Source organism: Staurois parvus, unplaced genomic scaffold (assembly GCF_062004578.1).
Source record: "Staurois parvus isolate SC_StPar_1 unplaced genomic scaffold, SC_StPar_1.0 ptg000077l, whole genome shotgun sequence".
Lineage (NCBI taxonomy): Eukaryota > Metazoa > Chordata > Amphibia > Anura > Ranidae > Staurois > Staurois parvus.
Window position 1 is genome coordinate 575143 of NW_028317873.1, and position 144179 is coordinate 719321.

The window sequence follows — 144179 nt, forward strand, 5'->3', positions numbered from 1 at the left end:
GGGAAGGAGGAAGGGGTGGGGGTATAGATCTGCTTTCAAAAGTCTCTTGACTAGTACTTCAAAGACATCCCATGGCAAAAGGGACAATACAGAAAGTGCCTGAAAAATGTTTTTCCCCTGGCTTTAGAATACTATCATTATTCAGCCATTTGCTGCATGAAATAATGAATGATATTCCACATGAAATATTTTCTAAATTTGCTCCATATCTCAACAAAATTAAAGCCCAACTTTGGGTAAATAAAGTAAACCCAATATAATGTGTTCTTAGATTAAACCATGTAATAAAAGTAGCTAGCATAGATGAAAGATACACAACCTCAAATTACATAATACAAATGCTCAGCGCTAACTATTGAATAATCAAAAATAATGAAACTCCACTCAAGAAAGTCCATGTTCAAATAAATGTCCACAGTGACCCACCAATCCACAATAATGAATGTGATTCAAACCATCAAAGGAGAAAAGAAAGGACCCACTTTTCCAATGAGGCCGAAGGGAGAGAATGACATGCCAAGATTCAAGTGGCAACTACAAGTCAGTGAGAGCCCTTACTGGAGCTGTTGGGATTTCAACCTAATGAAAAGCCAAGCGTGCTTTAGGGATCAACCCCAAACAAATGGAGATGATGAAACTCCAATCCTGCAGTTCAACCTAGAGTTCCACTCTCTCCCTCCCCCCGGTTCTCCTCACATGCCATGCCCAGTGTCCGCCATCTTCCCCCAGTGTCGGTGTCAAATAAAAAATTATCTCTTGGAGTGAGGCTGTGCAAGGATTCATTGAATGTTTATGCCAAAGGGAAAAATAAAAGAAGATTTACTTACCCATTCCTCCACTCCTCCCTGCATTTAGACTGGTCCCCGTAGATTCTACACCTCTGCGCTCCACCAGTCTAGGGTCCTGAAATCATCAAGACTAGAGCAGGGTCCATAGCACTGCACTGGACATGAGGATACCAAGGCAGAGTCCATCACTGGATCATGAGGGAGCATCACCTGTTGGGGGAGGGGAGGATCAGGTGGGTTAAACTGTTTCTCCTTTCCTCTGGACAAAACAAGCAATTAACACTTGCAGTTCAGGCACAGCCCCACTTCAAGGGATTTTTTTTTATTTGCCTGGAGACGAGCTTTAAAGCTAAACTCCACCCAAAAAGGTTTTTGTATATTAATTACCTGTATCAGATTTCAAATAAAATTTTATGAAGCTGTTTATGACCTCATTCAAGAGAATTCACTTTTTTACCTGTCCCTCTGACAGCAGGACAATAAATTAGATGAATGTTCATTACCAGGACTGAAAATCACTGACTAATTTGTGTCTTACAGAAATTCTAACCCTTCCACACTTTAATAAAACAAATGTGTTCTGATGCAGTCTGTATCCACACTGGAGAGATTTTTCCCTTACCTCCTGTCCTGGCAGAAAGGAGAAATCTCCCCAGTGAGGACACAGAACACCATAAAAACCTGGCATGAATGATAGGCCTTCTGTACTCTGTCCAAAACTTAAAAAAAAGATTGAGTATGAACTCCAGGCAAAAAAAGTTTTCCCTTGCCGTGGGTCTGTGCCTGCACTGCAAGGGTTAAAGAGTATGTAAACCCAACATTTCATATTCCTGATATGTGCCTGCTGTACCATGTACTTGTATGAAAAAGTATCCTATTTTTCTTTTACTTTCTTTGTGTGAAATCTCTGGTGTTCCTGCCAGTCCCTCTGATTTCCTAATAAAAACTGACCACACTAGGCATGAGAAAACACCATGGTCAGCTCAGCCTTGTCCTGGCACACCCCCCTGCACACTCATTCACTGGGAAGATCGGTATTCTGCTGTTTCTCCTCCCTCAGCTCTTTTGCAGCTGAGAACAGAGGGAAGGTGTTTATATTATTTTTTATAACTATACAAAATGTTTTGCCTTTCACTTCTATTTTAAACTGAATGGGTTGTTTTACAAGATGAGGGTTTACATATACTTTAAGGGCTGATTTTGTCCCGGGGAGAGGTGAAAGCCTTATTCTCACCTGATCCTCCACTCCACTGCCAAACGGCACTCCCAGGGGCGGACTGCCCATTTGGAAACGTGGGCACTGCCCAAGGGCCTGGGGTCAGTAGGGGGCCCCATGAGATGCCCCTGGTACCTTTTTCATAGGCTTTTTTGAGTTTGGGCAAGGACACAGGGGCCCCATGATCCCCTATTGCCCGGGGCCCCATGAGTTGTCAGTCCACCCCTGGGCACTCCCCCAAGATCTAGCAGTAAGTAGACTGTTCCTGAGGTCCTCATGTCCAGAGCAGGTCTATGGAGCCTGCTCTGGGCTTGATGATGTCAGGAACAGTCCACCGCTCAAGACCGCTGGAGTGTGGGGGTGCAGGAGGCGCAGAGACTGGTCTTGTGCAGAGAGCAGGGTCAGACTTACAACTCATGGGGCCCCCGGGCAATAGGGGATCATGGGGCCCCTGTGTCCTTGCCCAAACTCAAAAAAGCCTATGATAAAGGTACCAGGGGCATCTCATGGGGCCCTCTACTGACCCTGGGCCCTCGGGCAATGTCCGAGTTTCCAAATGGGCAGTCCTCCCCTGGCAGAGAGGATCAGGTAAGTACAGTATATTTCCCAGTTGCAACCCCACTGCAAGGGAAAACTTATTTTGCCTGGAGTTCAGCTTTAATTCTAGAGGTGGACCTTACACTCCATGAGCGCCATTATTAGCGAAGTAGCTGCTCTGGACAGATTGGGCTATTCAAAATGTTTTTTTTGTTCATCTGAAATCTTTCAGAATTGTATCTACAGCACACTGGATAATATAGATATATAAAGCTTTGAACTAAATAGAAATCCTTTTTTGTTCATAATATCAGAAGTAGAAGTAATTGTATCTCTCTGCAGTTTTCAGAGCACTTCTAAAAGGGAGTAGTCTGTTGTGTCTTAATAACAGTTAGTAACAGATGGCCAGTCTACTTGCCCTCAGCAAAATTTTTCTGCTTTGTCAAAATTTGTTCTGCTTATCTCTAGATCTAATAATAAAATAATGTAGCGCATCTGCCAAATATTATGTGTTTGCTTGCTGGGATAAGATATATAATCATCAGCAGATTAAACTGCATTCATCAAGTCCCTTTCCCATTTCTGTGTATCGGACTTAATGATACTAAATTCTTCTACAAGTAGTCCCCTGCGGTAAAGTAAACTGTTCATTCTTTCAGCTGTTATTTAAAAGTGTCATGAGAAGCATCATCAAAAGTGTTTCCAATATAATTGAAGATACTTTTGTTTATCTTAACTATATCTCTCATGATGTTGCTTTTCACAGCTCTATCTTGGAACAGCATGCGAGAAAAAGCCATAAAAATTCTTGTGGCTGGAGATCGTTGCAGCATTTAAACTCTCGAAAAGCAGACTATACACTTGTAGAATTTTGTTCGAAATGTTTCATTTTACAACATTTTTTTTCAGTTTTATCATTATTAGTGGGGTCATATCAGCACTAGTTTTTGCTGCAGTAAGAAGAAAAGAGGCAGGAAGGAACTAATTTCTAGCATTGTATGTGTTAAAAGCAAACAAAATTTGGAAGTACCTTTGAAAGTTTTTGGCCAAGTCATTAAATGTTCTGAGACTTTTCATATCAATGTAAATTAAACAAGATGAATGAGCGCGACTAAGTATACGTTAGGCAAACTGGATAAGAAGCCGCTAGCATAAAAAGGTATACCTCAGCACCTCAGTAACAAAATTCAAGTAATTGGGTATGCAGCGCTAAATATAGTGATATCATAAAGCACCATCTTGCCTCCCTGGCTCGTTATTTTGCGAGCCCCTTTAAGGTGGAGTGACTTCTGGTGTCTGAACGACGTTGGACCCACTGGTGAGTCTGAGGTGGACCCTGAGTGTGATTGACATCATCTTTGAGAGTCCGCCACTGTACCCGATGACACCATACCTGTGACCAGACCCTGACGTTTTCACAGATTATATACATACAACGCGCAGTTTGTCTGTACCTCTGGTAAGCACATCATTGTACTATTACTTCACGGAATATTTAGTATCAAACTATATGGCCTGGCTTTAACAGCCATTGGTAGACTATCTTATTTGGGACTGATTCATTGCTGATGAACATCTATATGAACGCACATTAATCCTTGTCCTTTATGATATCACTATATTTAGCGCTGCATACCCAATTACTTGAATTTTCATATCAATGTTATTGTGCATATCTGTACAAATGTTCATTCAAAAGTCTACTAGTGTATGGTCAGCTTTATGCCAGTGTATGTCATTTATCAAGTGTGAGAACTTGCTTCAAATGATAGAGCTTTTAAGGACACGGACACTCACTTCTTTTTTAGGGCTTTTCTTACCCAGTTTTATTAAAAGAAAGATTCAACATAGTTCCAGACATCGAAATCAAAGAGTTTCCATTTTTAGCATTTCTCTCTTGCAAAGAAATATATACTCAGCCTCCTGGCTTACATCTGCAATGCTGCTGCTCTGGCCTTACCCTTTATGCCCCGTATACACTATAAGAAAATCGTGCAAAAATTTTCGTCCGATAACACTGTTCAACAGGTAAAAAGTTTTGGGCATAAAATTAGCTAATCATACATAATTTTGGGGTGCTGAAAACGAAAATGACCCTAAAAAATGTTGATTGGCTCTAGTTTCCATGATATATTCACCCATCTAATGACGTAAGCCATTCAAAATTATGATGCAACTTCAGCTGCATATTGCGCAATTGATACTGGTGACCAATAGAATATTGCATGTATACTGAGATGATGCAATATTAGCCTTTAATTCCATCACTTCACTGCATTAAAGCTGCAGTATCTGTAGCTGATTGTAGTTCGACAGCGTCTTTACATTTCGTTTTATGCTTATATAGGCTACTCAGTAATGCCTCGAACTTGTGTGAATAAAGCAGATAATTTCTGCTATATCTGCGGTGAAATAACTTTTATCTCACAAAAAAGGAGGATAACAGGAATGATTAAGAAAGCCTACAACTTGTATTTTGGCTGCAAGATAGGAGACCAGGACAAGAGCTGGGCACCACATATATGCTGCAATTCTTGTGGGACGGCACTGGAGCAATGGTTGAATGGAAAAAAGGCATCTATGCCTTTCGCTGTGCCAATGATTTAGTGCTGCAAAATTAGTGCTGCAAAAACAAATGAAGGAGTCTTTGTTGGGCCACAGATTCGTAAACTTATTCATGATGATGAGTTTCTTTCTCTGTTGCGTGGAAAGGAAAAGGCTGCCTGGACAACATTTGTATCAGTGACATCAAATTTTCTTGGAAACAATAAAACACCAGACTACAAGAAAGTGGTAGAAAAACTCATCCAGACTTACAGAAATCTGGGTTGCAACATGTCTCTAAAAATTCATTTTCTACATTCGCATCTGGATTTTTTCCCACCAAACTGTGGAGCAGTGAGTGATGAACACGGAGAGCGCTTCCATCAAGACATTGCAGCTATGGAAAGAAGATATCAAGGTAAATGGAGCCCATCAATGCTTGCTGACTATTGCTGGACAGTTGTAAGAGATAGCCCTTTCCTCGAATACAAGAGAAAAGCCAAGAGAAGCAAAACCGACACAAACTGAAGACAAAACTAGTGAGAATCCTAAGTATTAAAATGATTCAACTTAGCTTATGGCTATAATTTTTCTTGGTAATCCTATGCAATATATTATGCCATTTAGGCTTTGTTATGTAGTCAATATCACTTGCTTTATATTTGTGGAAAGACATCTATCTATATAATTATTGTGCATTATGTAGTCATTACGCCTATAGTAGAAAACTTTCCGTTTACAGAAAAACTAGAGCCAATTGACAAATTTCATTGTTATATTTGAACTCAGAATGTGAAATTCATTAAGAAATGGATCCTTTTGTTTCCAAAACTGGCAAAAAATAAAAATTTGTTGAACAGTGTAATCGGATCGTTAGTACACAGCTTTTGAGAGCCAATCACAACAATTCATACGACAATATCCGTAGGGACAAGAGCAAAAATATTTCTCATACGATACCAGATTGTACAATTATCGTTTAATCAGTACAGTAGTCGTCTGAAAATACAATACAAATACAACGCAATACATGACATCACTTTCGAAATTCTTTTTTTATTTCATAGGAGAATTTTTGTATCTTTAGTAACCTTTTCACTTTCAAAGTAAGACTAGCAGGCGAAAAAAAACGGCCGATCGTTCGTCCAATATTCTTATCGTGTGTACGGGGCATTAGGCCCTTATCTCATACAGACAGTCTTCAGGCTTGGGTCATACACCTGGCAGCCCCTTGCTACTAGGTGGAAACCTCCTGACTCCTGGCAGAGACCTCCTCTGTCCAGTGGGGTGGAGCCCAGAACCATGGTCAGGTCTCTAAAAAAATCCCAGCACACACTTGCACAATTAGTGTGCTGGTGGTTCCACCCAGGATTGGAGATTTCATCCCTTGGAGATCACTAGGAAATCTCCAGGTTCCAAAACTGATCACTGTATTGGTGTCACTGGGGATGTCAGTGACCCCAAGTCAGTACCCCCCAATGTCAGAATGTCCGCCGCAGTCCCGCCATAAGTCGCTGATCGCCGCCATTATTAGTATAAAAAAAACCTAAAAATCCCAGTATCTTTCCCGCCATTTGTAAACGCTATAACTTTCACGTAAACCAATTGGGGTTTTTTTTTTTTAGCAAAGACATGTTGCAGAATGCCTTTTGGCAGAAATTTATGACTAAATTTGATTTTTAAATTTTTTTTACTGGACATGTTTTATAGCAAAAAGTCCAAAATATTGTTTTTTTTCCTCAAAATTGTCAGACTTTTTTTTTATAGCGCAAAAAATAAAAACCACACAGGCGATCAAATATCACCGAAAGAAAGCTCAATTTGTGGGGAAAAAAAAGATGTAAATTTCATTTATGTACCATATTGCATGACTGCGCAATTGTCTGTTAAACTAGTGCAGCGCTGTATAGCAAAAAAATGGCGTAAATTGCAGTATCTATACCATAGTTTGTAGACGCTATAACTTCCACACAAAGCGATCAATATACACTTATTGGGATTTTTTTTACCAAAAACATGGAGCAGAATACATTTTGGCCTAAATTTATAACCAACTTTGAGTTTACTATATATTTTTTATAGCTGAAAGTAAAAAATATTGTTTTTCTTCACAATTTTTGGCCTTTTTTTGTTTATAGCGTGAAAAATAAAAAGCGCACAGATGATCAAATACCACTGAAAGAAAGCTCTATTTGTGTGAAAAAAAGGACGTAAATTTCATTTGGGTGCAGCATTGCATGACCGCGCAATTATCAGTTGAATTAGTGCAGCGCCGAGTAGCAAAAAGAGGCGTGGTCATTAAGGGGGGTAAATCCTCTGGAGGTCAAGTGGTTAATCCTGAACACATATTATTTACACAGGTTCTGTGGCTAATTTAATGCAGATAAGGCGCTGAGTGTAATTACCACCCTAATCAGCCACAGAACCCATGTAATTAATATGCATTTAATTTTAAAGGGATTAGGTGGCAACCCTACCTGGAGCCCCTCAACCTGCCTGGATGAGAATCCTGGGTCAACAACTCTTTTACATCCTGGTAGGGCACAGCCTGCCAGAGGGTATATAATTGAGTAAGACAGTTTTAGAGCGTATCATCTGCTTTTGACATACTGTTCTGCATATACATTTCTATATTTGTACCTCTACCAAATAATCATGAAAGAGGAATCTTTTTCTATTATCAACCCTTACGCCACCAGCAGGAGATTGTGGATGACTGGGGACCCCAGAGGCAATTTCTACTGGGAATACTAGCCTTAAAGTGATTCTAAAGGCTTTTTTTTTTTTAAATAACAAACATGTCTATACTTATCTGTTGTGTACAGTGGTTTTGCACAGAGCAGCCTGGAGCTCTTCTCCGGTCCCCCACTGGTGCTCCTGGCCCCTCTCTCCTGTCAGGTGCCCCCACAGCAAGCAGCTTGCTATGGAGGCACCTGAGCAATGCACACTCCCCAGCCGCTGCTCTGTGTGTCCATTCACAAGGAGTTGCAGCTTGGCCCCACCCCCCCTTTTCTCTTTGGCTCACTGACTGTGATTGACAGCAGTGGAAGCCAATGGCTCCCGCTGCTGTCTCAGCCAATGAGGAGTGGGAGTCCTAGGACAGCTGATACTCCAGTGCACATCAATGGATCGAGAGGGGGCTTAGGTGAGTTTTAAGGGGGATGGGGGGAATGCTGCACAGATATTTTTTTCCTTCATGTATAGAATGCATGAAGGTAAAAAATCTTGAGCCTTTACAACCACTTTAACCACTTGCCCTCCAGAGGATTTACCCCCCTTCCTGACCAGACCATTTTTTTGCGATACAGCGCTGCGTTACTTTAACTGACAATTGCGCGGTCAGGCAACACTGTACATAAATTAAGTTTATGTCCTTTTCCCCCACAAATAGAGCTTTCTTTCGGTGGTATTTGATCACCTCTGTAATTTTTTTTTTTGCACTATAAACAAAAAAAGAATGACAATTTTGAAAAAAAAAAACTATATTTTTGACTTTTTGCTATTAAACATGTGCAATAAAAGAAATTAAAAAATCTAATTTTTGTCAAATTCATGCCAAAATGTACTCTGCTACATGTCTTTGCTAAAAAAAATCCCAATACGTGTAAATTATTATTATTTTATATTAGTAATGACGTAGATCAGCGACTTATAGCGGGACTGAGGTGGGCATTCTGACACTGGGTGGGAACTGACTAACTGTCACTGACATCTCCAGGCACACTAATACAAGGATCAGTGCTAATAAAAAGCACTGCCACTCTACTAATGACACTGGGCAGGAAGGGGTTAACTTTTGGGCTATCAAAGGGTTAACTGTGTGCGTTTTACTGTATGTGCTGTTATTCCGTGGAGACATGCAGTTTTGTATTTCTCTGCTGTACAGAGAAATTTTTCATGTTTCAGCGCTCTCACATTTTGAATGACAATTGCGCGGTCATACAACATTGTACCCAAACTAAAATTTTATCATTTTCTTCACACAACTAGAGCTTTCTTTTGGTGGTATTTAATCACCACTGGGGTTTTTATTTTTTGCTAAATTAACAAAAAAAAGACCAAAAATTTTGAAAAAAAACACGTTTTTCTTTGTTTCTGTTATAAAAGTTTACAAATAAATAATTGTTCTTCATAATTTAGGCCGAGATGTATTCTGCTACATGTCTTTGGTGAAAATAACCCAAATTAGGATGTATTATTTAGTTTGTAGGAAAGTTATAGAGTTCATAAACTATGGTATAGATCTGAATATTGATCAATCCTGAAGTACTGACGGCCAATCTAATTTCTTGAGGTCCAAGAATGTCAGAATAGTACAGATATCCCCCAAATGAACCCTTTTTGCAGAGTAGACAGTCCGACGTACTTCATAAGAGGCATGGCGAGTTTTTTGAAGTTGTATTTTTTTTGTCATACTTTTTTGGAAAATGAAAAAATTAAAAAAATTATTTTCACTATTTTTTTATACATACTGTCACCAGTGCAGTACAGCATCATCATATACCTGGCATGGCGGTGAACAGGGACACTGACTGGTGACGGTATGAAAAAAAATTATATATATATATATATATATTTTTTTAAATTTTTTATTATTTTAAATTTTTTATTACTTTTTTTTTATTTTTTTTTCATATTTTACTATGACCAAAGTAGTACAATGTTACCATAGTAACATTGTACTACTTTGGGGAAGTGATCAGTATTTTTTTTTTTACACAATTTGCTTATAGCAAAGAATTACTTTGCTATAAGCAAGCATTTACCAGAATGAAATCGATTCATTCAGGGTTTTTTTTTTTTGTGCTTAGCTGTGATTTGGCCACAGCTAATCACATGACATGTGCATGTGATTAGCTGTGACCATTCACAGCTAGGCACTAGTATACAATGGATGGCATGAATGAAGCCATCCTTTGTATACAACTGTCATGTGACCTGCTGTGATTGGTCACAGCAGGTCACATGGTACCAGCAACAGGGGCCGGTACTCAGATCTGTCATCGGCCGTGTCCGAGGTACACGGCCGGTGACAGATCACGCTCTGCAACCGTGCGAACTGCGCATGTGCGGGAGGACGCCAAATGGCGTGCACCCGGAAAGCTAGAGCATTTTTGCGGCCGCCAAATGGCTATAGGCCGGGCGGCTAATGGTTAAACAATGAACAAAATACTCCAAAAACATTGTATTTTATTTCCAAAAAATAATAGTTTATTTTGTTTTATTTGCATAAATAATAACCTCCAGTGATGCAGTTTGCAGATATTAATAAACTTTAATTCAATATGCAGTATTTCTTTGGTAAAATAATAAATAAAATATAAATATAGGTTATCTGTTTTCTGTTAATGCTACAATAAAATAATCTAATAATCTGCATTTCAAGTTGTCTATAATACATATTACATGTCATACATACTGTAAAAAGTACAGTTATATTCATAGCACATTCAATGTGGATTTATAGTGACAAGATGTTTTTACAAAACATCAGCAGAAAAAAACAGAAATAAATCCTGCACTAGTTAGGAGCAGTCATGACAATGAAAAGTGTTTTCTGATTGGTTGCTGTGGGGTCATGGAGTAGCACAACCATGACTGACTGAAACTGATCATTGTCTTTGTAACAAATAGCATAAAAATATAAAAGTAAAGGATTTTCTGACAGACTTAAGCTGGCCAGACATGTATAGATTTTCATTCGAGAATTTTCATTTCAAGAATATTTGTTTCATTTTGTAATCGTTAGTAGAGTCAGATCAATGTTTAAATTTTCCTGTTACTGTTGTGACAGGAAGGAAAACGTTTCTCGATCAAATGAATTTTCAGCCAGTGTATGTGGTTATCGTTCAGAAATTACATTCATTTTAAAGTTGAATGGTAAAAGCAAAAGACAATTTTCAAACGACATTCGTGCATTCATCGAATGTTCAAAGAATTTTCTTATGACTTTTCTTACAAATATTCTCATGCAAAAATCGACATGTATGGCCAAGCCTTATACCCAAAGTATGTTTGCTTTAGACTTGTACTGGTGCAGGGAAAAGGGAAACAGTCCTACAGCTTACTAGAAACTATATTCCCATCTCAGGTAAGCAGTGAGAATTTGCATATACAGAACCAGTCTGGAGCAGGGGCGGACTGACAACTCATGGGGCCCCCGGGCAATAGGGGATCATGGGGCCCCTGTGTCCTTGCCCAAACTCCAAAAAGCCTATGAAAAAGGTACCAGGGGCATCTCATGGGGCCCCCTACTGACCCCGGGCCCTCGGGCAGTGCCCGAGTTTCCAAATGGTCAGTCCGCCCCTGGTCTGGAGCATCTTACATTGCATCAAATGCATTGGTTGGACAAAAGAATGAAACTGACAATATATTTGTAGTGATGACATTAAACAATAAAACAACTAAGCCACTCTTTTCTTGGAAATGTTATCAATCAGTAACAATTGCATACTCTAGTCTAAAACAATACACTTCCTAAAATAATCCTCAAGAGAAAGCAAGGGGAAAGTTCTCCTTTTCCATCGTCTCTTCAGTAGTAAATTACAGTACGTGTGCACAATATATTAATTTAAGATATATTTTATTTATTAGGGGATAAATTAAAACATTTTACACAAGTATGAAACATTTGATAAACTTATATTGCACAGATGAATTACAACTATCAAATGAAGCATAATATACATTTATAGCTGTACAAAGTGACTAAAATATGAATGCATGTATGTACAGTACAATGTACGAAATGCATCTTTACAAATGCTCTGTGATTTAAAGTTTTGTTAAATGTTTTTTTATAAAATATCCAACTAATTTCTGAGGTCTCTGTTGATATTCCACCAGAACATCATGGGAACTAGAGATCTGGTCTCCCTCCAAACGATTCAAAAGTGTAACACAAACCACTGCACCTAAAAAAATAAATGAGATAATCATCATTAAATGAAATCAGCCAAATGTGGGCAGAGTTATTTGACATCTTTTTTTTTATAATTATTTTTATTAAGTTTAACAAATACAGCAACACTTAAATACACAAAAAACAAGGAGCACATTCAACTTACCTGGCCAGTAATAACGAAAACAAAAAATCCCCACCCCCTTCCCCAACAATACAATGCCTCCAATAATACACAGTCAACATGTAAGAGTCCAGGGGCGGAATGACCATTTGGAAACTGGGGCACTGCCCGAGGGCCCGGGGTCAGTAGGGGGCCCCATGAGATGCCCTGGTACCTTTTTCATAGGCTTTTTTGAGTTTGGGCAAGGACACGGGCCCCATGATAGCCTATTGCCCAGGGGCCCCATGAGTTGTCAGTCCACCCCTGTAAGAGCCCCAACATTTTCGGTTTACAAATGCCTCGGTTAATGTAATTTTCGGTTTACGAATGAAAATCCATTGAAAATAATGCCTCTGTTTGCCTTCCTTTACAAATTTGTTTTCGCAATACGAAGTGTATGTCGGTGCTGATTTTTAAATGCAATTGCCGGCTGTTTTTTTTTTCTTCACTATAGCTCACAGAGATGTCACTTTTCCTGGAGTTAAAGGAAGCTTTGTTTATTTTAAGAAACTAAAAGGAAACATTGTTTCTTTTAACTTGGGGAAATAAACTAAAAAGAAACTTTCTCTTTTAGCTGGGAGGAAAGTGACAGCTGAATCTCTGAGATATAGTGAAGAAAAAAATAGAGTTTATTACATTTAAAAACCGGCGTGGGGTCCCCCCTCCCATCCATACCAAGCCCTTTAGGTCTGGTATGGATTTTGAGGGGAACTCTCATGGCAAAATTTTAAAAAAATGGCGTGGGGGTCCCCCCTAAAGTCCATACTAGACCCTTTTCTGAGCATGCAGCCCAGCAGGTCAGGAAAGGGGGGGGATGAGGGAGCGCCTCCCCTCCTGAACCATACCAGGCCACATGCCCTCAATATGGGGGGGTGCTTTGGGGCAATGGGGCTCCCCCCCCAAAGCACCTTGTCCCCATGTTGATGTGGACAAGGGCCTCTTCCCCACAACCCTGGCCAGTGGTTGTGGGGGTCTGCAGGCAGGGGACTTATCAGATCCTGCCCTCCCATGTGAATGAGTATGGGGTACATGGTCCCAATACTCATTCACAAAAAAACAAAAAGTGTGGTGTGAAAAAAGACAGGGACGGTCTATGACAAGTCCTTTTAGAAAAAGAAAAAACTAAAAGAACCCGCAGTAGATCCAACGTCAATCACGGTGTCTGCCGCTGCCGCCGACTCAAAAAAAAAAGAATAGAATAAAAAAAAAAAGAATAGAATAAAATAAAAAAGGCTCCTTTTCCGATGATGGCTTCCAGCAGTCTGCCTGCTCTGGTGGTTTGGCAGTTCTTAAAAAGGTAAGGGACGGGGACTTCACCCGAGTCTGATTGAAGAGAAAAATCACAGTAAAAAATGGTTAGTGTTTTCCATAGCAGAGCTAGGAAAAAAGGTGTCCAACCTCAGGAATTGAAGTTTGGCTTATGCAGTGGCTTACTTAACATTTGTTTGCCACTGATCAAAACCTCTTTCTGTTGCTACTATGAAAATTCTAGTTACCTGGCAATAGCAGGTTTAAATACATCTGGGTGACATCACAGATTTAGAACAAGCATGCGGCAAAGGAAAGTCAGAAAAAAGTCTGAATTCCTGAACCTTTATACATGGCCCAGGTTAATGAATGTTTCGAAGCCTAAGCATCAGTCTGAGAGATAGACACTAAAGCCTGGTACACACAGGCAGTTGTTTTTTCATTCAACACAGCGGGCTGAACGAAAAAAAAGCGTAGGAGCTCGCTGTACTAACTATGCGATGTCAGCACCGCAATCTCCCAGCTGAGCTATTGTGTTCTGAGAGGGGGACTGCACCCCCTCCACAACACACCAGTCAGCGCTAAATGGCTGCGAGCGCTAACTGGATGCCAATCGGCTGCTGTTTTTCCAGCATGCTTGTTCGACAGAAGTTAGATGTTTGGCCGGCTTGTCAGACAGGCTGCTGTACAAATGGGCTGAATTTGGCCAAATTCTGTCGAACTGGGTAACGGCCAATGTACGGCCCATGTGTACCAGGCCTAAAACTTTTAGGAGAGGTCAGCAATAGCAGACCACATGTTTCTATCATCACAGGTTTTTATTAAACACATCATGCTTTTGTGTAGGATATACAGTGAGGAACAGAAGTATTTGAACCCCCTGCGATTTTGCAAGTTCTCCCACTTAGAAATCATGGAGGGGTCTGAAATTCACATTGTAGATGTATTCCCACTCTGAGAGACAGAATTTAAAAACAAAATTCAGGAAATCACATTGTATGATTTTTAAAGAATTTGTCTTGCACTGCTGAACATAAGTATTTGAACACCTAAGAAACAGCAAGAATTCTGGCTCTCAAAGACCTGTTACTGTGCCTTTAAAAAGTCCACCTCTACTCCACTCATTAATCTAACTTAGTAGCACCTGTCTGAGCTCTTTAAAGACACCTGTCCACCCCCACAGTCAGTCAGACGCCAACTACTACCATGGGCAAGACTAAAGAGCTGTCAAAAGACACCAGAGACAAAATTGTGGACCTCCACAAGGCTGGAAAGGGCTACGGGGCAATTGACAAGCAGCTTGGTGAAAATAGATCAACTGTTGGAGCAATTGTAAGAAAATGGAAGAGGCTAAAGACGACTGTCAGTCTCCCTCGGACTGGGGCTCCATGCAAGATCTCACCTCGTGGGGTATCACTGATGATAAGAAAGGTGAGGAATCAGCCCAGAACTACAAGGGAGGAGCTGGTCAATGGCATGAAGAGAGCTGGGACCACAGTTTCAAAGGTCACTGTCGGTAGAACACTACACCGCCATGGTTTCAAATCATGCATTGCACGGAAGGTTCCCCTGCTCAAGTCATCACATGTCCAGGCCCGTCTGACGTTTGCCAATGACCATCTGGATGATCCAGAGGAGGCATGGGAGAAAGTCATGTGGTCAGATGAGACCAAAGTAGAACTTTTTGGTCTAAACTTCACTCGTCGTGTTTGGAGGAAAAAGAAGGATGAGTTGCATCCCAAGAACACCATCCCTACTGTGAAGCATGCGGGTGGTAACATCATGCTTTTGGGGTGCTTTTCTGCGAAGGGGACAGGACGAATGAGGATGAATGGGGCCATTTATTGTGAGATTTTGAGCAACAACCTCCTTCCCTCAGTCACAGCATTGAAGATGGGTCGTGGCTGGGTCTTCCAACATGACAACGACCCGAAGCACACAGCCAGGAGAACCAAGGAGTGGCTCCGTAAGAAGCATATCAAGGTTCTGGAGTGGCCTAGCCAGTCTCCAGACCTAAATCCAATAGAACATCTTTGGAGGGAGCTGAAACTCCGTGTTGCTCAGTGACAGCCCCGAAACCTGACAGATCTAGAGGAGATCTGTGTGGAGGAGTGGGCCAAAATCCCTGTTGCAGTGCAAACCTGGTCAAGAACTACAGGAAATGTTTGACCTCTGTAATTGCAAACAAAGGCTTCTGTACCAAATATTAACATTGATTTTCTCAGGTGTTCAAATACTTATGTTCAGCAGTGCAAGACAAATAAATTCTTTAAAAACCATACAATGTGATTTCCTAAATTTTTTTTTAAAATTCTGTCTCTCAGAGTGGGAATGCACCTACAATGTGAATTTCAGACCCCTCCATGATTTCTGAGTGGGAGAACTTGCAAAATCGCAGGGTGTTCAAATACTTCTGTTCCTCACTGTATGTAGCATATATAGAATTTTCAGATACATATTATTGAACATTATGCAAGGATTAGATATTTTCCTGTGAATAATTTAAATTTGTTTTCCAATAATCCACTATTAAGCAATTTATTGCACATCTTTGTCTTGATGTAGCACTAACATTTCTTCAGTTTTTTAGCAAACAATAGGGAGTGATCAAGACGCAGAACAGAGCGACAGTCAAAAATCCTATTATCCTAATTGTACAGTACAGAACACTGGACTTGTATTCACAGACCATGGAACATAACCAAGCAGTAAAATTGAGGTGTTGGTAACAACATAGTAACTGGAATTGCCAACAGACCCACAAGATAAACAAGGGTTAAAGGAGTCCAAACAAATACTCAGATAATGTGCTTGAAGCACCAAAGCTTGCATCAGCTGAGACTTGAACATCCATACTGTATTCGTTGTGAAGAATCAGGTGCAGTTAGGTAAAGACTAATGTGCAACACATTAATGTGTTCACAGTAGAAAGCATTTGGTGCAAAGTCGTAACTTGTACCTATAAGCTTCAAAAACTATAAAAACAATGTTCTCAACAGCAGGGGCGGACTGACAACTCATAGGGCCCCCTTGCCCAAACTCAAAAAAGCCTATGAAAAAGGTACCAGGGGCATCTCATGGGGCCCCCTACTGACCCCGGGCCCTCGGGCACTGCCTGAGTTTCCAAATGGTCAGTCCGCCCCTGCTCAACACTTTATTCCATATCTTCAAGTAAAGGAGGTTTTACTTCTGATTGCTGAACAGGGTTAGGGGAAAAAGAGGATGTGTATCTTTTTTGGCCTCTGGAAACCAAAGGTTCTAGAAGTGCAAAAAGTTTTCCAAAGAATTAAATTGATAGTAAACCCATTTGTTTAAATAACAAATTACCTGCTGAACCTCCTCTTCTTGGGTCCCCCACTTGTGCTTACGGCTCCTCCTCTTATCGGTGAGCCACCATAGGAAGCTGCTTCCTATTGTAGCACACCTGCGGGCTCGATACCGAGCCAACACTGCCTGTGTCCATAGACAGACATCGCAGCTTGAATCTGCCCCCCACTTACTAGTCACAGGAATTGACTGAGAGCAGCGAAAGCCAAAGACTGTGAGAAAGGAGAAACCCACTGCAGACAGGCACAGTGCTGGATTGAGTGAGGAGAAGTATAAGGGGGATGAGGAGGTGATAAATTTTACCTAAACATTTTTACCCTAAGGCAAGAAATGCATTATAGCAGAACATTTTAGACTTTAGAAACACTTTAGGACATAGTGACAGTGAAATCTGCTTTTTCAGACAGGCTGAATGGCTTGTGCCTGACAGGGAGCCAGAGTAACATGAGGGGAGCAGTGTCAATAGGGTTGCATTGCTCTAGGGCAAGGGAGCACTATGAGCTGTGTTCTGTGTTTCCTGCAGGCCTTGCCACTAAGAGCATTCCCAGTGGGATTCTCACGAACAGAAGAAGTGTTAGTGTTGATAAAAGCCAGGAAGCTGAGTACATGTACAGGGATACCTTGTTTTACTTTATTCACAATGTTGGGCCTATTAAGGTCCAGACTTCATCCATCACAGTGGACCAAGGGGTCTTCAGGGTCTGGGTACCATAAAAATGGACCACAAACCTGGACCTGTATAGCACCCTGCTGTTAACTTCACAAGCTGCATTTTAAGACAAGGTGAGCAGCTAATGCAAGATCCAGTGCCCAAAGCAAACATTGCAGGCTGGGATCATGCAGTGGTATCCAGGTATGGCCCCCAAGGCATGCATCAAGGGTAAATATTCCAGAATCTGCTAGGTAATAAGGCAATAAGAAGTCAAATGTTAATAAAAGACAAAAAAAAAACTTATGGTTGAATAGCTGTGATGGAAAGAGGGGAAAGACCCTTAAGCTGGGAAACATTGAAAGGTAATAACCTTGAATGCAAGAATACAGCAGTAAGAGGATGACTAGAAGCGGTATGTGCATATTCCTTGGGAGCAGGGGCAGACTGACCATTCAAGCACTCGGGCACTGCCCGAGGGCCCAGGATCAGTAGGGGGGCCCCATGAAATGCCCCTGGTACCTTTCATTGGCTTTTTCATAGGCTTTTTTGGGTGTGGGCGAGGACACCGGGGCCCCATGATCCCCTATTGCCCAGGGGCACCATGATTTGTCAGTCCGCCCCTGCTTGTATATTACATTCAGTGTCCCATGCCTTTTTAAGTAATACAGAGCCTTACACCTCTGTATTACATGTTGTGCTAATCACCTCTATATTATGCATACAATGCTGTGTGCCTCTTTGATACACCGTTTGTACTATGCAATGCAAAGTTGGGCCTAAACACCGCTCCATATCTCTATGTATTAACTTCTTTTAAATGCATTTCATTATTTTGGGCTTTGTGCAAAAAAAAAGAACCTATTCACCTTTGGTTTTCTGTGATGGCATGTAGCTTGCAACATTGTTTCATTTACATATTGACTTCATAGGAAAACAAGGTGTGTTGTCCCCCAAGTGCTAAAACCCTTTTTGCATTCTATTGGGAACAGGGGCGGACTGACCATTCGAGCACTCGGCACTGCCCGAGGCAGTAGGGGGCCCCATGAAATGCCCCTGGTACCTTTCTTATAGGCTTTTTTGGTGTGCTTTGAGTGTGGGCAAGGACACAGGGGCCCCATGATCCCCTATTGCCCGGGGGCCCCATGAGTTATCAGTCCACCCCTGATTGGGAAATTTTGATATTAAACAATAAAAAGTTTATATTGGTACATATCCGTCTACCTGATCATGTAATATACTGTAGGGATTGCTTTGCAAACCCAGAAAAGTGAGTGGGTGCTGGAGAAATCCGCAACCAGCTTAATAAGAAGCCTTTCCTAAAGTTAAAGTAATTTTATATTTGTTTTTTTCTCTGTTGTTGGAAACATGCAGAAGCATCAGGGTGGGGGTTAGGGAAATAGTGCTTTCATTAGTTGGAAAAAGTAGCTTAACTGCTTCCACCCCACCGCCCTATAGTAGAACTACTGCTACAGAGCAGCAGGGCTGCGCAAAATCTCGTGTATATATACATAATTTTCATTTCCGGGTAGGGAGCACACTCCGTCCTACCCGTGCCACTGTTGGCGGCTAGGCATGTCAATCACTGTGTCCCGGCCGGAGATTCCCCCGCGGCACCTGGCAATCGCTGCGCAAAGCTAACAGGGGAGAAACCTGTGTGTAAACAACACAGGTCTCTCTCCTGCCAGTGAGGACATGCTGTTTTGTATTTCTCTGTACAGCAGAGAAATACAAAACAGCATGTCTCCAAGGAATAACAGCACACACTTTTATAGGCTTTTTTGGGTGTGCTTTGAGTGTAGGCTCGGAAACAGGGGCCCCATGATCCCCTATTGCCCGGGGGCCCCATGAGTTGTCAGTCCGCCCCTGCTTGGGAGTGCATCCTGGAGCCCCCTCATTGTAGGCTCTGTACTATTATGTTTCCTAAACCACCTATTATACTTAGTGGATATATAATGCAGTCGTGGTTTTAGCGAATCCTTTCAGTAGGCTTACCTCGCAGTCCACTTAGGTTACACATTGCTGCAAACACTGATGATTCCATCTCAATGTTCCTAATGCCGGCCTCATATGCAGCTTTCAGGTACTGCATTTTCTCATCTTCTGTATAGGAGCAGATTGCTCCATCAAGACGTGCTTGGCCTTTGTAGAAAGAAATGTAAAATAAAAAGGTCAGACCACACCATATTGATGACTTAAGCCCCTTTCACACAGGGTAGAATCCAATTTGATCAGCAGGGGATCTGTCTGCTGATTCCCTGCTGATCACAGCACAGCGGGTGGATGACAGGTCCGTGTCCACTCAGTATATGCAGAGTGGACAGGGACATAGCCTAGTCTGCTCTATGGGCGGCCAGACGTAAAGAACTCTGCTGTCTGTTTACACCCAACTGCCCTCCAATCAGATCCGCCCAAATGGAGAGGGATGGATACCCTTCCATATTTTTTTAGTGGACCGAATTGGATTGGAGGCAGGCCATTCACACCCACTGGTCCACAGGAGTGAACTGAGGGTCTGATCAGGTTTGCCTGAAAAACTGACAGGCGGACCTGATCGGACCCTTCGTGTGAAAGGGGCCTTAGTTTTTTAACAAGTCAACACTCCATCTTTAAAAATAGTTTGATTATCTTCAGACAAAACATAAAAAATAAGGTTTAATACGTATTTACATGTTCACTTTCTTTGAAAATTAGTAAACAAGAAATGCTGTCTATATGATTTACAATAACTTAAGTTTGCTACATTAAATGTAAGCTCTTTTGCAAACAGGCAGTGTATACATTTACTGTCTTAATAAAAACATACTAGAATTAAAAATGATCTAAAATAGGACTGCATTATAATAACTTTCTTGGTTAGATTTTACTTTAGATTGAGTTTGATTGAAAAAAAATTTGTATAACCACAAATTTGGTTTAACATACAGCTAGCAGGCAGTTTTCAATGAAACAGGCACATGACTTTTTTTAGTTCAGTGGTGCCTAATTTTTTTAATGAATCATCACTTTCAATGAAAAGTGATGAAACGGTTCAGTGATCACAGCAAAAAATAGACGTTACCACCAGTCAATAGGGTCTGCAACCAAGTAACAGTTATCAGTTCAGTAGAGATCATGATCAAATAGACAGGAGGAATGTCAGGAATGGACTTGCCAATGGTGGTTGGACTCACCTGCCTTGTGGGCTGCAGTACCAGGGCTGGCCAGCGGGTGCTCTCAGCAACCAGAAGCTCACTCCTGCAATCAGCCATCACCTGAGGCTGATTGCAGGAGGTGTATTTAAGGAATGGCCAGACCTGCAGTCAGTGCCTTGTTGTTTGTTTCCCATGTGCCCTGTTTCCTGTATCCTGTCTCCTGCCTGCTCAACTCTCCTGCTTGACTCTGACTCTGATAGAACTCCACCTGCACTGACCCCGGCTATTCCTGACCATTCTTCTGCCTGCTCCCGTTGTACCTTTCTGGCTGATTGTTCCTGACCCGACCTGCCTGACCACTCCACCTCTCCAGCCCTGACTGCACCTGTACCTATTAGTTTAAGGTTTGTTTTGTTTTGTACTGTATTTGTTTATTTTGTGCAGCTCATAATAAATATTATTATTATTTAATCATTTCTGAAGCCTGCTGTTTCCCTGTGCCAGTCCACACATCTCTGGTCATACCTGGATCCCTGACAAGGAATTTGTCTGAATATTTGTATGTTCAATTAGCACATATTATATATATATATTAGAAATAGTTCTAGCATACCTTCATAGAAGTCCAGAGTACACATTGTATTTCCAATAACAGTATTGAACTCACTGATTTCTTGACTGCACTGAGCCAACTCTTGAGCCAATTCTGCATCCAGTTTTGTATTACGGATTATTGTTTTACCAAGAACAACCTGTTCAAACTGAGGCTCAAAACTGGGATTCACAGACTGACTTGTAATCACCACAGAGCCGGGCTCAATACCTAAAGAAATGTTAAATGCAAAATTGGTTATTGAAAAATAATGACTCATGTCAGCAGTTTTACATGCTCAACAGTAAGGCTGAAACAAATAATCAACATAATTGATTATAATCGATTATGAAAATAGTTATCGACTATTTTCATAGATGATTAGTTGGTGAGCTGATTAGTTGGCCTGCATACAGATTGCATTAGTTGTTTACACATCAGAAAATACAGCTCAGCACACATACAACTCAGTATGTACTGTTCTTACATGTCAGTATACACACACACATATTAATTATTGCTTTCACTGTTTCACAGTATAAATGAACCCTTTATAGTGGAACGTATATGCTGTTTTTGTACTATTTTCTGTTTTTTTAACCCCATCATAACAGGTGATAGAAAAAGCGTGCTGCTGCTAAATGTCTTATGCTGCCCACAGGGGCGGACTGACCATTTGGAAACTCGGGCAGTGCCTGAGGGCCCGGGGTCAATAGGGGGCCCCATGAGAAGCCCCTGGTACCTTTTTCATAGGCTTTTTTGAGTTTGGGCAAGGACACAGGGGCCCCATGATCCCCTATTGCCCGGGGACCCATGAGTTGTCAGTCCGCCCCTGCCTGGTACTTTTTTTTATAGGCTTTTTTGAGCTTGGGCAAGGACACAGGGGCCCCTTGATCCCCTATTGCCTGGGGGCCCCTTGATCCCCTATTGCCTGGGGGCCCCATGAGTTGTCAGTCCGCCCCTGCCTGGTACCTTTTTTATAGGCTTTTTTGAGTTTGGGCAAGGACACAGGGGCCCCATGATCCCCTATTGCCAGGGGGCCCCATGAGTTGTACGTCCGCCCCTGCCTGGTACCTTTTTTATAGGCTTTTTTGAGTTTGGGCAAGGACACAGGGGCCCCATGATCCCCTATTGCCCGGGGGCCCCATGAGTTGTCAGTCCGCCCCTGGATGCCCATATTGATTTTCAGGTGAGAATATTCGTACAAATATTTGTATGAAAATTCTTTGTACATCTGATGAATGAACAAATTTTGTTTGAAAATTTCACTTGCTTTTAAAATGAATGTAATTTCTGAACGAAAACCATATACGGTCTGAAAATTTGTTTGATCAAGAAAAGTTTTCTGTTCTACTTCTTCATATTTTCTTATCACTGTGGTCAAAAACAAAAGTTAATTTGACTCCTCTAATGATCAGAAAATATACATTTTCCTAAAATGAAAATTTGCAAAAGAAACATTTGTTTGTGCATTGACATCATAAGTATTAAGCTACCTGTGCATGACAAGGGAGACTGTCATGCATACTATTATATTACAATCTTGTCTGAAATTTCAGGTATTTTCATTTTTTTTTTTATTAAATAAAAACATTGATCTGAGTCTGATGATATGTACCAGATCAGGGGCGGACTGACCATTTCGAAACTCGGGCACTGCCCGAGGGCCCGGGGTCAGTAGGGGGCCCCATGAGATGCCCCTGGTACCTTTTTCATAGGCTTTTTTGAGTTTGGGCAAGGACACAAGGGCCCCATGATCCCCTATTGCCCGGGGGCCCCATGAGTTGTCAGTCCGCCCCTGTACCAGATTCAACCTCTGATAATATATACATCTCTTCTGTCTGTTATTCTCAGAATAGATTAGATATTTTGTTCCCTAACCATTTACCTGGTTATTTATATTACCACTACAGGGCTTGACAAATTTGCTTTGAATCTAGGAGCCAGCTAAAAAAGTTAGGAGCCAGTTTTTTTTAACCACTTGCCTACTGGTTACTTTCGCCCCCTTCCTGCCCAGGCCCCGTATCTCCCCTTTCAAATTCCCACCTCTCTTCTCCTTTAACCCGCCCTCACAGCACCGCTCCCCCATACCCCCCCAGCCTCACACACTTGGCAGTGACACCTGCAGGCTGCCCGGCAATGTTGCGCCTGGCTGCGCTCCCCTATGCTACACCACAAGGGCTGACAACAGCCCGGGGCACCAGGACTTATTTTCTAGTTGTCATTACGACCTGGTGCCTTGGATTTGTTGAGCCCTGCTTCATATAGATATTCGAGGATAAATTGTCTTTTTTTAAACTTTACACATTTACTAAATCATACACCATGCTTTTTTTGAGGTTTTTCTCCGATTAATAGATAAATTTAAACAATACTCAGTCAACTAATTGATTATGAAAATATTTGTTAGTTGCAGCCCTACTTAATAGGTATATCTAAATGCAGAAAAATGTTAAACCTTTACATTTTATACCACTAAAAAATAAATTGAAAATGAAAATACCATCCTTGCTTCCCCTTTATTCCTGTCCACCCAGGGGTTGCATGTGTGTGTTTAAATACATCCATGTGAATGAGGCCTTAAAATTGATAACTGAAACTCCATAGTCTGTATACAGGCACTTAACCCTTTGAGGACCAAGGGACGTATTTGTCCCATGTTTGTAATTGCGTGTATCATCTGGTTAAGAACTTTTTTTTTGGTTTGAGTCAAAATATTAGTTCTTATCAACAAACAACAAATGGATCTAGCTTTTTGCCAATTATTTCATGAAATGGCTTAGTTACAGCAACTGAAGTGTACGAACTTTAAAAAAAAAAATTGATTCTTTTGGCATTCCAAAACCTTACGGTCCTGAAAGGGTTAACCCAAAGTCTTTTTTCTGTTACATACCTACAAATCTGTTTGTTCACTCTGAATATCGTAAAGTAAAGACTATTGGGAGCAGTGCATTGTCCTGTGTGACATAAGGTTTTACATGCCTCTGATATTTTTTGTTTGGGAGATCACATTGGTTTCCCTTGAAATATAACAAATCATTCATCTTTTTTTCAAAACAGGTATGGATTCAATTTGATGTTACATTTTACTTTACAGGTTTTAATTAGGAAAAAATCCAGAACACTACAAGATAATACCCCTTCTGGTATTTTACCTATGTGGACTTTTATGTAACCACACACCTAATGTTCACCCCAAAAGTTATCTGAATATAAGGCCACCCTATAGGTGTGTTTTTATTGAAAGGAAACAGAGGGGAGACAGACTAAGTGCAGCATTAATAGTGGAGCTTATTAAAAACATACAATTGGCAACTCACTGGAAGGTAGACAAAGACAGGCATGTCAGTGTTGTGTTGGGGTGTATCCCCTATGGGTTGTCACTACCGCCTGGTTACATCCGGACACAAATGTCAGTGTTGTGTTGTGGTGTATCCCCTGTGGGTTGTCACTACTGCTTGGACACATCCGGACACAAATGTCAGTGTTGTGTTGGGGTGTATCCCCTGTGGGTTGTCACTACCGCCTGGATACATCCAGACACAAATGTCAGTGTTGTTTTGTGGTGTATCCCCTGTGGGTTGTCACTACCGCCTGGATACATCCGGACACAAATGTCAGTCTTGTGTTGGGGTGTATCCCCTGTGGGTTGTCACTACCGCCTGGATACATCCGGACACAAATGTCAGTCTTGTGTTGTGGTGTATCCCCTGTGGGTTGTCACTACCGCATAGATACATCCGGACACAAATGTCAGTGTTGTGTCCGGATGTATCCCCTGTGGGTTGTCACTACCGCCTGGATACATCCGGACACAAATGTCAGTGTTGTGTTGGGGTGTATCCCCTGTGGGTTGTCACTACCGCCTGGATACATCCGGACACAAATGTCAGTGTTGTGTTGTGGTGTATCCCCTGTGGGTTGTCACTACCGCCTGGATACATCTGGACACAAATGTCAGTGTTGTGTTGGGGTGTATCCCCTGTGGGTTGTCACTACCGCCTGGATACACCCCAACACAAATGTCAGTGTTGTGTTGGGGTGTATCCCCTGTGGGTTGTCACTACTGCATGGATACACCCGGACACAAATGTCAGTGTTGTGTCGGGGTGTGTCCCCTGTGGGTTGTCACTACCGCCTGGATACATCTGGACACAAATGTCAGTGTTGTGGTGTATCCCCTGTGGGTTGTCACTACCGCCTGGATACGTCCGGACATAAATGTCAGTGTTGTGTCGGGGTGTGTCCCCTGTGGGTTGTCACTACCGCCTGGATACATCCGGACACAAATGTTGGTGTTGTGGTGTATCCCCTGTGGGTTGTCACTACCGCCTGGATACGTCCGGACACAAATGTTGGTGTTGTGTCGGGGTGTATCCCCTGTGGGTTGTCACTACCGCCTGGATACATCCGGACACAAATGTTGGTGTTGTGGTGTATCCCCTGTGGGTTGTCACTACCGCCTGGATACGTCCGGACACAAATGTTGGTGTTGTGTCGGGGTGTATCCCCTGTGGGTTGTCACTACCGCCTGGATACATCCGGACACAAATGTCAGTCTTGTGTTGGGGTGTATCCCCTGTGGGTTGTCACTACCGCCTGGATACCTCCGGACACAAATGTCAGTGTTGTGGTGTATCCCCTGTGGGTTGTCACTACCGCCTGGATACATCCGGACACAAATGTTAGTGTTGTGTCCGGATGTATCCCCCGTGGGTTGTCACTACAGCCTAGATACATGTATCTGGATGTATCCAGGCAGTAGTGACAACCCACGGGGGATACATCCGGACACAACACTAACATTTGTGTCCGGATGTATCCAGGCAGTAGTGACAACCCACAGGGGATACATCCGGACACAACACTGACATTCCTGTCTTTGTCTACCTTCCAGTGAGTTGCCAACTGTATATTTTTAATAAACTCCACTAATAATGCTGCACTTAGTCTGGCGCCCCTCTGTTTCCTTCTACTTACAGAGTTTCAGCTTTGCTCCAAGGGTGCTGCCGCTGATGCCACTTATTGTGTTCTCTCTTGGACTTTCATATGGTCTCCTATATGGACTAATACATGGACTCACATTATAACTAACACCTCTCCAGCGCCAATCATTATATTATTTGTGTTTTTACTGAAAGCAGCCCTCTACCAAAGTGGGAGATCTGATGGGGCCATGCCAGTACAGGCAAAAGGAGGCGGGAGGGAATTATCTGTTGCAATGCTTATTAATATACATAGAAGGAGGGATGGAGATGCAAAAGCTTGCTACCTTGCCAGGATTCCATTCTGACTGAATCTGTCTCCTTTACAAGTAATTTCTTGCTGCAGAGAGGCAAATTATAATATGACTACCAGTGATGCGTCATTAAAATGTCATCTTTGTATTTTGCAGTAGCCATTGTACAGAATCATTATAGTTGTACTTTGCTATTCAGCATAATCTAAAGTCAAGGAGTTAAATAGAGGTCTTCACGTCTGTTTCCAGCACTATAACCCGCACTGACCCACTGCAGCTGTATAAACCACAAATCTCATGCAAGCATCCTGTAGAATTAACTGATGTCCTACAGCTGTGGTTCCATTTCATTGGACATATTGGATGTGAAAGGAGCAGAGTTAACAGTACCCTGTGGCTACGCATAAGCATTAGAGTACGGTCAGCTGTGCAGACACAATCTGATCCTTGTAAAGGCTGTATATCTTCTGAAGCAGGCAAAGCCTATCCTTATGCAGGCCGTAGATGGGTCAAAAATCGGCCGATTTTTCAGCCGAAAATAAAATCGGCCGATTTTCAAATCGTTAGTGGGCTAAATGTTCGGACGTTTTTCGGTATTTTGGCAGATTTTTTTTATCGGTAAAGTTGGAAACAAATTGGCCGATTTTGCCGATTGGCCGATTTTCACGGCAATGACGGGCAAATCGGCCGATCTTTTACCGATAAAAAAATCTGCGCATGAGCAGTGACCTGCAAGAGGAAGACAAAAAGAAGAGGAAAAAAGAAGAAGAGGATGAAGAAGAGGAAGAGGATGAAGAAGAGGATCAAGAAGAAGAGGAAGAAGGAAAAGGGGAAGAGAAGAAGAGGATGAAGAAGAAAAAGAGAAGGATGAAGAGGAACAAGAAGAAGAAGAGGATGAAGAAGAAGAGGAAGAAGAGGATGATGAAGAAGAGGAAGAAGAAGAAGAAGAGGATGATGAAGAAGAAGAAGAGGATGAAAAAGAAGAAGAAGAAGAGGATGAAGAAGAAGAAGAGGATGAAGAAGAAGAGGAAGAAGAAAAAGAGGATTAAGAAGAGGATGAAGAAGAAGAAGAGGATGAAGAAGAAGAGGATGAAGAAGAAGAAGAGGATGATGAAGAAGAAGAGGATGAAGAAGAAGAGGATGAAGAAGAAGAGGAATTCCATTCCGGCAAAAAGTGTCCCTGCAGAGAGCTCCGCTATTTCTTTGACAGTTCCTTGACATTTATAGCGGTTGCAACAATGTATCTATTTGTTTCCGAATAAAAACATCTGTATCCTAAATGGATACAAATAGATACATTGTTGCAACCGCTATAAATGTCAAGGAACTGTCAAAGAAATAGCGGAGCTCTCTGCAGGGACACTTTTTGCCGGCTGTAGACGGGATGAAAATCGGCCGATTTTTTTTACCATTGCTGGTAACGTCGGCCGCTTGAACAACCGATTTTTCATTTTTTTTAAAGAAAAATCGGCCGATTTTCGACCCGTCTATGGCCTGCATTAGAGAGGGTGACTGGCCAGTTATAAGGCCCTGGAAGCCAACAGACTGATTAGCAGATGCTGCAGTATTCTCTGTAGAACAAAGGTAGATTCTGTTTAGGGTTATTAAAATGTGCAAAGATAAAACAGATGAGCAAAGGGCAGAAAAGTACAACAAATCAAAGGTTCAATTTAGTGCAATCAGGTCAGCATGTCAGCAGTGTATTTTATTTCAGGTTGCTAGAAGGTATTTTACTTTGCATGTCATTTCTCAACACTGCTATAGTGAATAAATCTGCTTGCTGGTTCTTTAAATGACAGCAAACGTTCAAAAAAGATTAAGCCTAGGTCCACACTATGAATTGCACAGCAATGTGTAGCGCAGTGCTGTGCAATTTACATGCAGTTCAGTGCAGTACAATCTGAGCCCATTCTTTTTGAATGGGTTCTAATCGCATTGCATTGTACCAAAAGTAGTGCATGCCCTAGTGGAAACACACTGCAACCAGATTGCATGGTAGTTTTGTATGCAATCTGGTGAAGGGAAATGCACTACGTTTGCGACCTGTGTTTGGGGTGTAGTTAACATTGCACTGACACCAGCTGCAGATCTCAAGGGCGGTGCGTTTTGAACGCGGTGCAGGAAACACGCACAGATAACAGGTTTCCTGCACTATGCTCTAGTGTGAACTGGATGTAACTCACAAACATGCCCTGTGAGAATTTCAGTGGGGATGGAAATGACATTTTCAGAGACACTGCATTTTTTGAGTTTGCATTTTCTCTTTTTGTTAAACACATAAGCACATGTATTTCTTTTTTTGCTGGTTTAATGAAAGGGACCACTTGGTCTAGGCTATACAGTTCCACACTTAAAATATGATCACCATACACAAGAATAAAGGTTATATAGTGTGTATACATATATATATATATATATATATATACACACAGTACATACACATACATATACACACACGCACACATAGTAATGTGCAAAAGGCAGGTGTGAAGAAATGCTGTAAAGTACAAATAAAAAAAATTTAAATCAAATAAATATTTGGTGTTAATACCCTTCAAACCAGCATCAAATTAGACCCTGCTACCATTCACTTCCAAGCTCCTTGAGTGCCTGGCCTACAATCGCCTAAGCGCCCACCTCACTGATAACAACCTCCGTGATCCTCTACAGTCTGGCTTCTGTCCCCTACACTCCACTGAAACTGCCCTACTTAAAATCACCAACGACCTGCTAACCGCCAAAGCTAATGGCCATTACTCAGTCCTCCTGCTCCTTGACCTCTCTGTGGCCTTTGACACAGTCGACCACCCCCTCCTCCTTACTAAACTGCACTCCCTTGGCATCAGGGACGCTGCTCTCTCCTGGTTCTCCTCCTACCTTTCCCAACACTCCTTTAGCGTCACCTATAACACTGCCACCTCCCCCTCCCTCCCCCTCTCTGTTGGAGTCCCCCAAGGCTCTGTCCTCGGACCCCTCCTCTTCTCCATCTACACCTCCTCCCTTGGCATACTAATACACTCCCACGGCTTCAACTATCACCTCTATGCCGACGACGCACAAATTTACCTCTCCACCCCCCACCTCACCCCCTCACTATCGGCCCGCATTGCCCACCTCCTGAATGACATATCAGACTGGATGTCGCTCCTTTCCTCAAATTAAACCGTCCAAAACCGAGCTCCTGGTATTCCCCCCAGCCCGCGCCCCCCCCATCCTCTCCATCACTACTAACAATGCCACCATCTCTCCCACTCCACATGCCAAGGTCCTGGGTGTCACCCTGGACTCAAACCTTTCCTTCCTACCTCATGTCCAATTACTATCAAGGTCGTGCAGGCTCCACCTCCGCAACATCTCCAAGATACGTACATTCCTCACCCCAGACACTACTAAACAACTCGTACACTCCCTCATCATCTCACGCCTGGACTACTGCAACTCCCTTCTCACTGGCCTACCCAAGCAAACGCTATCCCCACTCCAGTCTATCCTGAACTCAGCGGCGAGACTCATCCACCTTACCAACCGCTCCACATCCACCACCCCCCTCTGCCAATCCCTTCACTGGCTCCCGATTGCCCAACGCATCAAATTCAAGCTGCTAACTCTGACCTACAAAGCCATTCACAATGCCGCCCCAAACTACCTAACCGACCCGATACCCAAATACCACCCTATCCGTGCCCTTCGCTCCTCACAGGACCTCCTACTGTCTAGCTCCCTGGTCTCCTCCTCCCATGCCCGATTGCAGGACTTCTCCAGGACTTCCCTCATCCTCTGGAACTCTCTACCCCCAATCCATCAGACTGTCACCTACCCTCCTCACCTTCAGGCGCACCCTGAAAACCCACCTCTTCAGGGAAGCCTACCCCACCCTCACCTAACAACTGACCTCCTCCACTCCTCCCACCACTCCATCCCCTACAGCCATTTCCTCCTGTACCACTTTCATCTCCCTGCTAGATTGTAAGCTCGAAAGAGCAGGGCCCTCGAACCCCTCGTGTGTTGTATTGTTACTGTCTTGTCTCTTGTTCTGTCCCCCTTGCTATTGTACAGTGCTGAGCAAACCCTTTGGCGATATATAAATACTGTATAATAATACAATAATAATAAAATAATCAATTCTTATGCGTACACACTTTGTACACTTGCACAAACTTAGGGATTTTTTAGGATTAGAGTTAGATGTATGAATATTCAAATTATACCAAGCAGGTGCTAATGATCATCAATGTCATATAGAGGTATAAACACAGTCGTTAAGAGCCAATTCACACATGTGTGGTGTGGATTGAAGCTCAGGTTTTACAGCTAATTGATACAGTAGTTGTTCATTGGTTCATGTGAGGTTTATATCAGGTTCAGGACGGGACTAGCTCAGGAACCTATCCTGTTCACACATATGTGGTTTAGAAACGGTTCCCATAGAAGTCAGTCAATAGCCTGTAATCCGCACCTGAACCTGAAGGCACCGCTCAGAAATGATACATGACTCTTTTTCAAACCACGCTGCCAGTGCACCACACATATGTGAGCAGGCACCATAGGAAGCAATGTTTTTTCACATGTCATTCAGATTGGATGCAGGTTCAATCCGCATATATGTCAACCGGCACTAACTGAAACAAAAACAGCTGTGTAGGAGGCTTAAAACTGGGAGAGGAACAGCCAAACCCTGCTACTAAGATAAGGTTGTGGAAGACAGTTCCATGTAACAGGTCATACACCATGGCAAGACTGAGAACAGCAACAAGATACAAGGTAGGTTTACTACATCAGCTAGGTCTCTCCCAGACAGAAATGTCAAAGCAGACTGTGGTTTCAAGATGTGCTGTTCAAGCTCTTTTGAAGAAGCACAAAGAAACGGGCAACGTTGAAGACTGCAGACACAGTGGTCGGCCAAGGAAACTTAATGCAGAAGATGAAAGACACATCATGCTTATTTCCCTTTGACATCAGAAGATGTCCCGTGCCATCAGCACAAAACTGGTGAAAAACCAGTAGGATCCAAGCAAGCATTGTCCTCCATGGAAGAACTGCAGCCAAAAAGCAATACGTCCAATGTCAGGAATGGGCTCAGCACAGGTGGTGCTGGGGCTCACCTGCCTTGTGGGCTGCAGTACCAGTGCTGGCCAGCGGGTACTCTCAGCAGCCAGAATCTCACTCCTGCAATCAAGCCATCACCTGAGGCTGATTGCAGGAGGTGTATTTAAGCAATGCCCCGCCCTTTTGTCAGTGCCTTGGTGATTGTTTCCCATGAGCCCCTGTACCTGGTATCCTGTGTTCCTGCATATCTGATTTGTTGCTGACCCTGCTTTGATCCTGACCTCTGCTGACTTCTCCTGCCCTGATCCCTGGCCTGTCTGACTTCTCTTGGATATCCTCATTGGATCTGATCTCCTGTTACTGACCCAGCGAGTGACCCGACTATTCTGTGCCTGCTGCCTTGTACCGCGCTGTCCCCACTGTTACCGACCCGGCCTGTCTGACTACGCTTCTGCTCAGCCATCCATCCGTCCTGTACGGACCCATTCACCTCTTCACGTCAGGCTCTCCTCCAGAATATGCCTCTGGCGGATCCCTCTATCACCGGTGGGTGTACTCAGGGGCCGCGACCTGGTCTCTGTCTGCTCCAAGTCCATCCCCACCATCAGTGGCCCTGGTGAACAAGCAGACTGGGACTTAGACTCCGCACTCTAGGGAATCCTATTCCGTGGATTGCTAGAGGAACCGCCAGACGGTGCATTACAGACCCATACGGCCTGCCTGACCATTCCACCTCTCCAGCCCTGACCACGCCTGTGTTCCCACACATTTCTGGTCATACCCGGATCCCTGACATCCAATGTGGAAACAAGACTCAGTGACTCAACTATGCATGAAAATATAGGAGCTGGGGCACAGAAAAATAGCAGCAGGGTTCTGGACTGATGAGTCAAACTTTTAAATGGCTGTAGCAAAAGGTGGTTTGTTCACTGAAGGGCTTAAGAGCAGTACAATAATGAGTATCTACAGACAGCAGTGAAGTAGGGTGGAGGTTCCTTGCAGGTTTGTAGCTCAATGGTGTCCTTAATACTGAGAAATACAGGCAGATACTTATCCATCATGCCATACCATAAGGGAGGTGTATGATTGGCCCAAGATTTATTCTGCAACAGGACAACAACCCCAAACATACAGCCAATATCATTAAAAACCATCTTCAGCATAAAGAAGAACAAGGAGTCTTGGAAGTGATGGTCTTGCCCCAACAGAGCCCTCATCTCAACATCAGAGTCTGTCTGGGATTACAGGAAGAGACAGAAGGATTTGAGGCAGCCTGCAGTCACAGAAAATCTGTGGTTAGTGCTCCAAGATGTTTGGAACATCCTACCTGCTGAGTTCCTTCAAAAACTGTGTGCAAGTGTAACTAGAATTTATGCTCTTTTGAAGGCAAAGGGTAGTCACACCAAATATTGATTTGATTTGGTTGTCTCTTCTGTTCATTTACTTTCCATTTTGTTAATTAATAAACTATTAGCACTTCTATTTGTGAAAGCATTCTTAATTTACAACATGTCACACCTGCCTAAAACATTTACACAGTACTATATATATAACATATGTGGGATTTTCCACATTAAGAAGTTGAGGATAAAGTTGAAGATAAGAAAAAGCATATCGGACAGTACTTTTTTGTTGTTGTGATCAATTCATTTTTCACGTGATAAATGATCACCAGAATAATAGGGCATGTGGTACACAATTTTCTCTACAGAGAAGAAGATGCTTTTCATGTATTTAAAAATCTTTACTCTTCACACACAACACACCTTTTTTATTATTATTATTATTATTACTATACAGTATTTATATAGCGCCAAAGGGTATGCTCAGTGCTGTACAGTAGCAAGGGGGACAGAACATGAGACAAGACAGTAACAATACAATACATGAGGGGTTCGAGGGCCCTGCTCTTTCGAGCTTACAATCTAGGAGGGAGGGGAAGGTGGCACAGGAGGAGATGGCTGTGGGGGATGGAGTGGTGGGTGGAGTGGAGGAGGTTAGTTGTTAGGTGAGGTCGGGTGTTAGGTGAGGTTGGGGTAGGCTTCCCTGAAGAGGAGGGTTTTCAGGGTGCGCCTGAAGATGAGGAGGGTAGGTGACAGTCTGATGGATTGGGGTAGGGAGTTCCAGAGGATGGGGGAAGTCCTGGAGAAGTCCTGCAATCGGGCGTGGGAGGAGGAGACCAGGGAGCTAGAGAGCAGGAGTTCCTGTGAGGAGCGGAGGGCACGGGTAGGGTAGTATCTGGGTATCAGGTCTGTTATGTAGTTTGGGGCAGCATTGTAAGTGGCCTTGTAGGTCAGAGTTAGCAGCTTGAACTTGATGCGTTGGGCAATTGGGAGCCAATGAAGGGATTGGCAGAGGGGGAGGCAGATGTGGAGCGCTTGGTGAGGTGGATGAGTCTGGCCGCTGAGTTTAGGATCGACTGGAGTGGGGATAGCGTTCATTTGGGTAGGCCAGTGAGAAGGGAGTTGCAATAGTCCAGGCATGAGATGATGAGGGAGTGTACGAGTTGTTTGGTGGTGTCTGGGGTGAGGAATGTGCGTATCTTGGAGATGTTGCGGAGGTGGAGCCTGCAAGATCTAGATTGCAGTGGGGTAGGAAGGAGAGGTGGGAGTCCAGGGTGACACCCAGGACTTTGGCGTGTGGGGTGGGAGAGATGGTGGCGTTGTTAGTAGTGATGGAGAGGATGAAGGGGGGGCACGGGGTGGGGGGAAGACCAGGAGCTCGGTTTTGGATAGGTTAAGTTTGAGGAAATGGAGCGACATCCAGTCTGATATGTCCAAAAACATTTCTAAAGGTACAATAGCCATTTTAAACATATCAATATAAGTTAGGTTTTCATTCTACTAATGATCCATGGAATCCAACAAATGAAAAATAATGCCATGAAATATTCTATCCAAACAAGCTCTTGACTTACAGATACATTTAAGCCAGGATTTTTCTAGTGTTCAGTTTAAGTGGCTACTGAAAATTCATAAAATAATCTGCATACTTTACCTATGCCTCCAGATGTACCAATACGAATAACAGTGACATCAGAACATTTGGAATGATACAAAAGTTTGATCAGTTCGTGAAGCATTATTGATATAGATGGAATTCCCATACCATGCTGCAAGAGAAAAATCCATAGTATTGAAATTGGTCAAACCTTTAAGTCATTCCTTCTTAGCACCATAATGAAAGGAACTTGATGGCTGAACACAAGCTACAAGCATAGGACTAGTACGTCAACAAGAGGAATGATTACGGGAACAGGCAAACATCTAATACGGAATCTGTATTTAGAAGCAATTAGGAAAAGATCAATCAGAGAGCCCACAGAAAATAGAGGTGACTACCTCAGCCTTCCACATTTTACCTTTCTCACTTCTACATAACAACTGAAATGTTACTTTCCCCATCAACTTATCCCTCATGGTTATTACCTTTTGTATCAGTTTCCTCTCCATTTAGATTGTACGCTCTAATGAGCAGGACCCTCCTAACCCTCTTGGATTGAATTGTATTGTAACTGCACTGCACTGTCTCCCATTATTTTGTAAAGCATCATGCAAACTCTTGGTGCTATATATAGTCATAATAATATTTCATTTCAGATCTTATTTCTTCTTTCATAAAAATATTCGTAAATAAAAACTGTACACCTGGCCTAGTAGCAAACATTTCTAAATTAATTTAATGAACATGTATTTTTCACGAAGAATGAGGAGCTCATAACCATCAAAAGAGAAGCCGTGACAGATTCTGTTTAGCTACTAAAGCATATTAGCATATAGATTGATGTATTTAGGTACAATGATTAACTTACACTGATGGACAGCACTGGTCCTACTTTATACATGGCATAGCGGTCTGTTCCTGCACAGATGTTCGGAATGTCTTCTTTAGGGTCTCCCATTTTCAGCTCCCCAGTAATGTACTGAGCAAAAGCTTTCATCCTTGATGGACTGCCTCCAACACATACAAACTAAAAACAAGACATACAGTATATTTATTATAAATTGGTAGAAGTAAATATTTTAGCCATAGTTATACCTTTACACCATCTATTGTGAAAATATTAGATGTAAAAGCTGAAGGACTCCTGTCACATTAATATTGGCATTGCATTACATCAATTCAAATCTTCAGAATTCCTAATTGTTAAAGATTTGCCAGCTGTTTGACCTATTAGATGTTGATAATGTATTTTCAGCTAGTGGATATTTGTACTTGCTTATTCTATACCCTGATTATTGTATTGTATATACATATTTGTATTTGCTCCCCATATAGCTGTGATTTAAATATGAAGAAATTAGATTTACAACATTTCTTACAGATAACCTTTGCTGGGATAGGTGGCCATTGCTGTAAATGTGTGTTACCTGGCTATCTTTTGACCCAGTACTTTCTGAGTCGCTCTCCTGGATCTGTTCTGTATACCTAAAGAATAAGCATGACAAACAAGCAAAACTATATAGTATGAGGACCATCCTAAACAATCAATTCAATGTGTATCCAATTGTGTAGACCTTTACAGTGCATAGTTGTTGGTAGATCTCACAAACATTGCACAATTAGATTGTATAGTGTTTGATAGTTTAAAGCTCCTTCAGAACTGTGAAGTGGTAATGCTTGCAAGATCATATGTTACATTGTATTGGGCTCTGCAATGCCATTATTTGTTAATATTGGTGCTGAAGACTGCGCTGGACTGACTGGATCAGTCACTGGTCATAGGTGGGTGGTTAGGGAGATGTCCCTCCAGTGAGTTGTACCCAGGGGCGGACTGACAACTCATCGGGCCCCCGGGCAATAGGGGATCATGGGGCCCCTGTGTCCTTGCCCAAACTCAAAAAAGCCTATGACAAAGGTACCAGGGGCATCTCATGAGGCCCCCTACTGTGCCCGAGTTTCCAAATGGTCAGTCTGCCGCTGGTTGTACCCAATGGTGGATACTGGCGGTAAACCCTCTTAGGGTTTGGGATGCTGCCTTTCTCGTATGCCCTTGAGGTCGTTTCCATACATATTATTATTATACAGTATTTATAAAGCGCCAATAGTTCGCTCAGCGCTGTACATTACAAAGGGGGACAGAACATGTGACAGAACAATACCAATACAATGCAAAACATGAGGGGATCGAGGGCCCTGCTCTTTCGAGCTTACAATCTAGGAGGGAGGGGATGGTGGTACAGGAGGAGATAGCTGTGGGGGATGGAGTGGTAGGAAGAGTGGAGGAGGTCGGCAAGTTAGCAGGGGGTGGGGTAGGCTTCCCTGAAGAGATGGGTTTTCAGGGTGCGCCTAAAGGAGAGGAGAGTAGGTGATAATCTGATGGGTTGGGGCAGGGAGTTCCAGAGGATGGGTGACACCCTGGAGAAGTCCTGGAGGCGGGCATGGGAGGAGGAGACCAGGGAACTAGAGAGAAGGAGGTCTTGTGAGGAGCGGAGTGTGCGTGTTGGGCGGTACTTGGATATTAGGTCAGTGATGTAGTTCGGAGCAGTATGGTGGACAGCTTTGTACATCAGTGTTAGGATTTTGAATTTGATCCATTGCGCAATCGGAAGCCAGTGGAGGGATTGGCAGAGGGGGGTGGCGGAGACAGAGCGGTTGGAAAGGTGAATGAGTCTGGCAGCCGTATTCAGGATGGACTGAAGCGGGGATAGCCAGCGGAGAGGCAGGCCAGTGAGGAGGGAGTTGCAGTAGTCGAGTCGTGATATGATGAGGGAGTGGATGGAATAATAGAAAAGAAGGCATTCCTAATCTCCAAAAGAATGCACTTTTGATGGTAGATTAAGAGGCATTTACTGAGAATAACAAGGGATGGAGAAGTGGCGGGGTTCGAACCTGTGCAAAGTAACTTGGAAAATATATAACCGGCGTGAGAATTTTTCTCATTTAGTAGTGTGCAGCAACAGTCCTGAAGAAGAGAGAGTCTTTTCTCCTGAAACGTATTGGCTTGATGTACTTGTTGTTACTCTCAATAAATGCCTTTTAATCTACCATCTGAAGTGTATTCTTTTGGACATCAGGCGCTCATTCTTTTCTCTCATTCCAATTATTTGTTAATGGCATCTCAATGCACCTAGCCATTTCATGTGCATTGCATTGCACTGCAGTACATGGTGACCTATTACCATGTGTTGTGGTGCAGGTCATGGATTTAGATGGAGTACCTCAGCGGCCAGTAACATGTAAAATCATGCACCAACACACATGCATGGGCATCACACAGAGGAGAACCCAGACAGCTGCCTGCATAGTAAAAGGCGGTGTAAGGTTGTTGTTTATTTTAATTACATTGATAAAAACATTTACACAAATCTAATCACATTTTCACGTATATCTATAAATAAAGGGCAATAATGGGTGGGACAGTGGCTTAGTGGTTAGCACGTCTGCCTTGCAGTAAATGGGTCATGGGTTCAATTCCCGACCATGGTGCCTCCTGCATGGAGTTTGTATGTTTGCATGTGCTTGCGTGGGTTTCCTCCGGGTGCTCCGGTTTCCTCCCACACTCCAAAGACATGCTGGTAGGTTAATTGGATCCTGTCTAAATTGTCCCTAGTATGTATATGTATGAATGTAAGTTAGGGACCTTAGACTGTACACCTCTTGAGGGTTAGGGACTGATGTGAATGTTCAATATATATGTGTAAAGCGCTGCATAAATTTACAGCGCTATATAAGTACCTGAAATAAATAAATAATTTTCCTTTAAGCAAAAACTGTTCTTAATTGGGCTTAAATTATTAAACAAGTCCTCTTCTGGACTACCTGGAAGTACAGGGGTCTCACATTTTTGTCCATTTTGGAGCTATCTATTCTATCTTTAGAGGAGAGGACAGTCATGGACACTGAGCATTGACAGTACTTGTAATTAAGTCTGCAAATCCCTTTAGAAAAGTGAATTCATTAACAGGGGCGGACTGACAACTCATGGGGCCCCCGGGCAATAGGGGATCATGGGGCCCCTGTGTCCTTGCCCAAACTCAAAATAGCCTATGAAAAAGGTACCGGGGGCATCTCATGGGGCTCCCTACTGACCCCGGGCCCTCAGGCAGTGCCAAAGTTTCCAAATGGTCAGTCCGCCCCTGTGCACTAAGCTGTAAATGTCTCTGGATCCCACACCCATAAGAGTTCTAGAGCCAGTTTGTAAAAGCTTTTACAGTATATAATTAAAGATCTTTGCCCAATCTCATCTCTGCCCTGGCTTCACAGACATTGTTCACCATGTTGGAAATACTATAGATAAAATACAAATGTTCTTTTAAAGAGAATAATGCTTTACAGAATATATGACTGATATAGATTTCACTAAATGCATGGTTTTTTGCATTAAAATAACTCTTGCAGTATTTATCTAAAAAGTAGTTAATTCACTAAAAACATGCGTTATTTACCAAATATATCAAATATTTATACTTTGCAATATTTACCATTTACATTTAGTGTTATTTTTGGTATTGCTAACACTGAAACCAGAGGAAGAAATAAACGTGCAAAAAAATTATGAAATTGTGAAAATGTTCTAGTGTGCTTTCATTCATAGAACAATCTCCCTCTGGTGAAATGTTGCAATTTATTTTCATTCCTGAGCTCAGGGCAGAACCATTCCACACTGATACATTGTATACTTTTAACTTTCTGGCCAGTGCAGAGTTCCCCTCATTGTTATTTTGTATATTGTAAAATACTGACTGCCTAGGGCAGGGGTCTCCAAACTTTCTGAACAAAGTGCCCCATCATTGGTGTCGGTAGGAGGAATAGTGCCCCATCACTGGTGTCAGTGGGAGAAATAGTGCCCCATCATTGGTGTCAGTGGTAGAAATAGTGCCCCATCATTGGTATCAGTGGGAGGAATAGTCCCCCATCATTGGTATCAGTGGGAGGAATAGTCCCCCATCATTGGTATCAGTAGGAGGAAAAGTCCCCCATCATTGGTATCAGTGGGAGGAATAGTCCCCCATCATTGGTATCAGTAGGAGGAATAGTCCCCCATCATTGGTATCAGTGGGAGGAATAGTCCCCCATCATTGGTGTCAGTGGGAGGAATAGTCCCCCATCATTGGTATCAGTGGTAGAAATAGTGCCCCATCATTGGTATCAGTGGGAGGAATAGTCCCCCATCATTGGTATCAGTGGGAGGAATAGTCCCCCATCATTGGTATCAGTAGGAGGAATAGTCCCCCATCATTGGTATCAGTGGGAGGAATAGTCCCCCATCATTGGTGTCAGTGAGAGGAATAGTCCCCCATCATTGGTATCAGTGGTAGAAATAGTGCCCCATCATTGGTATCAGTGGGAGGACTAGTCCCCCATCATTGGTGTCAGTGGGAGGAATAGTGCCCCATCATTGGTGTCAGTGGGAGGAATAGTGCCCCATCATTGGTATCAGTGGGAGGAATAGTGCCCCATCATTGGTGTCAGTGGGAGGAATAGTCCCCCATCATTGGTATCAGTGGGAGGAATAGTTCCCCATCATTGGTATCAGTAGGAGGAATAGTCCCCCATCATTGGTGTCAGTGGGAGAAATAGTGCCCCATCATTGGTATCAGTGGGAGGAATAGTGCCCCATCATTGGTGTCAGTGGGAGGAATAGTGCCCCATCATTGGTGTCAGTGGGAGGAATAGTCCCCCATCATTGGTATCAGTGGGAGGAATAGTCCCCCATCATTGGTGTCAGTGGGAGGAATAGTCCCCCATCATTGGTATCAGTGGTAGAAATAGTGCCCCATCATTGGTATCAGTGGGAGGAATAGTCCCCCATCATTGGTATCAGTGGGAGGAATAGTCCCCCATCATTGGTATCAGTAGGAGGAATAGTCCCCCATCATTGGTATCAGTGGGAGGAATAGTCCCCCATCATTGGTGTCAGTGAGAGGAATAGTCCCCCATCATTGGTATCAGTGGTAGAAATAGTGCCCCATCATTGGTATCAGTGGGAGGACTAGTCCCCCATCATTGGTGTCAGTGGGAGGAATAGTGCCCCATCATTGGTGTCAGTGGGAGGAATAGTGCCCCATCATTGGTATCAGTGGGAGGAATAGTGCCCCATCATTGGTGTCAGTGGGAGGAATAGTCCCCCATCATTGGTATCAGTGGGAGGAATAGTTCCCCATCATTGGTATCAGTAGGAGGAATAGTCCCCCATCATTGGTGTCAGTGGGAGAAATAGTGCCCCATCATTGGTATCAGTGGGAGGAATAGTGCCCCATCATTGGTGTCAGTGGGAGGAATAGTGCCCCATCATTGGTGTCAGTGGGAGGAATAGTCCCCCATCATTGGTATCAGTGGGAGGAATAGTTCCCCATCATTGCTATCAGTGGGAGGAATAGTCCCCCATCATTGGTGTCAGTGGGAGGAATAGTCCCCCATCATTGCTATCAGTGGGAGGAATAGTCCCCCATCATTGGTGTCAGTGGGAGGAATAGTCCCCCATCATTGGTGTCAGTGGGAGAAATAGTGCCCCATCATTGGTGTCAGTGGGAGGAATAGTGCCCCATAATTAGTGTCAGTGGGAGGAATAGTGCCTCATCATTGGTGTCAATTGGAGGAATATGGCCTCATTATTGGTGTCAGTGGGAGAAATAGTGCTCCATCATTGGTTTCAGTGGGAAGAATAGGGCCCCATTGTCAGTGTCAGGAACTATGCTCCACTGTTGCTGACAGTGGGAGGAATAACAGTCCAAGGGCCAGATAAAAGCAGGCAAAGGGCCACATCTGGCAGTTTGGAGACCACTGGCCTAGGACAAAGACAGCATGCTGTGCAACCCCCCGTTCATGATGTGCCAGCTTAGAGGATCCGCTTAGGGCATGCACAACCCGCACCTCCTCCTGCCCCTCTCCTTGCTGTTCCTAGTGCTGGGCTGACAGGAGTAATGATGCCGCTGTCACTACACCTGTGAGCCTTGTAACAGAAGGAACTCAGCACAGAGTGCCCCCATCCCTGCAGTAAACCATTGCGCCCAGGGCGGCCGCCCCTCCTGCCCACTGCAGTCCTGATAATGAATGTTTGTGTTCTTTAGTTAATTGACTTTAATGATTTATCTCTCTTTTTATTGCGTTATTTACCTCACAATTTTAACAAATGTGCAGTATTAACCTCACATTCAATATTTTACTTTGCTGAATTGACTCTATTATCTCATGCAAGATTTCTGAAAAATGGGTCACATGACCTTCGTATCGCATGCGATAACCTTTAGTGAATTGACCCCATAGTCTTTTACAAAACATTTCTTCTAAACATTATTATCATTGTTGTGACTGAAATCTAAATGGGAATTTTCAGACTTTTAATTTTCTTGCCTTAACATCTCCAAACAGTGCTGGGAAGTCGTGTGTATTTGTTCCAAGATCAAAATGATATAGTATATCTTCTTTCATCTGTTCCAGGTGAGGGTTTGAGACTTGAAGAGTCCTTCTTTCTCTAGCAATACAAAATGTAAGAAAATACAGATCACTGAGCAGTGATGTATGTGGCTAAGGTGATATTCAGCTAAATAAATTACAGGTGCATGTCAGGAATGGATTCACCACTGGTGGTGGGACTCACCTGCCGTGTGGGCTGCAGTACCAGGGCTGGCCAGCGGGTGCTCTCAGCAACCAGAAGCTCACTCCTGCAGGCAGCCATCACCTAAGGCTGATTACAGGAGGTGTATTTAAGGAATGGCCAGACCTGCAGTCAGGGCCTTGGTGTTGTTTCCCATGAGCCCCTGTACCTTGTATTCTGTGTTACTGTTCCTCTGCCTATCTGATTTGTTGCCGACTCTGCATTGTTCCTGACCCTGCTGACCGTCTCCTGTTTAACCCCTGGCTTGCCTGACCATCCTTCTGCCTGACCCTCTGTACCGTGCTGCCCGTGAGTTACTGAACCCGGCTTGTGACCCTGACCATTCTCTGCCTGATCCTCTGTACCACGCTGCCTGTGAGTTACTGAACCCGGCTTGTGACCCTGACCATTCTCTGCCTGCTCCTTCGGTACCTCACTGCCCGCACGTTGCTGACCTGGCCTGCCTGACTACGCCTTACGCTACCCAGATGATCCATCCTGCACGGTTCCTGCACATACTAAGATTAGTAGAAGGTTGGTTTGTTTACTGTGCGTTGTATATTTGGGTGGCTAATAATAAATTGTATTGTTATTATATCATTCCTGAAGCCTGTTACGTCCCTGTGTCAGTCCACACATTTCTGGTCATACCCGGATCCTTGACATTGCATCACAACAAAGGCTATGCAAAGTCTTACAATTCACTTTTTTAGTGTGCAGCCACAAGCCACAGCCTGAAAAGAGGAACCTGTCCCCTGCCAACATGCTGCAGAGGAGGACCCTTGCTTATTATGTGGAAACTGTGGTCATTCTGCAGAGATTGCACAAGCTCCTTGCTGATTAGCATGGATGACCTTAGGAATGTTCGAATTCCTGAGCGAACTCAGGGAGCCTGCCAGGAAGCTGACAATGTGCCAATCATCTGAGAATGAGAAATTCCCTGCCACAAATACATGGCTGGTCCCTGGCAACAGCATATATACTGTGGGAAGATGGCTGTGAAACCTTGTGGCTTTGTGGCTGGCTTTCTACTGTGCATGCATGAGCTGTGCTATGCTTTGTGAATCGTCCTGCAATCTTCTGGGACTTGTGATGTGTCCCAGAAAGCTACAAGGAAAAGGAAGGAGGGGGGGCTATCAAAACTAGGTACTCATTCCCCCAAGAAAATATAATATTCCAAATGGTGGTGGTGGTGGGGGGGCATAAAGCAGAACTTTCCTTTTGGGTGAAGTTCTGCTTTAAAGTACGTCTTCATGCTCCTGTACGACAGTCTAAGACTTGGTTCACACTTATGCATGCGTGTTTACATGTGCATGTCATGGGTACAGCAGCCCGTTCATTTGAATGTGCATGTCATGGGTACAGCAGCCCGTTCATTTGAATGTGCATGTCATGGGTACAGCAGCCCATTCTATTGAATGCGCATGTCATGGGTACAGCAGCCCATTCTATTGAATGTGCATGTCATGGGTACAGCAGCCCATTCATTTGAATGTGCATGTCATGGGTACAGCAGCCCATTCTATTGAATGCGCATGTCATGGGTACAGCAGCCCATTCATTTGAATGCTCATGTCATGGGTACAGCAGCCCATTCATTTGAATGTGCATGTCATGGGTACAGCAGCCCATTCATTTGAATGTGCATGTCATGGGTACAGCAGCCCATTCTATTGAATGTGCATGTCATGGGTACAGCAGCCCATTCTATTGAATGTGCATGACATGGGTACAGCAGCCCATTCTATTGAATGTGCATGTCATGGGTACAGCAGCCCATTCATTTGAATGTGCATGACATGGGTACAGCAGCCCATTCATTTGAATGTGCATGTCATGGGTACAGCAGCCCATTCTATTGAATGTGCATGACATGGGTACAGCAACCCATTCTATTGAATGTGCATGTCATGGGTACAGCAGCCCATTCTATTGAATGTGCATGTCATGGGTACAGCAGCCCATTCTATTGAATGTGCATGTCATGGGTACAGCAGCCCATTCATTTGAAAGGGCTGCTGTACCCATTAGAAATGTGAGGAAAGAAGTCCCTTACCTTTTTTTAAAAATATGCTGCATGGAACCTTATCATGCTGTGGTATCATGCAGTATTGTACCTATGAAAGCACGAGCAATGCATTTTACCTGCGGGTTGGGATTGTGTGCGATTACGCATGCGTTCTAGACCTGCACATATGAGAACCTACCCTACACAATTATTAAACCCAGTCACTACTCTACTGTATGTGATGTGCAGGTGTTACAAAGTAACAAAAATCTTCATTTACCTTCCCTGACTGAGACACAGATTCCCTTACCAGACACTGCATCTCACAGTGGAAGGATTTCAATCGAGAAATCAGTTCCCAGGACTAGGTGTGGCCAAGTGCTAATTGACAAACTACAACTTTGTCAATCAGCAGTGACAATGCTAATAGCAACTTTTTTTTCATCCCATTATATTGGGAACAGGCACAGTCTACATGAGAGTGGCAACTATACTCTGAATTCAGGAGCAGTGCAGTATCATTGCCACACCATCAGAGGATGCTGCCTTAGGTGCAGATGCATGTATAAATAGGTGCTGCAGCATACTATTTTTTTGGTTAGTTCTGCTCAAAAGCACTCATAGATATAAGTTTGTAATGCTATATTAACTTTTTTAAGAACTCTTTTATTCCAATAATTCCTTAAGTTCAAATCTGTAAAATGTTAAAATGAAGAAGGGGTAGATATTAGAAGGTTAATATTAGGTATGTTGCTTTTATTCAGTGATCAAACAACAAATACAACAGTGAATGAGGCTAAATATCCCCAGTAGGCCTTTTTTAAAAATAAGTAATGACAACTTCCAAAACTTATTCTAGCTATACATAGCAGACCTCTGACATTAATGTGCACAGTGTCTTGAGTACTGGAAATTTTAAGAACAGGAAATTTCCCACATTACCATACTAGGATGTTGTAGGCCAAGGTTTTTAGGATTACTACAGAAAATGAAGCCTCACCATGCACAGTTTATATCCTGCAGACAGATTTAGGCAAAACAGAAGGCTGTATAAAAAATGGCACACAATGTATATGTACATAACATGAGTTAAAAAGTATGTAAACCCAGGAAATTTCATATTCCTGATATGTGCCTATGAGTACCTGTGCTTTCTGTGCTTTCCTATTAAAAGCTCTCCTCCAGCTCTGGGTGTCAGACTTGTTCTGACAACCCCCTCCCCCCCCACACACACACGCACAGCCATTCCCTGGGAAGATTAGTGTAATGCTGTTTCCCCTACAGCTCTCCGGGCTCCTTATGCAGCTGAGAACACCTCCATTTCTATTATACATTGTATGGGTTGTGTGACGGACCCCACCGGTACAGGGGCTTTTGGAGGGGACAAGGGGCTAGCCTTCTGCCCACTGATTATGGCCCATGGAGAAAGCAGATCACTCTCTAATGATGGATAATAACATGATGAACACCGAGAGACAATAAATCTTCCCTTCTGGAGTGGATGGAAAGATGTAATATTAACCACTTGCCGCCCAGCCACTGTACATATACAGCGGCAGGGCGGCACTCACAGGCAAAACCACGTTTTAAGACGTGTGTTTTGTAAACAAATAGGGGGAGCGCGCGAGGCGCGCCGCCGCCCTATTTGTCCCGTGGATCACCGCCGCAGATGTCAGTCGCCGGGTCACAGCTGCTCCTTAGCGGCTATGTCCCGGCGATCGGCGGCAAATAGTACACTGCAGTAGCTGTGCTCTCTGTCACTTCCTTCTCAGCTCGAGGATGAGCTGATCGAGAAAGAACAGTTTCTCTTTCTCGATCAGCCTTGTCCCGCCCAGTACACACCCCCGCCCCCTAGTAAAACACTCCCCTCACTCCTATAACCCTTCCCTACAAAATAAAGTTAACCCCTTCCTCCCCAGTGCCATTAGTACAGTGTCAGTTTTTTTTTTTTTGCACTGATCACTATTAGTGTTTTTGGGGATGTCAGTGACCCCAAGTCAGTACCCCCCAATGTCAAAATGTCCGCCGCAGTCCCGCAGTCCTGCCATAAGTCGCTGGTCGCTGCCATAAGTCCCTGATCGCCGCCATAATTCGCTGATCGCCGCCATTATTAGTATAAAAAAAACCCTAAAAATCCCAGTATCTTTCCCGCCATTTGTAAACGCTATAACTTTCATGTAAACCAATTCATTTACACGTATTGTTTTTTTTTTTTAGCAAAGACATGTCGCAGAATTCATTTTGGCAGAAATTTATGACTAAATTTGATTTTTGCATTTTTTTTACTGGACATGTTTTATAGCAAAAAGTCCAAAATATTGTTTTTTTTCCTCAAAATTGTCAGCCTTTTTTTTATAGCTCAAAAAATAAAAACCGCACAGGCGAGCAAATACCACCAAAAGAAAGCTCAATTTGTGGGGAAAAAAGGATGTAAATTTCATTTATGTACCATATTGCATGACCGCGCAATTGTCCGTTAAACTAGCGCAGTGCTGTATAGCAAAAAAATGGTGTAAATTGCAGTATTTATACCATAGTTTGTAGACGCTATAACTTTCACACAAAGCAATCAATATACACTTATTGGAATTTTTTTTACCAAAAATATGGAGCAGAATACATTTTGGCCTAAATTTATAACCAACTTTGAGTTTACTATATATTTTTTATAGCTGAAAATAAAAAATATTGTTTTTCTTCAAAATATTTGGCCTTTTTTTGTTTATAGCATGAAAAATAAAAAGCACACAGGTGATCAAATTACACCAAAAGAAAGCTCTATTTGTGTGAAAAAAGGGACGTAAATTTCGTTTGGGTGCAGCATTGCATGACCGCGCAATTATCAGTTGAATTAGTGCAGCGCCGAGTAGCAAAAAGAGGCCTGGTCTTTAAGGGGGGTAAATCCTCTGGAGGTCAAGTGGTTAATGTTGTACAGATTGATGGTCAGAGGAAATATGGTGGCCCTCATGTGGACTGGGCTGGAGAAGCTCCTCTAATTTGAACATGAAGATACAATATTCCAGCAGTCTGAAAAGTGGAATTAGTTTATGAGTTTTGTCTTATGATGGACAGACTATACAAGTGAAAGCAAACACCTGATAGACAACATGTGTAATGGACTTTGTGTATTCAGGGGTGGGTTTGTTGCCGGGCTGTCTGCGGTGGGCTGCCTGATTAACCTCCTTAGCGGTATTCCCGAGTGTAGCTCGGGGTAAAATTTCAGTACCAAGATCGGTAACCCCGAGCTACACTCTGGCTTAACATGCGGCGTTCTCCGGGAGTCCCTGCAGCACTTACCTTGTCCTTCGCTCCCACGATGTGTCCTCTGCAGCGTCCCCGGCCATCTCCTCCGGCCAATGCCGGCATCCGGCTTCTGTGTTCCGGTCCCTGTGACGTCGGCACATACGGGCTCCGGAACCGGTGGGAAATTTGAAATTTTAAAAAAAATTCATTTTTGCTCTCATTGCTGTTTCAATGCATTTCACATATATTTTGTCCCTACTGCTTTGTCCTGTCCCCTGCCTGCATTTTGTCTGTTCTTTCTGCCTGGAAACTTAGAAAAGTCCATGGCATCCAAAAAGCGTCCCTTTACGTCAAAAGCGGTTTTAGAACAGCTAGAGAACAGCGATAGTAACTCAGAACCACTTGCAGAATTGAGTGATAATGATTCGTGGGGAAATTCGTCATCAGACACTGAAAACGATTTTGCGACTTTGCTCAGCGATGTGCGAATTTGCCTCTGTATTTCAAATTTCAGTGTTTTTGGTTTGATTATATTATTGAATTAAATTTATTATTATTATATTATTATTTTTTATGATTATTTATTAAATTATAATTTATGATTTTGTGTTTCAAGTTTTATCATACCCGGGATGTTTACTAGACTCTTGTTCGGACAGATTTCAGTGAGTTATTCCTAAAAATTACAGCCTACAATAAAAAACTACATATTTCTATGCAAAAAAATGGTACCGCTTTCAGCAAAAAAAATCGGAAAGAATCATACCGCCGAGGAGGTTAATCAAAGCATTGTCTGAGTGCCTGGCTGTTGATTAGCTTACTATTAATTAGATCACTGTTAGTTGGTGGCTGTACTGCTGTGATCAAGATCTTACCTAATCAGTGTGGGATGTTTATCCCAATGTGTAATATTTGCTTTATTGTTCATGAGGGGATGGGCCCTATTCTGGAGTGTATAAAAACCTGTGTTTTATGTTCAATAAAGAGTTCCAGTTTGGCATCTAAGTTAGTCTCGTCTAGTCTTGGGTGCAATGTCTTGGTCCAGTGTCCCAGTGGCGAGGAAGCGGTTCTCTGACAGAATACCCCAATGAGGGCGATAGGCATTCCATCACAGGTTGTTTTACAAGGTGAGGGTTTACATATACTTTAACAAGTTGTCTACCTATCTAGTTTGTTGCATATATTTTCTTGAGACTTTTGAAACTTGCTCCTTAAGCAAGGAACTAACAAAAAAGCCTTCACTTCCAGCCTTATTAGATGCAACAGTCTTGTCAGGGACCCGGGGCTTCGCGGCGATACGCTGGGCAGCGCATGCGCAGAACGCCAACCCGCACTAGCCGACGAGCGGAAGGACCTGGGCGATCGCGGCAACAGCGACGACCGCGCATGCGCACTCGTGATCGCGGACACGTGCCTGGCACCAATGACAGCGCAGGGCGCGCTATTTAAACGGGCCAGGAGGTATGTACATTGCCGTTTGGTCTTTATAATCTGTTCCTGTGTTCTGCCTGTGAAGCTTCCCTGTTGCCGACCTCTGCTTGATCCTGACCCTGCTGACTGTCTCCTGCTCGATCCCTGGCTTGTCCTGACCACTCTCCTGCCTGCCCCTTACGATTGATCTCCCGTTGCTGAACTTGGCTTGACCTGACCATTCTCTGTCTGCTCCTCTGGTACCTCGCTGCCCGCACGTTCCTGACCTGGTCCGCCTGACTATACCATCCCTCACGTGTCCGTCCATCCATCCATCCTGCATGGATCAGTCCCTGCTGCCAGGCCTGCCAGCCTCTTCAAATCAGGCCCTATTCCTCGCACACCTCTGACTGTACCCTCTACCATAGCCGGATGTACTCAAGGGTCGCGACCTGGTCTCAGTCTGCTCCAAGTCCATCCCCACCATCAGGGGCCCTGGTGAGCAAGCGGATTGGGACTTAGACCCCACGCCCTGAGGAACCCCGCGCTGTGGGCAGATAGAGATACCGCCAGGCGGTGGCTGACAAGTCTATAACAGCTATTGGATAGGCAGGCCCTACCCATAAAGTCTATGTTAGGACAAAAAGTACCAAATACAATGCATCTCTGCAATATACGTACATTTCCCCACATTTAATCTATTTATAGACACTGCAAATAAAGAGAAATACCTGCTGATCTATTAGAAATGTACTGAGTTCTTAAATCTTGTTGAGGGCTGACAACGTGGACTTAATAATGTCAATAATGTCAGCCTTGCCCATTTTTCCTTTGCTAAACTATTCAGACTGCTCTTTCATCTCCACAATGTAAAGTCTAATCATTCCTCTTTCACACTGCTGAGTTGTGGTTTGGCCACAGCGTGGGTGTACCTGTGGCTTTTGCGTGGTTAACCCCTGGTTTCCCATTCATTGTCTATTACGTCGTGCATTTTTGGCATGTTTTCTGAAAGCGCACCAAGAGTCCTGCATGCTGCATCTTTTGTGCTCTTTCAGAAAACGTGCCAAAAATGTACAACTTAAGAAAAAAAAGTCTATGGGAAACTGGGAGTTAAACACATGAAAGCCACAGATACCAAACCACACTGCAGTGACGTGAAAGCAACCTAAGTCCCAAGATAAGAACTGGAAGGGCTAAGTACTTTCCTTCGGCTAGGTCCACATCTATGCGGGTGCAGTAAATCTCACAAATTCCCACCTGCAGGAAAAATGCGCTGTTGTTTATCAGACATTTGGGGATTCCATGAATTATTAATGAAACCCCATGTGTAGCAAACCGCAGACTGTTTCCCATGGCAACTTGTGTGGCAACGCATAGCACCATGTGGTTTCCGTGCACCTGCGGTTTTAGAAAAGGTAAAAAGGTACAAAGACCTTTTCCCCTATGCTTCCCACAGTTACAGCAGCCCATTCATATGGATGGGCTCCTGTACCCACACATACATGGCCTCGGGGAAAAGTGTAAACCTAGCCTTAGTATAGCTATTGTTTAAAATGGGATGCTAACAGTAGGACTTACTAAAAGAAGTAAAATGCAGCGCTGCCAAATAAAAGGTACCAATGATGCAAGTATACAAACCAATGATGCAAGTAGGCAAACAATGTGGTAAATTAAAGATCAATGCAAATATATATAAAAGAATGGCACTAAAATGCGCTAAAGTGCAATAAAGTTCTATGAAGGTGCTCTCTGCGTTTCCAGTGCATATGGTAAGAATGCGCACTAACCAGAAGCGTATTAAAAATACGCGGTGTGTAAATAATCCTGAAGATCCCCCTCTTTCTGGTCAGAAGATGGACTGGAGCTGAAGTGAATGGAGAAGGAGTGCCCTCGTGTGGTGAAGATGGGATCCAGAAAATCAGAGATCACCTTCCAGTAATGTAATGGGAAAACCTTGATGGTAAACACACTTTCCCCTCTCTGGAGCTGATTGATCCCGTCCGGGCTCTGAAAAGTGAAGCGCTCCTCACAGGAGACCAAGGGAAATACTCATGGTGTAGTATGTAGAAAAAAACTTTTATTGGAGCAAATACAGCAGGGATACAGTGAATCGCAGTACAGGTAAAATGTGAATGACGGACCATCCAGTGTCTAAGATGGCCGCCGGGCCTCCACGTGGCACCGGCGGAGTGATGTCACGACGTCCTGGGCTCCAGCTGACGCGTTTCGTCCGCAGGTACTTCTTCAGAGGTAGGTCACCTTGCCTGCCGTTGTGGCAATCATCATTTTGCAATGCTCTTCAGATACATGCTTCGTCTGTGAGTATGTTTTTATTTTTCACTCCTTTCAATAAACCTTGGATAATGCACTAGGTGTGTGCGCCACCTGTTTTTTCTTTATCTAGTGGCTGATCTTCCCGTCTGAGGAGGGCTGCACCCCTGAAGCATTTCCTTTGGTTGTCGCCGTCCTGGTTCCCTTGGCTTCCCTTTTGGCTGTGCATATCCTGAGGCGCTGGAGAGTACATACGATATAAGGATTCAGAACTACACCATCTCCTCCAATGTTCATGCATGCTGTAGAATGCTGTATCCATTCTCTGTCTCCTTGTTCTACTGTGCCTGAGGTGGCTGCCCTCTTGCCTACCCCTTGTCCAGGCCCTGCCTGTGGGCCTATTGAATTTTGCCAGAATCTCCAGTTCATGCACACTCTAATTTAGAACTACAATCTTACATGCAGCTGTTAAAACATTTTCTGATCATTGTCACCAGATGTTAGTCTCGGTATCTGATCCTATACTTACATGCCTGATCTGTGTGGGTGACTACAGCCCAGTACCATTTCTTATTTTATGTATAATTAAGTGTTGTTGCATGGCGACCACTTCCTGTTATCTCACATATATATTCTTATTATTATAGCCAAATTTACCACCCTAACTCCTCCCACAGTTTTTACACTACATAGACAGTAATATACCGAAACGTGTGGATTGTTCCCGATTGGTGCGCTATTACTTTGTGGAACGTTTCGCCGAATGGTTCACGAAATATCGCAGTTTTTGTGGTGAAATTGGTCCCATAGGAATGAATGGCGGAGTGTTCAAAAATAGAGTGGAAGCTGACAAAAGCTAGAGTGTGAGCTGAAAAATCAGGACATGATTTCTAAACTGCCATCACTCCCTCATTTTCAAGCCCACCTACACAAATCTTATATCAAAACGTTCAGCTATCCCTGTTGCCACTAAAAATGTCCACGGCTAAGCCATAGTCCTGATAGTTTTCACAATATGACCATTTGTTTGCAACTCATGCCGCCCATTGACATTCATTGAAACTCCACTCTAGCCACCTCAAATTTGAAGGGCAATTTCTAAACTGTGACTGTGCCTTTATTTTTAATATTTCAGAGACATACTATGCCTCAAAATGTAGGTCTGGGTCTTGTGATTCTCACAATATAAAGCCCTTCACTATAGGATTTATAGTTTTAAAAGTACAACTGTTTGAAGATGGCAACCGCCAGTGAAGTGAGCGGGTTGGAACAGTTTGTTTTTAACCGCTCTTCTCTGCCCTTGCTGTAGAGTGAGTTGCCATAGGAACCCAGGTGTGTGAGCAAACAGCAGAGTGACAAAAGCTACTCCGCCCACTCCGCCCAGTTACTCCGCCCACTCCAGTTGTAGACTATTGGTGGAGGCAAGCACACCTCACACAATTTCCCCAGAAATTGTACATTTTCTAGTTTATAGTGTAATTCTAATCTATGATTTCTGTCCATTCAAAATCTTATTTTTTCTTTTTTTATTGTTCCATTTTTTTACGAAGTGAAATATATTTTTTTTATGTTTTATATGAACATGTATTTATTTCAGTCCTTACATTGCTTTCAAAAACATCCTTTATGAGTGTAATTCACATTCATTCACATGTTGTACACTTTATGCATACAGAAGTCTGTGTTTTTGAGGCTCTCTTAGCTCTTAAAGGATTTCTTTGTTGTCTTATCAGATAGTTCAGATACTTAACAGTCAGTTAACAGTGGACAATCAGTCACTATGGGAGAGTGCGGAGTGTTCTGTTATTGGAAGAAAACTCCAATAGACTATTTCAATCAAGAAGGTCAATGGCAGGGGATGTTAGCTGCAGGCAGTTTTTCAAGGTTGTTAATAAAAGTTAATGATAACTGGAATTTGATCTGTTAGTTATAGTTTTACCTGATTTTACGTTTAAGAACCCATAAAAGTGAAGCATTACTTATTGTTTTTAAAGGGTCGGGATCATCCAAAATCCAGTGACATTTTTTATATTTTGATTGTAACATAGTTTCATGCAGTGTTCCTGCATACAGAATTGAAAACTGTACAATGAAAAGGTCCAGTTCTCTGAGTTTTCTCAGTACAGGTAGTAGCAGGGGCGGACTGACAACTCATGGGGCCCCCGGGCAATAGGGGATCATGGGGCCCCTGTGTCCTTGCCCAAACTTAAACAAGCCTATGAAAAGGTACCAGGGGCATCTCATGGGGCCCCCTACTGACCTCGGGCCCTCGGGCAGTGCCCGAGTTTCCAAATGGTCAGTCCGCCCCTGGGTAGTAGCAATGTCAAGTACCTTCACTACCTTCCCAAGTCTCTTGTGATGGCTGTGCACAGGATTTTGATGACAGTAAGAACAGGGTAACATGTGTCAAGGCTTTGGAGTGGGAGGGGTTTGCATCCACTAGACTGATATGAATGTTGAGATTAATAGAATACATACCTTGTGATCCCTAATTTGTTGGCTGCAGTTACTGTATCCTCCTGACTTTTCCCAGCATGTACTGTATCACTATCAGGCCTCAGAGGCTAGTAGCTATAGTATTAAAGAGGCTCCAAACGAGCAGCAGGATGAGCACACAATCAGGTCACCTTGGTGAAGGACACAGGCTCACCCAAGATGTGGGTTCTAAGCACTAACCAGTATTCACCAGAGCTCCTTATGGTGGAGATGGATTTTGCTGCATGTTATTACTAGGTCACGGTCCTCAGGATCACCCCAGCAAGAGGTAAGCAAACCGGGGTCCAGTGGCAGATATAGCAGGTTGGGTTAAAGCAGAAGCTTAGTCAGTAAACAAGCCACAGGTCAGTAACAAGTGGTTGAAGGTTGAGATCCAGCGGAATCATAGTCAAGGAGCAAGCCAAAGGTCAGGAACAAATGTTAGTGGAGATACGGACAGCTGCATGTTCGCAATGGAGCAAGATATTGGCTGCAGAGAGCACAAATATCTGGCAAACGCAGTACAGAGATATTGCTTAAATCAGTAAGTTCATGGGAGGAGCAGAGAGTTAGGAGCTCACCAGAAACAAGAGACGAGGTAAGGTTGTCCTAGAGAGTGTTGTTGGGCCTGGACTTGAACCCAGAACGTCTGCTGTGTCTGACAGTAACTCTTCTCACTGAGCTACCTGGAATGTTGGACAACACTCTGCCTGATCCATTGGATAATCCTGTCTTGTGCCTTGTTTTCTGCTGAACCTTTTACTCTTTGCTCCTCCCAGGAATTTCCTGATTTAAGCCATGTCTGCACTTCCTGTTTGCCAGATTATTGTGCCTTTTCCAGACAATATCTTGCTCTTGTTGGCTCCTGGTGCCACTCGTACTTTTGCTACCACTCTTTACCGACCTTTTGCTTGTTCCTTGACCACACTTCTGCCCAATCCCAACCTGCAACCACTTGTTACTGACCTTCAGCTTGTTTACTGACTATGTATCTGTTGATTCCTATCTGCTATCTCCGCTACTGGACCCTGGCTTGCTCACCTTCTGGTGGGGCAATCCTGAGGACTGCAACCTGGTACCAACAAGCAGCAAAACACAGGCGAGCCCGCATCATCTGCCAGGGTACCATCCTGCTGGTTGGTGGGAGCTTTTCCGCTGCTATAGCTACTTGTCTCTGAGCTGACACCCGAAAGCTGGCTAACATCTCAGGTGGCACAGCGAGAAGAGCCACAGCCAGACACCACAGAGGTGGCAAGTTCAGATCTGGACCCTGACACTTTTCTTTGACATGTATTTTATTCTTTTTTCAAGGATTTTAATGCAAGCAAAACAGAGCACATGATATTGTACATTATTTAGCTTATACCACATCAAGTGTGCTGAACAGAAGTGAACAAGCCTGAAAGTGTTTATTTAAAGTGTACCTGAGGACCTGGTTATACACAGGTTGGGTGGAATACAGAAGGGAAGGATATGATTGTGAACCAGTCTGTGCGCAGGTAGCCCAAGGCAGTAATTGCTCACTATACAGGTGCAAGAAAAAGTATGTGAACCCCTTGGGAGTACGTGGAGTTTTGCATGAATTGGGCATAAAATGTGCTCTGAACGTCATCTAAGTCACAACAATAGAAGAAGTCAACAATTCTTGATCGTAGGTCTTCTGAGAGCTCTTTTCTGCGAGGCATAGTTCACATCAGACAGTGCTTCATTGAAACCAGTAAACCCAAAACAGGTGAGTGTTTTTTAAGGGCAGGACAGCAACACATCCAATATCATCACACTGATTGGAGTCAAGGTTGGCTCACTCCTGGATCCAATTAGCTCTGGGAGAAGTCATTAAGCTAGGGCCTCACATACTTTTTCCTCCCTGCACTGTGAATGTTTACATGTTATGTGCAATTAAACCATGGCAACATCTAATGTTTGTGTAGTATTATGTTCAGCAGACTGTGTTCTTCTATTGTTGTGACTTAGATGACGTTCAGAGCACATTTTATGCCCAATTCATGCAAAACTCCACGTAATCCCAAGGGGTTCACATATTTTTTCTTGCAACTGTATTTTATTCTTTTTTCAAGGGTTTTAATGCAATCAAAACAGAGCACATGATATTGTACATTATTTAGCTTATACCACATCAAGTGCGCTGAACAGAAGTGAACAAGTCTGAAAGTGAACCTGAGGACCTGGTTATACACAGGTTGGGTGGAATATAGAAGGGAAGGATATGATTGTGAACCAGTCTGTGCGCAGGTAGCCCAAGGTAGTAATTGCTTACTATTGTTGTCCAAGGTATGGGGCAAAATGGTAGCGGGGAGGGAAAAGTGATGGCAGCCAGAGTACAAGAGTTAATAAAGGTTAAGTTACAGTAGGGGAAAGAAGGAGAAACAGGAAGAAGGGGGAGGGTAAGGAAGGGGAACGGGTGTTGGGAGCCCGGATGGAAGTTCTTAATTCATAGAGTCTATTTATGGGAAGCTGTATACGATGACAATCCCATGCTACCTATTAATATTATCTGTATTTATGTGCTCTCAATAAACATTAAATAATGCAGTGGCTCACATTAAATAATGCAGTGGCTGCAAACAAAAAATTATGTTCAATGTGGGCACAGTACAAAAATTTTGCTGCGCCTACTTTACCAAAATACAGTGAAAATAAAGCATCATACACAAATTATAAAGTAATATGCACATACAATTAATAATATGTCCAGTGCCAACTAATAAACTCAAATGAATAAATAACCAGTCTGTGGTGTCTGTTGTATTTGTATGTTGATTAAGAAGTCACACCATGGAATACAACAGACACTACAGTCTGGTTATGTATTTATTTGAGTTTGTTAGTTGACACAAGACATTATTAATTGTATGTGCATATTACTTTATAATTTGTGGATGATACTTAATGTTGGCTGTATTTTGGTATAGTAGATGCAGCAACATGTATGTACTGCATGGAGCCTATTTTGTTTAACTGCTTGCCGCCCTGCCACTGTATATATACGTGTGCAGGGCGGCACTCAGGCGCAAAACCACGTTTTAAAACGGGTTCCGCGCTCCCGCCGTTCTCGCCGGCAGGGGGCGCGCGCGCGCGCTCCCGCCGACCCGCGGGTGACACGATTCAATCCCGGAGGGATCAATCATTAGATTTCAGCCAGTGATGTCTGGCTGAAATCAGATGATCGGTCCCTGTCCTATCCTGTCCTGTGTTGACATTTACACAGGACAGGATATGATGTCATTCTTCTCTGCCTGGACACATTCCGTTCATCCAAAAAGTGAGTTCAAAGCACTACACAGACAGTTAGAACACACCTAGGTCACATTTAACCCCCTGATCGCCCCCCCCCCAGTTAACCCCTTCACTGCCCTGTCACCAGTGTCACTGATCAGTGAACCGATTTTTACTGATCACTGTATCAGTGTCGCTGGCGACTTCCGATAGTGTTAGCGCCCCTCCCAGATAGCGCCAGATTGCCCGCTAATACACCAATAATCCCGTCTAACCCCTTAATCTCCCCCCCCCAGTTAACCCCTTCACTGCCCTGTCACCAGTGTCACTGATCAGTGAACCGATTTTTACTGATCACTGTATCAGTGTCGCTGGCGACTTCCGATAGTGTTAGCGCCCCTCCCAGATAGCGCCAGTTTGCCCGCTAGTGCACCAGAAATCCCATTTAACCCCTTGATTGCCCCCCCCCCCCAGTTAACCCCTTCACTGCCCTGTCACCAATGTCATTGATTACAGTGAACAGATTTTTACTGATCACTGTATTAGTGTCACTGGTGACTTCCGATAGTGTTAGCGCCCCTCCCATATAGCGCCAGTTTGCCCGCTAATGCACGGGATTTTTTTTACCAAAAACATGTAGCAGAATACATTTTGGCTTAAATTTATGACTAACTTTGAGTTTACTATATATTTTTTATAGCTGAAAGTAGAAAATATTGTTTTTTTTCAAAATTTTCGTGGTTTTTTTTTTTTATAGCGCAAAAAATAATAAGCGCACAGGTGATCAAATACCACCAAAAGAAAGCTCTATTTGTGTGAAAAAAAGGACGTAAATTTCGTTTGGGTGCAGCATTGCATGACCGCGCAATTATCATTTGAATTAGTGCAGCGCTGTATAGCAAAAAAAGGCATAAATTACAGTATCTATACCATAGTTTGTAGACGCTATAACTTTCACACAAAGCAATCAATATACACTTATTGGGATTTTTTTACCAAAAACATGTAGCGGAATACATTTTGGCTTAAATTTATGACTAACTTTGAGTTTACTATATATTTTTTATAGCTGAAAGTAGAAAATATAGTTTTTTTTCAAAATTTTCGTGGTTTTTTTGTTTATAGCGCAAAAAATAAAAAGCGCACAGGTGATCAAATACCACCAAAAGAAAGCTCTATTTGTGTGAAAAAAAGGACGTAAATTTCGTTTGGGTGCAACATTGCATGACCGCGCAATTATTGTTTGAATTAGTGCAGCGCCAAACAGCAAAAAAAGAGGCCTGGTCATTAAGGGGGGTAAATCCTCTGGAGCTCAAGTGGTTAAGCTAAGAATGATCTAGGTTCAGGTTGTGATTATACTGTATTCTAGCAATGGGAACCAAATATTCATGAGTTTTGGATGAGTATTGTTTAGTATAGGAGTAAATTACTCATGATCAGGGGCAGACTGACCATTTGGGAACTCGGGCACTGCCCAAAGGCCTGGGGTCAGTAGGGGGCCCCGTGAGATGTCCCTGGTACCTTTCATAAGCTTTTTTGGATGTGGTTTAAGTGTGGGTGAGGACACAGGGGCCCCATGATCCCCTATTGCCCGGTGGCCCCATGAGTTGTCAGTCCGCATCTGCTCATGATCCATAGGGATTATGATCTGCTTTCTTTAGAATTTTCAGTACCAGCACAACCCACTGTTAACTGTGCCGGCTCTGTGGACACCACTGATGTTTCTTCAGTCTATTTAGAATTACAAGACTTGGCATAACCCATTGGCTTCTCTTCTGTCTTTGTGGAACTAAAAGTCTCAGCTTATCCCACTGTTTCTGTAGAATATATCCCAGCATATCCTAGTGGAATCCATCTCTACTAGAACTAAAAGACCCAGCATGGACACTCCCCTACTGTCAGTTACATCCCAAGTCACATCTTCTAGACTTAATGCCACAGTGGCACAAAAATAATACAATGTTTACATTCATATCTGTCTTTCTTCATATTTGTGTTGAACTGTGAAAGTATTACATAGAGAAAAAATAATGACTTGTTTTATTAAAAAATTAAAATGGTTTATAATGCTGTTGACATTTACAATTCATTGCTGGCATCACAATATTTCTATTTCTTCAGCACAAAATTATGTTACAATGTAATATTTTGTTTTGTAATATTTTCATTTGTCAGCATATTTGACTTAAGAGTATTGCTGGTAGCGAAAACTAATACAAATGTAATTAAAAAATAAATATTATCTTGTCTGTTTATATATTGGTGTACAGTTGTGTCCAAAATTATTCAACCCCCACTGAAATTGAGTGTTTTGGCCAGTTTGACATTGCTTTTGATCATTCAGTCATCTTGCTTACATTTACATTAAAGAGGCACTTGTAGGTCAGACAAATATAACATAACAGTTATAATGAAATAACCACAAATGTCTTTTCTGTGCTCACAGCATTATCAGTTTTATTCAACCCCCAAGTGACATTCAATCTTAGTACTTAGTACAGCATCCTTTTACAGTTATAACAGCTTTTAAACGTGAAGCATAGCTTGACACAAGTGTCTTGCAGCGATCTACGGGTATCTTCGCCCATTCTTCATGGGCAAAGGCCTCCAGTTCAGTCACATTCTTAGGCTTGCGCACTGCAACTGCTTTCTTTAAGTCCCACCAGAGGTTCTCAATCGGATTTAAGTCTGGTGACTGCGATGGCCACTCCAAAATGTTCCAGCCTTTCCTCTGCAACCATGCTCTAGTGGACTTGGAGGTATGCTTGGGATCATTGTCCTGTTGAAAGGTCCAACGTCTCCCAAGCCTCAGGTGTGTGACGGACTGCATCACGTTTCCATCCAATATCTCCTGGTACTGAAGAGAATTCATGGTACCTTGCACACGCTGAAGCTTCCCTGTACCTGCAGAAGCAAAACAGCCCCAAAGCATGATTGACCCTCCACCATGCTTCACAGTAGGCAAGGTGTTCTTTTCATCATAGGCCTTGTTCTTCCTCCTCCAAACATAGCGTTGATCCATGGGCCCAAACAGTTCTAATTTTGTTTCATCAGTCCACAGAACACTATCCCACAACTTTTGTGGTTTGTCCACATGGCTTTTGGCATACTGCAGTCGACTCTTCTTATTCTTTGGAGACAGCAAGGGGGTACGCCTGGGAGTTCTGGCACGGAGGCCTTCATTACGCAGTGTGCGTCTTATTGTCTGGGCTGAAACTTCTGTACCCACATCTGACAAATCTTTTCTCAGTTCCTCAGCAGTCACACGGGGACTTCTCTCCACTCTACGCTTCAGGTAGCGCACAGCAGTCGAAGTCAGCATCTTCTTTCTGCCACGACCAGGTAGCGTTTCAACAGTGCCCTTTGCCTTGAATTTGCGAATGATGCTTCCTAAGGTGTCTCTTGGTATGTTTAACATCTTTGCAATCTTCTTATAGCCATTGCCCTTCCTGTGAAGAGAAATCACCTCTTCTCTTGTCTTCCTGGACCATTCTCTTGCCTTCACCATGTTTGTAACCACACCAGTAAATGTCTAGAAGGAGCTGAGTATCACAGTCATTTTAAAGCTGCCTAATTGGTGCTTATTATGCTTGATTGCTGCTCGGTGACATCCACAGGTGTTTTCAATACCTGATGGAAAGCACCTGTATGAACCTCTGTTCTTCAGAGTGGTAGTCTTTAAGGGGTTGAATAATTGTGGCAATGAAGAAACCACATAAGAACCATTTACTACTGTATTACATAAACAATTGATGTCATTTTAGTTGCATTTGGGTAGTTACAACGTCCTTGTAGGATTTGATTCTGAATACAATTCCAAATGTACACTATAGTCCCTAAACCCCTTTACAGCATTGGGGGTTGAATAATTTTGGACACAACTGTATATGGTAAAAGTATGTAGGATACAATATATCTTAATATAAAAATGTCTATTGGATTGCCACAGTTTAAAAGTTGTATCCATTCTGTATTTCTACTCTTCAGTTCACAGTTATATTTCAGCAGTTTTTGCTATCATTCATATTATTTATTGCTTCTGTAGCAAAAAAAAAGTTGAAAAGGAGAGAACCCACGACCTTGACGTTTTTATAATCTACATTTATACCTGGTTCACACTGATGCGGTGTGGGAAACTGCATGTGATTCAGATAGGAATTGCACCACATTCCTGTTCAAATCACATGCGATTCTTTGCAGTGTAATTGGAGCCCATGCATTTTGTATGGCTCAAATCGCACTGCATCCGCAAAAAAGGTGATTTTTTTTTTTGCCGCATTGGAATCGGATCCCATGCAATCAGATTTAGCCAATCACATTGCGTTTGGTGACCTGTTTTTCGGATGTCATTAAATTAACATTGCCACCGCATAAACAGTGCGATTGTAATGCGGTGCAGTAAACGCACAGGAATCGCTGCATATACTGCACCGAATAAGTGTAAACCAGGACTTAACCTAATGAAATAGGCCATCTGACCAATGTATTCAATTTTTCAGATTCTTGAAAATGATATTAACCCATTGGACTTACACCCCAATAGGATGTAGCATTGCCTTTTTTCTTAACAAACTGAACCCTTGAGTTTCTCCAGAGATTTCTAGGGGTTACTTGAACAGTAAGCAGTGGAAGATTGATTTCCTACCTGATAGTATCTCCATAGTTCTAATCAGGGGCGGACTGACAACTCATGGGGCCCCTGGGCAATAGGGGATCATGGGGCCCCTGTGTCCTTGCCCAAACTCAAAGAAGCCTATGAAAAAGGTACCAGGGGCATCTCATGGGGCCCCCTACTGACCCCGGGCCCTCGGGCAGTGCCCGAGTTTCCAAATGGTCAGTCCACCCCTGGTTCTAATACTGACATCACTTGGTAAGGAGCATTAACTTAGAACCAATGTAAGGGATATTCTTTCCACTGATCACCAAGGGGACACCTCTCCTTCTGCCAACCAATGAAGAAAGAAACCTCTCCTACTGACCAACAATGTAAAAGGAATTTTTTTACACTGATTTCCAAAGTAAGGGGTCACATATGCTTTAAAGTGTCACATATGCAGTAAAATCAGTCTGTATATGCAGTAAAGCATGCTTGCTTTACTGTGGAACCTAAGGGGTTAATCATCCACATTGTGTAAAATGACTGTTTGATCCTGTCATCCCTGATTCTCTCCTTCTTTTACTGTCCCCAATCCATCTGCCACAGTACAGAGCAGCAGTGGCAAGTCTGCACATGCTCTGTTTGTTGTGTATTGCCACAGAGTTTTTTTTGGGGAGGATGCATGTGATTGGCACAGGGCCAATGAATGCTGTCAGAGGGTCAGGGTTCATGCAGCCTCTTAGGACAGTCAGAGAAGAATGAAAACTCCTCTCACAAGATTAACCAGTGCTTGGTCAGACACTAATTGAAGTCACAAGACCAGGGGTGGACTGACCATTTGGAAACTCGGGCACTGCCCGAGGGCCCAGGGTCAGTAGGGGGCCCCATGAGATGCCCCTGGTACCTTTTTCATAGACTTTTTTGAGTTTGGGCAAGGACACAGGGGCCCCATGATCCCCTATTGCCCAGGGGCCCCATGAGTTGTCAGTCCGCCCCTGCACAAGACTGTTATATACTGCTGATGAGTACAGTGAATGCAGGGTCCTGGGTTTAGTAGCACTTTAAGTGATTATAAAGATTCATATTTTTAAATTAAAATACTCACCTGCTCTGTGTAATGCTTTCGCACAGAGCAGCCCTGATCTTCCTACTGCTATGGATCTGCTCTGTGAGAAGGGATAGAGCAGAGAGCTGCTGTTCTCATGCACAGTGCTGGATCATGATGGGGCTCAGGTAGGTAAAAGGGAAAGGGGAGGGGATCCCAGGCATAGTAGGTTTTTTAACTGAATGCATAGAATGCCTCAAGGTAAAACACCTTAAATGAGAAGTATAGTCTTTATATATAGCTGTCTGTACTTCTCCTATGGATGTACTTCTCCTATGCAGCTCATTCTGCACTCCTGTGACCTGTATTCAGTCCACAGCGGACTAAAGCCCACTGTCGTTGGATGTCACCAAGCTGGTCCATGCTCTGAAGAGATCCCAAGCAGGGATCCACCCAGAAGCCTGGACTTGCACTTGGCTCAGCCTTTCAGCAATCCGCCAAGATCCTGATCCAGCTCCCCCTGCCCCCTCCACAGCCCAGAGCTCCACTGAGAGCTGGAGGAGCAGAGCAAAAAGCCAGTGACTGACAGTCACCACTCTCAGCTCAGAGTGGAGGAGAGAACTGAGCAATCAGCAGTGCTTGATCGCTGAGTTCTCTGTGCAGATCAATGCTGCATCCACCTAGATGAGTATAATGTGTGTGTGTGTTTGTTTTAAAGCCTATACTTCGCTTTTTTTTTTTTTTTTTTTAAGAGAAATTTTTATTGGCATTTTACAAGGTATGTACAACCATGACAAATCAAATATGACACCAATGTAACATCGACATGACATCAAAAAATGGTCAGTAGAATAAATGGTGATTGGGCGTGTGGTAAGAGATGAGACAATAACATGTGTATAGAGGGAAGAGCTAATAAGCTAGAGAGCAGAGTTAGATGATGAGGATGTATACAGGGCCCAGTCGTTAACCATCAGTAAAGAACCAAAGAAGAGAAAAAAAAAGGGAGGGGTGATGAGATAGGAAGAGTTAGGAAATGGAGATGTAGATGTTGTCCATGGACCAGTTAAGGCCATAGAGAGGCGGTAAAAAAAAGGATAACAAAGAGGAGAGAAGTGACAAAGATAGATGAGATGTGATAAGAGAAGAGAAGGAAGTCGGTGTCCTCGGGTTCCATCAAAGGTAAATTGGAATGAGGGATAAACCTCATTCCAGTTGCTTAGTGTGGGATTCTGAAACTAGTGAGAGCCTAGTGTATATAGAAGGAAGTTGACCAAATGGTCAAAATGTACAAGAAGTAAAAGATAAAGGCAAAGCATAATAAAGCAGAGAAGGAGCAAATATGGTAAAAATAAATCCATATATCAGCATAGTTATCGATCCCACATGTGAACAATCATGTTTGCTATGGCCCCTATGACTCAAGACTCATAGGAAAGTATTATGGGCGGCTCAGTAGGCTAGAGTTCCGGAGAAAAAATGTTTGTTCAGTTGCAGACATGGATCCTGAGATGTAAGATTCCCATTTACCCAGATATCGGGTCTCTTTTGAGGAGGTTGGGGAACAAATTAGATCAAGTCTGTCAAGACGCAAAAGAGTTGAGCTCTTGTTTGATGTCTAATAGATTGGGGGACAGTTGGAGGTCCATTTTCGGAGAATAGCCTGTCTAGCTATGAGTAGGCATGTGGATATCCAGGATTTATTATTTCTGAAGGAGGATGTTTGAGAAGAGAATAGACCAATGTCAGGTTGATCCATGTATCCGAAAAGGAGAGGTAGCGGGTGAATGGGGAGTTGAAAGGCAGTGATGATTAATACGAATTTGACTACCTGCTTCCAGAATGTGGAGATATGAAGGCAGCTCCAAAATCTATGACGTAGAGAAGGTTTTTGCTTTCCACAGAGTGGGCAGGTAGACAGAGCCTGGTCATTTCTTGAGTATTGACAGGGCATGTACGCACGTGTAGGATCTTGAATTGCTGTTCACGCCAGAATCCGCTGTGGTTGAAGGCATACTTCTCTTTTAAGGCTTTTATAACCACTGTAATATAGCACTTTGCCTATTGCCCTATTATGTCTGCAGCTTACTCATCATGCTAATATACAATGAGATGTAGATTATTCCAAAACTTGAGAAACACTGATGTAGAATATACCACAAGCTACCTAGTAATATATCCATGTCTACAACCCTGCGTTACACACATTTTACAGACCAATAACCCCTTATCTCCTCTATGCACGCTGAGCGAGGATAGCAAATCTCTAAGGAAATGTGGCCGCCACTATGGTTTTTGTCTCCTCCTGCTCTTGCTCTACTGCGTCTTGAAATGTAGCATTAAGCTTTACCATTGCATCAGCTTTTACACAGCCCTTCGGAACCTTTTTCACTGGACCAGCCTAAATCCCCGAGATTAACTGATCAGGACTGCTGGCAGTAGCACGGTCTTGTTGGTGCTTTTCTAACCCATATGTGCTGGCATACTATGACTTATCTCTTTAATTTACATCTGACAGTTTTACGGAACTCCGGGAGTACAGTTACCTCTATACTCCTGGGGCTTTTACAGGAGAGTCACTGTCTTCTCACACACAGTATGTCTGCCTGCCCCTCCCCTCCGCTGTTCATTCACAGAAGCCTTTGCAATTTCTGAATTGGTTCACATAATACAAAGTGCTCTGTGATTGTAGAAGAAGGGGAGTGGCAGACACATTGGCTGCAAGTAACTCTGCAGGTGCAGGCGATGAAACCAGAAGGCCTGGAGTCTGAGCGCCAGAAGTATAGCAATAGCTATGCTCCTGGTGCTCAGTAAAAATGCCAGTTATAAATGAAAGAGATAATTGCACAAGGTGCATCTCATTGAACGAATAGTAATCTAGCACATTTTAACCAGTGGCTGAATTCTGCGTACATTTTCCATATATATATATATATATATATATAGCTGTCTGTACTTCTCCTATGGATGTACTTCTCCTATGCAGCTCATTCTGCACACCTGTGACCTGTATTCAGTCCACAGAAAATGTACGCAGAATTCAGGCGTGTGCCCTTGGAACCTGCATACGGATACCAGTGTATTGGTAATGGCATCCCAAACACAGATTGCAAATGCAGTGCATTTGCAGGCACCAAATCGCATGGTACTGTGGTACCATGTAGTTTGATGCACTGCGTTTTCAAGCACTACTTTTTCCATGGTCCAGTGCATTTTGCAGCCCATTCAAGTGAATTAGCCGGGTGTCCCCCCCCCTCCCGCCGCTACTGAAAGTGATCCAGTGACTAGTAAGCCTCTTCAGAAAGCTAGCCATCAGCTGAAAAAAAGAGACTGGGGGGTTATGGCTGATATCTTCAGCCATAATCCTGGTAAACCACTTGCTAACTGCAACATATACAGTATATACAGTTGCAAGAAAAAGTATATGAACCCCTTGGGATTACGTGGAGTTTTGCATGAATTGGGCATAAAATGTGCTCTGAACATCATCTAAGTATGTGAGGCCCTAGCTTAATGACTTCTCCCAGAGCTAATTGGAACCAGTTATTAAGTCCAAAATTTCACCTACTTTTTCCTCCCTGCACTGTGAATGTTTACATGTTATGTGCAATTAAACCATGGCAACATCTAATGTTTGTGTAGTATTATGTTCAGCAGACTGTGTTCTTCTATTGATGTGACTTAGATGACGTTCAGAGCACATTTTATTCCCAATTCATGCAAAACTCCACGTAATCCCAAGGGGTTCACATACTTTTTCTTGCAACTGTACTTATTGTGGTCGGCAAGTGGATATACTTGGGACAGGGGGGAGGAACAAGATGCTCCTTTGAAAATAATAATAACACTTTATATGACTTACTGAAAAGTAACTATTACAAAATACCCATACCAATTATTACCTAGCCAATGCTCAAGAAAAAAACAGTAATATTAACCCTTGACTCGAGATTTTTATTCTTGTTTCAGGTTAACCACTTCCCGACCGGCCGTTGCATATAAACGGCCGGACAGTGGCAGTGCAGGGTCAGGTGACCGTCTATAAACGGCCTCCCCGCACCCTGCTTGTGCGCGCTCCCTGGGAGCGCGCAGCACCGCGATCCGGTGCCCGCTGTGTCCTCCAGACACAGTGAAACACCGATCGTTGGACGGGACCTCTGTACGAGGTCCCAATCATGTGATCACTGATTGGCCAATCAGTGATCACATGCAAAGTAGTAAGCAAGATGTCACTTCTGACATCATTGCTTACTACGTGTGAAATCTGTGAATGATCACAGAGGTCACATGGTACAAGGCTATTCACAAAAGCCTTGTACCATGTGACAAGCTGTGACCAATCACAGCTCACTCAGTACTTCTCAATGAGTGCAAGAATGCAGACAGAGAGAAAGAGAAATGATTGCTTTTACATCCTATATGGGTGTAAAAGCAATCAGTGTAAAAAAAAAAAAAAAAAAAATCTTCATCATTCCCCACAACTAGTACAGTGTCACCATGGTGACACTGTACTGCTAGGGTGACAGTATGTAAAAAAAAATAAATAAATAAAAAATAATAATATAAAAAAATAAAATAAAAATGTAAAAAAAAATGTTTAAAAATTAAAATTTTTGGTTATAAACTAATTTGGATTTTTTTTTTTTCACTAAAAAGATAACGGAATAAATTTTGGCAAAGGTTTATGATGAAATATTATTTATTTGCAAAATTTTATAAAAAAACACTTTTTTAAAAATTTTTTGGACATTTCATTTACATAGCAAAAAAAATACAAATCCCAGTAGTGAATAAATACCACCAAAACAAAGCTTTATCTGTCTCAAAAAAATGAAAAAAAAATTCATTTGGGTACAGTGTTGCATGACCGCGCAATTGTCATTCAAAGTGTGATAGCGCTAAAAGCTGAAAATTGCCCTGGACAGGAAGGGGGTAAAAGTGTCCGGACTGGAAGTGGTTAAGCACAAATTTTATTGACATAAATATATATATATATATATATATATATATATATATATAAAAGAGAAACAAATGCAGTAATGACTGACCCATGTTAAATATTAGTAATTTTCCATGTAATACTGAATACTTACAATGATGTTGGTTGCTTGCTTTCTACTTCTTTGACTGGAGCCATATTCAATCCCTAAAAGAAAAGACAAGCAAAAGTCAAGTGTATGGCATACAGTGAGAGGCAGCGATAAGCACATTATTTATTTATTTCAGGTACTTATATAGCGCTGTCAATTTACACAGTGCTTTACATATATATATATTATACATTCACATCAGTCCCTAACCCTCAAGGGGCATACAGGGTATGTAACTGGGCACAAGGACTGTCTATTGCTGGGACTGACCATCACTGGATGGTTATCGCCCTTCTATCGTCCCTAATTCTCACTTTTTGGTGTGATGCACTGACATTTGTTATATGACATGTTGCGGGACCTAAACTGTATGTATAGGATTGTGCATATAGAGGTTTTCTATTTATGTGTGTTTTGTTTTTGTGCTATTGGTTAACAGCTTCCCGTCCGCCCTATAGCAGAAGTACTGCTACAGGGCAGCACGGGTGCACAAAATCACATATATAATTTGTAAACAATACAGTTCTCTCCCCATGCAAAGCAGTGTGCTTACAGTGAAGCACAAACACAGTCCTGTATGAAACAGCACGCAGTTAACCCTTTGATCGCCCCACATGTTAACCCCTTCCTGCCCAGTGCCATTAGTACAGTGTCAATGCTCATTAGCACTGATCACTGTATTGGTGTCACTGGGGATGTCAGTGACACCAAGTCAGTTCCCCCCAGTGTCAAAATGCCTGCCGCAGTCATGTTATAAGTCGCTGATTGCTGCCATTACTAGTAAAAATAAAAAAATCCCAGTATATATACCGCCATTTGTAAACGCTATAACTTTAACATAAACCAATTAATTTACCCGCATTTGGATTTTGTTTCAGCAAAGACATGTAGCAGAATACATTTTGGCCTAAATTTATGAAGAAATGTGATCTTTTACATTTTTTTACAGGACATGTTTAATAGCAAAAAGTCAAAAATAGTGTTTTTTTTTCAAAATTGTCCACCCTTTTTTTTTATAGTGCAAAAAATAAAAAAAAACACACAGGCGATAAAATACTACCAAAAGAAAGCTCTATTTATGGGGGAAAAAAAGGACGTAAATTTAATTTGGGTGCAGCGTTGCCTGACTGCGCAATTGTCAGTTAAAGTAACGCAAGAAATGGCCTGGTCAGGAAGGGGGGGGGGGGTAAATCCTCTGGAGGGTAAGTGGTTAAATTAGATGGGTTTGTGTCTTTTTTCAACTTGAATAACTACGTAACTATGTAATAAATTTGCCTAACAAAACTGTTACACTACATTAAACCTTTCATGGAACCTCTGAATGATTGCATTTGGAAACTTGAAAAGCCAGTAAGGGTGGGTAGTGTTGGGTAAATAAGCACTTCAACATTTGAACAATAAACTTTTGTATGGTCTGGTAATTGGAGGTGTGGCGGAGGTATGTCTTCTTCCTAGAACTTTGTGCAGGAAGGCATCCTTCTTTATCAGTTGGAAGGTATATTACTGTACATGATTGCAGTAAATTAGATATACATATATGCGTGTTTGTACTTTGTCATAAAGTCATTTATAGAAAGTCATACATGCTGTGGGCTATATACACTGACATGAAAAGTGTGTTTGTACAGTAAATGAGCAAAATGCATAAAAGAAGGAAAAAAAAAAAAAAGGAAAGCTAGTCAGCTAATAGCGATGGGGTAAAAAGGAGTCCTATGTAAGCTACATTGTTGCTTTTTTAACCACTTGAGCACCTGAGGATTTACCCCCCTTAATGACCCGGCCTCTTTTTGCTACTCGGCGCTGCACTAATTCAACTGATAATTGCGCGGTCATGCAATGCTGCACCCAAACCAAATTTACGTCCTTTTTTTCACACAAATAGAGCTTTCTTTTGGTGGTATTTGATCACCTGTGCGCTTTTTATTTTTCACGCTATAAACATAAAAAGGCCAAAAATTTTGAAGAAAAACAATATTTTTTACTTTCAGCTATAAAAAATATATAGTAAACTCAAAGTTAGTTATAAATTTAGGCCAAAATGTATTCTGCTCCATGTTTTTGGTAAAAAAAAATCCCAATAAGTGTATATTGATTGCTTTGTGTGAAAGTTATAGCGTTTACAAACTATGGTATAAATACTGCAACTTACGCCATTTTTCTGCTATACAGCGCTGTGCTAGTTTAACGGACAATTGCGCGGTCATGCAATACGGTACATAAATGAAATTTACATCCTTTTTTTCCCCACAAATTGAGCTTTCTTTTGGTGGTATTTGATCGCCTGTGCAGTTTTTATTTTTTGCGCTATAAAAAAAAAGGCTGACAATTTTGAGGAAAAAAAACAATATTTTGGACTTTTTGCTATAAAACATGCCCAGTAAAAAAAAAAATGCAAAAATCAAATTTAGTCATAAATTTCTGCCAAAATGCATTCTGCGACATGTCTTTTCTAAAAAAAAACCCAATACGTGTAAATTAATTGGTTTACGTGAAAGTTATAGTGTTTACAAATGGCGGGAAAGATACTGGGATTTTTAGGTTTTTTTTATACTAATAATGGCGGCGATCAGCGAATTATGGCAGCGACCAGCAACTTATGGCGGGACTGCGGCGGACATTCTGACATTGGGGGGTACTGACTTGGGGTCACTGACATCCCCAAAAACACTAATACAGTGATCAGTGCAAAAAAAAAAAAACTGACACTGTACTAATGGCAATGAGGAGGAAGGGGTTAACTTTATTTTGCAGGGAAGGCTTATAGGAGTGAGGGGAGTGTTTTACTAGGGGGCGGGGGTGTGTACTGGGCGGGACAAGGCTGATCGAGAAAGAGAAACTCTTCTTTCTCGATCAGCTCATCCTCGAGCTGACAGGGAAGTGACAGACAGCACAGCTACTACAGCTGTGCTGTCTGTCACTGTTTGCCGCCGATCGGCGGAACATAGCCGCTAACGAGCTGCTGTGACCCGGCGACTGACATCTGCGGCGGTGATCCGCGGGACAGATAGGGCGGCGGCACCAATTAATTTACACATATTGGGTTTTTTTTTAGCAAAGACATGTCGCCTGCGAGTGCCGCCCTGCCGCCGTATATGTACAGTGGCTGGGCGGCATGTAGTTAAGCAGAAGATTAAAATAAAAATACAGAGGGTCTGGCTGTGTTTATTTAATTTATTTGTGTTTTATGCTATTTGATGAACTACTATCATTAAAGTTTGCTTTTATGAAGAGCGTTGTATTGCTGAGTTCTGGTGGCAATATCCTGGGATAAGTGCTTGCAGAGGAACATTGCTGAATATAACTTTAGGGACTATACCATTACAGCCTGGCTAGAGGCAATGAGTGGATGGATATATGGATGAAGAATCTGTGTCTCACTTGCCGAATCTACAAAGTGGTCCCTTGATTGGGATTTACATGCTGGTTTATGTTGCATTTCTGGTAATGGTATATTATCCATTAGACGTGGACACTTTCACGGTTTGACACTGCATGCAAGTGTTACCCATAGTTTCACACTTATATTCACCTTTCTTCATCATGTGTGGCTTAGTGTGATTCACATGCGTGTGGTTCAGTGTGATTCACATGCGTTTGCAGTGATGTTCGCTTGATTTCATGCATTTATGGTATTACACTATGTGAGTTCTCTTTTCTTGAGGTTGGATCTCCAAGAATTATTGGGATTATCACTTTGCTGGAATATCACCCTGAAGACTGCTCTTTGGAAGATTGTTTATATATCAGTTTTGGACATTATATTTTGGACATTATATCTTGGTACTATCATTATTTAGTATTTATTTGTCATATATTGCTAATTAGCACTTTATATATCTTTATTTATACACTTTTTGGGGTTAAAGTGTTTATGTGCATTTAGGTTATTTATATAGGAAGAATACCGAACTTTTGTTAATCTAAAATAAAATATTATCAGAGGGTTAAAGCAGGACCCCAGGCAAACAGTTTGGCTGCTTTCTCACTGATCCTTTTTGCACTAAAAAAAGCGGAAGAAAAATGCAGGATCATTAAATCCTCTGGAACTCTTCACACTTGTCAGTTGTGGGTGTGTTGCGTTTTTCAAAGTCCTGCTTGCTGCATTTTTGGTACATGTTTGGTGTGGTAAAAAAAAAAAAATGCACCAAAAAACATACCTTCCCATTGAAATGAACAAAAAAAACACATTAAAAATGCACTTGTGTCAAAAACGGATTAAAAACGCACCTACCCATTGAGATGAATGGAAAAATGCACCAAAAATGCAGAAAGAACACATCAAAAATGCACCTGTGGGTGCATTTTTCGTGCTTCTTTTGAGTCACGTGTCAGGTGAGAAATGCATCAGAAATGCAGCAAAAACATGTCTGTGTACCTGAGCAGTTAAAAGGGTCAGTTCACACCATAGAAATGCAGTTGGGATGCTTTTTTTGTATGCACGTTTTTGACGCATTTTGGTGCGTTTTTGATGAGTTCCGGTTAATTTTGTCCCGTCTTTTTCTTTAACTTAAACCCTTCACGCCGGCCGCACGCAAATGGGCGGCCTCCCGGAATCTGGGCTTAGACGCCAAGTGGCCACACATTTGCGTTCAATATGCAAAATACTAATGTGCTGAGAGCGCGCGCCCTGCGTGCTCCCAGCACACATGTAAGGTGCTCACCGAAAGGTCCCGGTCTCCTCTTGCAATCGGGACCTTTTCTGATCATGTGACCGGCCGTGAAGTCACGGCAGCCACATGACACTAAGTCTCAGGGGCGGATTGACAACTCATGGGGCCCCCGGGCAATAGGGGATCACGGGGCCCCTGTGTCCTTGCCCAAACTCAAAAAAGCCTATGAAAAAGGTACCAGGGGCATCTCATGGGGCTCCCTACTGACCCCGGGCCCTTGGGCAGTGCCCGAATTAACAAATGGTCAGTCCGCCCCTGTTAAGCCCCGCCCCATCCTGCCCACCACCCGGCACAGGAACTCCTCTTCACACCGGTGTGAAGGGGTTAAATAAAGACATGTGCATTCCAGTGCACTTTTGGTGCGTTTTTGATATGCTTTACTGCATTCCAGTACAGTTCAGTGCAGAAAAAATGCAGCATACTTTTTTTTTTCCTGGAACTGACCGCACTGCTTTGAACTATGCCATTGTAAACCATGTAACCTACTATCAATGCATTTTTGATGCAAAGACAAAATGCACTGGACTGCATGTGGTGTGAACCAGGGGCGGACTGACCATTTGGAAACCCAGGCACTGCCCGAGGGCCTGGGGTCAGTAGGGGGCCCCATGAGATACCCCTGGTACCTTTTTCATAGGCTTTTTTGAGTTTGGGCAAGGACACAGGGGCCCCATGATCCCCTATTGCCTGGGGGGTCAGTAGGGGGCCCCAGGAGATGCCCCTGGTACCTTTTTCATAGTCTTTTTTGAGTTTGGGCAAGGACACAGGGGCCCCATGATCACCTATTGCCCGGGGGCCCCATGAGTTGTCAGTCCGCCCCTGGTGTGAACTGGCCCTTAATGCAGAACTAAATACACAAAATGTAAAGTTTGATCTGCTAAACAACTGTTGTTCTGTAAGGCCAGTCTTATGATTTACATGCACAGACATGCAGGGGACACACTTCTCTTCTGGTTCAGTAATGCAGTTTCCTATGGTACCTTTTGCCTGGTTGCACATGAGGTGTCCAGCTCCTGTGTCTCCAATCCAGAAGTTTCAGTGTGCCTTGGGAGGCAGAGATGCAGCGTCCAGCCCGCTACCTGCAGCCTGGTAAAATCTATGAAGGGTTGAAATGTGCTACCGTTGTATGGGGCAGAATGCTGTACTGATAGCTACTTGTGTGTAGGGCCCTATAAATTCAGGGACACAGGATCCACTGATGGAATAACACATATCCTGTGGAGTAGGATCAGAGACATCTAAGGTCAGGTTCACATCTGTGTGATTTATATGCATTTTGCAGGAACGCAGTGCATGCCATTTATCATGATGGATCACGTTCACATCTATGCAGTTTTTGCGGGTGCGTTTTTTGGAAAGGGTCAGGGATTTCTTTTCCCTCAGCAGTCTGCGTTTTTAGTCCAATAGACTTCTATGGAACTGCATATACAACGTAAGTGCTGCATTTTTGGCGTGTTTGTGACTCGTTTTTGATGTGTTTTGCGTTTTGAATCTGCCCAGCAACTAATTGGCCAAGAAAAAAAAAAAGCAAAACACATGTGCAAAAATGCAAAACGCACCACAAAAAGCACTGCAGAAACAGAGCAAACGCAAACTGCAAAGGTGTGAACCTAGCCTTAATGCACCTTAACCGCTTGCCAACCGCGCTATAACTGAATGACGGCTACAGCGCGGTTGTCCAGTTCTGGGAGGGCGTCATACGGACACAGCTGATCACGTGATATGGTAAAAGGCCAATCACAGTGGCACCCACCAGTGCCCAGCAGTGCCAAACACCAGTGCCCAGCAGTGCCACCAGTCAGTACCCAGCAGTGCTGCCAGTCAGTGCCACCCATCAGTGCCACCCATCAGTTCCCATCATTGTTACATATCAGTGCAGCATCATCAGTGCCAGCTCATCAGTGCTGCCTATCAGTGCCCATCAATGCTGCCTATCAGTGTCTAGTAGTGCCACCCACCAGTGCCCCCCATCAGTGCCACCCAGCAGTGCCAGTCAGTACCCAGCAGTGCTGCCAGTCAGTGCCACCCATCAGTTCCCATCATTGTTACATATCAGTGCAGCATCATCAGTGCCAGCTCATCAGTGCTGCCTATCAGTGCCCATCAATGCTGCCTATCTATCAGTGCAGCCTCATCAACGCACATCATTGAAGGAGAAAAGTTACCTGTTTGCAAAATGTTATAACTCTTTTTTTTTGCTCTTTTTTTGTTTATAGCGCAAAAAAATAAAACACCCAACGGTGAGTAAATACCACCAAAAGAAAGCTCTATTTGTGTGAAAAAAAAATGATAACAATTTCATACGGCTACAATGTTGCATGACCGCGCAATTGTCATTCAAAGTGCAACAGCACTGAAAGCTGAAAATTGACCAGTAGGTAAGTGGTTAAAGTATTAGCCTGGTCATTGGGGGTTGTTGCACATACAAAGGAGGCGAGCGATTGATGGGTTAATGCTCCTAGGAGGCTGTTAAAGGATTTTGCAGCAACAAAAAGCTGACACTCTAAAATCCAATATTTCTTTTACTTAATGCAGCATTGTGAATATGTACACAGCCAGCAGCATTTTGACGCCATGCAGGCAAACATGTAAAAATAGCCTGCTCCCTTGTATGTATGCAGCGATCCCATGAAGTAAGCGTGTAATTGTGTGCCAAACCAAAAGTGACGTTTTCCGTGTTCTCGCACTGATTATTTGTGCTCATGCAAGTATCTGCCATCTTTGTGAAGACATTTTCTCCTGCTTTCCTAGTTGTTCCTGAGAACCTACCGCAGGGGCACTCAACCTTCTGAAGAGCGAGCGATTTGGTAACCGGTTGCAGGCCACAAAGAAATTAAATGGTTCAGAATTTTGAATTTGTTTATTTTGAATAGCACAATGGCCTTTTTCTTTAGCTGAATGCCAGTGGGAGGGAAAAGAGGAGAAGCTGCCTTTCAGCAGTTGCAGGAGGAGAATGGAGAGGACCAGTTCCTGTATATGTCGCCTCTGCTGTTCAAGTGTAAATCAGAATGTGACAAGGAAGGACCTGGGCCCCCCTGTAGCATAGGGTGGGATCACCACTTTGACCCCCTGACGCTACAGCATTGGTTAGGGAGGTGTGGTAAAAACAAGTCTCAATTATGGGGTTTTACAAACCCCCAAACCGCACATGTAAATAAGCCCCTTTTGTCCCGAGCCCCCTATAAGGCTGCATTCACACGAATGTGAATTTTGGCACACTTTCAAAAAGTGCAGGATATCATAGAAGTGATCTTCCCTGGTTTGTGGTCGAGGGCCACATCAGAGGGCTCCGAGAGCCAGATGTGGCCTGTAGACCACAGGTTGAGCACCTTTGACCTACCCAGGGGCGGACTGACCATTTGGAAACTCGGGCACTGCCCGAGGGCCCGGGGTCAGTAGGGGGCCCCATGAGATGCCCCTGGTACCTTTTTCATAGGCTTTTTTGAGTTTGGGCAAGGACACAGGGGCCCCATGATCCCCTATTGCCCAGGGGGCCCCATGAGTTGTCAGTCCGCCCCTGGACCTACCACATGTGTGCCGATAAAGCCACCACAGTTCACTAGGCCTCGCTTTCCACCTTGTAGACACATAACATGGATATCTTCATTCTGCCATACAGACATCACCCTCAGCCAACAATCACAGCAACATCAATGAGTGGTAATATAGAGCGTGGCTTACTGTGACTTCGTATACACTGGCTGCTGTGTGGAAATTGTTTATTTTCTGACTGTGTGCTTTGCCTGTATGTAGTCTGTCAGCATGTTGTGACTGAAGGTGACATAACTAAAAGTGACATGACTGAGAGTGACGTGGCTGAAAGTGACCTGGCTGAGGGTGACGTGGCTGAGAGTGATGTGACTGAAAGTGATGTGACTGAGGGTGACCTGGCTGAGAGTGATGTGACTGAAAGTGATGTGACTGAGGGTGACCTGGCTGAGGGTGACGTGGCTGAGGGTGACGTGGCTGAAAGTGATGTGACTGAGGGTGACGTGGCTGAGGGTGACAGGACTGAGAGTGACGTGACAAAGGCTACGTTCACACTAGCGTTGTGTGCAGGCGGCAGAGAGGCGTCTGGGAAGCGTTTTTACCGCTTCCCAAAAGCCTCTGCCAATTCTGCACATTACAGCCCATGGTGCTGTTCTAATGGGAGCGTTTGCATTGTGTCGCGTTGCGTCATGGCAAAACGGACACCTCTGGTTGAGTCAGGAGGTGTTGAAGCCTCCTATTCTCGTCTATGGTGCCGCTCCGCAAACGCCCGGCCGGCATTTGCGGTGCGCTTGCGATGCAGTTGTGGGGTGGTAACACCACTCAAACTGCATTATAGGCGTTTGTGGGGCGTTATTAACGCTCAGCAAACGCCTAGCAACTGCCGCTAAACCGCGCATGCGGCGTTTGCGGAGCGTTTGCCGAGTGTTAAAAAACACTCCGCAAACGCCGGACCAATGCTTGCCAAGCGCTATAGGGGCGTTTGGCAAGCGTTGGTAAAACAGCCAAGTGTGAACGAGCCCTTAGGGTGACATGACTGAGAGTGACGTGGCTGAAAGTGATGTGACTTAGGGTGACATGACTGAGAGTGACGTGGCTGAGGGTGACATGACTGAGAGTGACGTGACTTAGGGTGACATGACTGAGAGTGACGTGGCTGAGGGTGACATGACTGAGAGTGACGTGACTTAGGGTGACATGACTGAGAGTGACGTGGCTGAGGGTGACATGACTGAGAGTGACGTGACTTAGGGTGACATGACTGAGAGTGACGTGACTTAGGGTGACGTGGCTGAGAGTGACGTGGCTGAGGGTGACATGACTGAGAGTGACGTGACTTAGGGTGACATGACTGAGAGTGACGTGACTTAGGGTGACGTGGCTGAGAGTGACGTGGCTGAGGGTGACATGACTGAGAGTGACGTGACTTAGGGTGACATGACTGAGAGTGACGTGACTTAGGTTGACATGACTGAGAGTGACGTGGCTGAGGGTGACATGACTGAGAGTGACGTGGCTTAGGGTTACATGACTGAGAGTGACGTGGCTTAGGGTTACATGACTGAGAGTGATGTGGCTGAGGGTGACATGACCGAGAGTGACGTGACTTAGGGTGACATGACTGAGAGTGACGTGGCTGAGGGTGACATGACTGAGAGTGACGTGACTTAGGGTGACATGACTGAGAGTGACGTGGCTGAGGGTGACATGACTGAGAGTGACGTGGCTGAGGGTGACATGACTGAGAGTGACGTGACTTAGGGTGACATGACTGAGAGTGACGTGGCTGAGGGTGACATGACTGAGAGTGACGTGACTTAGGGTGACATGACTGAGAGTGACGTGACTTAGGGTGACGTGGCTGAGAGTGACGTGGCTGAGGGTGACATGACTGAGAGTGACGTGACTTAGGGTGACATGACTGAGAGTGACGTGACTTAGGGTGACGTGGCTGAGAGTGACGTGGCTGAGGGTGACATGACTGAGAGTGACGTGACTTAGGGTGACATGACTGAGAGTGACGTGACTTAGGGTGACATGACTGAGAGTGACGTGGCTGAGGGTGACATGACTGAGAGTGACGTGGCTTAGGGTTACATGACTGAGAGTGACGTGGCTTAGGGTTACATGACTGAGAGTGATGTGGCTGAGGGTGACATGACCGAGAGTGACGTGACTTAGGGTGACATGACTGAGAGTGACGTGGCTGAGGGTGACATGACTGAGAGTGACGTGACTTAGGGTGACATGACTGAGAGTGACGTGGCTGAGGGTGACATGACTGAGAGTGACGTGACTTAGGGTGACATGACTGAGAGTGACGTGACTTAGGGTGACGTGGCTGAGAGTGACGTGGCTGAGGGTGACATGACTGAGAGTGACGTGACTTAGGGTGACATGACTGAGAGTGACGTGACTTAGGGTGACGTGGCTGAGAGTGACGTGGCTGAGGGTGACATGACTGAGAGTGACGTGACTTAGGGTGACATGACTGAGAGTGACGTGGCTGAGGGTGACATGACTGAGAGTGACGTGGCTTAGGGTTACATGACTGAGAGTGACGTGGCTTAGGGTTACATGACTGAGAGTGATGTGGCTGAGGGTGACATGACCGAGAGTGACGTGACTTAGGGTGACATGACTGAGAGTGACGTGGCTGAGGGTGACATGACCGAGAGTGATGTGACTTAGGGTGATATGACTGAGAGTGACGTGGCTGAGGGTGACATGACTGAGAGTGACGTGGCTGAGAGTGACATGACTGAGAGTGACGTGGCTGAGGGTGACATGACTGACATTTCTGGTAATGGTATATTATCCATTAGACGTGGACACTTTCACGGTTTGACACTGCATGCAAGTGTTACCCATAGTTTCACACTTATATTCACCTTTCTTCATCATGTGTGGCTTAGTGTGATTCACATGCGTGTGGTTCAGTGTGATTCACATGCGTTTGCAGTGATGTTCGCTTGATTTCATGCATTTATGGTATTACACTATGTGAGTTCTCTTTTCTTGAGGTTGGATCTCCAAGAATTATTGGGATTATCACTTTGCTGGAATATCACCCTGAAGACTGCTCTTTGGAAGATTGTTTATATATCAGTTTTGGACATTATATTTTGGACATTATATCTTGGTACTATCATTATTTAGTATTTATTTGTCATATATTGCTAATTAGCACTTTATATATCTTTATTTATACACTTTTTGGGGTTAAAGTGTTTATGTGCATTTAGGTTATTTATATAGGAAGAATACCGAACTTTTGTTAATCTAAAATAAAATATTATCAGAGGGTTAAAGCAGGACCCCAGGCAAACAGTTTGGCTGCTTTCTCACTGATCCTTTTTGCACTAAAAAAAGCGGAAGAAAAATGCAGGATCATTAAATCCTCTGGAACTCTTCACACTTGTCAGTTGTGGGTGTGTTGCGTTTTTCAAAGTCCTGCTTGCTGCATTTTTGGTACATGTTTGGTGTGGTAAAAAAAAAAAAATGCACCAAAAAACATACCTTCCCATTGAAATGAACAAAAAAAACACATTAAAAATGCACTTGTGTCAAAAACGGATTAAAAACGCACCTACCCATTGAGATGAATGGAAAAATGCACCAAAAATGCAGAAAGAACACATCAAAAATGCACCTGTGGGTGCATTTTTCGTGCTTCTTTTGAGTCACGTGTCAGGTGAGAAATGCATCAGAAATGCAGCAAAAACATGTCTGTGTACCTGAGCAGTTAAAAGGGTCAGTTCACACCATAGAAATGCAGTTGGGATGCTTTTTTTGTATGCACGTTTTTGACGCATTTTGGTGCGTTTTTGATGAGTTCCGGTTAATTTTGTCCCGTCTTTTTCTTTAACTTAAACCCTTCACGCCGGCCGCACGCAAATGGGCGGCCTCCCGGAATCTGGGCTTAGACGCCAAGTGGCCACACATTTGCGTTCAATATGCAAAATACTAATGTGCTGAGAGCGCGCGCCCTGCGTGCTCCCAGCACACATGTAAGGTGCTCACCGAAAGGTCCCGGTCTCCTCTTGCAATCGGGACCTTTTCTGATCATGTGACCGGCCGTGAAGTCACGGCAGCCACATGACACTAAGTCTCAGGGGCGGATTGACAACTCATGGGGCCCCCGGGCAATAGGGGATCACGGGGCCCCTGTGTCCTTGCCCAAACTCAAAAAAGCCTATGAAAAAGGTACCAGGGGCATCTCATGGGGCTCCCTACTGACCCCGGGCCCTTGGGCAGTGCCCGAATTAACAAATGGTCAGTCCGCCCCTGTTAAGCCCCGCCCCATCCCGCCCACCACCCGGCAAAGGAACTCCTCTTCACACCGGCGTGAAGGGGTTAAATAAAGACATGTGCATTCCAGTGCACTTTTGGTGCGTTTTTGATATGCTTTACTGCATTCCAGTACAGTTCAGTGCAGAAAAAATGCAGCATACTTTTTTTTTTCCTGGAACTGACCGCACTGCTTTGAACTATGCCATTGTAAACCATGTAACCTACTATCAATGCGTTTTTGATGCAAAGACAAAATGCACTGGACTGCATGTGGTGTGAACCAGGGGCGGACTGACCATTTGGAAACCCAGGCACTGCCCGAGGGCTTGGGGTCAGTAGGGGGCCCCATGAGATACCCCTGGTACCTTTTTCATAGGCTTTTTTGAGTTTGGGCAAGGACACAGGGGCCCCATGATCCCCTATTGCCTGGGGGGTCAGTAGGGGGCCCCAGGAGATGCCCCTGGTACCTTTTTCATAGTCTTTTTTGAGTTTGGGCAAGGACACAGGGGCCCCATGATCACCTATTGCCCGGGGGCCCCATGAGTTGTCAGTCCGCCCCTGGTGTGAACTGGCCCTTAATGCAGAACTAAATACACAAAATGTAAAGTTTGATCTGCTAAACAACTGTTGTTCTGTAAGGCCAGTCTTATGATTTACATGCACAGACATGCAGGGGACACACTTCTCTTCTGGTTCAGTAATGCAGTTTCCTATGGTACCTTTTGCCTGGTTGCACATGAGGTGTCCAGCTCCTGTGTCTCCAATCCAGAAGTTTCAGTGTGCCTTGGGAGGCAGAGATGCAGCGTCCAGCCCGCTACCTGCAGCCTGGTAAAATCTATGAAGGGTTGAAATGTGCTACAGTTGTATGGGGCAGAATGGTGTACTGATAGCTACTTGTGTGTAGGGCCCTATAAATTCAGGGACACAGGATACCTGCGTGTCACTGATGGAATAACACATATCCTGTGGAGTAGGATCAGAGACGTCTAAGGTCAGGTTCACATCTGTGTGATTTATATGCATTTTGCAGGAACGCAGTGCATGCCATTTATCATGATGGATCACGTTCACATCTATGCAGTTTTTGCGGGTGCGTTTTTTGGAAAGGGTCAGGGATTTCTTTTCCCTCAGCAGTCTGCGTTTTTAGTCCAATAGACTTCTATGGAACTGCATATACAACGTAAGTGCTGCATTTTTGGCGTGTTTGTGACTCGTTTTTGATGTGTTTTGCGTTTTGAATCTGCCCAGCAACTAATTGGCCAAGAAAAAAAAAAAGCAAAACACATGTGCAAAAATGCAAAACGCACCACAAAAAGCACTGCAGAAACAGAGCAAACGCAAACTGCAAAGGTGTGAACCTAGCCTTAATGCACCTTAACCGCTTGCCAACCGCGCTATAACTGAATGACGGCTACAGCGCGGTTGTCCAGTTCTGGGAGGGCGTCATACGGACACAGCTGATCACGTGATATGGTAAAAGGCCAATCACAGTGGCACCCACCAGTGCCCAGCAGTGCCAAACACCAGTGCCCAGCAGTGCCACCAGTCAGTACCCAGCAGTGCTGCCAGTCAGTGCCACCCATCAGTGCCACCCATCAGTTCCCATCATTGTTACATATCAGTGCAGCATCATCAGTGCCAGCTCATCAGTGCTGCCTATCAGTGCCCATCAATGCTGCCTATCAGTGTCTAGTAGTGCCACCCACCAGTGCCCAGCAGTGCCCCCCATCAGTGCCACCCAGCAGTGCCAGTCAGTACCCAGCAGTGCTGCCAGTCAGTGCCACCCATCAGTTCCCATCATTGTTACATATCAGTGCAGCATCATCAGTGCCAGCTCATCAGTGCTGCCTATCAGTGCCCATCAATGCTGCCTATCAGTGTCTAGTAGTGCCACCCACCAGTGCCCAGCAGTGCCCCCCATCAGTGCCACCCAGCAGTGCCAGTCAGTACCCAGCAGTGCTGCCAGTCAGTGCCACCCATCAGTTCCCATCATTGTTACATATCAGTGCAGCATCATCAGTGCCAGCTCATCAGTGCTGCCTATCAGTGCCCATCAATGCTGCCTATCAGTGTCTAGTAGTGCCACCCACCAGTGCCCAGCAGTGCCCCCCATCAGTGCCACCCAGCAGTGCCAGTCAGTACCCAGCAGTGCTGCCAGTCAGTGCCACCCATCAGTTCCCATCATTGTTACATATCAGTGCAGCATCATCAGTGCCAGCTCATCAGTGCTGCCTATCAGTGCCCATCAATGCTGCCTATCTATCAGTGCAGCCTCATCAACGCACATCATTGAAGGAGAAAAGTTACCTGTTTGCAAAATGTTATAACTCTTTTTTTTTGCTCTTTTTTTGTTTATAGCGCAAAAAAATAAAACACCCAACGGTGAGTAAATACCACCAAAAGAAAGCTCTATTTGTGTGAAAAAAAAAATGATAACAATTTCATACGGGTACAATGTTGCATGACCGCGCAATTGTCATTCAAAGTGCAACAGCACTGAAAGCTGAAAATTGACCAGTAGGTAAGTGGTTAAAGTATTAGCCTGGTCATTGGGGGTTGTTGCACATACAAAGGAGGCGAGCGATTGATGGGTTAATGCTCCTAGGAGGCTGTTAAAGGATTTTGCAGCAACAAAAAGCTGACACTCTAAAATCCAATATTTCTTTTACTTAATGCAGCATTGTGAATATGTACACAGCCAGCAGCATTTTGACGCCATGCAGGCAAACATGTAAAAATAGCCTGCTCCCTTGTATGTATGCAGCGATCCCATGAAGTAAGCGTGTAATTGTGTGCCAAACCAAAAGTGACGTTTTCCGTGTTCTCGCACTGATTATTTGTGCTCATGCAAGTATCTGCCATCTTTGTGAAGACATTTTCTCCTGCTTTCCTAGTTGTTCCTGAGAACCTACCGCAGGGGCACTCAACCTTCTGAAGAGCGAGCGATTTGGTAACCGGTCGCAGGCCACAAAGAAATTAAATGGTTCAGAATTTTGAATTTGTTTATTTTGAATAGCACAATGGCCTTTTTCTTTAGCTGAATGCCAGTGGGAGGGAAAAGAGGAGAAGCTGCCTTTCAGCAGTTGCAGGAGGAGAATGGAGAGGACCAGTTCCTGTATATGTCGCCTCTGCTGTTCAAGTGTAAATCAGAATGTGACAAGGAAGGACCTGGGCCCCCCTGTAGCATAGGGTGGGATCACCACTTTGACCCCCTGACGCTACAGCATTGGTTAGGGAGGTGTGGTAAAAACAAGTCTCAATTATGGGGTTTTACAAACCCCCAAACCGCACATGTAAATAAGCCCCTTTTGTCCCGAGCCCCCTATAAGGCTGCATTCACACGAATGTGAATTTTGGCACACTTTCAAAAAGTGCAGGATATCATAGAAGTGATCTTCCCTGGTTTGTGGTCGAGGGCCACATCAGAGGGCTCCGAGAGCCAGATGTGGCCTGTAGACCACAGGTTGAGCACCTTTGACCTACCCAGGGGCGGACTGACCATTTGGAAACTCGGGCACTGCCCGAGGGCCCGGGGTCAGTAGGGGGCCCCATGAGATGCCCCTGGTACCTTTTTCATAGGCTTTTTTGAGTTTGGGCAAGGACACAGGGGCCCCATGATCCCCTATTGCCCAGGGGGCCCCATGAGTTGTCAGTCCGCCCCTGGACCTACCACATGTGTGCCGATAAAGCCACCACAGTTCACTAGGCCTCGCTTTCCACCTTGTAGACACATAACATGGATATCTTCATTCTGCCATACAGACATCACCCTCAGCCAACAATCACAGCAACATCAATGAGTGGTAATATAGAGCGTGGCTTACTGTGACTTCGTATACACTGGCTGCTGTGTGGAAATTGTTTATTTTCTGACTGTGTGCTTTGCCTGTATGTAGTCTGTCAGCATGTTGTGACTGAAGGTGACATAACTAAAAGTGATGTGACTGAGAGTGACGTGACTTAGAGTGACATGACTGAGAGTGACGTGGCTGAAAGTGACCTGGCTGAGGGTGACGTGGCTGAGAGTGATGTGACTGAAAGTGATGTGACTGAGGGTGACCTGGCTGAGAGTGATGTGACTGAAAGTGATGTGACTGAGGGTGACCTGGCTGAGGGTGACGTGGCTGAGGGTGACGTGGCTGAGGGTGATGTGGCTGAAAGTGATGTGACTGAGGGTGACGTGGCTGAGGGTGACAGGACTGAGAGTGACGTGACAAAGGCTACGTTCACACTAGCGTTGTGTGCAGGCGGCAGAGAGGCGTCTGGGAAGCGTTTTTACCGCTTCCCAAAAGCCTCTGCCAATTCTGCACATTACAGCCCATGGTGCTGTTCTAATGGGAGCGTTTGCATCGTGTCGCATTGCGTCATGGCAAAACGGACACCTCTGGTTGAGTCAGGAGGTGTTGAAGCCTCCTATTCTCGTCTATGGTGCCGCTCCGCAAACGCCCGGCCGGCATTTGCGGTGCGCTTGCGACGCAGTTGTGGGGTGGTAACACCACTCAAACTGCATTATAGGCGTTTGTGGGGCGTTATTAACGCTCAGCAAACGCCTAGCAACTTCCGCTAAACCGCGCATGCGGCGTTTGCGGAGCGTTTGCCGAGTGTTAAAAAACACTCCGCAAACGCCGGACCAATGCTTGCCAAGCGCTATAGGGGCGTTTGGCAAGCGTTGGTAAAACAGCCAAGTGTGAACGAGCCCTTAGGGTGACATGACTGAGAGTGACGTGGCTGAAAGTGATGTGACTTAGGGTGACATGACTGAGAGTGACGTGGCTGAGGGTGACATGACTGAGAGTGACGTGACTTAGGGTGACATGACTGAGAGTGACGTGGCTGAGGGTGACATGACTGAGAGTGACGTGGCTGAGGGTGACATGACTGAGAGTGACGTGACTTAGGGTGACATGACTGAGAGTGACGTGACTTAGGGTGACGTGGCTGACAGTGACGTGGCTGAGGGTGACATGACTGAGAGTGACGTGACTTAGGGTGACATGACTGAGAGTGACGTGACTTAGGGTGACGTGGCTGAGAGTGACGTGGCTGAGGGTGACATGACTGAGAGTGACGTGACTGAGGGTGACATGACTGAGAGTGACGTGGCTGAGGGTGACATGACCGAGAGTGACGTGACTTAGGGTGACATGACCGAGAGTGACGTGGCTGAGGGTGACATGACCGAGAGTGACGTGACTTAGGGTGATATGACCGAGAGTGACGTGGCTGAGGGTGACATGACTGAGAGTGACGTGGCTGAGGGTGACATGACTGAGAGTGACGTGGCTGAGGGTGACATGACTGAGAGTGACGTGGCTGAGGGTGACATGACTGAGAGTGACGTGACTGAGGGTGACATGACTGAGGGTGACATGACTGAGGGTGACATGACTGAGGGTGACATGACTGAGGGTGACGTGGCTGAGGGTGACGTGGCTGAGGGTGACGTGGCTGAGGGTGACGTGACTGAGGGTGACGTGGCTGAAAGTGATGTGACTGAGGGTGACGTGGCTGAGGGTTCACACTACTGTATATGCAGTGATTGGCGTTTCCTGCAGCTGATCAATGCCAGTCGTTGCAAGGGCAAAATCATTGGCATCGCTAGAGTGGTGTGTAATGTAAAGGGGGCTGTGTAATGTGAAGGGGGCTGTGTAATGTGAAGGGGGCTGTGTATTGTGAAGGGGGCTGTGTAAAGTGAAGGGGGCTGTGTAAAGTGAAGGGGGCTGTATGAAATGAAGGGGGCTGTATGAAGTGAAGGGGGCTGTATGAAGTGAAGGGGGCTGTATGAAATGAAGGGGGCTGTATGAAGTGAAGGGGGCTGTATGAAGTGAAGGGGGCTGTATGAAGTGAAGGGGGCTGCGTAATGTGAAGGGGGCTGCATAATGTGAAGGGGGCTGCGTAATGTGAAGGGGGCTCCGTAATGTGAAGGGGGCTGTGTAAAGTAAAGGGGCCTGTGTAATGTAAAGGGGGCTGCGTAAAGTGAAGGGGGCTGTGTAATGTGAAGGGGGCTGCGTAATGTGAAGGGGGCTGTGTAAAGTGAAGGGGGCTGTGTAAAGTGAAGGGGGCTGTGTAATGTAAAGGGGGCTGTGTAATGTAAAGGGGGCTGTGTAAAGTAAAGGGGGCTGTGTAATGTAAAGGGGGCTGTGTAATGTGAAGGGGGCTGTGTAAAGTAAAAGGGGCTGTGTAATGTAAAGGGGGCTGTGTAATGTAAAGGGGGCTGTGTAATGTGAAGGGGGCTGTGTAAAGTAAAAGGGGCTGTGTAATGTAAAGGGGGCTGTGTAAAGTAAAGCGGGCTATGTAATGTGAAGAGGGCTGTGTAATGTGAAGGGGGTTGTATGAAGTGAAGGGGGCTGTATGAAGTGAAGGGGGCTGTGTAATGTGAAGGGGGCTGTGTAATGTAAAAGGGTCAGAGGTGCAGGGGCTGTGTACTGTAAAGTGGATTTTCCTTAATTTTACTTGCAGTTATAGCTGCAGCCCTATATATTTCTAATAGGTTGCCCTTTTTTTCTGAAAGCACACCAACACCACGTGCTGCATCTTTGGCGCACTTTCAGAAAACAGGAAATGCATATTTGGGGGGGGAGACACCATGTTCCACTGCCCCAGGTGACACCAACCCTAATGATGCCGCTGGGCACAAGGAAACAGCTATTTTCTATGTGTCCAGTGATGTGCATTGTAATCTTGAATACTGCAGACATTCTGTATTTTTTGGCAGCAGATCAGACAGCACCACAGTATGACATGCTGCAATGCGGGGACTTGAATACAGTGTACTGTACACTCTCAATAAAGTTACAAAAAGTGAAAACAGCCCCTCATCACCACCCGGGAAAGCAGACACCACACACACTAACATAGAGCTTGTTAACGTGCAGCTAGTATGAAAGGCCTCTACATATGTGGTCTTTGTGATGTGACTTGGGCATGTGGTCTGCCTGTGTGTTTATAGTCTACATAATGCGACTGAGGCCTTGTTCACACACGCACCTGCATGCAGCCACACAAACTGGGAGCAGTGGCTGTGTCCATGCAGCTGCTGCATCCCAAATGATATGAATGGGATGGCCTGCACGTAGATGCATGGGATACCTGCACATCCCTTGCAGGAAACACGGCGCTCACACTGGTGTACGCTTAAGTACGCCTGCATATATGAGGACTGGGGGTGTGGTCTGTTTGTGCACAGTCGCTGAGCGTATGGTCTGTGTCAGTCACCACAAAAAGAGGGGAAAAGATCAAAACTGGAACAGAGAAAATGCAGGCAGTCCCATTCCTGCCATTTGGGACACAGTGACTACACCGACACATCCACTGCTCCCAATCTGACACCTGTGTGGGTGTATGCAGAAAGGGTAAATCCTTGACCTTTGACCCCGACCTTGACCTAAACACTAACCCTGGCACAGGCCTAGACCAAACCTTGATTTACGTATTTTTGTTTATTTATTTATTTATTCGTTCATTTATTTTATTTTACACACACTTGTTTTTTTTTCTCTCTGAAAGGACAAAGAGGTACATTGTATCTCTCACCTCCATACAGAGAGAAAAAACAAGGGGGGCAGGCTCCACAGTGACAGCCAATCAGAGGCTAGCACAGCGATCAAGTGACCTGGAATGGGGAGTTCCGGGTCCCGATCGTTGGAACGGGACCCAGGGCTCTCAGTGACACCCCGGTCTGTGTGCTGGGAGCACACCATTCGGCGCACTCCCAGCAGAAAGACAGGTAAACAAATTAGCAGCCCCACAGAAAAAAGGCCAGTTCTGTCAGGGTGCTAATTTGCGTGTGGTCGGCGTCAAGGGGTTAAGGTGGTAATCAAGGGCGGACTGACAACTCATGGGGCCCCTGGGCAATAGGGGATCATGGGGCCCCTGTCTCCTTGCCCAAACTCAAAAAAGCCTATGAAAAAGGTATCAGGGGCATCTCATGGGGCCCCCTACTGACCCCGGGCCCTCGGGCAGTGCCCGAGTTTCCAAATGGTCAGTCCACCCCTGGTGGCAATTAAACTCCCTTAGTGCCTTATCTGCAATAAATGAGTCTCAGAACTTGTGTCATTAATATGTGCTCGGTTTTACATGGAGTAGGCGGCAACCCTAGCTGTGTGGTTTCCTACACCATGGGTGCAGCACAATCTTCTCACAGGCCTACCTCTACACAGGCTATCCCCCACTTCAGAATGTCATGAATGCTGCTGCCAGGCTCATCCACCTTACCAACCTCTCATTGTCTGCTATTCCACCAATCCCTCCACTGGCTTCCGATTGCCCAGCAAATTTAATTCAAAATATTAACAACAACATACAAGCCATTCACAACTCTGACCCGAGCTACATCACTAATCTACATCACAAAATATCAGCCAAACTGTTCTCTCTGTTCCTCCCAAGACCTCCTGCATTCTAGTTCTCTTGTCTCCTCCTCCCATGCTCATTTCCACGACTTCTCCAGAGTCTCTCCCACCTTCTGGAACTCCTTAACTCAATCTATCGTCTACTCTGTCCACTTTTAGTCAATCCCTCTAAACTCATCTCTTCAGGGAAGCCTATCTGACCTCCACCCAGGGGCAGACTGACCATTTGGAAACTCGGGCACTGCCCGAGGGCCCGGGGTCAGTAGGGGGCCCCATGAGATGCCCCTGGAACCTTTTTCATAGGCTTTTTTGAGTTTGGGCAAGGACACAGGGGCCCCATGATCCCCTATTGCCCGGGGGCTCCATGAGTTATCAGTCCGCCCCTGCCTCCACCTAATCAAATCTTTTGTTTCTCCCATCAGGTCATCCTCCACAGGTATTACCTTTTGTTCCACTTGCCCCTCCCTATTAGATTGTGACCTCTCAGGAGCAGGGCCCCCCTTGCCCTCTTGTATTGAATTGTATTGTTGCTGTACTGTCTCCCTTAATATTGCAAAGTGAAAACTGTTGGTGCTATATAAATCCTGTATAATAATAATTTATCAAAACTGGAACAGACAAAATTTGGAGCAGCAATGCATGGCAACCAATCAGATCCTATCCTTTGTTTTCAAAGACTAAAGCCCTTTTAACACAGGGAGGAATCTGCTTTGCTCAGCAGGGGATCTTTCCGCTGATCCTGCTGATCAGAGCAGAGTGGTCGGATGACAGGTATGCAGAGTGGACACGGACAGAGCCAACTTTGCTCTATGGGCGGCCAGGACTAAACGGATACCAATGTCCCTTTACACTTGACTGCCCTCTGATCCAATCTACCTTGATCAGGGGTGTCCAACCTGTGGCCCGCGGGCCACATGCAGCTCAAGACGGCCAAAACAAAATTGTCAACTTACTTAAGCGCTTGACAACCGGGCTATAGCTGAATGATGGCTACAGCACGGTTGTCCAGTTCTGGGAGGGCGTCCTATGATGTCCTCCCACAATGTGCCCTCCTGCGCATCTTCCCAAAGAAAAGTTTTGGTGACATTAGAACCAGGGTGGATAAAAATCAATGATTTTTTTAAAAAATCAAAAAAATCTGATTTTTTTATTTAAATCGGATTTTTTTTAATTTAAATCAGATTTTTTTAAATAAAATGCTTTTTGAGAAAAATATAATACCATCCAAAGATTATTCCATCATGAAATAAAGATTAGTTTTTTAATTATGTAGAATAAGGCTGTATATGTTTAATTTTTTTGGTAAATAAATTCCATGAATCCATTCACAATGTCATGCTCTTCCAGAGGTTTCTGTAAGATTATTGGGCAGTTTCTCTGCCTACAAGATATTATCACAGATGATTGGTTTACTTTTGCAGTTCTCAAAACTGAATTTGACTCAGCGGAGATCACATGCCTCTTCTTCACAGCAAAAATGTTATAACATGAACAGAGTTAAGAAAAAGACCTTCATCCTAACTTCTACAAACCTATGAATACAGAATCAACCCCTTCAGTGCTAAGTATCAAGAAGTTCAGTGAATAGAATAGAAACAATATTTTTCTGATTGTTTGGAGTGGAATAGATCTGCACAAGAAGAAAGTGAAACGAAGTGTGAGGAGGAAGGGGCTGACAGTCTAAGTTTCTTCAAATATATATATTTTGTTTAGCCAAATTAGTTACCAAACATGGATGTTTAAGCAAATCACATATGCTGGAATGTTATTGTTTCAGTTGAATAAATCTATTTAAATTGTTATTATTAAGGTAATGATTATTTTTCTCCTTCCTAAGTACAACAGAAAAGTTGTCCAAATATGAATGATTAACCTATTAAACTGGGGATAAAAAAACTAATATGAAAAGTTGTTATTCTAAAAATCTTCATCTACTTGTATATTAAAGTTATACCAGCAAGAATTAGTCTTTATGTAGAAAACTAGGATTTACATCAAGCCTTACTGACTAGTGATTTAAATCGTGATTTAAATCGTAATTTAAATCAGTTTGATTTAAATCAAATCCACCCTGATTAGAACCAAGATATATGATAAGCACCTTGAGAGTTCAATTGAGAATTGCTACTACATCCATCGAACCGGATATTGATGCGTTCATTTATCAAAAACCATATCAAATATTGCACTAGTTTCATGTTGGCCTCTTTTACTTTTATAATAAAAATATTACAAAATAAAGAAATTTTATTACTCAGATCATCTATATCAGTGATCGTTAACTTGTGATCTGCCTGACTTTTCTTGCTCATCAGCTCCTTGTTATTGTATTTTATGTGTGGCCCAAGACAATTCCTCTTCTTCTAATGTGGCCCAGGAAGGTCAAAAGGTTGGACACCTCTGACCTAGGCAGGGGCGGACTGACCATTTGGAAACTGCCCGAGGGCCCAGGGTCAGTAGGGGGCCCCGTGAGATGCCCCTGGTACCTTTTTCATAGGCTTTTTTAAGTTTGGGAAAGGACACAGGGGCCCCATGATCCCCTATTGCCCGGGGGCCCCATGAGTTGTCAGTCCACCCCTGGACCTAGGCATTTCCTTCCATTTTTTTTCTAGCAGACCGGATCGGAGGTAGGCAAGTGTAGGCGGTCCATTTATACTCGCTGGTCCATAGGGATCCATGGATCATCTGATCCCCTATTGCCTGGGGGCCCCATGAGTTGTCAGTCCACCCCAGGACCTAGGCATTTCCTTCCATTTTTTTTCTAGCAGACCGGATTGGATTGGAGGTAGGCAGGTGTAGGCGGTCCATTTATACTCGCTGGTCCATAGGGATCCATGGATCATCTGGATTAGGCCCCTCCTGAAAAACTGCTAAGCTGACCTAAGCAGATCGCCCTTGTGAAAGGGGCCTAATTGAACAAGTTGAAGGTAGAAGATGATTGGCTACTATGCAGAACTGCTCCATATTCTGTGTGCTCCAGTTTTAATAACTTCTCCAGAGAGTTTTCATCACCAAGCAGCAAGCAACTCAACCTCCCATCCTCCACCTATATTTGCAGCTTCACTTGTGTCTGCACATCAGATGACTATGCAAACTGCAGAATATGAATTGTAAGCCAAATCTACAAACACGTTACCAACATTGTACGCTCCTGTGTGATTCACATGTGATCCAGGCAGGGGTGTCTCTAGGGTTGGTGTCATCCGGTGCAATAACACTTGGTGACACCCCCTCCGACGATCCCCGCAGAATGGATCGGAGCTGCGGATGGAGCATAATGGATCGGAGTCCGATCCATTATGCTCCCCAATCCGCAGATCCGATCCATCCTGCGGGGATCGTCGGCTTGCTTTACAACTTACCTTTTCGTGGAGCGGGTCCGGTGTCACCCCGTATAGGCTGCATGCTGACGATCCCCGCAGGATGGATGGGATCTGTAGATTGAGCATAATGGATCGGAGTCCAATCCATTATGCTCCCCAATCCACAGATCTGATCCATTCTGCGGGGATCATCGGCATGCAGCCTATACGGGGTGACACCGGACCCGCTCCACGAAAAGGTAAGTTGTAAAGCAAGTTGATGATCCCCGCAGGATGGATCGGATCTGCGCATTGGGGAGCATAATGGATCAGACTCCGTTATGCTCAATCCGCAGATCCGATCCACCCTGTGGAGATCATCGGCTTGTTTTACAATTTACCTTTTCGTGGAGCTGGTCCGGTGTCACCCCATGTAGTAGGTGTCACTCGATGCGGTCCGCACCTGCCTAGGGACACCTCTGGATCCAGGTGTAGTGCAATTTCAGGCCATTTACACATGTGATCTAGTGTAGTATGATTTCAGCCCAGGGACGGACTGACCATTTGGAAATTTGGGCACTACCCAAGGGCCCGGGGTTAGTAGGGGGCCCCATGAGATGCCCCTGGTACCTTTTTCATAGGTATTTTGGGTTTGGGCAAGGGCACAGGGACCCCATGATCCCCTATTGCCCGGGGGCCCCATGAGTTGTCAGTCCGCCCCTGTTCATTCATTTGGATGGGCTAAAATCGCACCGGACTGCAGCAAAAGTAGTGCATGCGCTACTTTACAAGGGGCACAGCAACCAGATAGTAAGGCACTTCTGTACCATGTGATCTGGTACAGGCAAACGCGCTGTGTTTGCAACCTGTGTTTGGGGTGTTGTTAGAATTACACTGACACCTACCTGCTGCCGATCACAAGTGCAGTGTGTTGCGAATGCAGTGCAGGAAATGCGCACGGAACACGGGTTTGCTGTATCACGTTCTGGTGCAAACTGGCCCCTGAGCTCTATATTTACCAAAACTGGAGCAGATGTGCATGGTAACCAATCAGCTTCTATCTTCAGCTTGTTCAGTTAAGCTTTGAAAATGAAAGCTAGTAGCTGATTGGGCTGCTCCAGTTTTGATAAATCCCCCTCACTGTCTGTAACACCCCTTATAATATACTGTGCACCTCCCTCCATCCATCCATATAATATACTGTGCACCTCCCTCCATCCATCCATATAATATACTGTGCACCTCCCTCCATCCATATAATATACTGTGCACCTCCCTCCATCCATCCATATAATATACTGTGCACCTCCCTCCATCCATCCATATAATATACTGTGCACCTCCATCCATCCATATAATATACAGTTGCAAGAAAAAGTATGCGAACCCCTTGGGATTACGTGGCGTTTTGCATGAATTGGGCATAAAATGTGCTCTGAACGTCATCTAAGTCACAACAATAGAAGAACACAGTCTGCTGAACATAATACTACACAAACATTAGATGTTGCCATAGTTTAATTGCACATAACATGTAAACATTCACAGTGCAGGGAGGAAAAAGTATGTGAGGCCCTAGCTTAATGACTTCTCCCAGAGCTAATTGGAGCCAGGAGTGAGCCAACCTTGACTCCAATCAGTGTGATGATATTGGATGTGTTGCTGACAGCTGTCCTGCCCTTAAAAAACACACACCTGTTTTGGGTTTACTGGTTTCAAGAAGCACTGTCTGATGTGAACCATGCCTCGCAGAAAAGAGCTCTCAGAAGACCTACGATCAAGAATTGTTGACTAGCATGAAGCTGGAAAGGGTTACAAAAGTATTTCCAAAAGCCTTGATGTTCATGTGTCCACGGTAAGACAGACTGTCTACAAATGGAGAAAGTTTAGCACTGTTGCTACTCTCTCTAGGCGTGGTCGTCCTGTAAAAATGACTGCAAGAGCACAGCGCAGAATGCTGCATGAGGTAAAGAAGAATCCCAGAGTGTCAGCTAAAGACCTACAGAAATCTCTGGCACATGCTAACATTTTTGTTGACACATCTACAATAAGGAAAACATTAAACAAGAATGGAGTACATGGGAGGACACCACGGAGGAAGCCATTGCTGTCCAAAAAGAAGATTGCAGCACGTTTGAAGTTTGCAAAAGAGCACCTGGATGTTCCACAGCACTACTGGCAAAATATACTGTGGACAGATGAAACCAAGATTGAGTTGTTTGGGAAGAACACACAACACTATGTGTGGAGAAAAAAGGCACAGCACAACAACATCAAAACCTCATCCCCACTGTAAAACATGGCGGAGGGAGCATCATGGTTTGGGGCTGCTTTGCTGCCTCAGGGCCTGGACGGATTGTTGTCATTGATGGGAAAATGAATTCCAGAGTTTATCAAGACATTTTGCAGGAAATTGTACGACCATCTGTCCACCAACTGAAGCTCCGCAGAGGATGGGTGATGCAACAGGACAATGACCCAAAGCATACAAGTAATTCAACAGAACAATGGCTGCAACAGCACAGAATACGCCTTCTGGAGTGGCCCAGTCAGAGTCCTGACCTCAACCCAATTGAAATGCTGTGGCATGACCTTAAGAGAGCGATTCACACCAGACATCCCAAGAATATTGCTACACTGAAACAGTTTTGTGAAGAGGAGTGGTCCAAAATGACTCCAGATCGTTGTGCAGGTCTGATCTGCAACTACAGGAAACGTTTGGTTGAGGTTATTACTGCCAAAGGAGGGTCAACCAGTTATTAAGTCCAAAGGTTCACATACTTTTTCCTCCCTGCACTGTGAATGTTTACATGTTATGTGCAATTAAACCATGGCAACATCTAATGTTTGCGTAGTATTATGTTCAGCAGACTGTGTTCTTCTATTGTTGTGACTTAGATGACGTTCAGAGCACATTTTATGCCCAATTCATGCAAAACGCCACGTAATCCCAAGGGGTTCACATACTTCTTCTTGCAACTGTACTATGCACCTCCATCCATCCATCCATATAATATACTGTGCACCTCCCTCCATCCATTCATATAATATACTGTGCACCTCCATCCATCCATATAATATACTGTGCACCTCCATCCATCCATCCATCCATATAATATACTGTGCACATCCCTCCATCCATCCATATAATATACTGTGCACCTCCCTCCATCCATTCATATAATATACTGTGCACCTCCATCCATCCATATAATATACTGTGCACCTCCATCCATCCATCCATCCATATAATATACTGTGCACCTCCCTCCATCCATCCATCCATATAATATACTGTGCACCTCCATCCATCCATCCATATAATATACTGTGCACCTCCCTCCATCCATTCATAGAATATACTGTGCACCTCCCTCCCTCCATCCATATAATATACTGTGCACCTCCCTCCCTCCATCCATATAATATACTGTGCACCTCCCTCCCTCCATCCATCCATCCATATAATATACTGTGCACCTCCCTCCATCCATATAATATACTGTGCACCTCCCTCCATCCATTCATAGAATATACTGTGCACCTCCCTCCCTCCATCCATATAATATACTGTGCACCTCCCTCCCTCCATCCATATAATATACTGTGCACCTCCCTCCCTCCATCCATCCATCCATATAATATACTGTGCACCTCCCTCCATCCATATAATATACTGTGCACCTCCATCCATCCATATAATATACTGTGCACCTCCATCCATCCATATAATATACTGTGCACCTCCATCCATCCATATAATATACTGTGCACCTCCATCCATCCATATTATATACTGTGCACCTCCCTCCATCCATATAATATACTGTGCACCTCCATCCATCCATATTATATACTGTGCACCTCCCTCCATCCATATAATATACTGTGCACCTCCCTCCATCCATCCATATAATATACTGTGCACCTCCCTCCATCCATATAATATACTGTGCACCTCCATCCATCCATCCATATAATATACTGTGCACCTCCCTCCATCCATTCATATAATATACTGTGCACCTCCCTCCCTCCATCCATATAATATACTGTGCACCTCCATCCATCCATCCATATAATATACTGTGCACCTCCCTCCATCCATATAATATACTGTGCACCTCCATCCATCCATCCATATAATATACTGTGCACCTCCCTCCATCCATATAATATACTGTGCACCTCCCTCCATCCATTCATATAATATACTGTGCACCTCCCTCCCTCCATCCATATAATATACTGTGCACCTCCCTCCATCCATCCATATAATATACTGTGCACCTCCCTCCATCCATCCATATAATATACTGTGCACCTCCCTCCATCCATATAATATACTATGCACCTCCATCCATCCATATAATATACTGTGCACCTCCCTCCATCCATATAATATACTGTGCACCTCCCTCCATCCATATAATATACTGTGCACCTCCATCCATATAATATACTGTGCACCTCCCTTCATCCATCCATATAATATACTGTGCACCTCCCTCCATCCATCCATATAATATACTGTGCACCTCCCTCCATCCATATAATATACTGTGCACCTCCCTCCATCCATATAATATACTGTGCACCTCCCTCCATCCATATAATATACTGTGCACCTCCCTCCATCCATCCGTATAATATACTGTGCACCTCCCTCCATCCATCCGTATAATATACTGTGCACCTCCCTCCCTCCATCCATCCCTCCATCCATCCATATAATATACTGTGCACCTCCCTCCATCCATCCATATAATATACTGTGCACCTCCCTCCATCCATCCCTCCATCCATCCATATAATATACTGTGCACCTCCCTCCATCCATCCCTCCATCCATCCATATAATATACTGTGCACCTCCCTCCATCCATATAATATACTGTGCACCTCCCTCCATCCATATAATATACTATGCACCTCCATCCATCCATATAATATACTGTGCACCTCCCTCCATCCATATAATATACTGTGCACCTCCCTCCATCCATCCATATAATATACTGTGCACCTCCCTCCATCCATCCATATAATATACTGTGCACCTCCCTCCATCCATCCATATAATATACTGTGCACCTCCCTCCATCCATATAATATACTGTGCACCTCCATCCATCCATATAATATACTGTGCACCTCCCTCCATCCATATAATATACTATGCACCTCCCTCCATCCATATAATATACTGTGCACCTCCATCCATCCATATAATATACTGTGCACCTCCCTCCATCCATATAATATACTATGCACCTCCATCCATCCATATAATATACTGTGCACCTCCCTCCATCCATATAATATACTGTGCACCTCCCTCCATCCATATAATATACTGTGCACCTCCCTCCATCCATCCATATAATATACTGTGCACCTCCATCCATCCATATAATATACTGTGCACCTCCATCCATATAATATACTGTGCACCTCCCTCCATCCATATAATATACTGTGCACCTCCCTCCATCCATCCATATAATATACTGTGCACCTCCCTCCATCCATCCATATAATATACTGTGCACCTCCATCCATCCGTATAATATACTGTGCACCTCCCTCCATCCATCCGTATAATATACTGTGCACCTCCCTCCCTCCATCCATCCCTCCATCCATATAATATACTGTGCACCTCCCTCCATCCATCCATATAATATACTGTGCACCTCCCTCCATCCATCCCTCCATCCATCCATATAATATACTGTGCACCTCCCTCCATCCATCCATATAATATACTGTGCACCTCCCTCCATCCATCCCTCCATCCATATAATATACTGTGCACCTCCCTCCATCCATCCATATAATATACTGCCCAGAAGGACACTAGGACCACATCATGTACACCATGAGTCAGTGATAAATACATACATGAACCATCACATGTTCTCTTACCTCCGCTGTATGTCCAGAAGCAGCACTGCCCCAGCTATGACCTTGTGTAGAGGGAGGCAGACCTGGAGATGAAGTACACTGTATCTGTATACAGGCTCGTAGTACAGTCCCCTCCCACGCCCATTGATAAATGACACACCCACCGTGATGTCACTCCCTGACACTTTTCTTCCCGAGTCACGTGATTTATCGTATACCTGAACATACCCGGCATGACATAGGATCCCCCACCTGTGTGTCATGACGTGTGATCACAGCCCCGCCCCCCTGTCACCACACTCCCAGCCCATTCCATGTCCCTGTATGCGGATGGGTGGTGGGACCATTGAGTCAGTTCCTGAGTTTGTGTAGAAGGGCCGGAGGATTGGACGGGAAATAGGCGGCGGCGACCTTTCCTCATAGACGCTCATTATGGTGGAAGCATCACTGAACGTCAACTGATTGCAGCTTTATGTTACTACATGACAACCAGAACAAAGCAGTCTGTACCAGGGGAGGACTGACAACTCATGGGGCTCCCCATGGGGCTCCCGGGCAATAGGGGATCATGGGGCCCCCAGGCAATAGGGGATCATGGGGCCCCTGTGTCCTTGCCCAAACTCAAAAAAGCCTATGAAAAAGGTACCAGGGGCATCTCATGGGGCCCCCTACTGACCCCGGGCCCTCGGGCAGTGCCCGAGTTTCCAAATGGTCAGTCCGCCCCTGCTCAGGCACTGCCCGAGGGCCCGGGGTCAGTAGGGGGCCCCATGAGATGCCACTGGTACCTTTTTCATAGGCTTTTTTGAGTTTGGGCAAGGACACAGGGGCCCCATGATCCCCTATTGCCCAGTGGCCCCATGAGTTGTCAGTCTACCCCTGTATATATACACACACACTGCTCCAAAAAATTAAAGGAACACTTTGAGAACACATCAGATCTCAATGGGGGAAAATCTCATGCTGGATATCTACACTGATATGGACGGGGTAATGTGTTAGGAACGTAAGGATGCCCCATTGTTTGATGGAAATGAAAATTATTGACCTACAGAGGACTGAATTCAAAGACACCCCAAAAATCAAAGTGAAAAATGACACAGCAGGCGAGTCCATTTTGCTGAAATTTCATTGCAGCAACTCAAAATGGTCCTCAGTAGTTTGTATGGCCCCCATGTGCTTGTATGCATGCCTGACAACGTCGGGGAATGTTCCTAATAAGACGATGGATGGTGTCCTGGGGTATTTCCCCCCAGATCTGGACCAGGGCATCACTGAGCTGCTGGACAGTCTGAAGTGCAACCTGGTGTTGGATGGACCGAAACATGACATCCCAGAGGTGTTCTATTGGATTTAGGTCTGGCGAGCATGGGGGCCATTCAATGGTATCAATTCACTCATCCTCCAGGAACTGCCTGCATACTCTCACCACATGAGGCCAGGCATTGTTGTGCACCAAGAGGAACCCAGGACCCACTGCACCAGTGTAGGGTATGACACTGGGTCCAAGGCAGGGGTGGACTGACAACTCATGGGGCCCCCGGGCAATAGGGGATCATGGGGCCCCTGTGTCCTTGCCCAAACTCAAAAAAGCCTATGAAAAAGGTACCAGGGGCATCTCATGGGTCCCCTACTGACCCCGGGCCCTCGGGCAGTGCCCGAGTTTCCAAATGGTCAGTCCGTCCCTGGTCCAAGGATTTCATCCCAATACCTAATGGCAGTCAGGCTGCCATTTTCTAGCCTGTAGAGGTCTGTGCGTCCCTCCATGGATATGCCTCCCCAGACCATCACTGACCCACCACCAAAACAGTCATGCAGAACGATGTTACAGGCAGCATAAAGTTCTCCATGGCTTCTCCAGACCCTTTCACGTCTGTCACATGTGCTCAGGGTGAACCTGCTCTCATCTGTGAAAAACACAGGACCTCTCAATTATGGTGATCAGTGGCAAATGTCAATCAAGCTCTATGGTGCCAGGCAGTGAGCACATGGCCCACTAGAAGACATCGGGCCCTCAAGCCACCCTCATGAAGTCTGTTTCTGAATGTTTGGTCAGAAACATTCACACCAGTGGCCTTCTGGAGGTCATTTTGTAGGGCTCTGGCAGTGCTCATCCTGTTCCTCCTTGCACAAAGGAGCAGATACTGGTCCTGCTGATGGGTTAAGGACCTTCTATGGCCCTGTCCAGCTCTCCTAGAGTAACTTCCTGTCTCCTGGAATCTCCTCCATGCTCTTGAGACTGTGCTGGGAGACACAGCAAACCTTCTGGCAATGGCACGTATTGATGTGCCATCCTGGAGGAGTGGGACTGCCTGTGCAACCTCTGTAGGGTCCAGGTATGGCCTCATGCTACCAGTAGTGACACTGATCCTAGCCAAATGCAAAACTAGTGAAATACAGTCAGAAAAGATGAGTAGGGAAAAAAATGTCAGTGGCCTCCACCTGTAAAAGCATTCTTGTTTTTGGGGGTTGTCTCATTGTTGCCCATCTAGTGCACCTGTTGTTAATTTCATTAACACCAAAGCAGCTGAAACTGATTAACAACCCCCTCTGCTACTTAACTGACCAGATCAATATCCCAGGAGTTTACTTGACTTGATGCTATACTCTGATTAAAAAGCGTTCCTTTATTTTTTGAGCAGTGTATATATATATTTTTTTTTTCAGCGGGAACGTGGGGGAATGTGATGGCACCTTCTGATCTATTGTTGCTGGGGAGACTTATGTTGCTGGGGGGGGGTCAACTGTTTAGAGGATGATCTGTTGTTGGCTGCTATAAATTCTATTGATGCTGGTTGCTGGAAGATCTATTGTTATTGCAGGGGGTCCATTGTTGCCAGGGGAATCTATTGTTGATGGGAGGGCCTATTGTTTCTTCGAGGTCTGTTGTTGTTGGGTTGGTCTACTGCTGCTTGGGGGATCTATTGTTTCTGGCTGAAGAGGATCTATTTTACTACTTTTTGTTATCATTTACACATTTTATGCAAATCACTTAGCACCAAAAAATTATACCTGGTTCTGAAGTCCCTAAAAGGGGCGGTATTGGTATGTGGGTAGGGTTGGGACTAAGGGACAGGGCTCAGAGGTGGGTAGCTGGTAGGGTCGAGGAGTGACTCAGAAGGTGGGGTACCTGCACCTATTCCCTGAGAAAAAAAAAATTATATATATATACTCCAAAGAATTCAGCAGTGATCTTTAATGATATACTGTATATAGTAGATTATATGATGTATATTTTCTTGCTAAACTTATTTCTTTCTTTTGTTTTAGGGCTTGTTCAAACAAGCAACTGGGGAGAGTCGCAGTTTTACCCCACCCCTCCCCACACAGAAATGCAGTGACTCAGGACCGTACATGCGTTGTGGGAAAAACTAAACAGCATGTCACATTCAGCAGGCCGTATCACCACCCACCCCATGCAATGCATGCGGTTTCAACCCAGTGGCTAGGTGTTTTAAGGGTTAAAACAGGCAATGAGGAGGTGTAATATTACCTGCTGGCCACCTGTGAAGAATGATCTGTGGCAATAATATCTCTATGTAAATGAGCCATAAAAGTGATACTAAGTCATGCCTTACAATAAAAAGTAATAAATATCAGTACTGTACTCATTACAATGTGCTGTTTGGCATATAAAGATGGTCTCAAAACTGACATTGTATCACTTACACAACTTTATTACTTTTTGTTGTTGGCAGCAATATTTGGATAGTCTAGCCAAGTGTTTCTCAACAGTCAAGGCACCCTTTAATATTTTGGACAGTCCTGAGGCACCCCATTCTAAAATGTAAAAGTTGTTCTAATAGTTTCATAGAACGCAGCAGCATCCACACATGTAGGACACCCAATGTCAGAGATGATTTATTTTTCCAAAGCAAATACACTTTTTGCACACTGGTACTGACTAGTATTCCACTGTTTCTCTTCTCACTCAGTTTTTCTCCATCACTGAGCTAATGTGACCCCAGAGCTGATGGAGAGGGGCAGGAGAGGGTCAAGCAAGGATACCATGCAAGTAACCAACAGGCTCCTTATCAACTGATGATGTAATTGGTTGTCAGGACGGCAGCGGCTAGAAGATTGTAAGGGTTCATAATGAAAACCTGTGGCTTTGTGTAACTAAAAGGTGGGCTTGTTCCACCCTCTGGCTTGTATATTATTATTATTATTATACAGTATTTATAAAGCGCCGATAGTTCACTCAGCGCTGTACATTACAAAGGGTGACAGAACAATACCAATACAATGCAAAACATGAGGGGATCGAGGGCCCTGCTCTTTCAAGCTTACAATCTAGGAGGGAGGGGATGGTGGCACAGGAGGAGATAGCTGTGGGGGATGAAGTGGTAGGAAGAGTGGAGGAGGTCGGCAAGTTAGCAGGGGGTGGTCTAGGCTTCCCTGAAGAGATGGGTTTTCAGGGTGTGCCTAGAGGAGAGGAGAGTAGGTGATGATCTGATGGGTTGGGGCAGGGAGTTCCAGAGGATGGGTGACACCCTGGAGAAGTCCTGGAGGCGGGCATGGGAGGAGGAGACCAGGGAACTAGAGAGAAGGAGGTCTTGTGAGGAGCGGAGTGTGCGTGTTGGGCGGTACTTGGATATTAGGTCAGTGATGTAGTTCGGGGCAGTATGGTGGACGGCTTTGTACGTCAGTGTTAGGATTTTGAATTTGATCCGTTGCGCAATCGGAAGCCAGTGGAGGGATTGGCAGAGGGGGGTGGCGGAAACGGAGCCCAACCCCTCTCAACCCCCCACCTCACCCCCTCAGTCTCTGCCCGAATCACACACCTACTGAGCGACATATCAGACTGGATGTCGCTCCACTTCCTTAAACTGAACCTCTCCAATTTGTGGGCAATTTTTGGTCATTTTGCCAAATCAGCCCTGAAGACACCTCACTGTTCCATGGGAGCCTAAGTAGCCTGAGGGTCTGTGGTTCTGATCCTGATGTTCCTGATGGATGAGGGTGTATGAAGGCGACAGCATACGTTCACTCTGTATTTTAACTGTAGCAAGTACTTATGTCACATATCTCCTATATATGGGTTAGTAAATGTTCATTTGCAAATTAGATGCAATTGGTCTCTGCTATAAAGCTGAATTGTTATACAAAATAAAAAACAATTCTGTCACAGAAATGAACTGGGGTTATTCTAGTTCTGCTTTTGGTTGCAAACTCAGATATCTTCCTAGAAATTCTCCATCACGTAACGTATTGGAGTGACATCCAGTTGAAATTTACATTATGTTGGTTATATTTACAATATGCGTACATAGGTGTATATTGTAACGTAGTCTTCTAAAAGGCATTTGTATATGATTTTCTGCTGTGTTGCGCCTCAGAAACATCCCTCTTCAGGGTCCAACAATAGTCTGCAAGCATACTGGAGCTACACTTCCCCTGGTACCTATTTTCCATTTCTGAAATATCCTGATGAACCCATTCCCGATGTTCACCGCTGACCACTCCTGCAAGGAAAAAATTCAGGTGTGAATCCAAGAAGTGCATTTTCAAAGACATGTTACATCCCAGTTTCTGGTAAGATTTCAGTAGAGTATCCACTAACTCTGCGTAGTTGTCTGCCTTGTTATTTCCCAAGAAGTCGCGGCAAACAGTCTTAAAGGACTCCCATGCAGCTCTTTCAGTTTCATTCAACTGACCGGCAAAGTTTTCATCTTTCATCAGTTTCCTAATGTCAGGCCCTACAAAGATTCCTTCTTTGATCTTCACTCACTGATCCTTGGAAATGTCTTTTTTAGATATGCAAATCCAAGTCCACTTCTATCCATCGATTTTACAAAGTTCTTCATAAGACCCAACTTTATATAGAGTGGAGGTAGATATACTCTTTTCGACTTCACAAGTGGGTCATGTGCAGGGGCGGACTGACCATTTGGAAACTTGGGCACTGCCTGAGGGCCCGGGGTCAGTAGGGGGCCCCATGAGGTGCCCCTGGTACCTTTTTCATAGGATTAGCTTCCGATTGCCCAGCAAATTTAATTCAAAATATTAACAACAACATACAAGCCATTCACAACTCTGACCCGAGCTACATCACTAATCTTGTCTCAAAATATCAGCCAAACTGTTCTCTCAGTTCCTCCCAAGACCTCCTGCATTCTAGTTCTTGTCTCCTCCTCCCGTGCTCATTTCCAGGACTTCTCCAGAGTCTCTCCCACCTTCTGGAACTCCTTAACTCTATCGTCTACTCTGTCCACTTTTAGTCAATCCCTCTAAACTCATCTCTTCAGGGAAGACTCTCACCTCCGCCCAGGGGCGGACTGACCATTTGGAAACTCGGGCACTGCCCGAGGGCCCGGGTCAGTAGGGGGCCCCATGAGATGCCCCTGGTACCTTTTTCATAGGCTTTTTTCTTTCAGTGTTCCCTGTCCCCAAACAATTACCTGTGGTCTGTTGTCACCACTGCTGGCCCCCCATCAAGCCGCACTACTTCCCCTATCTACTGAGTGCTGTAGGTGGGTACTGAGGGCAGGAGAACCATAGGCTCATCAGTCAAATTGCTGGGAGGAAGAGACAGCAGGGACGTAGTGTGCTGAGCGCTGTGTGTCTATGGAAGCACACAGCACCAGCCGGGACTGCGGATGCACAGGAGTCTGGTTTGCTAAAGAGGTTGCAAACAAGTGAGGGGGCTGGCTAGTGGCTTGGGGACCAGCAGTAGGAAAATAAAAGACAGTTTAAGGCCTCTTGCAAAAGCTGTGTTTGTAACTGTAGAGAGCTTTTTTTCTTTTTATGGATATAACAGGTGCATTATTGTCTATGGAAAAATGTTTCTATAATGCAAAGATATCATTCACTGTTCAACACAATTTTTGTCACAGACCTGCTCTGACCTGCTCCATATGTAATTTTTCTTTTGGTTTACAAATATGGTATCAGCATTTTTCTGTCACCCATACGTCCGGAGTTATGCTCTAGTAAAGTTTGTACGTTACTGTAAATTAGCCATCACCATTTTGTTTGGGTAGAACAGAGGTTTAATACCAAAAATTCCATTGTTGTATGTTGTCTGCTACAACCAAAAATGCAGAGTCATGTATTTATAATTACCTGGCCCCTTGCCCTAATGGCCTGGCTGATACAAGCAAAAAATGCAGAGTCATGTATTTCTGTGTGAGTGGGACAGTAGGGACAGGAGAAATCAATACATCCAGAAACAGTGGCCAAAGTCACTAGTCCCAGGACACAAAAATGTTGCACATGACCAGGGGCGGACTGACAACTCATGGGGCCCCTGGGCAATAGGGGATCATGGGGCCTCCTGTGTCCTTGCCCAAACTCAAAAAAGCCTATGAAAAAGGTACCAGAGGCATCTCATGGGGCCCCCTCCTGACCCCGGGCCCTTGGGCATTGCCCGAGTTTCCAAATGGTCAGTCCACCCCTGTGCGGGTACCTACTTTTACTGCACTTTTTTTGAGAACTTCCTTGAAACATTGTATGTTATTAAATGATATTACTTGAACAGTTTAAAGGGGAAGTGATACATTACAGCACTTTTCTAGCTACATGCAATTTCTTCTGCAGTCTGACATGACTCTAAACGTCTTGGAAAATACGTGCGAATCTACATATACCTGATTGCGAAATGTCAATATGTTGAAAACCTTTTCCAGGATGACACGTAAGTCTGACAGATGATTCATTATGATGCTTGTAATAAAGTCTTGTAATAGCTGTAAGTCTGACAATGGAGTACACAGGAATCAGACTGTTACTAGAGACAGGCACATCTCTATGCTGAAAGCAGATTGTTGCTGCAGCTCATGTAAGTGGAAGGCAGGCCATAGACGAGCAGATAAATGATTCGTCACACAGTTTTTACACTACATAGACAGTAATATACCGAAACGTGCGGATTGTTCCCGATTGGTGTGCTATTACTTTGTGGAACGTTTCGCCGAAAGGTTCACGAAATATCACCGTTTTTGTGGTGAAACAAAACTATATTTTGGACATTTTGCTATAAAACATGTCCAGTAAAAAAAAATTAAAAAATCTAATTTAGTCATAAATTTCAGCCAAAATGTATTCTGCGACATGTCTTTGCTACAAAAAACCCAATACGTGCAAATTAATTGGTTTACATAAAAGTTATAGTGTTTACAAATGGCAGGAAAGATACTGGGATTTAAAAAATTTTTTTATACTAATAATGGCGGCAATCAGCGACTTATGGCGGCACTGCGGGACTACGTCAGACATTCTGACACTGGGGGGGAACTGACTTGGGGTCACTGACATCCCCAGTGACACCAATACAGTGATCAGTGTAAAAAAAACACTGACACTGTACTAATGGCACTGGGGAGGAAGGGGTTAACTTTATTATTCACTGAAAGGGTTATCTGTGTGAGGGGAGTGTTTTACTAGGGGGCGGGGGTGTGTACTGCACAGAGACACACTGATCCGGACAAATAAACTCTTCTCTCCCAATCAGCATGTCAGGAGCTGTCAGGAAACTGACAGAAAGCACAGCTACTGCAGCTGTGCTCTCTGTCAGTGATTGCTGCTAATCGTCGGTACATAGCCGGTAACGACCAGCTGTGACCCGGTGAATGACATCCGTGGCCGTGATCGGCGGGACAGGTAGGGCGGCGGCACCAATTAATTTACACATATTGGGGTTTTTTTTTTTAGCAAAGACATGTCGCAGAATGCATTTTGGCAGAAATTTATGACTAAATTTGATTTTTAATTTTTTTTTTTTTTATAGCAAAAAGTCCAAAATTTAGTTTTTTTTCCTCAAAATTGTCAGCCTTTTTTTTTATAGCACAAAAAATAAAAACCGCACAGGCGATCAAATACCACCGAAAGAAACCTCAATTTGTGGGAAAGAAAGGATGTTAATTTCATGTATGTACTGTATTGCATGACCGCGCAATTGTCCGTTAAACTAGCGCAGCGCTGTATAGCAAAAAAATGGCGTAAATTGCAGTATCTATACCATAGTTTGTAGACGCTATAACTTTCACACAAAGCAATCAATATACACTTATTGGGATATTTTTTTTACCAAAAACATGGAGCAGAATACATTTTGGCCTAAATTTATAACCAACTTTGAGTTTACTATATATTTTTTATAGCTGAAAGTAAAAAATATTGGCCTTTTTTTGTTTATACCGTGAAAAATAAAAAGCGCACAGGTGATCAAATACCAACGAAAGAAAGCTCTATTTGTGTGAAAAAAATTTAGTTTGCGTGCAGCATTGCATGACCGCGCAATTATCAGTTGAATTAGTGCAGCGCCGAGTAGCAAAAAGAGGCGTGGTCATTAAGGGGGGGTAAATCCTCTGGAGGTCAAGTGGTTAATGACACAGGTTCTACAGCTAAGTTGATGCAGATGAAGCACTAATGCAGGCCATAGATTTCCGATTTTCTTGACGAATTATCACCCGATAAAAAAAAAAATCGGCCGATATTCGTACCATTAGTGAGGCAAAATGTCGGCTGTTTTTCTTCATTTTAAGAGATTTTGAAAATCGGCCATGCTGGAAAATCCTGGGACGATTTGTTAGATCGGGCGATTTTTGTGGTAATTTATGGTCAAATCGCCCGTTCTTCTGACCGATTTGACAATAAATTGACTATGAAGAAAAAGAAGTAATAGAAGAAATAGATTTTGCAGGAGAAAAATAAATAGAATATCAAGAAGAATAGAAGAAAAGGGGAGAAGATGAAATAGATTTTGCAGAAGAAGACAGAGAAGAAAAAAAGTTGCAACATTGTATCTATTTGTATGCGTGTCGGATACAGATGTTTCTATTCAAGTACAAATAGATACAATGTTGTTTCTCTTCTTCTTCTTCTGCATAATCTATTTCTTCTGTCAAATATAATAGCGGGTCTCTATGCAGGGACACCGCTATTATATTAATTGATGGCCGCAGACAGGACTAAAACCCGCTGACTTTTTTTTTAATTAGTGGCAACATCGGCCGTCTGAACGACCGATTTACGATTTAAAAAAAAAAAAAAAAAACGGCCGATTTTCCCCACGTCTATGGCCTGCATAAGTGAGTTTAATTACCACCTTAATCAGCCACAGAACCTGTGTCATTAATATGTGATTGGTTTTAAAGGGATGAGGTGGCAACCCTATCAGTGCATCCAGGAGCAGCAGAGTTTTGGCAGAAAAAAACGCTTGATGCGTGTTAACATGGCTTAACCTCTTGCCGTCCGCCTGCTGTTTATAAACGGCAGGGAGGTGGCAGTCCAGGGGCGGGTTGCTGTTCATAAATGGCACCCGCCTTTTCTAGCTGTGCGCGCTCCCTGGGAGCGCGCACCACCGCGATCTGGTGCCCGCTGTGTCCTCCGGACACAGTGAAACACCGATCGTCGGACGGGACCTCTCTATGAGGTCCCGATCATGTGATCACTGATTGGCCAATCAGTGATCACATGCAAAGTAGTAAGCAAGATGTCACTTGTGACATCATTGCTTACTACGTGTGAAATCTGTGAATGATCACAGAGGTCACATGGTACAAGGCTATTCACAACAGCCTTGTACCATGTGACAAGCTGTGACCAATCACAGCTCACACAGTACTTCTCAATGACTGCAAGAATGCAGACAGAGAGAAAGAGAAATGATTGCTTTTACATCCTATATGGGTGTAAAAGCAATCAGTGTAAGAAAAAAAAAAAAAAATCTTCATCACCCCCCACAAGTAGTACAGTGTCACCATGGTGACACTGTACTGCTAGGGTGACAGTATGTAAAAAATAATAATAATAATAATAATAATATAAAAAAAAATAAAATAAAAATGTAAAAAAAAAAATGTTTAAAAATTATAATTTTTGGTTATAAATAGAGATGAGCGAATCGAAGCATCCGAAGTGGAATTCGAGTCGAATATCGGAAAAATTTCGATTCGTGCCGAATCCGAAAAACAGCCTAATTCGGACGCGCGAATCGAAATTTTTCCGAAAATGGCGGCTGACATGTGCGGCGACGGAGCGGGGATGTCGGGGAAGGCGCGCAGACAAGGCGCGCTGCCCCATAATGCATTCCTCAACGACATGTGATCGCATCAGCCAATCAGCAGCCAGCCAGCCAGCACTGTGTAATGGTCGAGGTATATATAGCGGCCATTTTGGAAATCTTCATTTGCCTGCAGTCATTGAACAGAGGCAGACCGCTCTGTACTAGGGACAGGGACAGAGTTAGGGCCACAGAAACGAGAATTGGGGACAGAGAGAAGTTACTTAGGGACAGAGAACCATTACTCAGGGACACAGACTTGTTAATGAGGGCCACAGAATCGTTATTTAGGGACAAAGAAACGCTAGTTAGGGCCACAGAATTCATACTCAGGGACAGACAGAATTGTTACTCAGTGCCAGAGAATTGTTACTTAGGGCCACAGAAACGTTATTAGGGCCACAGAATTTTTACTCAGGGACAGACAGAATTGTTACTGAGTGCCAGAGAATTGTTACTCAGGGACAGACAGAATTGTTACTGAGTGCCAGAGAATTCTTAGGGCCACAGAATTCATTCTCAGGGACAGACAGAATTGTTACTCAGGGACAGACAGAATTGTTACTGAGTGCCAGAGAATTGTTACTCAGGGACAGACAGAATTGTTACTGAGTGCCAGAGAATTGTTACTCAGGGACAGACAGAATTGTTACTGAGTGCCAGAGAATTGTTACTCAGGGACAGACAGAATTGTTACTGAGTGCCAGAGAATTGTTACTCGCACAGACACAAAATTGTTACTTGCACAGACACAGAATTGTTACTCGCACAGACACAGAATTGTTACTCAGGGCCACAGAATTCATACTCAGGGATAGACAGAATTGTTACTGAGTGCCAGAGAATTGTTACTCAGGGACAGACAGAATTGTTACTGAGTGCCAGAGAATTGTTACTCAGGGACAGACAGAATTGTTACTGAGTGCCAGAGAATTGTTACTCGCACAGACACAAAATTGTTACTTGCACAGACACAGAATTGTTACTCGCACAGACACAGAATTGTTACTCAGGGCCACAGAATTCATACTCAGGGACAGACAGAATTGTTACTGAGTGCCAGAGAATTGTTACTCAGGGACAGACAGAATTGTTACTGAGTGCCAGAGAATTGTTACTCAGGGACAGACAGAATTGTTACTGAGTGCCAGAGAATTGTTACTCGCACAGACACAAAATTGTTACTTGCACAGACACAGAATTGTTACTCGCACAGACACAGAATTGTTACTCAGGGCCACAGAATTCATACTCAGGGACAGACAGAATTGTTACTGAGTGCCAGAGAATTGTTACTCAGGGACAGACAGAATTGTTACTGAGTGCCAGAGAATTGTTACTCAGGGACAGACAGAATTGTTACTGAGTGCCAGAGAATTGTTACTCAGGGACAGACAGAATTGTTACTGAGTGCCAGAGAATTGTTACTCAGGGACAGACAGAATTGTTACTGAGTGCCAGAGAATTGTTACTCGCACAGACACAAAATTGTTACTTGCACAGACACAGAATTGTTACTCGCACAGACACAGAATTGTTACTCAGGGCCACAGAATTCATACTCAGGGACAGACAGAATTGTTACTGAGTGCCAGAGAATTGTTACTCAGGGACAGACAGAATTGTTACTGAGTGCCAGAGAATTGTTACTCAGGGACAGACAGAATTGTTACTGAGTGCCAGAGAATTGTTACTCAGGGACAGACAGAATTGTTACTGAGTGCCAGAGAATTGTTACTCAGGGACAGACAGAATTGTTACTGAGTGCCAGAGAATTGTTACTCGCACAGACACAAAATTGTTACTTGCACAGACACAGAATTGTTACTCGCACAGACACAGAATTGTTACTCAGGGCCACAGAATTCATACTCAGGGACAGACAGAATTGTTACTGAGTGCCAGAGAATTGTTACTCAGGGACAGACAGAATTGTTACTGAGTGCCAGAGAATTGTTACTCAGGGACAGACAGAATTGTTACTGAGTGCCAGAGATTTGTTACTCGCACAGACACAAAATTGTTACTTGCACAGACACAGAATTGTTACTCGCACAGACACAGAATTGTTACTCAGGGCCACAGAATTCATACTCAGGGACAGACAGAATTGTTACTGAGTGCCAGAGAATTGTTACTCAGGGACAGACAGAATTGTTACTGAGTGCCAGAGAATTGTTACTCAGGGACAGACAGAATTGTTACTGAGTGCCAGAGAATTGTTACTCGCACAGACACAAAATTGTTACTTGCACAGACACAGAATTGTTACTCGCACAGACACAGAATTGTTACTCAGGGCCACAGAATTCATACTCAGGGATAGACAGAATTGTTACTGAGTGCCAGAGAATTGTTACTCAGGGACAGACAGAATTGTTACTGAGTGCCAGAGAATTGTTACTCAGGGACAGACAGAATTGTTACTGAGTGCCAGAGAATTGTTACTCGCACAGACACAAAATTGTTACTTGCACAGACACAGAATTGTTACTCGCACAGACACAGAATTGTTACTCAGGGCCACAGAATTCATACTCAGGGACAGACAGAATTGTTACTGAGTGCCAGAGAATTGTTACTCAGGGACAGACAGAATTGTTACTGAGTGCCAGAGAATTGTTACTCGCACAGACACAAAATTGTTACTTGCACAGACACAGAATTGTTACTCGCACAGACACAGAATTGTTACTCAGGGCCACAGAATTCATACTCAGGGACAGACAGAATTGTTACTGAGTGCCAGAGAATTGTTACTCAGGGACAGACAGAATTGTTACTGAGTGCCAGAGAATTGTTACTCAGGGACAGACAGAATTGTTACTGAGTGCCAGAGATTTGTTACTCGCACAGACACAAAATTGTTACTTGCACAGACACAGAATTGTTACTCGCACAGACACAGAATTGTTACTCAGGGCCACAGAATTCATACTCAGGGACAGACAGAATTGTTACTGAGTGCCAGAGAATTGTTACTCAGGGACAGACAGAATTGTTACTGAGTGCCAGAGAATTGTTACTCAGGGACAGACAGAATTGTTACTGAGTGCCAGAGATTTGTTACTCGCACAGACACAAAATTGTTACTTGCACAGACACAGAATTGTTACTCGCACAGACACAGAATTGTTACTCAGGGCCACAGAATTCATACTCAGGGACAGACAGAATTGTTACTGAGTGCCAGAGAATTGTTACTCAGGGACAGACAGAATTGTTACTGAGTGCCAGAGAATTGTTACTCGCACAGACACAAAATTGTTACTTGCACAGACACAGAATTGTTACTCGCACAGACACAGAATTGTTACTCAGGGCCACAGAATTCATACTCAGGGACAGACAGAATTGTTACTGAGTGCCAGAGAATTGTTACTCAGGGACAGACAGAATTGTTACTGAGTGCCAGAGAATTGTTACTCAGGGACAGACAGAATTGTTACTGAGTGCCAGAGATTTGTTACTCGCACAGACACAAAATTGTTACTTGCACAGACACAGAATTGTTACTCGCACAGACACAGAATTGTTACTCAGGGCCACAGAATTCATACTCAGGGACAGACAGAATTGTTACTGAGTGCCAGAGAATTGTTACTCAGGGACACCTAATCGTTGAATTAAATAGTATGTCAGACAACATGCAGAGGAGTGGCAGAGGAGGCAATGTTTTAGGAGCGAGCAGACGTGGCAGCAGAGGAAGGGGTCGAGGCAGCAGTATTCGCAGCCAGAGGCCAGTGCTCCCGGTGTCATCCAGCGGTCGTGTCTCCACCGACAACCCTGCCGTCATTGATTGGTTGGCTCGGTCGTCTTCCTCTTCCCAGGTCACCTCTGACACCTACAGCCAACGGTCGGTGGGTACGTCAGACACAACCGTTAGTTGGCATGGCCCGGGACCAAGCCCACTGAAATCACGTGTCCTCTACCTGCCCCTGTCCTTTGCTGTTCCCTCACCAAGCGAAGTATCGCATGCTGTGGGCTCAGCCCCACTGTACAGTGAGGAAGAGCTAACAGAGGGCGGTCAGGAACGGGGGGAGACATCGGCCTTTTCAGCAGCCAAGCGAACAAGTACTGGCGAGGAGAGTGGCTCGGTAGCCGGTCTAGAGACAGGTCTGTCTCCTGACCCAGACGCAGCCGAGGGGGCTAGTAGTGAGGCGGAGACCCTACTTGATGATGAGGAGGTTGATCGCACTTGGCAGCCTCGTCGTCATCAGGCAATTTCTTCCGCATCATCAGGAGAAGAGGGTGGCAGCTTGGCAGCGAGCAAAACAGTCGGTGGGTTGCCCAGGAGACAGCAGCAGGGTCGCATCAGTGTCAGTGGAGCCAAACGTCCACGGAGTAGAGCACCAGCTCCACTGCAGCCTACCACCACGGCCAGTAGTGGTGCCGTTGCGCACGGAGGAAGTAGCAGTCAGCCAGTGAAGAGTAGCGGGGGCAAAGTTTCCTACTCGGTGGTGTGGCAATTTTTCCTCAAGCCGCCCGAGGAAGTAAACGTAGCCGTATGTCGACTATGTGGCCAGAAATGCAAGCGTGGCCAGGGGGCCCATGTTGGGACTACAGCGTTGCGTCAGCATATGCAGCGTCACCATTCGGTGGCCTGGGAAAACCGTGATAAACATACGGCGGTTCTGCCTGCCCCAGCCCCCGCTCCATCACCCGCTCCGTTACTTGCTCCGTCACCCGACGTCGTCAATCGCCCTCTATCAGCCAGTCAAGGCTCCAACACCTCTGCTGAGGGGAGTTGTCGCTCATTGGCATCTTCCGCTCGTTCAGATGCTCCTTCTCCTGCTACTCCTCTTCTCGGATTCCGTCAACAGTCTTTCTTGGAATCCGTATCCAAGAGACAACAGTTTGCGAGCACGCACCCGACGGTGCAAAAGCTGAACGTCCTCCTGTCCAAGTTGCTGGTGCTGCAGTCCCTCCCTTTCCAACTGGTGGACTCAGCACCTTTCCGAGAAATGATGGCTTGTGCCGCGCCGCGGTGGAGAGTGCCAAGCCGTCATTTCTTTGCCCAAAAGGCAGTGCCAGCCCTGCATTCACATGTAGAAGAGATGGTGGGCCAGTCTTTGAGCATGTCGGTCTCTGCCAAAGTGCACGGCAGCGCCGACGTGTGGAGCTGTAACTACGGTCAGGGACAGTACATGTCATTTACGGCCCACTGGGTGAACGTGGTGCCGGCACAGCCGCACCAGCAACTTGGACAGGTCACGACGCTTTTGCCTCCACGTTTGCACGTCCTTGGTCCAGCAAGCATGTCCGCCTCTACCACCTCTTTTTCCGCCGTGTCCTCAGCCGCCACCCCCGTGCCAAGTCCCATTACCCGACCGGCATATCACATGTGCAGGGCGCAACGGTGTCACGCTGTGCTGCACCTGGTATGCCTTGGCGAACGTAGTCACACAGGGGAGGAACTGCTGAGTGTAATGAACAGAGAAATCGACAGATGGCTGTCTCCGCGCAAACTAAAAATCGGAACCATGTTGACTGACAACGGAAAGAACATGGTGTCTGCTCTGCGTCAAGGAAGGTTGTGCCATGCGCCATGCATGGCTCACGTGTTCAATCTGGTTGTCAAGCGGTTCCTAAAATCCACCATCCCACTGCAAGACATCCTTAAAATGTCACGTAAACTGTGCATGCATTTCAGCCATTCCTACACCGCAAAGAACACCCTCATTGAGCTGCAGCGGCAGAACGGAATTCCACAGCATCGCCTGATCTGCGACGTTGCAACAAGGTGGAATTCAACCCTACACATGTTAGACCGCCTTTACGAGCAGCGAAAGGCCATCACCGATTTCCTGATGTTACAAGCGGATAAAGGTACTCCCCTGTGTAACTTAGATGTCAGCCATTGGCAGCTCATGCGTGACACCTGCCGCTTGCTCAGGCCCTTTGAGGAGGCCACGCTATTCGTGAGTCGGCAGGACTATGGGATGAACGACGTCATTCCTCTGTTGCACGTCCTGGAACAAATGCTGTTAACAATGGCTGGTCAGGGTGCGGTAGACGTGGCGCACAGATCTCAACGCCACATGACCCCTGTGGGGGCAGGACAGGAAGAAGAGGAGGAGGTAGAGGAGGACATTTGTGCTCAGGAATTATTGAGTGAAATGGGTGGTTTTTCCACTCAGCGGACAGGAGTGGAGGAGCAGGAGCATCTGGTAGAGGAGGAGGAGGAGGAGACAGAGGACCCAGACGCACCGTGGCAGTATGCTGTGGAGATGGAGGCAGGGAGTCCCTCGCATTCCTTGGCACAAATGGCCCATAGCATGCTCGGTTGCTTGCGTAGCGACAGCCGAATAATAACCATCAGACAGAGGGATGACTTTTGGCTGTCCACCTTGTTGGACCCTCGCTACCGGTCCAAAATGGTGGCCTTTTTCACACCTGCTGAGAGGGAGGCCAAAATTACGTACTATAAAAACCACCTATGTAGTCAGTTGGTCTCTGCCTTTGTGCGCCAACGTCCATCCTCAGACACTGTGGGCCCTGTGCGCTCGCGTTCCGCTGGCATGGCAGCAGGGGAGGGGTGGGGTGGTAGGAGCAGTGGCAGCTCCACCAGCAGCGGCTGCCTCAGTCTGCAGTCGATGATGAGTAGCTTTCTTCACCAGCGCAGTGAGGAAACTACTAACCAGCCGCAGCAGCAGCAGCAGCATCAGGTGGACCTGGAGCAGGAGCTCAAACAACAGGCTTGGGCCTACTTGGACAGCACCCTGCCAACCGAGGTAGACAATCCCCTTGACTACTGGGCAACGAAACTTGACCTTTGGCCCCAACTAGCTGAATTTGCCCTTGAAAGGCTGTCATGCCCGGCCAGTAGCGTGGCATCGGAGCGCGTGTTTAGTGCGGCAGGAGGTATTGTAACTCCGCGGAGGACACGACTGTCCACCCAAAGTGTGGAGAGACTCACGTTTGTGAAAATGAATCAGGCGTGGATTAGTCTGGATTTCAAACCACCAGTTCCTGACACAACTGACTAAATCCGCCATGAATCATGCCTCAAACATGTGCCACTTTCAGGTCTCCTCACACACTGCTGGTGTGTAGAATTTTTTGACATAGGGTGCTGGCAGATTATGGGCCTCACATAGCTGCTGCCAGGCCCCTAATCTGCCATGGGCCCCTATATACCGCCTCCTCATGCTGCTGCCAAGTCCAGAGTCTGTCATGGGTCCCTGTATGGCCTCCCATTGCTGCTGTCTCCATCGCCACACTCTGCTGCCATGTGCCACTTTCAGGTCTCTTCACACTGCTGGTGTGTTAAATTTTTTGACATAGGGTGCAGGCAGATTACGGGCCTCACATAGCTGCTGCCAGGCCCCTAATCTGCCATGGGCCCCTATATACCGCCTCCTCATGCTGCTGCCAAGTCCAGAGTCTGTCATGGGTCCCTGTATGGCCTCCCATTGCTGCTGTCTCCATCGCCACACTCTGCTGCCATGTGCCACTTTCAGGTCTCTTCACACTGCTGGTGTGTTAAATTTTTTGACATAGGGTGCAGGCAGATTACGGGCCTCACATAGCTGCTGCCAGGCCCCTAATCTGCCATGGGCCCCTATATACCGCCTCCTCATGCTGCTGCCAAGTCCAGAGTCTCTCATGGGTCCCTGTACGGCCTCCCATTGCTGCTGTCTCCATCGCCACACTCTGCTGCCATGTGCCACTTTCAGGTCTCTTCACACTGCTGGTGTGTTAAATTTTTTGACATAGGGTGCAGGCAGATTACGGGCCTCACATAGCTGCTGCCAGGCCCCTAATCTGCCATGGGCCCCTATATACCGCCTCCTCATGCTGCTGCCAAGTCCAGAGTCTGTCATGGGTCCCTGTATGGCCTCCCATTGCTGCTGTCTCCATCGCCACACTCTGCTGCCATGTGCCACTTTCAGGTCTCTTCACACTGCTGGTGTGTTAAATTTTTTGACATAGGGTGCAGGCAGATTACGGGCCTCACATAGCTGCTGCCAGGCCCCTAATCTGCCATGGGCCCCTATATACCGCCTCCTCATGCTGCTGCCAAGTCCAGAGTCTGTCATGGGTCCCTGTATGGCCTCCCATTGCTGCTGTCTCCATCGCCACACTCTGCTGCCATGTGCCACTTTCAGGTCTCCTCACACTGCTGGTGTGTAGAATTTTTTGACATAGGGTGCTGGCAGATTATGGGCCTCCTATAGCTGCTGCCAGGCCCCTAATCTGCCATAGGCCCCTATATACCGCCTCCTCATGCTGCTGCCAGGTCCAGAGTCTCTCATGGGTCCCTGTACGGCCTCCCATTGCTGCTGTCTCCATCGCCACACTCTGCCATGTGCCACTTTCAGGTCTCCTCACACACTGCTGGTGTGTAGAATTTTTTGACATAGGGTGCTGGCAGATTATGGGCCTCCTATAGCTGCTGCCAGGCCCCTAATCTGCCATAGGCCCCTATATACCGCTTCCTCATGCTGCTGCCAGGTCCAGAGTCTCTCATGGGTCCCTGTACGGCCTCCCATTGCTGCTGTCTCCATCGCCACACTCTGCCATGTGCCACTTTCAGGTCTCCTCACACACTGCTGGTGTGTTACATTTTTTGACATAGGGTGCAGGCAGATTACGGGCCTCACATAGCTGCTGCCAGGCCCCTAATCTGCCATGGGCCCCTATATACCGCCTCCTCATGCTGCTGCCAAGTCCAGAGTCTGTCATGGGTCCCTGTATGGCCTCCCATTGCTGCTGTCTCCATCGCCACACTCTGCTGCCATGTGCCACTTTCAGGTCTCTTCACACTGCTGGTGTGTTAAATTTTTTGACATAGGGTGCAGGCAGATTACGGGCCTCACATAGCTGCTGCCAGGCCCCTAATCTGCCATGGGCCCCTATATACCGCCTCCTCATGCTGCTGCCAAGTCCAGAGTCTCTCATGGGTCCCTGTACGGCCTCCCATTGCTGCTGTCTCCATCGCCACACTCTGCTGCCATGTGCCACTTTCAGGTCTCTTCACACTGCTGGTGTGTTAAATTTTTTGACATAGGGTGCAGGCAGATTACGGGCCTCACATAGCTGCTGCCAGGCCCCTAATCTGCCATGGGCCCCTATATACCGCCTCCTCATGCTGCTGCCAAGTCCAGAGTCTCTCATGGGTCCCTGTACGGCCTCCCATTGCTGCTGTCTCCATCGCCACACTCTGCTGCCATGTGCCACTTTCAGGTCTCTTCACACTGCTGGTGTGTTAAATTTTTTGACATAGGGTGCAGGCAGATTACGGGCCTCACATAGCTGCTGCCAGGCCCCTAATCTGCCATGGGCCCCTATATACCGCCTCCTCATGCTGCTGCCAAGTCCAGAGTCTGTCATGGGTCCCTGTATGGCCTCCCATTGCTGCTGTCTCCATCGCCACACTCTGCTGCCATGTGCCACTTTCAGGTCTCTTCACACTGCTGGTGTGTTAAATTTTTTGACATAGGGTGCAGGCAGATTACGGGCCTCACATAGCTGCTGCCAGGCCCCTAATCTGCCATGGGCCCCTATATACCGCCTCCTCATGCTGCTGCCAAGTCCAGAGTCTCTCATGGGTCCCTGTACGGCCTCCCATTGCTGCTGTCTCCATCGCCACACTCTGCTGCCATGTGCCACTTTCAGGTCTCTTCACACTGCTGGTGTGTTAAATTTTTTGACATAGGGTGCAGGCAGATTACGGGCCTCACATAGCTGCTGCCAGACATGTAATCTGCCATGGGCCCCCGTACCGACTCCTCATGCTGTGACGTTGCAACAAGGTGGAATTCAACCCTACATATGTTAGACCGCCTTTACGAACAGCTAAAGGCCATCACAGATTTCCTGATGTTAAAAGCGGATAAAGGTACTCCCTGTGTAACTTAGATGTCAGCCATTGGCAGCTCATGTGTGACACCTGCGCTTGCTCAGGCCCTTTGAGGAGGCCACGCTATTCGTGAGTCGGCAGGACTATGGGATGAATGAGGTCAAATCGGCCATGGGCCCCCGTACCGCCTGTTCACGCTGATGCTGGTCCCACAGTGTGACCTGGGTCCCTGTACGGCCTTCCATTGCTTCCACTCTGCCATGTGCCACTTTGAAATCTCCTCACACTCCTGCGGTTGTCCATTTTGTCATAGGTTGCTGGCAGATTACAGGCCTTCCATAGGTGCCACCAAGCCCCATATCGGCCATGGGCCCCCGTACCGCCTGGTCACGCTGCTGCTGGGCCCATAGTGTGACCTGGGTCCCTGTACCGCCTCCCATTGCTCCCACTCTGCCATGTGCCACTTTCAGGTCTCCTCACGCTCCTGCTGGTTTCCATTTTGTCATAGGTTGCTGTATGGCCTCCCATTGCTGCTGCCTCCACCGCCACACTGTGGCTCCAAACACTGGTTTTGGCCCCGTGACTGGCCAAAGGAGTGAAGTGTGCAGTGATTCTAAGATCGACGGCACTCATCTGCATGTCATACTGACAGACAGTATTATTTCTCTTCCCCAGCAGACTCCAAGGGCATTTAAATTAAAGGTACAGTGTTCTGCACTAATATTAAGTCTCTCTGAAGCCTAGAAACACCCTTTTTTAAGTTAAATTCACAGCGAATTTATTCGACTCGAATCGAATATTGTCCACGAATTCGCCGAATCAGTCGAATCGAATTTTTCATTTCTTCGCTCATCTCTAGTTATAAACTAATTTGGATTTTTTTTTTTTTACTAAAAAAATAACGGAATAAATTTTGGCCAAGATTTATGATGAAATATTATTTATTTGCAAAATTTTATTAAAAAAACCACTTTTTTTCAAAATTTTTGGACACTTTCATTTACATAGTAAAAAAAATAAAAATCCCAGCGGTGAATAAATACCACCAAAATAAAGCTTTATCTGTCTAAAAAAAATGGTAAAAAAATTCATATGGGTACAGTATTGCATGACTGCGCAATTGTCATTCAAAGTGTGATAGCGCTGAAAACTAAAAATTGCCCTGGTCAGGAAGGGGGTAAAAGTGTCCGGACAGGAAGTGGTTAATGCTCCTAAACACACATTAATGCTAGGGGCATGTAGCGCTGAAGCATTAATTAATTTCAGTGGCCAGAATAACTTATTATTCTGGCCAATTAAATGAATTAATGCCCAAGCGCTTGATGCTTGTAAATGCGTCTAAATGCTTGTAAAACTGTTAGACACTTTAACAAACGTCAGGCATTTTTTTCTGCCAAAACGCTGCTGCAAAGAGGAGGCACATTTGTAAAATGTCCTGTGTACATGAGGACTAATGCTTTAGGCTGCCAGCTCTATATTCTATAGTAGAAAATCTCACACTCTACATTATAGTCATCAGCTTTTGAGACAGAGAATTCTTGTTTTGCTTCCGGGTTACATGTTACAGGCTCATGCGCATTTCAGTTTTAATATTATTTTTTCAAACGATATCCCTATAAATAGGAAATCGTTTGTTCTGATAAAAATTTCCAAAACGTTTTTTCATGTAGTTTTGATGGGGACACAAAAATCATCTGTTGTAAACTGCAAATTGTAACAGATTTTATGCAGCTATTGTCACAATATTGTCCTTTAACTATCCTTTAACGCTCCAGTCTATTCTGAATTCAGTGGCTAGACTCATCCACCTCACCAACGGCTCCACTTCTGCCACCCCCCTCTGCCAATCCCTTCACTGGCTCCCGATTGCCCAACGCATCAAATTCAAATTACTAACTCTGACATGCAAAGCCATTCATAACGCTGCCCCAAGCTACTGACCATCACTGACCTGATATCCAAATACCACCCAACCAGTGCTCTTCGCTCCTCACAGGACCTCCTACCCTCTAGCTCCCTGGTCTCCTCCTCCCACGCCCGACTGCAGGACTTCTCCAGGACTTCCCCCATCCTCTGGAACTCCCTACCCCAATCCATCAGACTGTCACCTACCCTCCTCACCTTCAGGCGCACCCTGATAACCCATCTCTTCAGGGAAGCCTACCCCACCCTCACCTAACAACTGTTCTCCTCCACTCCTCCTACCACTCCATCCCCCACAGCCACTTCCTCCTGTACCTCTACCCCCTCCCTCCTAGATTGTAAGCTCGAAAGAGCATGGCCCTCGAACCCCTCGTGTATTGTTACTGTATTGTCTCATGTGTTGTCCCCCCACTTTAATGCACAGCGCTGAGCAAACCTTTTGGCGCTATATAAACACTGTATAATAATAATAGTAATAATAACTACTTCCCGCCTGGCCTATAGTCAAATGACAACCGGGCGAATCTCTTATCCCTCCGGGAGGGTGTCATATGATGTCCCTCCTGGATCACGCTTTGTGCATGCTCTCGGGGCCACGCTGTGGCGAGATCTGTCACCGGCTGTGTACTTCGGACACAGCCGATGACTGATCTGTGTACTGGCCCCATTGCCAGTACCATGTGACATGCTGTGACCAATCACAGCAGGTCACATGACAGTTGTATACAATGGATGGCATGAAAGAAAGGCATCCATTGTATACAAGTGTGTCTAGCTGTGAATGGTCACAGTGACCACATGCACATCTGTGTCATGTGATTATCACAGCTAATCACAACACAAAAAGCTGAATGAATCGATTTCATTCAGTTAAGTGCTTGCTTATAGCAAAGAAACTCTTTGCTATAAGCAATCAAATTGTGTAAAAAAAAAAAATACTGATCACTTCCCCAAAGTAGTACAATGTTACTATGGTAACATTATACTACTTTGGTCATAATGTAATATGTAAAAAAAAAATCTTAAAAAAAGAGAACAATTTCATAAAAAAATACAAAAATAAAACAAAAATTTCAAAAAAAAAAATATTTTTTTTTATGTACTGTCACCAGTCAGTGTCCCTGATTACTGCCACACCAGTTGTATTATGACCCTGTACTTCACAGGTGACTGTGTAAAAAATAAATTGTGAAAATAATTTTTAAAATTTTTTCATTTCCCCAAAAATGACAAAAAAAATTACAACTTCAGAAAACTCGCCATGCCTCTTATGAAGTACGTCGGACTGTCTACTTTGCAAAAAGGGGTCATTTGGGGGATATCTGTACTATTCTGACATTCTTGGACCACAAGAAATTAGATTGGCTGTCAGTACTTCAGGATTGATCAATATTCAGATCTATACCATAGTTTGTGAACTCTATAACTTTCCTACAGACTAATAATAAATACTAATTTGGGTTATTTTCACCAAAGACATGTAGTAGAATACATCTTGGACTAAATTTATGAAGAACAATTATTTATTTGCAAACGTTTATAACAGAAACAAAGAAACGTGGGGTTTTTTTTTCAAAATTTTCAGTCTTTTTTGTTAATTTAGCAAACAATAAAAACCCTGGCGGTGATTAAATACAACCAAAAGAAAGCTCTAGTTGTGTGAAGAAAATGATAAAATTTTAGTTTGGGTACAATGTTGTATGACCGCGCAATTGTCATTCAAAGTGTGAGAGCGCTGAAACCTGAAAATTGGGCAGGAAGGGGGTAAAAGTGCCCGGTATGGAAGTGGTCAAACCTGCCCAAATGGATATACTAAAGCAGGGGTAGACAACCTTAAAGAGGTGGAGATCTACCTAAACATCATAGGAGAAGTCAAAGATCACTGGGCACAGTGTTGTCTTCTCACATCTGATTTAAACTGTTAATTGGCATACTACCATCTCGCAATCGCGTACATTGCACGGCAATCAGGGGGGTAAATCAGGATGTGAGGAGGCCTCGTTCACTTGAATGGTTCATGCTTGGCAGGTGCTACATCTACCCACCATGACAGGGCATATAACTGCTGCGGCTGCTACACGTGTACACCCCTGGCCGTAGCAGCTAAAGGGGGTGCGGTTGGGGCGCGGGTAATAAAAACATGTCTTAACTATGGGTTTTTACCACCCTACAAATTGCATATGTAAACAAACCCCTACTGTTCTGAGCGGTTGGGACGGTTCATGCGATCTTGAACTTTGTGATACTCTGCATGATCGACATGAATATTTATAGAGACCAAAACGTAATATCTTCATGAGAGTTTGCATATTTTAGTACTTTGGATAGTGCGCTGACTGTACTAGTGTGGTGTTATAAGTGGAAGGTGTCTTATTGTTGAATTATGTACAGTTTGCTGAATCTTAAAGAGCCTTTCAGCAAACTTCATTCAAGCCTCACTGCGTATAGAATTATTGATGGCTGATTGACTACTGAATTCATAATTCAACGATGGGGCTTGGGATATACTTTACTATATGACTTCTACAGTTCATCACTTTAGCTGCTCTGCTGCGCATATAATCTGCTACACAGATGTGTGGATATACAGTAATATGGGTTAAAGGACTGACAATTCTACTAATAAGCTACTGTCCATGTCTACAATGCTTTGCTACCTGCGGCTGCCATGCATGGCTGTTCTGCCTGCTTGCTTATGACCTACAATTTACTTTCACCCCCACAGGATGGTTGCTGCAAACTCGATTAATGTCCTTATATGCATCCTAGAGAATGTTCTGCTTTGCTGAGTTTCATCTAGTGCAGAGGTTCCTCAACCTTCCTAATGCCGCGACCCTTTAATACAGTTCTTCATGTTGTGGTGACCCCCAATCCTAAAATTATTTACCCAGTAATTATAATTCATGAACTGTCCTTTTACCTCCAATACTGCTGCTTTCAACACAGTAGCTGCTTTTAACCACTTTCCGACCGGCCGTTGTATATAAACGGCCGGACGGTGGCACTGCAGGGTCGGGTGGCCATTTATAAACGGCCTCCCTGCACCCTGCTTGTGCGCGCTCCCCGGGAGCCGCGATCTGGTGCCCGCTGTGTCCTCCGGACACAGTGAAACACCGATCGTCAGACGGGACCTCTGTATGAGGTCCCGATCATGTGATCACTGATTGGCCAATCAGTGATCACATGCAAAGTAGTAAGCAAGATGTCACTTGTGACATCATTGCTTACTACGTGTGAAATCTGTGAATGATCACAGAGGTCACATGGTACAGGGCTATTCACAACAGCCTTGTACCATGTGACAAGCTGTGACCAATCATAGCTCACTCAGTAGTTCTCAATGGCTGCAAGAATGCAGACAGAGAGAAAGAGAAATGATTGCTTTTACATCCTATATGGGTGTAAAAACAAACAATCAGTGTAAAAAAAAAAAAAAAATTCTTCATCACCCCCCACAAGTAGTACAGTGTCACCATGGTGACACTGTACTGCTAGAGTGACAGTATGTAAAAAAATAAAAAATAAAAAAAAATAAAAATGTTTAAAAATTATAATTTTTGTTTATAAACTAATTTGGCTTTTTTTTTTTTTTTTTACTAAAAAGATAACAGAATACATTTCGGCCAAGATGTATGATGAAATATTATTTATTTGCAAAATTTTATAAGAAAAACACTTTTTTTCAAAATGTTTGGACATTTTTATTTACATAGCAAAAAAAAATTAAAATCCCGGTGTGGAATAAATACCACCAAATTAAAGTTTTATCTCTCAAAAAAAAAGGTAAAAATTTCAAATGGATACAGTGTTGCATGACCACGCAATTGTCATTCAAAGTGTGATAGCGCTGAAAGCTGAAAATTGGCCTGGACAGGAAGAGGGTGAAAGTGTCTGGACTGGAAGTGGTTAGTAGCTGCTTTCAGCACAGCAGCTACTTTCTACACAGTAGCTGCTCTTTACACATCGGAAACATGTGTTTTCCAATGGTCTTAGGCGACCCCTGTGAAAGGATCATTCGACCCCCAGAGGGGTCACGACCCACAGGTTGAGAACCACTGATCTAGTGAATCCTGAAATAGTTTTCTATACTTGTTCGCTCTGGTTGGATTGATTGACAATTGTCCTGTCATCCTTCTCAACTTGGAAAGAAATAATACTGTACGTGGTCACTTTATAGGTGACCTAAAGCACCAATGAACCTCGAATGGACTAATATTTATAGGTAATCCCTATATAGGATCAACTTGATGCTGTTTTGTCAAATATATTAAGTAGAATTCATGAGCTTTTAATGCAGGTCATCAGATTGCTAGGAGTTCTTGGTCATCTATTGCCATTGGGTGCATTCCATTAGTTTTTTTCAGGAGATGTGGTGGAAATAAATTTTTAAATAGTTTTAAATGTTTTAGCTTTTTGGTTTAGTGTGTATGGGTGCAGCCATTCTAACAAAGGTATATTTGCTTTTTTTTTTTTGCCTGCAATAGGTAGTACGTTTATTATAATTTATTATGGTAGTGCTAAGCCCTGCCATCGTCTGAGTATAGGCAAAAGGCACACAGAATTCTCAAAGTTACACTTAGAGGGCCTCCAAAGTGTTGTTTCTGAATAGGGAAGACTGGCTTTTCAATGCTCTCTAGATTTGATAATTCCATATTAGGGTCTGCAGTCCAGAGGCTTCAAAGGCTCTTGGGTAGGGCGAAGACTTCAGTCTGGTGTCCAGGTCTTACTGGAGACCTGTAGGGTGTGGGTGTGTGTATACAGCCGTTATAATTTAGCCCATTTCAGTAGGTCAGGACTCCCGTTAGGATACAGAAGGCTCCTATCAGGAGATAGATGTATGCTCCATTTGGGAGAAAGCTGTTCTTCCATTAGGAGAGATGATCCACTCAAAGGCTCTTGGGTAGGGCAAAGACTTCAGTCTGGTGTCCAGGTCTTACTGGAGACCTGTAGGGTGTGGGTGTGTGTATACAGCCGTTATAATTTAGCCCATTTCAGTAGGTCAGGACTCCCGTTAGGATACAGAAGGCTCCTATCAGGAGATAGATGTACTGTATGATCCATTCGGGAGAAAGATGTTCTTCCATTAGGAGAGATGATCCACTCAAATGATTGCATGCCATGTTGGAGAGATTCCTTACTTACAAGACTGGGAGATTCGGGATAGCTGAGCCATTCATGAGGACTGAGAGAGCTGAGGTGATAAAGTGAGTCAATGGAACTGAGGGAGTATTTGAGTCGCGGTGAAGTGAGAGAGCCTGGGGCCCCAGGGGACACCACAACAAGACGCCAATTTATGGGCCTGTGCAGCTGAATGCTGTAAATAAAGGCCAGGAAAGCCTGGGAAGCTGGAAGAGCTGGGTCTTAAGGATCCTGACAACTATTTTTGTAAACTTTCATTTTGTTTTGTTTAATAAAAGTGGGCCGGGAAGCCCTTAACCTCCCTAACGGTCTGATTATGTCCATATTTCTGTGCTCAAAGCGGTACTTTTTTTTGCATGGAAATATATATTTTTTTTATTGTAGACCTGTAATTCTTAGGAATAACTCACTGAAATCTGTCCGAACAAGAGTCTAGTAAACATCCCGGGTATGTTAAAATTTGAAACACGAAATCATAATGTAGAATATGCTAAATAATCATAAAAAATAATATTATAATAATAAATGTAATTCAATAATATAATCAAACCAAAAACACTGAAATGTGAAATAAAGCGCCAAGTTCGCACATCACTGAGCAAAGTCGCAAAATCGTTTTCAGTGTCTGATGACGAATTTCCCCCACGAATCATTATCACTCAATTCTGCAAGTGGTTCTGATTTACTATCGCTGTTCTCTAGCCGGTCTAAAACCGATTTTGACCTAAAGGGACGCTTTTTGGACGCCATGGACTTTTCTCAGTTTCTAGGCAGAAAGAACAGTAAAAATGCAGGCAGGGCGCAGGACAAAGCACTCGGGACAAAATGTATGTGAAATGGTTTGATACAGGAATGTTATACTATGTGATTTTAGTGAATGTCACTTTTTGTCATTTTCAAATTTCCCGCCGTTCCGTCCCCCGTACGTCCCGACGCTCACAGGGGACAGAACCCAGATGACAGATGCCGGCATCCGCCGGAGCACATTGCTGAGGACACTGCAGGAGGGACATCGTGGGAGCGCAGGACAAGGTAAGTGATCGAGGGATCGCGGGTGGTAAGTGTAGCTCGGGGTTACCTCTTGTGGTACTGAAACTTTACCCTGAGCTACACTCGGGAATACCGCCAGGGAGGTTAACCACAGTTCAGGCTGGTGTGGATGCTTTTTTTCTTTATTATTAATTATTTCTGCTTATCTTAGGACACCTGAAGCTTTTGATGTTTTTGTTTCATTAAACATTAAAACTACACAATCCCTTTAAATACCATGCTTGGGAGATGCCTTAAATGTGCCTGTGAAGTGTTGCACCTGTACGTTGTACCGCAAAAAAAATAAAAATACCATTGAAATTGCCGGATAGGGAAGTAATATTTCCCAGCAGCTTTTGATTCCCCCTATCTATACTAGACCATTATTCTAGATGAGGGTTTGCTATGGATTGTAAGGGGGGGGGGGGGTCAGCGAACATGTGGCCCCTACTTCTTGAACTATATAAAATAGAACCATATATGAGCCTGTTCATCACCATATTCCCTCAGTGACATCACCTGGGATTCTCTGCCCATTTATTTACATTCAGCTGTCGGCTGGGGAAATGTAATGGCGAGGAGTCCATCAGCAGTGGACGTGTTGGCGGGTTCTCTTTTAGTGGGTTGTTGGAATTGTTGTTCAGCACTATTAGACGAGGTGATTGATGATGGATTTACACCATTGGACTTTTTTGATTTCGTAAAGAGTTTTCTTAAATGTGTGAGGACCGTGGGCCTTCCTGCAGGTCTTATTTTACATTATATATTGGACCTATACAGTGGAGCCTTATATACATTGTCAGGGATCCCCTCGATCCCCGCCGCGATGGTCCCGGCGCAGGCGCAGTGTGCCGCCCTGTGCAGGGACTCGAGCACTGGGTCCGGGCCGGCCGCGGCGTTCGAGTTCGCGCATGCGCAGTAGAAGCCGCGGCCGCCCGCTGGGCACCAATGGCAGCGCAGGGCGGGATATTTAAACGACCCTGAGCGGTCATTGAGTGCCTTCTGGTCTTACCTGTATCCTGTATCCATGAACCTGTGTATTGTAAGTTGCTGACCCGGATTGTACCTGACCTTGCTGTATTTCTCCTGCCCAGACCCTTGCTTTGCCCGACCTCTCTCCTGAATGCCCCCTATTGGATTTGACCTGCTGTTGCTGACCTGGCGTGTGACCCGACTATTCTATGCCCGCTGCCTTGTACCTTGCCGTCCTCTCTGTTACCGACCCGGCCCGTCTGACCTTGCTCATCCATCCATCCATCCCGTGCAGTGGGGTCTGCTGACCTCCTCATATCAGACTCTTCCCCGTGGGAGCCCTTGGCGCATACCACTACCACTGACGGACGCACCCAGTAGCCACGACCTGGTCTCAGGGGGCTCCAAGTCCATCCCCACCATCAGGGGCCCTGGTGAACAAGCACCCTGGGACTTAGACTCCGTGCGCTTGGGACGCCTATTCAGTGGAGTGCTAGTGGTACCGCCAGGCGGTCCCTTACAGTACCAGAAGGCCATGACTGAGTCTAGAGGAGGGCCCTCGCCGCTTGAGGAGATCTGCAGGCACCTGTCTAACTTGACGCAGGCCGTATCGGCCCTGCAGGACAGATGTCAGCAGATTGAGAATCACTTCCAGACCTGCACTATATCCGTTTCTGCCCCACAGGCCGCGGTCCCCGCACCTCCGGCCGTAGCAGCCCCTGTACCGGTTTCTGGGGCATCCGCCCCACTCCCGGCGGCCGAACCCCGAGTACCCCTACCGGAACGGTTTCATGGGGACCGCACACGCTTCAGGTCATTCCGTGAGTCCTGTCTCCTCTATTTTGAGTTGCAACCACGAACCTTTGTGACTGAATCCGTGAAGGTGGGGTTCGTCATCTCCCTCCTGCAGGGTGAACCCCAAGACTGGGCCCACCGACTGCGGGGAAAAAATGACCCTCACCTTAGCTCGGTTGACTTTTTTTTTGACGCAATGGCCATCCTATACGATGACCCACAGCGGGCAGCTTCTGCTGAAGCTACTTTGTACACGCTCCGGCAAGGCCGCCGAGCGGCGGAGGAGTACGCGTCTGAATTTAGGCGCTGGATGGGGGGGGACACACGTTGGAACGAGTTTGCTCTCCTGCATCAGTTCCGTATAGGCCTATCAGAAGGCCTGAAAGATGAGCTCGCCCGGGTGGAGGTGCCTGAGACTTTAGAGGACTTAATTGCACTGACTATTAAGATTGACCGTAGACTGCGGGAACGCAGGTTTGAGAGGTCCGGCCAGGGTCATGGAAATCCCTGGGGGCCATTTCAAGGGCCCAGTCAAGCACCTAGGCCAAACATCCAGAACCGGCCACCTGGAGATATCCCTGAACCTATGCAACTCGGCCTGGCGCGGCCTAAACTATCTCCAGAGGAACATCAGCGCAGACGATCCCAGAACCTGTGCCTCTACTGTGGCGAAGCTGGTCATATGGTACGATCCTGCCCGCAGAAACTGAGTAAGTGCACCTCTTCTTCCTTGTCCATTGGCAATGTTAGTCCATCCCAATACTTAGTGGTGCCCCTTTCCTTTCAGCTTCCGGAAAGGACCGTGGAAGTATCGGCCATAGTTGATTCGGGGGCATGCAGCTGCTTCCTGGACATTAATTTTGCTCACCAGCAGGGTATTCCTCTCCAATTGAAACAGAAGGGGTTCAATATTTATTTGGCTGACGGTTCCCGGATAAAATCAGGGGTGGTGAACCAGGAAACCCCCTCCATCGCCACTGTCATTGCCGGCCAGCACCAGGAACTGCTCCGCCTGGATGCTATAGCCTCACCCCTCTTCCCAGTCATTTTGGGGCTCCCATGGTTACGGGCCCATAACCCCCAAATTGACTGGGAGACCGGAGTAATTTCGTTCCCTTCTCCATACTGTCGGGTATACTGCCGCACTTCGGGCCCGGGGGTCCCCCAAATCCTCCTGTGCTCTGAGGGGGAAGCTGAATTAAAACAGGTAATCCCGGCAGCCTACCATGAGTTTCTAGATGTGTTCAGCAAGCGGGGAGCTGATACTCTACCCCCCCACCGCCCTTATGACTGTCCCGTTGACCTGTTACCCGGTTCAGAAATTCCTTTTGGGCGAATCTTCCCCCTTTCGGAGCTCGAATTGGGAGCCCTGAAGGAATATATCGAGGACAGCCTCCAGAAGGGGTTCATCCGCCCCTCCACTTCACCGGCGGGGGCGGGAATTTTTTTTGTTGAAAAAAAGGACAAAACCTTGAGGCCGTGTATCGATTACAGGGAGTTGAACAGGGTCACGATAAAGAACCGTTACCCACTGCCGTTAGTACCAGAATTATTCCAAAGTTTAAAAACAGCAGTGGTTTTTACAAAGCTGGATTTGATGGGAGCATACAACTTGGTTCGCATAAGGGAGGGGGACTAGTGGAAGACGGCCTTCCGCATCCGCTTCGGCCATTTTGAATACTTGGTCATGCCGTTCGGGTTGTGTAATGCCCCGGCCACGTTTCAACACTTTGTGAATGATATTTTTAGGGACTTCCTGAACGTCTTTGTTATCGTCTATCTAGACGACATTTTGATTTTTTCCCCTTCCTTGGGGGAACACAGAATACATGTAGCAAGGGTATTGGGGCGATTACGGCAGCATGGGTTGTACGCCAAGGCAGAGAAATGTTGTTTCGAACAATCCAGCATTACTTTCTTGGGCCTGATCATCTCCACCGCGGGGGTCGCGATGGATCCCCAGAAAGTCGCTGCAATACTGGATTGGCCTGAACCCACGGACAGGAAAGGCGTCCAACGATTTATTGGTTTTGCAAATTTTTACCGAAAGTTCATCAAGAACTTCTCAGGTCTGGTCTCCCCCATTACTCAGCTAACCAAGCTGGGAACCCGGTTCAGATGGACACCTGAAGCTCAGGAAACTTTTGAAGCCTTGAAGAAGTTGTTCACCTCGGCACCCATTTTCGGTCACCCAGACGCCGCCCTGCCCTACATCCTGGAAGTGGATGCATCGGAGAATGCGGTAGGTTCCATTCTCTCCCAGCAGAAGGGCACCAAGGAATTGCTCCATCCTGTAGCTTTCTTCTCACGGAAGCTTACCCCAGCAGAGAAGAATTATGATATCGGTGATCGAGAGCTACTGGCGATCAAAACGGCATTAGAGGAATGGAGGTACCTGCTGGAAGGTGCTGTGCACCCCATCTTAATTTTTACTGATCACAAAAACCTAGAATATCTGAGAACCGCCAAGCGTCTACGCCCGCGACAGGCAAGATGGGCACTATTCTTTTCTAGATTCAACTTCCACATTACGTACCGGCCTGGATCAAAGAACACTAAGCCAGATGCGTTATCACGTATGTACGAGGACGCCAAGGAGACCCCAGTACCCGACACCATCTTGTCCTCGGGAAACTTCTTGGCCCTTCAGTCGGACCTTCGTTCCAAGATAATGGAGGCATCCACAACCGTCTCTACCCCAGCCGGAGGGCTCCTCCAGAACAAGGGGGGACTCCTATGGAGGGAAGATCGGATTGTGGTGCCGGTGGAAGCCCGAACCCTGGTCTTGGGCCATTGCCATGACCACCCGATGGCGGGGCACTTAGGCCCAGAAAAGACCCTGGAACTTCTCCGACGCTCCTTCTGGTGGCCGGACATGGCTAAAGATTGTAAGGGCTATGTAAGGTCCTGTATCACCTGCCAAAAGAATAAGCCTTCCAGAAACAAAGTTTGGGGTCTGCTGCGACCCTTACCGATTCCTGAACGGCCTTGGCAAAAGATATCGTTAGACTTTATAGTCGAGCTTCCGCTATCACTAGACCACACGGCAATCCTGGTGGTCGTAGACCGCTTGTCCAAGATGGCCCACTTCATCCCGTTGAAGAAAACCCCCTCGGCAGCCGAGACTGCGCGAGTTTTCATTCGTGAGATAGTAAGGCTGCATGGGGTCCCTGAAGACATTGTCTCAGACCGAGGGGTCCAGTTCACGTCGAGATTTTGGAGGGCACTGTGCAAGGCCCTGGACATCAAATTGTCCCTTTCCTCTGCATTCCACCCTCAAACTAACGGTCAAACCGAAAGGACCAATCAGACCCTGGAGCAATACTTGAGATGCTACACTTCATTTACTCAAGATGACTGGATGCCACTTCTCCCCCTAGCGGAATTCGCATACAACAATGCCCGTCACTCAGCGACGGGCCAGTCCCCGTTCTTTGCCAACTATGGTTTTCACCCTGTCTTCCTCCCGGATTTGGTCCCGGAATGCCCAGTACCAGCATCGCAAGACGTAGTAACGTTTTTCTCCACGAACAATAAGAAGCTTCAAGAGGCCATCAGTCGGGCCCAGGAAGACTACAGGAAGGTATTCAACAGGAAACGGAGGGGAGATCTTGTGTTGCGGCCTGGGGAGAAGGTTTGGCTAGCAACGTCCAATTTAAAGATGCTTTGTCCATCGAAGAAATTGGGACCCAAGTTTATAGGCCCCTTCTACATTAAACGGATGGTCAACGAAGCGGCCTACGAACTCGTCCTTCCTGACACACTCAAAATCCACCCAGTCTTCCATGTGTCCCTGCTGAAGCCAGTAATCCCAGATGCCTTCCCTGACCGAGAATCTAGACCCCCGGAAGCCATAACGGTCGAGGGTGAAGAGGAATTTGAGGTGGAATCAATCCTGAAGTGCCGAAGGAGGGGGGGCCAGGCCCAATTCCTAATCAAATGGAAGGGCTATGGCCCTGAGGACAATTCCTGGGAACCAGCCCAGAATGTCCATGCACCTAGACTTGTCCGGAGGTTCTTTCGCGATCACCCGTGGTGGAGAGATCGCGTGGGCATCCGGAGGTTGCCCATAGGGGGGGGGAAATGTCAGGGATCCCCTCGAACCCCGCCGCGATGGTCCCGGCGCAGGCGCAGAGTGCCGCCCTGTGCAGGGACTCGAGCACTGGGTCCGGGCCGGCCGCGGCGTTCGAGTTCGCGCATGCGAAGTAGAAGCCGCGGCCGCCCGCTGGGCACCAATGGCAGCGCAGGGCGGGATATTTAAACGACCCTGAGCTGTCATTGAGTGCCTTCTGGTCTTACCTGTATCCTGTATCCGTGAACCTGTGTATTGTAAGTTGCTGACCCGGATTGTACCTGACCTTGCTGTATTTCTCCTGCCCAGACCCTTGCTTTGCCTGACCTCTCTCCTGAATGCCCCCTATTGGATTTGACCTGCTGTTGCTGACCTGGCGTGTGACCCGACTATTCTATGCCCGCTGCCTTGTACCTTGCCGTCCTCTCTGTTACCGACCCGGCCCGTCTGACCTTGCTCATCCATCCATCCATCCCGTGCAGTGGGGTCTGCTGACCTCCTCATATCAGACTCTTCCCCGTGGGAGCCCTTGGCGCATACCACTACCACTGACGGACGCACCCAGTAGCCACGACCTGGTCTCAGGGGGCTCCAAGTCCATCCCCACCATCAGGGGCCCTGGTGAACAAGCACCCTGGGACTTAGACTCCGTGCGCTGGGGACGCCTATTCAGTGGAGTGCTAGTGGTACCGCCAGGCGGTCCCTTACATACATTGATTCCTCGTATTAGACTTTCAGATGACTATGGTAAGACTTTGAATTAATTATACAATCTGAAAATAAAAGAGATAGGGGATTCCTAGGGCGGGTCTGAAGATCGGGAGGAGTAGGTGTCCAGGAGAACAAGAAACAAGAGTAAAGGCTTTAAAAATAAAATGAAAGGTAAAAACATCAAAAGGGAGTGGGCCTAAGAACTCCCAAACTGATACGATCAAGAAGTATGTGTCACAGGGAAATGTTACCCCAGAAAGATCTCAGGGAATAAATGAAAAAAGTGAATTGGAAATAAGTCTGGATAATAGCCCGAGACTCTCCCTAGGCCCGGTATATAATAGCCAACAATTAATGGAAGGCCATGATCTGAGAGATTGTGAAATGATATGCAAATACCTAATAAAAAAGAAATGGCGGAGATGTTTAAAGGCTTGGAAAAATCAATGAAGCATGAAATGGGGATGATTCGGGAAGAAATGGGACAATTGTTAACTAGGGTGGAAGAAATGGAGGAAAAAGCGCAAAATTATACCCAAACCATCCCAAAATTAGAAAAAAGGATATTAGAAGATAGAAAAGAACAAAGGAGATTGCTCTATAGGATGGAAGAACAAGAAAATAGAGAAAGGAGAAATAATCTCAGAGTAAGAGGAGTCCCAGAACTATCACAGAGGGAAGATTTAAAAGACTTAAAAGAGCTAATTGGCAAAATTTTGAACTCCTTAATGGATAAAGTGGATGAGGAGATGTTTAAATTGGACGGAGTATACAGGATTGGAAAGTATCAACAAGGGATAGAAAAACCAAGGGATATAATTGTTAAATTCCACAACTACGAAGATAGAGAAGAGATATGGAAAAAGATTAAAAGGAAAAACAAATATTATATATGGAGAGAAAATTATTCAAATTTTTGCAGAATTAACATCAGAGACTCTGAGAAGGAAGAGATCACTGAAACCCCTATTAGAAGTGATGAAAAAACATAATGCGAAATACAGATGGGGCCGCGATACAAGTTTAATCGGGTGGAAGGATGGAATTACAGCTATCTTAAAATTTCCGGAAGATATGGAAGACTTCTGTGATAAACTTGGACTGCAGAGACAAGTGATACCGGGTTGGGAAGTGGAAGAGGGAGAGTTGGACACTGGTAGATGGCAGTTGGTTAAAAGAGGAAATAGAGAGACAATAGATAAGGAGACATTGGGGAGGAGGGGGGGGGAAGGTGAGCGGTCATAGTTGGAGTCGAACCCCTATAGAGGGATCAAAGGTGGAACATGATCCATAGGCAAAAGGAGGCCTAGGAGGGGGAGGAGGTTGGGGAGGGGGGAGGGGGAGAAGGATGGTATAGGGGGAAGTTTTTAAAAATACTCTGCATAGTGAGGAGATGTATACAAGACATATGGAAGATATAAAGTTTATAACTTATAATGTAAAGGGGTTGAATAGTCCTGGGAAGAGATTTAAGTTATTTAAGGAGTTGCAACATAGAGAAGCTTCGGTAGTTTTTTTACAGGAGACGCATTTTGAGATTAAGTCAAATATTAAATTAATCACCAGAAACTATCCAACATGGTTTTATGCAGACACCCCAATTAAGAGAGCTAAGGGGGTGGGAATTGGGTTTGCTAAAAATGTTAGGTGGGAGGTTGAGGATAGAGAGACGGATCCTGAGGGGAGATTTCTATTTTTGAAAGGTAGATTGCAGGAAATAGAGTGTACAATAGCGAATATATACTGCCCAAATAAGAGACCAGAGGTATACCTGAAAGGGATATTAAGAAAGCTGATGGATTTTAAAAAGGGAAGACTGATAGTGGCGGGAGATTTGAATTTATGTTTAGATCCACAGATGGATACAACTTCTCATGTGCAACGAGAGGGAGGTAGGTCTATGAAGACCTTAAAGAAGGAGATACATGAGGGCCAACTAGTGGATATATGGAGAATAATGCATGGAAAGGAAAGAGACTATACCTTCTTCTCTAATGCACACGAGACTTATTCGAGATTGGATTATATAATGGTAGACCATCAACTTATTGAGAGGGTGGTTAAAGTAGAAATAGAGACAATGACTATCTCAGACCATGCCCCAGTTATAATGAAGGTAAGATGGGGGAGGCAGTTGACAAGGGGGGCAGGATGGAGGTTAAATGAGGCCCTTTTATTAGATCAAGAGATCAATCAGCAGATCAGAAAAGAGATGGAAAGATACTTTCAAGAGAATGAAACAGGGGATGTATCAGTGGCCACTGTCTGGGAATCCCATAAGGTATATATTAGGGGTATATTGATCACGCTAGGGGCAAAAAAGAAAAGGGAAAGGAGTAAGAAACTGACGGGGCTCTTAAAAGAAATATATGACCTGGAACAGATCCATAAAAATAGAACAACAAGTGAGACAAGGCAGAAGGTAATAGGAAAGAAGAAGGAGTTGGAGATATTAATGGAAGAAGAAAGGAGGAGAGTACTTAATAAAGTAGCAGTGGAAAGGTATAGATGGGGAGATCGACCAGGAAAACAGTTAATGAGAGCCCTGAGAAAAAAGAAAAATAGAAACTATATAGAAAAAATAAGAAATCCCAAGGGAGAAATGGCCCACTCTACTAAAGAGATCGGGAAGGTATTCAAGGAATATTATAGCAAGCTGTATAATATTAATTCCCAGAATTTAGCAAATAATAGTGAAAATGAAAACAGAGAAAAAAGAAGGGCATATTTAAAAAATGCAGAACTACCAAAGATAGATGAAGATTTATTGAGATCCCTGGAGTTGGAAATTACGCAGGAGGAAATAAAGATAGCGTTGAAAGATACTAAGGTGGGGAAAAGCCCTGGCCCAGATGAATATGCCGTGAGGTATTATAAAAAATATAGTGAACTGTTAATACCTAAATTGAAGGAGTATATGAATGCCCTGGGTGGAGAAATGGAGATTAGACAGGAATCCCTACAAGCCCATATAACACTTATACATAAGGAAGGGAAGGACGCTACTCAATGCTCTAGTTATAGGCCAATTGCACTCCTAAATATAGATACAAAGTTATATGCAAAGGTCTTAGCAAATAGGATGAAAGATCTGATGCCAGAATGGATCCAGGGGGATCAGGTTGGTTTTGTATCGGGGAGAGAGGGTAGAGACAACGGAATCAGAACTCTGTTGCTGATCCAAAAAGCTAAGAATGGGAAAACCCCGGCAGTGGTGCTCTCGATCGATTCCGAAAAAGCTTTTGATAGAGTAAACTGGAGCTTTATGATGGATACCCTAGAGATCATGGGAGTAGGTGGTAGAATGAGGGAGTGGATAGGAAAACTGTATAAAATGCCATCCGCGGTTATTTTGGTTAAATGGGGAAAAGTCTGAGCCCATAGGGATGTCAAACGGGACAACACAGGGATGCCCACTGTCCCCATTGTTGTATGTGTTATCATTGGAACCCTTGTTGGAAACAATTAGGAAGAACGTAGATATAAAGGGAATACAAATAGGGGAAACCGAACATAAAGTGGCAGCTTTTGCAGACGACCTGTTGTTTTATGTGGGAAATCCTAGGATAACACTCCCGAATTTAATAAGAAGTTTAAAAGAGTATGGAGAAATATCAAACTTAAAAATCAACCCGACAAAAACTGAGATCTTAAACGTAAATCTTCCAAATGGTGAGAAAGAAAAGATACAAAAAGAAGTCCCTTTTATATGGAGAGACACAGAGATAAAATATTTAGGGGTTAAACTTACTGCTTCATATACAAAATTGTATAAATCAAATTATATTGCTCTTCTAAATGAGATCAAAGAGGAACTGAAGATACTGGGAAGAGGAATCCCCTCTTGGTTAGGACGAATAAATCTGATAAAAATGATAATTGTACCCAAAGTCTTGTATAAATTTCAGATGATCCCAATAAGACTCCCAGAGGCCTTTTTTAAAGAAATTAAAAAGATAACAAAATTTATATGGAAAAATAAAAAACCTAGAATATCCTATGACCTGATGAGTAGAGGTAAAGAGAGAGGGGGATTGGGAGTGCCAGATTTTAGGAGATACTATAATGCTGTAGTTTTAACAAGAATTTATGATTGGACACACAATATAAGGGGGAAAAGGTGGGTTAAGATAGAGAACGAACTGAGTGGAGTTGACCTGAGTAGAAGCATATGGGCACCAACACAATATAGAAGTTTAAAAAATACCACGAGTGTGTATACACTGAATGTTTTAAAGGTTTGGGATAAGTTACATAAACGTATGAAGTGGGATTTTAATTCACAATTAATGTCATTAAGGAATATGGAGTACTTTCCACCAGGTATAGAGGGGATTATGGGAAAATGGATTAAAAAGGAAGACATTCAATTAAGGGATATTATGGATTGACAGAAATTGAAAACATTAAAAGATTTAAAGAAAGGTGGAAGGGAACTTTTTATTAAGATTGATGAGTGGAAATATCACCAATTAAAACACTTTGTTGAGAGTCTTCCGAAACCTATAAGAGGGAGAAAGGATTGGAACCTGTTTGAGAAGTTGTTGGAATCACGGGGAGAGGGGAAACGGGGCACGGCAAAGATATATAAAATTCTCACTGAGTTAGTCACGGAGGTAAAACCAATGTATATAGAAAAATGGGAAAAGGACTTGGCGATAGAGATAGGTGAGGAAAATATATAGACTCCCACATGAGAATATCAGCATGAGAGAAGTGGAGGTAAATTATAAAAGCTTGGTAAGATGGCACATCACACCAAAGGTGGAACATAAAATGGGTATAGAGAGAACACAAGAGTGCTGGCGTGGGTGTGGAGGGATTGGTACGTGGTTTCATATTTGGTGGGAGTGTCCAAAGATTCAAACTTTTTGGGAGAAAACGGTCAACTTAATAGAGAAAATCTCAGGGATAAAGATAGGATTAGATCCAGAAGTGTGTTTGTTACATAAGACGGATATACCAGTGAATAAATACAAGGATTCGGGTATATGGTATTATGTGAATGCAGCAAAGGGGTTGATACCTAGATTCTGGCATAGTTTAGAGGTTCCGAGAGAAAAGGACTGGGTAGAGAGAGTAATGCAGGCCATAGATGGGTCGAAAATCGGCCGATTTTTCTTTTAAAAAAAACGAACAATCGGTCGTTCAAGTGGCCGACGTTACCACCAATGGTAAAAAAAAAAAAAAAAAAAAAAAAAAAAGGCCGATTTTCATCCCGTCTACAGCCGGCAAAAAGTGTCCCTGCAGAGAGCTCTGCTATTTCTGACAGTTCTCTGACAGTTCCTTGACATTTACAGCGGTTGCAACATTGTATCTATTTGTTTCCATTTAGGATACAGATGTTTTTATTCGGAAACAAATAGATACAATATTGCAACCGCTGTAAATGTCAAGGAACTGTCAGAGAACTGTCAAAGAAATAGCGGAGCTCTCTGCAGAGACATTTTGCTGGACTGGAATTCCTCTTATTTTCATCCTACTTCTTCTTCATCCTCATCCTCTTCTTCATCATCCTCATCCTCCTCTTCTTCATCATCCTCATCCTCTTCTTCTTCATCATCCTCATCCTCTTCTTCTTCATCATCCTCATCCTCTTCTTCTTCATCATCTTCTTCATCATCCTCATCCTCTTCTTCTTCCTCTTCTTCTTCCTCATCCTCTTCTTCTTCTTCTTCCTCATCCTCTTCTTCTTCCTCATCCTCTTCTTCTTCATCATCCTCTTCTTCTTCATCATCCTCTTCTTCTTCATCATCCTCTTCTTCTTCATCATCCTCTTCTTCTTCTTCATCATCCTCTTCTTCTTCTTCATCATCCTCTTCTTCTTCTTCATCATCCTCTTCTTCTTCTTCATCATCCTCTTCTTCTTCTTCATCATCCTCTTCTTCTTCATCATCATCCTCTTCTTCTTCATCATCCTCTTCTTCTTCATCATCCTCTTCTTCTTCATCATCCTCTTCTTCTTCTTCTTCATCATCCTCATCCTCTTCTTCTTCTTCTTCTTCCTCATCCTCTTCTTCTTCTTCCTCATCCTCTTCTTCTTCTTCCTCATCCTCTTCTTCTTCTTCCTCATCCTCTTCTTCTTCTTCCTCATCCTCTTCTTCTTCTTCTTCTTCCTCATCCTCTTCTTCTTCTTCTTCTTCCTCATCCTCTTCTTCTTCTTCTTCCTCATCTTCTTCTTCATCCGCATCTTCTTCTTCTTCTTCCTCCTCTTCTTCTTCTTCATCCTCTTCTTCTTCTTCTTCATCCTCTTCTTCTTCTTCTTCATCCTCTTCTTCTTCTTCATCCTCTTCTTCTTCTTCATCCTCTTCTTCTTCTTCATCCTCTTCTTCTTCTTCATCCTCTTCTTCTTCTTCATCCTCTTTCTTTTTGTCTTCCTCTTGCAGGTCACTGCTCATGCGCAGATTTTTTATCGGGGAAAAAAAAAAAAAAAAAAAAAAAAAAAAAAAAATCGGCCGATTAGCCCATTAATGCCGCGAAAATCGGCCGATCGGCCGATTTTTTTCCAACTTTACCAAAAAAAAACAAAAACGGCCAAAATCCCGAAAAACGGCCGAACAAATAGCCCACTAGCGATCCAAAAATCGGCCGATTTGATTTTCGGCCGAAAAATCGGCCGATTTTCGACCCATCTATGGCCTGCATAAATCAGATTAGTAAGATAGAGAAATTATACTATATCCAAGAAGGTAAGATGGAGATATATAATAGGAGATGGGAGAAATGGGAAGATTTTGTACATCAAACGAATATATATGAAGCAATAAGAAATGAGAAGAGAAGAGAAGTTTCTTGACTTTATAGGGAAGGAGAAAAGAGAAAAATGCAGAGTGGGAGAGTGGAGGGATGTGGTAGGGTGTAGGGGTAGAGGCATGGGATATAAATAGGGGGCAATAGAAGGAGATAGGATTAAGAATTTTATATATGATATGAGAACGTTGATGAAATGTATTGTTATGTTCTTTTTTCCTTTCCCTTTCATGTATTTATAAATATGAAAAAACAATAAATATTTGAATTAAAAAAAAAAAAAGGGGAGTTGTGACAGACCCAACCGGGACAGGGACTTTTGGAGGGAATGTAGGCTAACCTCTTGCCTACTATCCATGGGCCCTGGCACCTGAGGGGGCTGTGTTCTTTGGAAGGTGTGTGCCTGGGGGGACCTTTGCAGAAGTTTTACTTTGGATTCAAGTCCATGTCTCCTCAAAAACACACAGACTCTGAGAACTGGAGGACCCAGATACAGATTTGGGGCCTCTGTGCTCAAACCAGTGCTGACTGCTTCAACGCCTCCTCCTAGACTCAGAGACTCTAAGCAGATGTTAATATAATCAGCTCCAAACAACCTGATGCTGAGGTCTCTTGCTGTAATCTGTTTATTAAGGTGTGTTGTGTTTACTGTGTCTTTGTTTCCATGTTAACTGAGTCACCTATTGTTTCTGTCTGTTTGCTAGTCCTCCTGGAGGGTCCTACATGATGGGATTAGTCTTGTGTCAGTTTTACCTCCTTATCTAATCAGTGTAGGATGTTTATCCCAATGTGTACTATTTGTTTTTATTATTCATGTGGGGACTGCCCCTATTTCTGAAGTGCATTAAAAAGTGTACTTCTGTTCAGGTTGAACCTAATCTAGTAACGTCTAGTTCTTGGGTGCAATGAAATAATACCCTGTTCCTGTATCCCCGCAGTGAGGAAGCAGTTCTCTGATGGACGTACCCAGATGGGGTGCCACGTGGTCCGTCACAGGAGTCTCCCTGATATCGAGGTCATATGGGTTGATGTGGTACAAAATGAGGGGCCATACGCTCATTGCCTGTCCCCTTTGCTGGCCAGCCAGGGTGCATGCTTGGGTAATAGTATGGTAATACGACACTGTGCCTTGTTTCTTGTTTTTTTTTGCTTTGGACCGCCCTTAAAATATAGACCCCTATCTAGGGTAAGGGTCTTATATGAATTTTGGGGAAAACACGTTGTTTTATTTTATTTTTTTTTTTCAACACCGTCATTGATTGGTATGGTGCCCTATTACAACCACATATTGTGCGGTCGCAGGCGTTCTGGCAACTGATGACATCATTGGTTATTAAGATGTCAATAGCCAGCCTGCACTCTGCCCTCAATTTCTAGAAGGTTGCTTAGCAACCAAAGACAACTAGTGCGTGACTTCAGAGGTTCAGCTCAATGGGCGAGTGAACACCTTTTCTTGTCTGCCAAATTGCAAACATCTGAAGTGCAAACCCTGGCCAGTTTTGAATGTCACCCCCTCCCTTGTCATCACTATATTTGGTTAATTATATCACTAGATATCCCCAGCCTGTTTGCTTACCAGCAGAAGCTTACAAGAATCTCTCATTTAGCAGTAGTAGTGCCACTGCCACACAGAGACAGACTTCTAATTGGTTATTGCGTGCAGTCAGGGGTTCAGGATGATAGGTTACTGCCAGTTTGTTCACCCATTTGCCAAACTGGGTATAGCATGGGTCTATATTTACAAGTTGAGCCAGGGGTGGACTGACAACTCATGGGGCCCCCGGGCAATAGGAGATCATGGGGCCCCTGTGTCCTTGCCCAAACTCAAAAAAGCCTATGAAAAAGGTACCAGGGGCATCTCATGGGGCCCCCTACTGACCCTGGGCCCTCAGGCGGTGCCTGAGTTTCCAAATGGTCAGTCCGCCCTGAGTTGAGCTGAGCTTCCGGTTTGATACAAACACAGGTCTGAACTTTGATTTCTCATCCAAACGCTGGACTTTCAGCCTGCTTGGTAGAGCCAAATTCATACATAGTTCCAGGGTCCTCCATGGCAAGATGCCTCCCCATGTTGATGTAACACCCTCCAGGTTAGTCAGATAAGCTGTTTGTTTTTGTTTTTTTTCCTGTAAGCAGAGAGTAGCAGCCTGGGATGAGTCAGCCTAGGAATGAGGTAGTGAGTTTACCTCAAAACAGACAGGAGGCTCTAACAGGTCAGAGCTTCTGAAGCCCTCCCATCTTACCAGAAACTGGAGAATGTTTTGGAAGAGGGGAGGAGGCCCAAATCTGTATGTTTAAGGGATTTTAGTCAGTCCCCTGGCAGGAGGCTGGGCATGGTGACCAGGGCAACCCTAAAATATGAGAGAGCCTGGGGAGCAGGGGTCAGTGTCGGGTGGAATACTGGAGTGTGGAGCCTGGGAGGGGGCCCCAGGGAGGAGAGCCCATTAACGGACTGGTTGCTGGATGGGAGGATCTCCACTGCCTCAATGTCTTTAAGGGAGGACAGCCCGCGCAGCAGGGAAGGAGACAGTCCAGAGTAAGGCTTGAAGGCAGCCACCAACCCACTAAACTAACAGGAGAGGACAGTGTGAGTACTCCTACACCCCCTGGGCCAGATAAGGGAAGAGGGCAGTCAGGTGCAAGACCGAACTAGCTTCTCATCTGGGACTGTTCAGCCAGACAACTCTTGGCCCCCTTGCTCAGGGATACCCTCAGGCAGCTGGGTGAAGAGGAGGAATCATCTGGGGATTGAGGAGGCACACCAAAGAGCCTCTAGTGCTCATTAAAAAGAGACTGTTACTAAATCTGTGCTTTTATACATAGTTGCTAAGGAGTTGTTCTCAAAGTTCTGCAGTTCGGGCATCCCATATATCCCTAGACCCCATCCAAGTTATTAAACCCTTTAATAAAACCACAAAACCAAGCTCAAGAACTGTTTGCTGACTCCAGTGTGCAAAGTGTGGAAGAATGCGTGTTGCCGGGCTGTGCAGAGCATAGGAGAACAAAAACAAATCCAGCAGCCCTTACAAGGGTAGTGCTACATTAAGATCATGTGGCTTGGTGTTGTTCAGGAGGGGGTTTCACCCTCTCTCCTTCTAGCCACCTAGGCTGCATCCTTGGACAAGGGTCTGGTATGGATTTTTGAGGGGAAATTGTGCTTTTTGGGGGGGTTCCCCCTTAAGGGCTAGTTTACACTAGTGTTGCCTTCTGAAGAGCTATCTGAATTCGGAACGCTCATCAGAGGGCATTTGACAGGCAGTGAGGAGGCATTGTTTAGCCTCCTCACTGCCTGCTTTAACATTAAATCCTTCACCTGCATGCTACACCCATGTGCAGGGCAACCTCATTCAGCGAGTGGTACAGCAGATTTTTTGCATATATTTTGCATGTCTCATTTTTGGTCTACTGTGGTGTGTTGGCAGCCCATGAAACATAACTGCCTGTCCTATTGCAGCACACGTTAATGTGCAACATAATGCGTGTTGTCTTGATGTGTCAAATGCACCACATTGGATCACCCCGGGGTGCATGAGCCCTTCTATATGGTAGGTGCTGTTTGGTGAAGTGATTTGTCCCGGTTTCCTATTTTTCAATGTGGCTTAGTGGAACCTAGCTGTGTCCCTGGTTGTTTTCTCTATTAAACCAGCCTTTTCTTGGACGTTCTTAGATGTTGCTCTTGGTGAAAAGTCCTTGGTGTGAACAGATTGTAAAAGAAATATTTGTAGCATCCATTATATTGTGCATGACATATCTATAATTTAGACACACATACACATTTTTTTCTCTGGATTAATCAATTTAGATGGAATTTTAACAAAGGGAATTTTTGTGTAGTAAGTAGTAACATTGTACTACTTTGGGGAAGTGATTTTTTTTTTTTTTTTTTTTTTTTTTTTTTTTTTTACACAATTTGCTTATAGCAAAGAATTACTTTGCTATAAGCAAGCATTTACCTGAATGACATCAATTCATTCAGGGTTTTTTTTTTGTGCTTAGCTGTGATTTGGCCACAGCTAATCAAATGACATGTGCATGTGACCTGCTGTGACCATTCATAGCTAGACACTAGTATACAATGGATGGCATGAATGAAGCCATCCACTGTATACAACTGTCATGTGACCTGCTGTGATTGGTCACATGGTACCGGCAACAGGGCCGATACTCAGATCTGTCATTGGCCGTGTTCAAGATACACGGCCGGTGACAGATCGCGCCGCTGTGTGGCTCTGCAAGCGCGCGAACTGCGCATGTGCTGGAGTACGCCAAATGGCGGCCTCCCGGAAAGCTAGTGCATTTTTCCGGCCGCCATACATCTAAAAACGCATGTGCGAAAATGCAAAATGGACCACAAAAAGCACTGCAATAACGGATCAAACGCAAACTGCGTATGTGTGAACCTAGCCTAATGCCTGGTACACACGATAAGAAAATGGTTAGAAAAATTTTGCGGAACCACTGATCGAGCGATTAACCGATAACGATATTGTGAACGAAAAAATCCGGTTGAACAACAGTGAAAAATGTTGTCATTTTACATACGAACAACCGATTTTCTATGCGGTGGTATGACGTTCATACGAAAAAAATCAAGCGCTATCACGCATGAGCGGAAACAGAAGATTACCCGGATGTTTATGTCCAAGGAATCTTCGTAAAGACAAACGAAAAA

At 44.6% G+C, this 144179-nt stretch overlaps 1 protein-coding gene across 1 annotated transcript; it reads right to left on the bottom strand.

The window, feature by feature from the left end:
• Nucleotides 1-10268: 10268 nt before the first annotated feature.
• Nucleotides 10269-97484, bottom strand: UPP1 (uridine phosphorylase 1). The gene is made up of 8 exons (XM_089669438.1): nt 97334-97484; nt 67304-67356; nt 41681-41801; nt 35196-35354; nt 34382-34496; nt 21121-21330; nt 19369-19515; nt 10269-11999 (listed from the first exon to the last, which is right to left on the bottom strand). The coding sequence occupies exons 2-8, from the start codon at nt 67345-67347 to the stop codon at nt 11860-11862; spliced, it is 936 nt and encodes a 311-aa protein (XP_089525564.1). The 5' UTR covers nt 67348-67356; nt 97334-97484; the 3' UTR covers nt 10269-11859.
• Nucleotides 97485-144179: the final 46695 nt, after the last annotated feature.

Excerpts from the sequence above, each read along its gene's own strand:
- UPP1 (XM_089669438.1), bottom strand. The coding sequence starts at position 67,347 with ATGGCTCCAGTCAAAGAAGTAGAAAGCAAGCAACCAACATCATT. Across the intron at positions 41,802-67,303 it reads AGCAAGCAACCAACATCATT|AGAAAGAAGGACTCTTCAAG; the intron begins GTAAGTATTCAG and ends TTGTATTGCTAG. Across the intron at positions 21,331-34,381 it reads TGGTACATCTGGAGGCATAG|GTATTGAGCCCGGCTCTGTG; the intron begins GTAAAGTATGCA and ends ACATTTCTTTAG.